At 41.3% G+C, this 141,723-nt stretch overlaps 9 protein-coding genes across 14 annotated transcripts; 6 read left to right on the top strand and 3 right to left on the bottom strand.

Moving 5' to 3' along the window:
* Window positions 1-2,424: 2,424 nt before the first annotated feature.
* Window positions 2,425-4,050, top strand: rgs5b (regulator of G protein signaling 5b). Its single transcript, XM_075482394.1, has 5 exons — window positions 2,425-2,575; window positions 2,700-2,789; window positions 2,908-2,972; window positions 3,071-3,234; window positions 3,344-4,050. Exons 1-5 carry the CDS (start codon window positions 2,532-2,534, stop codon window positions 3,518-3,520), a joined length of 540 nt encoding a protein of 179 aa, XP_075338509.1. The 5' UTR covers window positions 2,425-2,531; the 3' UTR covers window positions 3,521-4,050.
* A 15,422-nt stretch (window positions 4,051-19,472) lies between these two features.
* On the top strand, window positions 19,473-47,936 carry LOC142399359 (carboxyl-terminal PDZ ligand of neuronal nitric oxide synthase protein-like). The gene is made up of 10 exons (XM_075483982.1): window positions 19,473-19,987; window positions 22,718-22,789; window positions 24,852-24,944; window positions 25,047-25,105; window positions 25,224-25,332; window positions 38,292-38,421; window positions 38,855-38,979; window positions 46,440-46,601; window positions 46,728-46,896; window positions 47,286-47,936. The coding sequence occupies exons 1-10, from the start codon at window positions 19,883-19,885 to the stop codon at window positions 47,798-47,800; spliced, it is 1,539 nt and encodes a 512-aa protein (XP_075340097.1). The 5' UTR covers window positions 19,473-19,882; the 3' UTR covers window positions 47,801-47,936.
* An 8,013-nt stretch (window positions 47,937-55,949) lies between these two features.
* Window positions 55,950-67,560, top strand: ddr2b (discoidin domain receptor tyrosine kinase 2b). The gene is made up of 16 exons (XM_075482393.1): window positions 55,950-56,010; window positions 57,035-57,137; window positions 57,285-57,522; window positions 60,229-60,376; window positions 60,550-60,652; window positions 60,875-61,058; window positions 61,410-61,650; window positions 61,803-61,865; window positions 62,294-62,430; window positions 63,793-64,008; window positions 64,087-64,305; window positions 64,528-64,655; window positions 64,754-64,966; window positions 65,078-65,312; window positions 66,196-66,345; window positions 66,907-67,560. The coding sequence occupies exons 1-16, from the start codon at window positions 55,950-55,952 to the stop codon at window positions 67,039-67,041; spliced, it is 2,574 nt and encodes an 857-aa protein (XP_075338508.1). The 3' UTR covers window positions 67,042-67,560.
* Window positions 67,561-68,440: 880 nt separating this feature from the next.
* On the top strand, window positions 68,441-73,998 carry LOC142399358 (3-keto-steroid reductase/17-beta-hydroxysteroid dehydrogenase 7-like). 2 transcript variants are annotated; one of them, XM_075483980.1, is made up of 9 exons: window positions 68,441-68,582; window positions 69,300-69,503; window positions 69,645-69,737; window positions 69,822-69,936; window positions 70,256-70,450; window positions 70,575-70,679; window positions 70,784-70,840; window positions 70,946-71,044; window positions 71,436-73,998. In XM_075483980.1, exons 1-9 carry the CDS (start codon window positions 68,548-68,550, stop codon window positions 71,568-71,570), a joined length of 1,038 nt encoding a protein of 345 aa, XP_075340095.1. In that variant the 5' UTR covers window positions 68,441-68,547; the 3' UTR covers window positions 71,571-73,998. The 2 variants fall into 2 exon arrangements, with proteins under 2 accessions (XP_075340095.1, XP_075340096.1); XM_075483981.1 differs by lacking the exons at window positions 70,784-70,840; window positions 70,946-71,044; window positions 71,436-73,998 and having other exon boundaries at window positions 70,603-70,679.
* A 2,166-nt stretch (window positions 73,999-76,164) lies between these two features.
* serbp1b (SERPINE1 mRNA binding protein 1b) lies at window positions 76,165-86,027 on the top strand. Of its 2 annotated transcripts, none has more exons than XM_075483979.1 (9): window positions 76,165-76,538; window positions 77,262-77,442; window positions 77,921-78,064; window positions 79,540-79,611; window positions 79,768-79,842; window positions 80,129-80,306; window positions 80,853-80,918; window positions 81,140-81,328; window positions 84,151-86,027. In XM_075483979.1, exons 1-9 carry the CDS (start codon window positions 76,283-76,285, stop codon window positions 84,208-84,210), a joined length of 1,221 nt encoding a protein of 406 aa, XP_075340094.1. In that variant the 5' UTR covers window positions 76,165-76,282; the 3' UTR covers window positions 84,211-86,027. The 2 variants fall into 2 exon arrangements, with proteins under 2 accessions (XP_075340094.1, XP_075340093.1); XM_075483978.1 differs by having other exon boundaries at window positions 81,137-81,328.
* A 424-nt stretch (window positions 86,028-86,451) lies between these two features.
* On the top strand, window positions 86,452-91,273 carry LOC142399356 (nucleotide sugar transporter SLC35D2-like). Its single transcript, XM_075483977.1, has 13 exons — window positions 86,452-86,671; window positions 87,337-87,370; window positions 87,446-87,532; window positions 87,622-87,689; window positions 87,793-87,864; window positions 87,947-88,015; window positions 88,109-88,211; window positions 88,295-88,387; window positions 89,601-89,668; window positions 89,763-89,841; window positions 89,919-90,001; window positions 90,178-90,230; window positions 91,002-91,273. The coding sequence occupies exons 1-13, from the start codon at window positions 86,475-86,477 to the stop codon at window positions 91,010-91,012; spliced, it is 1,017 nt and encodes a 338-aa protein (XP_075340092.1). The 5' UTR covers window positions 86,452-86,474; the 3' UTR covers window positions 91,013-91,273.
* A 96-nt stretch (window positions 91,274-91,369) lies between these two features.
* mier1b (mesoderm induction early response 1b, transcriptional regulator) lies at window positions 91,370-101,126 on the bottom strand. 2 transcript variants are annotated; one of them, XM_075483974.1, is made up of 13 exons: window positions 101,073-101,126; window positions 100,280-100,304; window positions 99,713-99,861; window positions 96,921-97,106; window positions 96,151-96,280; window positions 95,942-96,009; window positions 95,515-95,587; window positions 94,998-95,149; window positions 94,817-94,898; window positions 94,370-94,464; window positions 94,066-94,193; window positions 93,340-93,467; window positions 91,370-93,229 (listed from the first exon to the last, which is right to left on the bottom strand). In XM_075483974.1, the coding sequence occupies exons 1-13, from the start codon at window positions 101,079-101,081 to the stop codon at window positions 92,922-92,924; spliced, it is 1,533 nt and encodes a 510-aa protein (XP_075340089.1). In that variant the 5' UTR covers window positions 101,082-101,126; the 3' UTR covers window positions 91,370-92,921. The 2 variants fall into 2 exon arrangements, with proteins under 2 accessions (XP_075340089.1, XP_075340090.1); XM_075483975.1 differs by having other exon boundaries at window positions 94,066-94,112.
* A 1,154-nt stretch (window positions 101,127-102,280) lies between these two features.
* LOC142398411 (dynein light chain Tctex-type 5-A-like) lies at window positions 102,281-103,981 on the bottom strand. 2 transcript variants are annotated; one of them, XM_075482392.1, is made up of 5 exons: window positions 103,929-103,981; window positions 103,391-103,539; window positions 103,071-103,162; window positions 102,745-102,869; window positions 102,281-102,661 (listed from the first exon to the last, which is right to left on the bottom strand). In XM_075482392.1, the coding sequence occupies exons 2-5, from the start codon at window positions 103,501-103,503 to the stop codon at window positions 102,458-102,460; spliced, it is 534 nt and encodes a 177-aa protein (XP_075338507.1). In that variant the 5' UTR covers window positions 103,504-103,539; window positions 103,929-103,981; the 3' UTR covers window positions 102,281-102,457. The 2 variants fall into 2 exon arrangements, with proteins under 2 accessions (XP_075338507.1, XP_075338506.1); XM_075482391.1 differs by lacking the exon at window positions 103,929-103,981 and having other exon boundaries at window positions 103,391-103,854.
* Window positions 103,982-104,719: 738 nt separating this feature from the next.
* LOC142399353 (SH3-containing GRB2-like protein 3-interacting protein 1) lies at window positions 104,720-132,651 on the bottom strand. Of its 2 annotated transcripts, XM_075483972.1 has the most exons (24): window positions 132,256-132,651; window positions 122,993-123,056; window positions 122,754-122,799; window positions 122,373-122,429; window positions 122,003-122,060; window positions 121,328-121,503; window positions 121,184-121,195; window positions 120,636-120,647; window positions 120,188-120,212; window positions 119,996-120,059; window positions 117,225-117,295; window positions 117,050-117,124; window positions 116,900-116,968; window positions 116,048-116,809; window positions 113,754-113,875; window positions 113,413-113,563; window positions 113,202-113,258; window positions 112,773-112,884; window positions 112,354-112,509; window positions 112,097-112,229; window positions 111,802-112,004; window positions 108,789-108,853; window positions 108,525-108,689; window positions 104,720-108,397 (listed from the first exon to the last, which is right to left on the bottom strand). In XM_075483972.1, exons 1-24 carry the CDS (start codon window positions 132,263-132,265, stop codon window positions 108,375-108,377), a joined length of 2,688 nt encoding a protein of 895 aa, XP_075340087.1. In that variant the 5' UTR covers window positions 132,266-132,651; the 3' UTR covers window positions 104,720-108,374. The 2 variants fall into 2 exon arrangements, with proteins under 2 accessions (XP_075340087.1, XP_075340088.1); XM_075483973.1 differs by lacking the exon at window positions 113,202-113,258.
* Window positions 132,652-141,723: the final 9,072 nt, after the last annotated feature.

Here is a 141,723-nt window from a genome sequence, read left to right as displayed (position 1 = left end):
GATCTAAACATCTACTTAGATAATACAAATGTTAATCAATAGTACAGTATTGTACTGATGTTAATGTAATGAGAACTTCATCATTCCACTGTGAAAAATCTAATCGAAACTGCCTTAATGGAGGCAAAAAAATTCTATCTGCTACATTCAAATACTGCACGCATAGATGGAATGCTTAAACCTGTGATGGGAAGGAGAATAACATGTTTTGACAGCATGCATGATCACATTTTGTTTTTATAAATTTTATAGAAAGCAGAGGCATATGAAAACATGTTTACAATACGTCAAGAGTGTTCAAAGAGGAAGCCTCCTTTGGCTCAGGACTGGAACATGTCCGAGCCATGATGTGCTGAAAAACACTGACCTAAGAGTCGACATAAACTGTCCACTCTTAAGGCGCTGAACTTTGCCCGAGTGTTGAGGCAAATATTGTACATGAAAAAGGAGAAGACTGCATTACAGTCCAGGGTTGGCTCTCCAGTCAGTTGTTTGAGTTTGTGAAGAAGAAAATTAAGATGCATCTTTAGTTGGCTGGAACCACAACCGCTACTTTGAAGCCAAGAGGTTCCTGAAGGATCATTCAAAGAAACAGAGAAAAAAACTGACTTCTTCTTCTTCAGCAGTCCTGCATCGTAACATTGTGTTGTGTCGCATCGCTGAGCTTTTTGCCAGTAAGATGACTCAGGAGAGACGCTTATAATTTTAGACTGAAGGGACCAGCCGTTGACATCCCGTCCTGTGTGCCAGACGAGACAGCCAATTAGAGGGAAAGTATTGTTCGTGGCTGGCGGCAGAGGAAGCTGGCTCAGAAACTATCAGAGGGTTTTCAGCCTTTTCATCCGGCTCACTGATTTCCCTCTTCCTATCTTGCTATTAGCAGAATTTACTGTTAGTTGGCCTCACTGTCCAGTCTAAATAAAGACTCTCGGATTCAATAAACAATGGTTTTCACAACCATGAGGCTATATATAGGTACATCTAAGATAACATGGTCATACCTTGATAGGAAAAAACGGAAGGATAGAAAGACAGACAGCCCAGACAGGGCCTGTGCAAGCTACCTTACTAACACAAGTTTGTTACTATATCTGCGAGGACTAAATCTAATTTCCTCCTTACCCTCCAAAGATGGAAAGATTATTTTGCACATAAAGTAGTGAACATGGGAGTTTTAGTGCTATGAAACCATTGAGATGTTTCTGTTTTTGCAAAGAAATCTGATGAGCACATTTAGCTGTTTCTCTGTTTTTCATTTTCTTAAAGTCATTTCCTGCATTCAATTTTTCCATAATTTTTTCATTCAGAGCTGGCTTGTTTTTCTTCTGTTTGATAATGTGCGAATGTGTAAAAAACATAAAATTTTCCTCTACTTAAAACCAGCAAAAAGAACAAAAAGAAAACAGCGTCAACAGAAGTTTGCTGTAAAATAAATTATGTTCATATGTGAAACTTCTGATCATAGTTATAAGATAATAGGGAGGCAATGAAGTAGTTATGCCTCCATATGTAATTAGTAATTACAGGAGGTTAATTTTGCTGTGACTCAAAACAGTAGAGTATGCGGTCAAATCAGAGGGCCGGGATACTGTTACAAGTCAAAACTCAAAACTTTTGAAGCATCATGAAACACAAAATAAAAAAAAGAAAATGTCCTTTATCATCCAATATCTTTATTTGGCAGCTATAAAACTGTTAAGTGTAAATTATAGGACTGATGTAACAGGTAGAGGTGTGGTGGTACGAACTACCTAACTGATGTAGCAATGAAAAAAGAAAAATAAGCTCCACCTCCAGCAGTTGAAACAACACAAAAGTTTTGGTTGTATTTTAGTTCATCATTGACAGTGATGCATAAAAAAAAAAAACTCTATTATCTATAATATTATATCCTGATCTTGATCATATTTAATATGAAATGTCCCAACCTCATGTTGCCCTGAGTTTATAAGCTGGTGATTTAGAAAAATAGTATTAAACACTAAGAGGGTATTTTTACAAGGTGTCACCCCTACGTGTGCATAGGTAAAGAGTAAAACAGTTCAGGTGTGGTGAATCACTCTTCACTGTTTGGATGTGAGGACTAATTACCCCCAAACACATGTTTCATTAAAAGAAAGAACTGTTACCATGTTTACACTTTCAGGAGATATTCTGTCTTTGTGAGAGTGTCTGGTTTCCCCCTCAAGTACTTAAATATATGCAAAGACATATGAACCTCCACAACACCACAAGGACATTTGAGACCTATGAAGTAATCCGTGCTCTGAGAATTCATTCATTGCTGAGGAAGTAGTGTGGAGGAAATTCAGCGTCAAGGAGTCTCCTCATCCTCCCACACGTCCCGTTTCATTGGCTGAGAGGGATGATGTCACAAGCTGGACTGCCTATAAAAAGTCACTCTGCCACAGAGAGCGCAGACCAGCTGGAAGCTCATTTACTTACAACAAGAAAGACAGCTCCGTAGGAAACCGCAAATAATCACTTGTCAGAACCTTTGGACTCATCCAAAAGAAGAGAAACATATCATCATGTGCAGAGGACTTGACTCACTGCCCATCACCTGCCTAGAGAGGTGAGCTCAGTAGTGAAGACCTTTAAAAGAAAATTGTTCATTTTTTTCTTAACAGACAATGTGCAGATGGATTTAATAAGTCTCAAACTGTCTATCTTTAATGCTTTTTCCTTATGTTTTACAGGGCAAAGGAACTGAAAGCTCTGTTTGGAAGTTTACTACAGAAGTCAGACCACAGCATTAATGGGCAGTCAAGAAAAAGTGACAAACTGAGGTAAGAGAATCATGCAGCTTCTCTTTTTAAGAATTTCAATTAGAACTTACAGGGGACCCGGGAAGTTTACAGAACTTTTCCTAATGAAGATGTGTTTTTTTTTTCTCTGTTGATGCAGGTTAAATGATATCAATGAGCCTCTGAGATGGAAGGAGTCATTTGAGAAACTGTTGTCCTGCCAAAGTAAGTTGCTTCAATCAGGTTTAATGCAAATGGTTTGTTCTCTCCATAAGTTTTGAGAATACTAGCAGATGTTAACAGCTTGTCTCCTCTGCCTCCAGATGGACTGTGCTTATTCAGAGCGTTCCTGGTGTCAGAGTTCAGTGAAGAAAATATCGCCTTCTACTTGGCATGTGAGGACTACAGGGCGACTAAAACTTCAAAGTTAGCCACCAAAGCAAAGAAAATCTACGAAGACTTCATCTGCCCTGATGCACCACGAGAGGTATACATCAAAAGATTAAAGTCGGCACACTCAAATGCTTTGTCATGGTGCTGATTTCTCTTATCTTGCTGTTAATTGATGGTAATAACCCGTTTCTTGATTTACGCAGGTAAATCTTGATCACATGACCAAAGCAATCACCAAGGAGAACGTGGAGCAGCCCACCCAGTCCTGTTTTGATCTGGCCCAAGCCAAAATCTACAACCTGATGGAGAAAGACTGCTACCCTCGCTTCCTCAAATCCTCAACATACCTGGAGCTGACAAGAAAGTCCAAGACAGGCTAACAGACTTAAAACAAATGCATTAAAACACTGGTGTGCGAGCAGCAGACATAATACGATTTCTCCTCAATGGGATGAAAGATTACTGACGCACAGTGGAGACTGGAAAGGGTCAGATGGAACAAATACCTCAGGCGTGATCAGTTGTGGAGTTATTTCATTTTACAAAGATTCCACACCGATCAGGGTCCAAGCGGGAAGCTTAAGTACACATGAGGCAGTGAGAAGAAGCTGATAGACTCAGCTGTTTGTCTCTAAAAGAGAAATATGTACTACACATACCAGACCGTATGAATGACTGTGGCACGAGAAAAGAAAACTACAAGCACGAGCTGCTGGAACGCAGCAGAACTACCACTGGGAGACGCTTTTCTGTAGCATTAATGTTTATTTATTCATTATTTATTTGAGATGTGTATTTTGTGAACTTGTTGAAAATGTATTTGTATTTTATATATTTGTTTTTTTATTTTCCAATCCGAAGTACTGTATGTAAAAGGAAATGCATTGAATAAAAGAAAGGAAAATCCTGAGATGGAAGATGACTATTTTGTTTCCTGGTAGATGTACAATATTTGCAGAGAAGGTGGATTTTGTTACTCAGAGGAGGAAAAACATGGTAAGAAGAAGACGGCTTGCTCATTTGTACTGTTTTAGTTTCTAGCTTATCTGTGGCCACAGTAATTCCACTTCACAGGTAGGTGACTGGGTGACTCCTTTTCTCTGAGGTTACAGTCAGGGGAAGACGTGAATTGAGAGTCCATGTGTGTGAGATCATGTGGTGTTATTAATATCACAAGTCTGCTATCTAAATCTATGGTTAGAATTGATAATTTCATTCATCCCTGAAGAAAAACGTTTGGTTTCTTTTTGTATCAAGAAGAGACACAGGTCTGAAAATAATTCATATATGATGTTAAGTATAAAAGATTGACTAATTAACTTCCAACAACCGGAAGGTTGGCAGTTCGATTCCCACTCGCGTAACTTAAAAAGATTGGTGACAGCTAGGGGTGTCAGTCCACCTCCTTGCCACGGCAGAGGTGCTCTTCAGCAAGGCACCGTACCCCCGTGAATGGCTGCCCACCGCTCCAGTGTATGGCATCTGTCTGTGAGTGTGTGACCCTGTGCATGTGCATGTGTGTGTGTTCAATAGGTGCCAACCTGGAAAAGCTGAGGAGAAATTTCATGTATTTCATGCAGTGTGTACATGAACATAAATCTAATCTAATCTTAATCTACATACATATGAAAAATATGTAATATGTAAGAAGCTGAGTGTATTGACACTGTATTGATTACCCCCCCGAGTCTGAAGTCATGTTAGTTAGGATACAGTTAGCTTTACATTACATTACATTACATTACACTTAGCTGACGCTTTTTATCCAAAGCGACTTACAGCTATTTAGATACAGCATTAAGACTGGCTACATCCTAATAGTTAAATACCGAGCTGGATTTACTTACCTCATCATCATTGCCTTGCTCTGGTTTCATACTTACTGGCAAGAAAAGGTTATATAGTACATTAGATTACATCAATTTAAAATAATTTTTATAAATATTTCCCTCTAACCCTGAAAAATGTAAAACTGGGGCTAATACACCATTAGCTTAATTTAGTATAAAGACAGGAAAAACTTGCATGTTTCTGTTCAAAGATTACACTTACTAACACTGCTATTATTTGCTTTGTTGATTTAAAAAAAATCATGGCTCATTCTGGGTATCTTTTAGCTTTAGCTCACCCATCAGTAAACCATCTGATGCTCTTTAATCCCTTTCATGTCCCAGGTGTTGTTATGTAGCCTAAAAATTAAATGTTATGTCCTTGCCTTGTGTTAGTTTGTTTCTGGCCATTTCCTTCTGTGCTTATGTTCTATAGTTAATTATTTCACACCTGTATTCAAAGCCATCACTTATTTTGCATATAACTGAACTTTCTTTGTTTGCCTGCTATTGTAAATCATGTGTGTCAGGGCCCAAATCTTTTTGCATGCGACACACCCAGTAAAAAGAGTCTTTACTCTTTCAGTGCATACTAAAATTTCCTGTTCAGATCCAGCTGTAAAACCAGCGCATACACTCAACATAATAATGTGGTTGATGCAAACACACCAGCATTGTTTGGATGCCAAACAATGAGGTGGTGTTAAATGCATGGATAAATCTGCTGTCAGTGTTTCATTCCAGGCTCTTCCTTAACCAGCAGATGATTGCCATTCTTTTTTTTTTTCCTCTGTGGCAGATCCATCCTGTCAGCAATCCATGACATAGTTAACCTTGATCTGACAGATAATGTGTTTCATGGCGAAAGTATTTCCCTCCATTTAGGATATCAACTCCTCCCTACTGCTGTATTCCACCTACAAGCACCCCTGAGATAAAGACTGATCTGAAAACCTCTCTGCTTGATCAGACTTGCCCACTATGGCCTGTTGATTATATGCATGTACATGCTAGATCCCACAGATCTGATTTCAACTTCTGTCAAGGAGTAGAGCCCAGTTTGTGGACGCCATTCTTTAGCCTAAGGACGCTTTTTGAAATTCATTGGGTAACTTACTTGTCACTCAAAGCCATCCCACCCATAATGGTGTATAATTCTACAACTTAACGTGACCAAAACATTTATCCCTTCTATGGTTGCCAAGAAGAGACAAATTAACTATAAAGACTGAAACATCTTTTTGCAGGAGGCTATAAGCATGTTTTTTTCTGCTGTTGGGCCTTTTTAATTTAGTTTATGGGGGCCAAGTCTCTTTTGGAGTCAGCCTCAAGTGGCCATTTCTGTCACTTCAGTGTCAGCTTCATGTCTCTCCTTCAGGGCTTGTTGTTTTGGTATGACATTAGCTTTTGGAAAATAACTTTTGGATTTTTGAACAATAAGCTGTGTCTGTGTTCCTGCATCTTAGTCTTAATTCCTAAAAAAAACATATATTCAATTGACATAATTGGATGTGTTAAAAAAAGAAGTGATAGGGTTAGCTGATATCTTACCAGTCAGTATGGTCACTTAGGGGTTAAAAAATCCAAAGATGGCAACAAAAAAATGTAAAACTCAAGGTTTCACAACAATAGTTCACAACATCAGTATTTTCATGGTGGGCAGGGGAGAGTGGGATAAGATGAGCCAGATAGGAGAAATGATGAGCATAAATAAAATTATTTAAAACTGTTTTTGGCTTGTCAACGTAATATTTTACTATATCAGATGTAACTGCTACATCAAAGCTTGTTTATCCAGGTCTAAGAGCATTTATGAGCATGTTAGTCATTTGTTAGCACATAACCTGCAAAAGGTTTAACTAAATATTAGCCTTAATTGGTAAGCTAGCTATTTTTTTTCCAAAAGAGCAGCTATCGGAGTGAGCCAAATATATTTATATTTAATATTTTATTAAAATATATTTTATATTTATATATATTATATTTTAGCCAGATTGGACAGTGGGATGAGTGCAAGGAGGGAGCAACAATTCACATCTCACAGCCATCTTGGATTTAGGAATGTTAAAGTGTCATTTGCATTGGTCCTCAAGCTGCTGGTCTGCCTGCAAGTTCCCAAAAGCGAGGAAAAGACTGGTTTGGCTTACAACATACGTCATGTCAGCGCAAATTTGGGCAACAATATTTGATTCAGTTTCAGACTTAACTGAAATGTTTTGTTTTAATGGCCTTCATGTACTCATTCTATTTTAGTTTTTATTTAGTTTTATTCAACAAGCTCCATAGTCCATTGTTTTATAAAGCTCAAACTTTGGTGTTCAAGACATTATTATTAAGAAAAGGCAAAAAATTAAAAGGTATTGCCTTTGCTGACTAAAATGTTTGGTCCTGGGTGTTTGGTCATGTTACGGTTTTTTTGGTAAATACTCTTATTTCTTGATTATTTTATAATTATTATATTATTATAATTATTATATTTTTTGAGCAATGGCACAATCTACTGCCTTCAATTTGATAGAACACTATTTTATCAAAATTCACACTACTTACAGTAAGTACTGTAAGCACATACTGTACACAGTGCATTCTGTGGAGGTCTATAAATGTAGGTACCTGAAATGGGAAACTGCCATAAATTAATTTGGGTGCTGTTGTCTGTAGGTTTAATGTTGAACATGCAATAGAAGATAATCTCTCATCTCACTGTCAGCAAAGACGAAAATGAGCTGATATAAATAGGATCTTGAATTGTACCTTTGAAAAAAGATGGAGGTCAACATTTAGAACTAGGTTAGATTCAAGGCTGTGGATTCATTTTGCAGGGAGTATTGTAAATGGGAAGCCCACAGGGCTGAAGTACAAAGTTGTGAAATAATGTGTTCGTATGGGCACACGAGTGTGTTCAAAAACAATTTTTTTCTGATGGGAAGCATCCAAATGTGAGGGCTGGTTGCCATGGAAACTGCAGCCCCATACCGTGTACCTATACAAGCAGGTTTGTTTACTACCTTTGCAGCTATTCAGCCGGTGAGTCACAGAAACATCGACTCCCTTTTGTAAACTCTCATTCTCCCGCCATCCATCCATCATCTCCTCTCTCTTTGTTGTGCTCCCCATCCTACTCTCCGACTGCCACAAATGACCCTGTTCAAACACTCAGCCGTTAAAGAGGTGTGGGTGAAGTCATTAACACGACTCATGGAAAATGGCAAAGGGCCATCTCTCTGCTCCATCCCCCTTTCTTATTTTCTCTCAGAAGTGGAGAGGCTTCTTCTTCGACTCAGCAAAAGGAAGCTCTGCAGTCTTTACCTCAGAGAGCAGATAGAAGGAACTTTCAGGTTTTGCTCACCTTTTGAGGTACAAGCTGAAATGACCAACAATACTGCAGGATTCCCTTAGTTAATAGCATTCTTTTGGGCAGACGTTAATGATTCATATCTAATTTAAGTCTCCAACTGCAGGATTACACATTTGAAAAAGAGAGAAGCATGTAGGAACATGATCAGGTGCAGCTGCATGTGGGTGGATAGAACCTGATGACATTTTTTTATCTACAGATATTGGACTAGACAGTATAAAGAATGACAGCAGCAAAACTCCTGTGCTTTCAATATAAAAGTCACAAGTTTCTGCTTGTATGGTGTTAATGTAACAGAATACTCTGCTCATTGTGCACACAATGCATAATGATGTGATGTGTCTGTACAAGCGGACACACAAAAGAACAGACAGACTCTTTTCTTTCTCATCGGTTTTGTCTCTTTCTGCGGGGAACTTTTAATGTGTATGCAACAGTGGTGCTCATTTTAGCTGCTTTAAACTACTGGGTTTTTTAATCAACATGTTATACATCTACATGTTATGGAAATAATCTGTTTGAAAAGTTTCAGTAAGGATTCAGAGTGCATCATAGAAATAGCACTGGTGAAAGTTACTAATGATCTCCTCTTAGCCTCTGATAGCGGACTTGTGTCTGTGCTTGTCCTGTTGGATCTGATACGATCGATTCTATTACAATATAGAAGTATACTGTAATAGAGTATTCCATTACAGAGACTTCAACATGTTATTGGGTTTAAAGGAACTCAATTATTTGAATCATATTTATCTGATAGATTCCAGTTAGTTCATGTAAACAAAGAATCTTCCTCGCACACTGGAGGAAGATATGGAGTTCCGCAGGGTTCTGTGCTTAGACCTATTCTATTCACTTTATACATGTTTCTCAAAGGTAATCTTATTAGACAGCATGGCATAATTTTCCATTGCTATGCTGATGATACTCAGCTGTACCTATCTATGAAACCAGATGAAACCAATCAGTTGGTCAGACTACAAGCATGTCTTAAAGACATAAAGTCCTGGATGACTCAGAATTTTCTGCTCCTAAACTTAACTGAAGTTGTTGTCTTTGGACCTGAACACTTCAGTGAGAAACTGTTACAGACACAGAGGGCGGGACACACCAGACAATAAGAAAGAGGGAAGACGGCCTAGCACCCTGACAGAAACTTTCTAGCTATATAGTTACTCTAGATGGTATTTCGATAGCTTCTAGTACTACGGTGAGGAACCTTAGAGTTATTTTTGACCAGAATCTAACCTTTGAAGCATATATAAAACAGGTTTCTAGGACTGCCTTCTTTCACCTTCGTAATATTGCCAAAATCAGGAACATCCTGTGTCAGAGTGATGCAGAAAAACTAGTCCATGCATTTGTTACTTCAAGATTGGACTGCTGTTATTCTTTATTATTGGGCTGTCCAAAAAATTAGCAAGAGAAGTCATATTTCTCCAGTTTTAGCTTCTCTTCATTGGCTCCCTGTTAATTTCAGAATAGAATTTAAAATTCTTCTCCTCACGTATAAAGCTCTTAATGACCAAGCCCCATCATACCGTAAAGATCTCATTGTGCAATATTTTCCTTTTGTTTAACTTGTGTTTCTCTCTCGCAGCAGGTATTCCTGGTCTGGTGTTATGGTGTTTGTTGTCCTCTCTTTTCTGTCCTCTCAAACCCCAGCTGGTCGAGGCGGTAACCACCCTTCCTGAGTCTGGTTCTGCCAGAGGTTTCTTCCTGTTAAAAGGGAGTTTTTTCTTTCCACAGTCGTCTTGTAAATGGTAAATGGACTGTACTTTTATGGCGCTTTTCTACTCTAACTGACCAACACTACATGACACAGTCACCCATTCACTCACACTCATACTCATACAGCATGTCTTATAACTAACTACTATAACTATGTGCTTTCTACTCATTCACACACCGATGGATGCATCGGTAGGCAACATGGGGTTCAGTGTTTTGCCCAAGAGCGCTTCGACATGTGGCCCAGGGAGGCCGGAGTGGAACCGCCATCCTTCCGATTGGTGAACGACTCCTCTGCCTCCTGAGCCGCATGCTCAGGATGGGAGATTGGATGGAAGAGAACTTTCGGTGCAATCTGTTGGTTTCCTTAGATAGGCTACTTTTTTAAGTGGCTTTGTATGTATGAATTGGACTAATTTGGAATTTCATTAATTGGATTTGACTGGATTATGACTGTTTTACAATGAACTGGATTCTAACTGTATTGAATTCAGTTATATATTTGAAGTGCCTTGAGATGACATTTGTTGTAATGTGGCGCTATATAGATCAAATTTAACTGAATTGAATAAATCATTTGTTGAGTTTTGTTTTGGATAATAATCTGAAACTAACAAAAACTTGATTTTTTTTAAAGTATAATTAATGTCTCTGAAGAGGTGCAGACTACAAGCATAAAGTTACATAAAGTAGTTCCTCAGTGCAATTTTAAGGGCCAAATTTGAGTTAATGCACTTTCATAAGTCCACATTTATTAAAGACAGTGTGCAGGATTGAACTCTCCTCGACTTGATAATTATGTGTTCTTGCTCCCATTATCCTCACTGTATATATTATTGTATTTAGGGAAAATATAAGAAATATAAACTGCCTACCAAAAGTATTAAACTATAAACAGAATGTAACATTTTCTTGCGATATAGAATTAAATGTGTCCTCTGCATTGCTCTTTTAAACTCTTTTTTGTTGTGTCATCAAATCTCTTTTTAAGAGCATATTACTCTAACTTGAACAAATAAATGGAAGTCTCCGGGAAAGGAGCATAGTTTTAACCCTGTTTTAAATGCTGGAGTTTCCTCTGGAAAAAAAAAAAAAAAAAAAAACTCCTGCCAAACCAAACTAGAAGCTGGAAAAACCACAGCAGGCCTTTGGCAGCCACTTGAAATAGCACAGTGAAAACGATGTGGGAAACATTTGAAAAGATCTTAAAGAAAGACATTTTCCCCGTCCAGATGTGTTGCAATAATCAAGCTGGTTTTATCTCCAAGCAACCCCGTTCCACACTGAGAAACATTTTTTTTCTAACTTTGAATTATTTTCCCTTGTATAGAAAGTTTAACTTTTTGAAAGTCTTGGAATTATTCTAAACTTCCTTGATCATGGAAAAACATGCACATATGTTTAATTTTAGAAACACCCGTCCTCAGTCTCCACATCAATTTTGCACATCATGCTGATGGAAGTTGCCTATTGGGCCAGCACTGACTTCCAAACTAGTAATGATTTCATAAGTTAGTTCAGATAATTAGACTCTGAGCACACATTTTCTGTACAGTGAAGCATCCATGAGAAGTAAAATTGACGAAAACATATTTTTTAGGGGGACAAGGTCTTAAATCTTTACAAGCCTGGTACTCATCAGTGAATCTGATCACAACATCACCAACTCAAGTCCAGCAAGAGATGTTTTATCGTCCCTTATTCTCTTTCTTCTTACATTTCATGTTATCTTCTCACTTTTTACTATCAACAGCTTTGCACCACTTGAAAAACATCAACAACATTTGGCCAAATTGCTCTCCTGGCATCACACAAAGGCTAATTGCTGCTTTTATTCTTACACTCTCCCACCGGGTTTTTGAGTGCTGACTAAGACCAATAGCAGTACTCATCTCTTTTAAGGTCTTTATCTATATGCCATCATAGCTATATGGTTTTTGTACTGTTTTTGTATTTATTTCAAAATTCTTTTATTACTTTAGAGGACACCTGCATGACCTTCCTTCTGAGTGCCTCCATGAAATATACATTTTATGAGCCTGGCTGGCCACTCAGATCTCCAGCTCTTCTCTTTTCATTGTTCCATAAAAACAGAACTAAAACCTTTTCTCACACACATTTCCATTTCGGTTCAACATCCACCCATATTCTCACTATGTAAAGTTGTTTGACAGTTTAGCGACAGTTTACACACATTACATTGCTGATTTGGTCAGTCACTACTTCAAAACCCTCCCTTGCATATTGTTTTCCTCAGTCCTGTCACTCTCCACATCCGCTCACATTCGCAGTTCCTTATCTCTGTGGTTCCTGTCACCCATAAATGGTGAGGGTTAGAAAACACACTGTGACGGGTTACACATTTTAACACTAATGAATCAAAGTTCCCATCATGTGACACTGACTCTGCCGAATAAAGAACAACAGCCTAGTGATACGTGGCCATCTCATCTGATTTTTAGTTAGGACACATTTTCTGGTGACACTGGGCTGAAAGTAAAAGACAACTCCATATATTGATTCAGCCTGGCTTTTTTGCATGAAATGTATATAGTGTATGCAGAGTTTTAGAAATTCTCTGCTACAATAATACTTATGATTGCTTTTTAAGATTTTTATCTATTCTCTCTTTTTCTTTATGCACTTCTTGAAAATGTTTTTTCTGATTTCTCTCGGCATAAGTTTCACAGTCCAAATCCGTCTTATTTCCTATTTTTGAAAGATATTTGATTTGTTTGAAATGTGGTATATAGATATATAGATGGATCAAAGTTAGGTTGACAGATGGACTGATTGCTATTTCTGTGACAGACTGGTCCTTGGTTTAACTGTAATGTGACAAAGCTGGGGTCACATGTTTTGTTTTCATTTTTAGAACAGCGAGTTTATGCTGACCAGCCAGAAATAACCACTACGTGCTGACATCGTGCATGAATATAAAAAGAAATCAAGATTTTCAAGTTGAATTTCTCTGCACTGTTTTGTAAACTTACAGGATCACCAGGTTTTCCTGTGAATACTGTAAACACTGACGGCCTCCACACCTGGATGAGCCTTGCAGGGGAGGGGCTGAACCGAGCAGTTTTTACACCAAAGAAGCGATTAGTTTCAAGCGGACCGCTTTAAATGTCAGGAAGATGGAACCTGTTGAGAGCAGAAGAGGTGGAGCACTGTTGAACGGTGGATCTGGCTCATCTGGGCACACTGGTGAAAATGAGTCAGCGCACGCATTTTAAAGCATGCTTGCTGTGTGAGCAGTGATTAATGTCAATGCCTGAGCACAAACTTGGAGTTAAGTGAAAACAAAGAGCTGCAGTCATGGTTACGAGGATACCAAGGCAACAAACGCAGCACAGCTAAGTGATCCAGTCCCAGCCTTCGATGTAAAATAATTATTATACTGGAGCTTAAAGACATTTCCATTTCATTTGGATTGCAAAGTAGGAGAAAATAAGCTGGACATAAACTCCTTTGTGTCCATTTGTTACAGCCATCCAAACACTCCAGTGACATTCAACCAGTTCAACCAGTAACATGAGATGGAAAAGTGTAACTCTTCAGCATCTGCTGTGCATTGTTTCATGACATGATATGATGCAAACAAAGCCAGCAGCAAGTCAAAGCTTATGATGACTCCGATGATTCACTATATTAAAGTAAAAGCACATGTTTGGTTTCATGTGAAAATCATGAATATATACTGTAGCTTGGGGGGAAAGGCTGCTGGATGTGTCTTAACTGAGCTTATGCCCTTTTCTTTTTCCTTTTTGTGTCGTTGCATCTACTTCTCATGCTCAAAACTTTAAACTGGTGAAATGTTATAAAAAGGGTGCATCCCTGCTTAATAAAATCACGGCAGAGATAGAGTTATATCGCAGACTTAGGCCCAGAAAAAACTAGGCTTACTGTGATTCAACCTGAAAGTGTTAGTTGAAGAGAGCCTTTCATATGAGAGAGGTAGTCATTGTGCTGTTTCCTGTCTACCAGATGTTTTGTCTTTCTCATTTATTTCCGACTTTGGACACGATACTTGATCCTTCCCATAATCTCGCTGACAGGAAAGAATTTTCCTAATATTAAGTGCAAACTGAAATGACGAGTAAATCTTACTATAAGCAGCACAGATAACTTCTTAAAAAGCATTTCCCACCATTTATTTGACTGTTGATTTTTCCGAATGCAATTTTCATGAGTTAGGTGGATTCAAATGATGAGTGTAAGAGGATAATGAAAATCATAAACAAAAAAGAAGCTCTGCTGTCAGTTATATATCATTGTGTTAATGGAATCCAGACTGGACAAAAAAGGGAGAAACAGCTGGGATTCAAAAGACCCCTTTTAAGCAGATCAACATAATATAAACTTAGAGAGCCACAAAGGAAACACGTGGAAAACATGAAGCTGAGCCCTTTCTGGTCATCAAAGGAATAGTTTGGCTTTTTAGATAATACACTTCTTTTCATTTAATTTTATAATAATAATAATAATGATAAAAAGTATTTATTTTCTTTGATACAGATACCAAATTTATTTAAACAACCTTTTTTTTATAACTTCTACACATAAGAAGAATAAATGTTTCAACAGACTTTTTAGGCTGTTAAACCTTTACCTACTCAAGCACTTTTCATTAACCAACAACTTTTTTTTAGGCCCAACAAACTGAATGCAAATAAATCAGTTTCAGGACAAAGTCAATGTGACACACCAGACAGTTATCAGCCTCTGCCACAGGTAGATGTTGCCTCACAACCAGGGATTAAAACTTCAACTTGTATTCATATTCAGTAAATTCTATTTACAGCCTGATTTATTTACTTGATTTTTACCAAATTTTAAAGTCAATTCATAGTTACATATTCTTTTCAGGGGAGCGATGGATTTGCTGCTGCTCAGAGGCACACTGAAAGTTGTTGATGTGTTTCTACAACCCACCCTGACTTGTGGAAGTAGCTGGCAGATTATAATTTAGTGCTTCAAAGGAGATGGGTGCATATGTATGAGCTACTTTTCGGTGGGATTTCTTTTCACGTGCTTGATTTATTTGTCTCTTCCTTTTTTTGCTCAGGTTTATTTAGCTATGGACTGATGTTATTAGGTTTCGTGCCAACCTTTAGTTTCCAACCATCCATTCATTTCCCATACCTGCTTAATCAGACCCAGTGTTGCAGAAAGGCTAGAGCCTATCCCAGCTGTCATTGGGCGAAAGGCAGGGTACGCCCCGGACAGGTCGTCAGTCCATATCTTTCATTTTGTTAAGAGAATTTGATTTGTTTTCCTCTTATGCCCATCTCCTGAGTTTGAGCCTGTGTTTGGGTCTTCTTCCCCTCACACACTTCCACACTACATACATTTCCCAAAAATCTATTAATTCTTATTCCAGTTTCCAGCAAAAAACATGATTTTACCTCAGGGACTTTTTTTTGGCTTTTTATCAACTCAGCTGTAAGTGCTGCTTTTAACTCAATCATATTAACGTGTGGAAAACACAGGAAGTAGTGTGACACATAGTCACGTTGCTGTCACCCACATTCACAGCAACAATGACAAACGTGTTTGGCAATAGCTGAGTGACTTCCCCAGTTACAGGCTTATTAGGTCAGCTTCTGGCCTCAAATAGTCCAGTGGGGTGACCTGTGAAGAGCAACGGACTTCTCAAAGCAACTGATGTCACATCAGTCAGCAACTGGTCACTTGTCTGATTAAGCAACACAACATCTGTGTCCTATTTTCCCAGTGCTGAGTTCTGAGATTAGAAAACTGGAAAATTAGTAAATAGTCACATTGTAGAAGCTAGCACTATTTTTAAAAGGGGAGAGCCAAAGTTGTGTTATGTTCAGTTCAATGGCTAATTAAACAGAGTGTGTCAGAAAAGCAGAAAAAATGGTCAGCGCATGACTGTGGACACGTGGCACCCACGTCACCCCCCCCCCACTGCAATGGCTAAGAGAGACGAAGTGCTGAAAGCAGCTACTCAAGCTGCAGGAACTGGATGCATCGTTCGAGACCTCAAATACTTGAAATTAGGTAATTTACACAAGAGGGTCTCCTCAAGCACCCCATGCTGTGTTTCTGTTCTCCTAAAATTTGATCTCAGAGTACACTTTGTCCCTGGAAAGCAGTGACTGTGATCTTGCCAAAAGATTAGTGTGTGTATTCAAAAGTATGAGGGGGGGTAGGTGGAGGAGACAGAAAGATGGCAATAATGGATGTGTTCAATGGAAATGTAAAAATGTGAAAAGAGTAAAAAGGTACACGCTTGATGTATAATTTCAATGTTTGACAAACATCCAGTGAATTGTGAGGAGCACTGCTGCCATCTGCTGGAGAAATGTATTAGCATTCATCCATCCATTCTTTCCAGACCCTCTATATCCAACTCAGGGTCCCAGGGGGGCTGAAGCCTATCCCAGATGGACAGTTTACCAGTCCATCACAGGGCTACATAGAGACAAGCAACAAACAACCATCCATGCTCACACTCACTTAATTCAGAGACACCAATTAACCTAACATGCATGTTTTTGGGTGGTGTGAGGAAGCTGGAGTACCTGGAGAGAGGCCACGCAAACACGGGGAGAACATGCTAACTCCACACAGAAAGGCCCCAGCTGGGATCGTTTTAGCACACAGTCCGGTGGATACAAATTAAAGGCAAAGGAGTGACTTCATATTTATAAGACTTTGTTTAAAAATGCTAAATGTAAATGTACTTTATTTATACAGCCCTTTACAGACAATCATTACGATGTAACCAAAGTGCTTTACAGCAGGTAATAAATAAAGAGGAATAAGTAAAAACAAAATAAAACAATAAAAGTACAGTGAAAGCAATAAAATACAACAAAATCGATAAAATAAGATAAAAGTGTCATCATACTACTGGGTATTAAAAGCAATCCTAAATAAGTAGGTTTTTAGCCTAGATTTGAAGAGGCCCAGGTCAGAAATAAGACGCAGCTCAACAGGGAGCTTATTCCAGAGCCTGGGGGCAGCGACAGAAAAGGCTCGGTCACCCCAGGGTTTGTATTTTGACCTGGGCACTTCCAGCATAAATCGATTTGTTGACCTCAGAGCTCTACCAGGATTTCGGACTGTTAAAACTCAGATAAATATGATGGGGCGAGGCCGTTAAGAGCTTTAAAAACAAACATTAAAAGTTCAAAATCAATTCTATAAAGGACAGGAAGCCAATGGAGGGAGTTTAGAACAGGAGTGATGTGCACACGTCTGTTGGTGTTGGTTAAAAGACGGGCAGCAGCATTCTGCACAAGTTGAAGGCAACTGAGAGAAGACTGGGAGACGCCAACATAAAGTGCATTGCAATAGTCTAACCTTGAACTTATTAGGGAGAGTTGATGTTTTATGTAAAATTACAGGAGGGAATGTGAAAAGTGTTCCTCATAAAGCTGAAGTCATGATTGTCACCTGACTCTGGAGTTTCCCTCAGCTCAATGTTGTTTTTCAAGCTTTTTGAGCAAAATCTTTACTATTCACTTCTTGTCATGGCTCACTGCTGTTATTGGCCCTGTTTTCAACAGCAACAAATGTGTTCTACAAACAATCTCTGAAAAGTCACTGTTTTTGGTGAAATACCTATTTTTAAGGGGAATATCTGATTAGTTGTTTATAACAAAGCTTCAGCAGATTCAGGTGATGGTTCTCTGTTGGTCGCACAAGCTGTCCCTTTCACATTGTCACACTGTGAAATGATCATAATATCCGTGGCGGAGTTGCATCACCTAAGTCATCAGCTGTGGCAGGGACCTCAGTGAGTTTCTCCGACTGTGGACTTGAAATAGACAATGACACCAGGAAACGTTGTTGATGGATAAAAACATCAAATCTTACAGGTATATAGAGAAGAAAGTGAAGCCTCTTTTTATTCTAAGGCTTCACGTATCAGAACATTAACACTAACTAAGTCTTAAGATTGGGTTGATATAACATTAGGTAAACAGTGATATATTACACCTTGTTGTTATTAATTTAAGAAAAAGTTAGACAAAATACAGGAGATCAGAAAAAAACAAGTCCACATCTATTGCTTCCATAAGGATTTGCAGCCAGGTGCAGCAGCAACTTTATTAGTTGATCATCATCAGTGTGAGCACCTCTATAAAAGCAGAAGTTCTGTTAGTTTGCCGGTCTGGAGCATTCAGGTGTGTGTTAACACAATGCCAAGGAGGAAAGACATCAGCAATGATCTTATAGAAGCAATTGTTGCTGCCCATCAATCTGGGAAGGGTTATAAGGCCATTTCCAAACTATTTTGAGTCCATCATTCTACAGAGAGAGAGATTATTCACAAGAGGGAAACTTTCAGTTGTCAATCTTCCCAGGAGTGGACGTCCCAGCAAGTTCACCCCAAAGTCAGACTGTGCAATGCTCAAAGAAACTACAAAAAAAACCAAAGAGCTACATCTCAGACTCTCCAGGCCTCAGTTAGCATGTTAAATGTTAATGTTCATGACAGTACAATTAGAAAAAGACTGAACAAGTATGGCTTGTTTGGAAGATTTGCAGGAGAAAGCCTCTTCTCTCTGAGCAGAAAATGGCAGCACAGCTTAGGTTTGTAAAGTTACATCTGAACAAACCACAAGACTTCTGGAACAATCTCAGACGAGACCAAAGTGGAGATTTTTGGTCATAATGCACAGCAGCACATTTTAAGAAAACCAAACACAGCATATCAGCACAAACACCTCATACCAACTGTCAAGCACGGTGGTGGAGGGCTGATGATTTGGGCTTGTTCTGCAGTTTTGATTCCACCACAAACTCCTCTGTATACCAAAGTATTCCAGTCAAATGTGAGGCCATCTGTCTAACAGCTAAAGCTCAACTAAAACTGGGTCATCACTAGGGCAATGATCCCAAACACAGCAGCTAATATATAACAGAATGTCTAAAAAAGAAAAGTTTCTGCACATCTTCTAACAGTAAATCATGATTTTAAGATCTGGTAAGGAGCATTATCATTTAACTATGATCGTTAAACCCTGATTCATTTAACTTTAGTTGCCAGTAATACCTGAACGTAGATGTATCTTTATCTGGACCTGTACTTCTAAACGTCCCATCTCATTGCTCTGTCTTTATAATTTCACTATTATGGTAAAAGGAAATGTAGAAAATTGGAAACCGCTGCTGTGTTTTTCAGGACCACTAATGATATTTACCAACAAAAAAAAAAAAAAAAGTGAAGTTAGTGCTAACGTAAGACTAATGCTCATTTCGTAGAAGGGAGACTGTCATCAGGATCTCAGGGGGCTCCTGGAATTCAGCTGGAGTAACACATATTTGAGGGTTGGTTTGTTCCCTGTGATGCCACTAGATGTCACACAAGCAAAACCCAGCTGGTGCTGCCGAGCGTCCATGAAATGAGAGCCTTTCTTCATCTGTCAGACCTCACGTCCAGTTTAATGGCTAAAAAGCTCCTACTGCCCCTGAATAGGAATCGCCTCCTCAAAGAAAATAGTTCCGAGTTTGACTCCGCGGTGCTCCGACGAAAAAGCGCCCATCTTTTGAGATACGTGCGTCATCGGCGGCGGCGGAGACCACTGCGTCTCAATCGTGCGTCAGACCACAGCGGAGTCAATGAGTGTATTTGTCGATCCCTGATCAGCGCGTTAATTGATCGCAACAATCAATCAGTCGGTCGCGCCCGGAGCGCCTCTACGCGCACGACCTTTAGAGTGACGCGTCTCGTTGATGATGAAACTGTAAGTGAGGAGGGTAGAGGGACGGAGGAGATGCGCATATCTGCAGGTCTCTAGCGCGGTCGTAAAACAAGTGTAGGGAGCCAGGCAGCTCTTTTTGAAGCCATGCCAGGAGTAACCAAGTACAATTTAGTGGATGACGCGCACGATTTGAGGGTCCCCATGCACAACGAGGAGGTGTTTCAGCATGGGGTCTGCTTCGAGGCAAAGGTAAGCAGCCCCTGCAACAGATAGTGGGCTACTCTTTGTGTGAAAGGAAAGATTTCAGGCTTGAGGACCGGTGGGCAGATATGATTGTTGTCACTGTACGGCACACGTACGAAAAACAGCTCCCACTTAGTTTTCATCATTTTATTTCATGGCAATACGACTATTGTTTATGTTAAGAAAAAAAAAAAGCCTTCTGCTTTGGGTTATTCGACACCTTCACAACTGCTGACAGTGATTAATTTCCTCATATGCAAAACAATACTACAGTTTTAATTGTATTTATTTGCAAATTCAAATTGAACTATTTGGCTTTCAACGTGCAGTGAAATCAGTTTGGTTGTAAGATGGATGCAAACAACATTTGTTTTAAGTAACCTAATGATTATTGGTCTTCAAAACAATCTAACAAAAAAAAAATTCAGGAACAGTTGTCATGAGTAGTTTTCTAACCAACAATCCCACATTATAAAAGTATTCAGATTGGTAAAGATGAATTTAAGCATCTAAAATCATCAGGATGGTTTGTTGATGCCTAATTTGTCTTGCAGATAGGTTTTGGTCTGCAGAGTACATGTTCGGACTGCAGGTCTCCTGACAGAGAGAAATATGCTCACAGTCTGACAAAATTTTAAAAAGCGGTGACATACTGTGCAAAGGTCATGAGCAGCCATTCATTTCTTTATTACTTTTTTCAGTGAAGATGTACACAATGAGATAAAACAGTATTTACAACAATGATTCATTTCCTTGTATTTTGCTTCCAAGCAGCTAGACTGTCTTGTAGTTTTTTTCTTCGGAGATTGGCTGCTTTTTCACTCACTTTCTGTCAAGTTGTTATACCTGACCATTTTAAGAAGAATGGGTTTTTGAACCTATGAATTATTCAGCTCTAAAACATGCTTCTAACTACTAAAGCATCTAAAACGATGAACCAGTGTTGTGTCTTCACATAACAGACAACTGAGCAGAGAAACAATTATAATCTGCGTCTGAAGGCACGTTGTTGTCAGCGGTCTGTTGCAAAGACACATCATTTGTTCCCATTTCTCTAGGTGCATCTATGTAAAATGCCAAAGATAACACAATTTGACAGACATAGAATTGCTTTCTGTTTTCACTAACAAGGCGATTCCAAAACAGCTGTTACCCTAAAAAGCAGATGTTCAATATCTGAAAGTGATGTCCTTAAGAAATAGAACAAAATCCAGCAAAGACCTGACACAGAAGCTGAGAGATGCATCTGGACCTTCAATTGGTGCATCGACTGTTCACTGAAGCCTCATCAGAAATGGGCTTCATGGAAGGGTGGCTGTCAAGAAGCCATTCAAATGGAAGGGAAACAGGGAGAAAAGACTGAGCTATGCTAAATGATACAAGAATTGGACTGAAACTCAGTGGCAACATGCCTCAACATTGTTGAAATAGAGTGGGAGCATCTTAATAAAGAACGGAAGAAAAGGCAGCCAACATTCAAAGAAGAGCTTTGGGATGTTCTTCAATAAGCCTGGAGAACTATTCCTGAAGACTAATTAAAGAAATGACAAGAAGGCTTGTCTATTCAATTCAGTTCTGTTCACTTTTAGTTATACAGCATCAAATCACAACAAATGTCATCTTAAAGCTGCCGTCGGCAGGTTTCCAAAATTCCGAGTCTAAAGTCGGAAAATTCGAACTGATACAACTTTCAGGTCCCTCCCCCAACCTCTAACAAGCTCCAAACCGCCCCCCCAAACCCCTCCCCCTCTGTGGACGAGGTTGTGCACGTGAGTTCACACCAGTGTGCGCGCACACAAGCTGGGGCAGACTCACGCTCAGCATGGAAGACGTGGTTGGTGACTGTTCTGCTCAGTTAATAGATAAATAATAAACATATATTTACATAGTGCCATACTGTCGACACAGTTCAATGATATATCTATTGTACAGTTGTACGTTGTGGTGTGAAAAGTAAGTTTGCAATGTATCCCAAGTGCAGTATGTTTACAGCCAGAAATAGCCTAGCTATCTAGCTAATTAGCTTTGTAATGTAACTCGCCAGTTTGCATTGATTTCTATCTCTTTTTTTACCTGATGTGAATAGAGTTTTGAGACGGTAGCACAGGCGTCAGACGACGAATATATCCCCCCAACTACACGCAGATCCCAGACGGGTTCGATAGCAGCGTGTGCACAAGCTGTGATTGACAGGTAGCGATTCCTTCCCCCTAACTTGATTGGTTAAAAACAGCCGGGAGCGCTCGATTTTTGCAAGCACGATTACAGGCTTCAGAGGGAGCTACAGAATTCGGGATTTTTCCTAAACAGCCTATTTAATATTCTACTTCCTGAATCCCATGACAGTTCAAGCTAATATGACTAAAAAAAAGTTGCCGACGGCACCTTTAAGGCACTTTAAAGATACAGTTCAATTTAGGCCAATTAAAATCCAATTCATTGTAATACAATCATAATTCAATCCAATTTTTAAAATTCCAAATTAGTCCAATTTATACAAAACCGATTATTTTTTTTTTTTAAAAACCTCAGAACCAATTTGCCTGATACACTGTCTTTCCATTTCTGCTTGCACATGTTTCAATAAATCACTGCACGTATTTCCTCTTTTCCTGGAAATATATAAAGAAAAGAGGTGTCTCGAGATATTTGCACAACTGTACATTTGAAATAAACAACAGACCTCCCCAATACTCCCCAAATAACCAGTAAACCTTAAACCATTCTCTTTTGCAGTACATTGGCAGTTTGGAGGTGGGTCGCCCCGGCAGCCGAATGGAGATAGTCGCTGCAATGAGGAGAATCAGAGTAAGACAATTGATATTTGACTCCCCTGAACTAGTAGAAAACTGAACTTGACCTCAGCGAGAATAGCTGCTTTGACTCCTAAGCAGTGACATTGATTGGAGTTGTTGCACGTGCACCTAAACACATCTCTTTCCTGTGTTCTGTGCTTCATGTTCTGCACAGCCCTTACAGGATCCTTTCACTCAACATCCTCTTTCCACATGAATTAGCTGTCAGTGCAAAACTACACTCTGGACTCATTCAGCAGGCTTAAATCATGTCAGGATTAATGTTGGGGGAAAAAATTCAACATTTCCCTCAGTCTCTCAGGCCACTGGACTCTGATTTGTAAGCGCAGGGTTAAACACAAGCACAGAGCGGAGAGGATTTAGCAGCTGGTCAGCTGTTAGACGTAACCTAACTACCAAGTTACCGTGTCACTCAGAGGTCAGCCACATCCCAGACTTAATCCTGATCTCCCATGCATACGGCAGAATAATGGCCATTTTGTTGCTCAGGCCAATATTTTTATAATAGTCACGCATGTTTGCATTTTCTTATTCATGTTTTTCAGAAATCACAACTGTCTGTAGAGAGAGTTTAAGCTTTTGAATATTTCTTCTTGTAGTGGCTACGATTCTTTCCTGCTGCTTAATGGTAAACACATTCAACAGGGCAGCTCAAATGTAAAAAAAAAAAAAAGAAAAGTAAAGAGAAACCCACGCAATGCAAATGATAATCCAAAGGCTGAAGACCTCTCTGGCTAAATGTTTTTTTTTTTCATCTGTGCATGAATGAAAAAATCCTAATTAAATACTTGTATTATGTGCCTCTCGTCTCTCTGAAAGCAGACACTGTAAAATGCTTTTCTTCTAAAGCTTTCAAGCAAGACTGATCAAATGTGGGAGATACAGAAAATGCATTGAGTGATAAATGTTGAAAATATTTCAAACAGCGTGGTGGGCAAAATGAAAGCTGATAACATAAAGGCACATCGCTGGAAGAGTGAGGCTGTGTGCTCTGTGCTCTGCAATGCTGCAGTAATTAAGAGTCTGCGCTTCTCGGGGAGATGGACTCTGAATATTCAAAAGGCAGCTTGTCCTTAAAGAGCTCACAGTGGCTTTGAGATAAGACTAGAGGTGAGCTGTCTCAACCTGTGGAATCTGCATTGGTCTGAGTTAGTTTGGGGCTGATGTGCATGGAAATGCTGCGTGAACCCTCCCCGTTCTCTACTTAATCTCTTTCTGACAGCAGTGTGCATGGAGATGGATGGTCCTCTTGGCCCAGTTTGTGCATTAACTGGAGTAACACACATACACAGACCTGTGTCCTTCACTTGAGTGTACAGAAACCATTCTGCATGTTGAAACTCCCACACAACAAGATAGATTAACTGGATGAGAGCACATGTCAAGAACACAGGTTGCAGGCTTATAGACAAACCACTTTGGATTATATTTTTAAGGCTAAAGTCACCACTGTCGCTACTGCTGGCAGTATTTATTTTCCCAAGCTGTTTTCATCTGCCTTGTCAAGGCAGTTCTGAGTTGTTATTTTTACAAAAATCCAAGAAAAGATGACAGAGAATATCCAAGGCCGTCGTACAAAGTGGATGATGGTTCGTTCGCTGACTGATTTCACAGAACTTCGTCTGATCAATTAATCATCTGATGTTGGAATTTGTGTTTTTAGTATAATCAAATCGTGGTTGTTTTTAAATCTCCGAGCCCTGATATTGGGAGTCTGAGCTTGTAGTGGAAGCACAGGCTCTAGTATTAATAATGCTTAGGGATCAAAGTGCCCCACACACGTCCGCCTCACTCCCAGAAGTCGGCCTTTGAAAGCTTAAACAACTCACAGAAACTGACAGTTTGTCTGTGTTAACTCAATCTCAGATATCCCCTGAGAAAATAAAAAATATTCCCCTGTCTACATGATCCCCTTCTCTCTTTCATGCATCTTGAGTAGAGTGCTCCATCTTAGCAGTGATAATTGGACACACTGAGAGGTAACAGTATTCAGGTTGGTTTGAACTTTTGGGTTATTTTTCTGGCCAACTTTAACAACCACTCTTCCTCCACAGTATGAGTTCAAACTGAAGAACATAAAGAAAAAGAAGGTCAACATTGTTGTATCCACCGACTGTGTCAAAGTAATCTTGCGCAAAAAGAAGAAGGTCAGTTTTGTACTTTTTTTCATTTTTTATCATACCACCTGAATATTGTCAAAAACACACTTTTCACGGCGTTAGCATGGTTTTTTTTGTGTGTTATGACAGAGAAAAGGATGGTCGTGGGACGACAACACCATCCTGGTGACACAGGATCCCATCTACAGGTGAGTCCGCCTGGTTCAAAAACAAGAAGACGGAAGCCAAATAACCAGCAAGCTGATAGTCCTGTTTTTCAAAATCCCAACCAGAAACCTGATTTCATGTGTTGTCTTGCCTCTGCAGGATCTTTTATGTCTCACACGATGCACAAGACCTAAAGATTTTTAGTTATATAGCGAGAGACGGCCAAACCAACATTTTTCGCTGCAATGTGTTCAAGTCGAAGAGAAAGGTAAGTTGAACTCCTTGTAGAGTGAAGCTGTTTAGGCCTGGTAGTCTGTGATTTAAAAAAAAATAAAAATAAATTTGTGGAGAACATGTTATTTTGGAGCTTGAGATGAGATTCATTAGATGACATTCAGAAACGGGATTCAAACCATGTGCACGTGACCAAGGGACAAGGGTTCGAATCAGAATTCCAGTGACCGATTTGTCTGTTCCACTGACTAGCAGTGCTGTCATTACTGCGGCTGCCTACCAACAGGGACTTGCAGTGAAAGTACAGGCTCTAGTATTAATCCTGCTGAGGCATGAAAGTGCCCTATGAAGCATAGGTGGTTGGACTAACAACATAAGTCTGTAAGGTAAAGAAACAACATCAGTTTTTAAGGTTGTTGGTTTTCTAATTTGACATAACATGTTGGTCTTATTGACTTTTAAAATCTGCTGTCTTTAAAAGTTAGTCTGCCAGTTATCATTGTATGTGTTCTGTTTGTGATACTCATCAAAAGATGCTTGCTTTGTGGTGATTAAAAAACACATTTTGTTGATTGAGTTGATTCTCTCATGTCTATATTCTTATCCCCGGATTGTTTTAGCCCATTAACGTTACCTGTTGCACCATTGAATTTAGCAGCCACATGCTAAGCACAGCTTAGCTCTTCTCTTTTTGGCATGAATCTGATTTACCAAATGGAATCTGATGGTACTGTAGCACCTCACCTATTTAATTGGTTGACATTAACACGATAGATAAGTATAGACAGATAATTCACTCAATTACCACCTCACTAGTTTTTTTTTATGTTATGTCCTTGACCACAGATTTTTTTTTCACTGTCAACTACTCAGAAATTAGTTGAATCTTTGCACTTTTCCTTTGATAGATCCTCTGTTGATTTGAATCAGTCCCACAAATTCTACATAGAGCTACGTATACTCATTCAAGCGCTAAAACCACATTTCTTTCCGTTTTTATTCTTTTCTTCATGTGGTGTTGTATGAAGTACCTATAGGCAATACACAGTTTGTGCATGAGACCTGTGGGATGTAAATTTAGTCATCCCCACCTGTCAAGCAGCGTCCCTCCATGTAGCCAACCATATGCAGCTCAGATATGTGTAACCACACAGGCTAGCATCTGTCTCCATTCAATAAACAACAAACCAAACAAAGAACACAAGGGGCAGAGGAACAGCATGAATGCTTGTTTTGAGAGATTTTGCAGGAGACTTATGCACATCTACAATGTACCATAGCATGGGAATGCATGCATGTTCCCATGCATGGGAAGCACTGGCTCAGGTGACCCAAAAGGTATATGCATCAGCCACATGCAGTTATGTAGAGTCCGAATAGGTTCATGCACATACAAAAAAAGAATGAATGAACCCAGTCCCACTTAGTATTTATCACACCTGCAGTCGACAGGCGTCAGCGTGCTGCTGCTCACAAAGGGGGACAGCAGAGGAGAGAATTCTCAGTTAAATGAGAAGTGAAAATATCATCCTTGTACAAATTTTTGCACATCACCTTTACAGGACAGTTACTTATTTTATTCACCTCTATTTCCTCAATCGAAGAACGTCGGTGTTTCATTTCCCAATGCATATAACTGTCTGATGCAAAAGCTCCAAATATCCAGTATATAGCGTTCGCTCGAACCACTATGACATTTTTAAGGATTTGAGTTGTTTTAAATGGAGGACATTCATTGTGTAGTTGTTCTGTGCAGTGGTTTGCTTGATTTACCCACGAGGAACTGATCGGAACTGACTCTCCAAACTGCTCAGCACTCTGATGGCTGTCCGCTGTGAAAGAAAGATAAAGGAAAAAAGAAAATGACAGTTACAATTAGGGTCCTTTGTAGATGAATTCAGGTTCAGCACCAACTTTATAAATTTTAGCCGGCAGTTGGTGGTTCAGGTAAATGACGTGTAATAACCACTGTCTGTGGTTGGTTTAAGGCAGCAAGACAACTTTGGGGTGGTCTCAACATGTCCACTGATAAGTTTAGACATACTGAGGCCACTACAAATGAAAAATGTGCTCCACGATCAGATATTTTCAATGAAAGATGTTTTGGCACGAAGCAAGGGGATTCCTCCGGGAATCGAGTGTTCCTGGGTCCTAGACCTCAACCTCTGATCTAGCAGCTGTCACACACAAATCCATCATCTTAAAGGGATAGTTCGCCTCTTTTGACATGAAGCTGTATGACATCCCATACTAGCAATATTATTTATGAACATTTTCTTACCCCCCACTGCGTACTGTGAGCCGAGTTCCAGCCTCGTTTTGGCGTTGACGAAGGTAGTCCGGCTAGTTGGCTGGGGCTTAAAAAATAAAGCGCTTTGCTTCTCAAAACAACATGCGTTCAAAAGAGTAATACATTTGCATCACAAAATCGTCGTCCAGGAAAAAGTCAGACCTCACAATCGCTTGGTGCTATTTTCTCTCTACCTTGTATCACTACGGGCTGTGCAGACCGAAGTGCAGTGCTGTCGGCAGGTGGCAGCACGCATTGTGCTAGTATGGGATGTCATACAGCTTAATGTCAAAAGAGGCGAACTATCCCTTTAATCCAGAACCACCAAGAGGCTGATTTTGTGGCCTTCGTGTAATCTGGATGACTGTCCTCTTCTTCTGTCCCATGAAGCCAAATGCAGCATAAGGTCTGTAGAGAGACCTGTACTTTACTGGCATCTCATGTTTCAGCCTTTCTTATGACAGTCATACATGAGATTTGTAATTCCCTCTCCTCCCTTGATATCGCCCCTTGTATTTGCAAAGAAAAGTAACCCTACAATATTGGAGTACCTTGTCATGTCACCATGATTCCGGCTTTCTCCCAAAGCTTTCGGGCAGAACGTGCAAATGAAATCCTGTCATTTGGCAACAAGGTCATTGTTGTGACGAAGGCAGAGTCAGCTATGAAAGTTGGACTGGCAGGGGAGGGCATCATAAATGCCTCAGCTTGATACTGTGCAGATTACCAGAGGACCAAGCAAAAGATTTTTTCGCTTCTCTTTCACTTGTTCCAGTTTTGTCCTTGCCTCACCGCTGTCTCTTTCCCACCGCTCTGCTTGATCTCTCCTTTTCAACTGCGTGCTCCATGTCTTGGATGAGCTGCCACATTTCTCCCATGGGCCTTTTTACATCATTGACTTAGAAATATTCTGAGGCCTTGTGAGTCCGTGGTAGAGCCAAAACTGTTGTCCTCCTCACACACCATCTGCTATCCACTTTCTGCTCGTCCTCACAGCTTCCCCTGCCCCAGAGAGTACAGGATCTATTGAACTGCAATATTGCATTACTTCCTTTACTGTACTTGAAAATCTTAAGGAGAGTACATGTTATCATCATTATTGAAGTATCTACAATGTGCCAAAATGGTTTTTTGAATCATGCAGAGCATATAATCTGGTCGAAATTACATTTCCTTTCATTAGGCAAGGCATAAATATCCCATGATCCATTATGATTCTTTCAATCATTTTTGCATAATCATTTGTTTTTTCTCTTTTCAGTATAAAAACAACTTTCCTTTTATATCATCTCAGTACCCTCCTTCTTTTGATTTAATACCAATTAGCACCTCAAACCGTTTATCTTGAAGCACTTAAGCTTGACTACTGCCTTTTTTACGAGCATCTGTGGGCATAAACGTTGTGTATTTAGTTACAAAGTCAAAGAAAACAACACCGGTACTGTTTTTGTTTGGCTTTGGATGCCTTTTTGATTTTAAATCAAAGATTAAAGAAGAGGTCGGTAGCTTAGTTATTTCTTGGATTTGAACAAAAAGGATGGCAATTAAAGGCACAAATGCCTAGCCTGGCTGACGCGTCCACATCTCGATGAGATGGTGGTCTGGGAACTAGGTGTCCATTTTCTCGTATTTGAGGTGTGGTTTACGAATGCCTAGAGCCGTTTATTGGGCGCTACAAATGTCTATCAAATGGCGTCTGGTTCTTCCCATGCTGCTTTGCGCACGATTCATAGCCAATTGTATCACTTATACCAGATGACGTATGTAGAGCGACAGAAATTCGATGAGGAAATACATCCTTCTTGGCAATGAAATCTTTCAACGCCAAACGTTGCTCTTTTTTAAAAGTAAACTTGCGTTCTAAGTTACTTAAAACACTTTCTTAAGGCTCTAGCATGGTTGCCGCGTCTGCTCGCGCGAGCGGTGTTGATGACGTCACGAGTTCGTGCCCACCATAGGACCCTATATAGTGGCGCAAGTCGTTGCGCGCCAGTAGTTGCAATTTTCTCCGTCACAGAGGTGGCGCTGCTACGTGAAGGTTACCTCTACTCTACAACCACGAAAATGGAGAAGAAAACAATGCCGCTGTCAAGAGCAAGAATACTGTAATTAATCATGCTGCTGCAGTTTTCGGATCATTTTAATTTTTTAATTCAGTTAAAAGAGGTGAAGGTTTGAAGCCCCCGGCATCAACAGAGTCTCTGCCCTCTTCTTTGCCTTCACGTATCTGTCCCGTAGCTTCTTCCACACATTCTTACAGAACTCTCCCTCTTTCCCCAAAGTTCTGCCAATCTCTGTGCACCAGTTTGGGGAGTTTACGTGCTCCCTGTGCTGTTTCCCTGCAGTTTCGTACAGCTGCCTGTACAAACGCACCTCCTCACTGAGCCTGGTCTCACAACGGTCCATCCGGTTCGTTGTGCTCGGCGCCGCCAAGTTACAAAAATCGACTGGTGCACGACAACGCGCTGCGCCGTCTGTTCAAGGGAAGCGCCAGGCCTGAAACGTCATTTTGACGTCACGGTCCACCACCGCCGTGATAGACGCGGCAACCATGCTACCGCCTTAAGGCTGCATTGAACGGTAACGTTGTGTCTGCTGCCATGTTGGATTAACAATCTACAAGCTTCGGTGTCGCGCATAGACATCGTCATCATCTCGCTGACTTATACTTAAACTGACGGTGGCATAACAAGAACCAAAGATGTACAATTTAACTGACATAAAATTTATTTTTTAAATCAAATTTCATGATTGCGACAGCTTTAACTTCAATACATATTTACTGCTTCAGTGTAGTATATATAAACCAGATTTTTGGCTGCAGCTTTCTTTGAACAAGTAGGGTCATATTTATGAAATTTGTAATATTCATGCCTATTGTCTTAGTGATTAGTTGTGCTGTTGGACCACATGCATGGCCAGTGTATCTAAGAATCCGATCCACATATGTGTCATTTTGAAAGAAAAATAGGTGGCATGCTCATCTCCACATATCTGCATGTTAAGCAGAGCCAATTTTTTCCTCCACGACAAAGACTCCCATCCCTTCACCATGGATACCAGGCTGACAGTGACTTAGTGAAGCTGAATACTAATCATTCTTGTGGGCAGAAAAAAGAAAAAAGGGACTTTCTCGCTCTGCACCTAAAGACATTTTCACCACCCACCATGGTGTCATGGACACAGCCAGTGGTGCTGGCTCCCACCTCCCTGGGGCTGCACAGACTTATCTGGGTGTTGCACACCAAGCATGTGTGCTGAGTAGGAGGAGATGGATCAGCTGATAAAAAGGAAATTTAATTTATTTTCATTGCTGCATGTAGCAGTGTTAGTCTTAGATGTCTTTTGTGTTTGGCCCTCGGGCGGGGGGGGGGGGGGGGGGGGGGGCACTTTAACTTGACAATTGTATGGCAAATTGAAATGTTCTGTTCTGTATTGATTGAACTTTAGAATCAAATTTTCCCCTGTTTTCCTGTTTGTATTGTTGTTTTATTTTTCTATCTCACTTGATTAAACTATTTTCAGGCTTGAGCTACCTTGACTGAATGCCTTGAAGCAGAATGATCCTCGAGAGGCAGGTGGTAATAAATTTATTTTGACACGGCTTCTGCCACCCCTTAATAAGAAAAACAGCACCTTTAGTGGGACAGAGGAAGGACATGGTGGATGAAGTTTAATTCCAGCCGATTTTCAATGCAATCTCTGGACCACATATTAGGGCTTTAGGGAAAAGAGAGAGCCTGAAATTGACAATAGAAATCCTGGTGTCCCAAAGGTCACTGAATTTTCTTACCTGTGTGCTTATTCTAAAAAACACTGCCCCCTACATGCATGCAAGAACAGCATGTATTTTTTCCTTTATGTCATATTCATATTTCACACAAATAGTACTGCTAATAATGAATTTTCTCAATTCATTTCTTAATCCTTAAAATGCCAGAAAATGGTTATAGTTACTTCTGTCTAAATATGACATCTTTGAATTATTTTCGGTTTACTGGCAAATGCTAATACACACAATGGGCCTCATGCAAGAACATTTGCGTATTTTTATTCTAAATTTCTCTCACTTTTTTCGTAAGAAGGTCTTGTACGAACATGCCACGTCAGATTCAACAAACGCTCTTAACTTTGGAAAAGTGTGTAAGCGACCTGTGTAAATGATGTATGCCACCCGTGCGTATTTAAGTGCACGTGCACGAGGATAGTAAATTTGCATACTCCACGCCCAAATTTATACCATATAAGGCTGTGCTTCCTCGCTCCTGTGCCAGGAAGTGTTGAGTGTTGAGTCTTGAGAATGGTATCAAGGCGCAAAAAGAACAACTTTACGGGCTCTGAGATTAAAGTTCTGCTTTCAGAGATCCAAAAAGGAAAATCTGTCATTTTTAGCAGTGTCAGCAGTGGAATTACGGGACCTGCTAAAGCGAAGAAATGGGAAGCAATTAGGAGTGCTGTTAATTCAGTGTCACCTGGAGTGTCAAATGAAACAAATGGTTTGATATGAAAATAGCTTTAAAAAAAAAAGAAACGTCTTGCCATGAGCAGGCGCTTGATGACTGCAACTAAAGCCGTGCAATCAGTTGTTACAGGGGCACGGGTGCTTTGATGCTTTTGATATATGTGTCTCGTGCTCCAATTGGCAGTCCAGCCAAGGCATAAAAGTCCCTCTTAATTTGTACTTGTTAGACAGAGTTTTGATGACCAAGGGGAGCGCACGACTCACAGAGGACTGGGACACACCCGATCTGTCTCCAATCTCGCTCTGAAAGGTTCCAGTGGCCAAAAATCCATGGGTGGTGAGGACCTGGACATGTGGTGGAATTGGGTTTGATCGGCGTGTTTCTCTCTGGAGTTGTGGCTCTAGCAAACTGCATATTTGCAGCACCACAGTCCTTGGCAATCTTAATTGCGATGTCAGCTATTCGTCTGTCTCCACATGGGTATCTACACGGTCTCTTCCAAGAGCCTGACGCGCTAAGGCATCCAAAAGTAGCAAGTCAGCCGCTGGTTACGCTTCCCATTGACCTTGTTATATACAGATTCAAATTAACCTTCAATTAATAATAATAATAATAATAATAATAAATTTTATTTATAACACACTTTACATTTACAATAAAATCTCAAAGTGCTACAGTGGGATAAAAGACAAATATTAGGTTAAATCAGTGCATAATTTAAGTCAAACAGAATAATGTCAGCACCATTATGGGGTATAATGTATATATTTATTTATGTTTGCTTCAAAGTAATTAAATATACAATCCATTTGTTAAATCCGATTCTTTATATTGGAAGCCCAAGAACCAGTTGGAGCAGTCTTAAGTTAAACAAAGTATTTATTGGAGGTCACAGGTCAAGTATCAGCGCTGGACTTGGAGAGACAGAGTCCTCGCATGAAATCCGTCCGACCAAGTCCCGAGATCCGGAAACATTCCATATTTATGTTCACCCTTATCTCAGAGGTTGTACCTACATTTGACGACGCATCATTGAATATTTACTCATGATGTGAGCAGGCCATCCACCGTCTTCGTCATGTTCTTTGGATGTGATAAGCGATGTGTGTGTGTGAGTGTTGTTTCAGGCGTGCATCTACTGTACCAGACCTATCTGTCCTAAGAGACGCTTTATCTGACCCAGTTATTTTATCCCGCTACGTCATCTTAAAGTGTTGGACATACATTCGCGTTGTATGAGCAGAGTGTAACGTACAAACTAGGAAAATAGATTATCTAGAGAACTACAGAATATGAATACATAAAGTCTAAGAATAAAGCCAATTTATAACACATTAGTCAAGCAAACTTGATTGGAATAACAGCGGACTATTTTAGGAAACTCCTACGACAGGTCTGGATCACTCGTAAATTCTGTTCTTATCTGAAAGAAAACGTAAAATAAGAAAAGATTGGTGATGCGCAAATTCTCTTAAATCACTCGTACGCACGACTTAGGAACAAAAATCTGTGCGTACGAACGGTTCTTGCATGAGGCCCAATGTTTTGTTGCCTGTCACCAAATTATTTTACTCTAGTATACTGTCACAACGGTCAGCCTACTTCCACATTGGATATGGCATTTACCAGGCTGTCTCTGTTCTACATTTTCTGGGCTTATGCTGCGTGTACAGTGAACCCTTGTTTTTCGCGGGGGTTACATTCGAAAAAGAACCCGTGATAGGTGAAGTAGTAACCTTTATTTTTTTTACAATTATTATACAATGAAATACTTCAAAATACATTGAAACCAAAGAGCAAAACCTTTTTACAGTCCCAAGCATTTGTTTAACAAATAAAAGTACTGTATAAACTTTTTTTTTTTTTACAAATAACTACTGTAGGCTATTGTAAAATCATAATTTTAATCATCAATATGAACTGAAGGCTTCAAATTGCGGAGATCAGCGCCGCCCCACCGCGACCCGAGTCATTGGATTAGAACGGGAGAAAATTAAAAATGATTATGAAAAAAATACAAAGTACAGTAGGACAAATAGTGACTCTTGTGTATTTCACTGCTCTTCTGACTGAGCCGCTGCATCCTGACTTCGCTCTGTAGCGTTTTTTTCTTCTAAAGGTGTGTTTTTTCGATAGAAGAACATAGTTATCGGTAGTTGTTTTCACTCTTTTTTCTTCTGGGCAAAAAGATTCTTATATACCGACATGCCACCATCGATTATGTTTGAGAACTGTAATGTACGTGTACATATTAAACGGCAACGTTATTGACACACAGGTAGAGAAGAAGCGGAGAGACTGTTTAGCCAATCAGAATGCAGAACACAATGCACGATGCAAATCCGTGAAGCAGCGAGACCGTGTGAGGGTTCACTGTAGACCAAGAGCGACCTACGCTACCTGAGCGCCGGAAATCATTATTTCTATATAGAGGGTGAGCTAACTGGGCGACCAGAGCTAATTCGCCAGTGGCGAAGCTACCTGAGCGACCAGAGCGGATTCCAGCGATTAAACTCAAGCTAACTTTATGGTAATGAGCTATGACGCGGTTCGGCGAAAACCAATGACAATCCACAGATTGTAGGGGTCCGACAATCCGCGGGGTTCGCGGAAACAGACGTGTAAACTTTGGTTCCTATCCAAACAATAGTCATTTAATCCTGAGACTGTTGCAATTGCTGTGTCGAGTGCTTCAATACAATAGTGTAGTAACCCCACGCATACCTTTCTCACTGCAATTAAGTTTTATTTCGGATTTATTTCGGATTTTATTTCGAATTTAGTTTATTTTTCACAGCTGCCTCTGCTATTCCTGCTCTTCTCAGGTGTACCTAATGTAGTGTTACATAATTTGTAACGTGATGTATATCTTGTATAACAAATTGTAAATAACAACACGTTTATTCGTGTCCCTGCCCTCTGATTCCTCATGTTTTTTTTTCGCGGGGGTGCTGCACAGCCACGGGGCCTTTAAAAATTGAACATTCTAATGTGACGTCACAAGCTACCAAAGCTACCAAAGCAAATTATCAAGCGAAGCTTCTCCAGCAACCTCCGCTACCAGGTAGCGTAGGTCGCCCTTGGTGTACACGCAGCATTAGTGTTTACTTAAACTGGCTGGCTGCTGAGTGTACCCTTGCATATGCAGGACATCACATCTGGGAACACTGACTGTTCCCTCTTTTGGGTGGAAAACAATTAAAACTCTCCTTTGACTTCAGTGTAAAACAGCTATACCCAACAAAACTACCAGATTTAGATTAGTTCACAAAAAACATTGGGGAGTAACTGGCAACATGTAAAGACGCATTGCAAAAGAAACATAATTATAATCAGTTACAGTCAGAAAAAAAGATTATAGTGAAATGACTTTTCTCTAATTGTTTGACACTAGGAAGGGGTAACATCTGCTTTAACAATCAGTGTTGTTTTGCATGAACTCGTCGGATGTCGGAATTTTTTCTTTGACATATTTTAATGAGGGTTGGCAAAGCGAGAAATTCAAGCGCATACCCTTATAGCAAGGGTATATGACTTAAATGACCAGTGTGTGGGACTTATTCACATCTAATGGCAGAAAAGATAAACGGGACCTGCAGAATCACTGCATCCTTGTTTAAAGCTTAATAAAAGCAACAAATCTCATTTTCACTCAGTTCTACACTGATCAATGTTGTATTTATTTTTTCCTGTACAATGCCTGTAATTGTTATACACTGGAACTTCACAAGCAGCTGGCTCTACAGATAGACAGGTTGTCAGACATTGCACTGTTCTCTGTAAATACAAGCCAATGCAATATATATAGATAAATATATAGGCTTATATGTTGTTGTAAGCAGGCAGAGGCTATCTAATTATAACTATTTTTAGGAATATAACTTAAAGAAGACTTTTGTTTTGAACTCAGAAAGGGCTCCACTTCCACAGTACAGACTTTGTGGACTTTTGTGGTGAAAATGCTGTCGACATTTAAATGCTGAAATGTTTGATTTTTCAGTCCTGCTTTAGCTTCTAAGCTAACACCAGCAATGTGCTTTGCAGCTGGCCTAGCTACATAACAGCTTACTGTGTTTGCCAGTCGAGCTCCAACTGTTAGTAGAAATCAAGAGTCTGCACTATAACCTGTTCTGTGTGCAATTTAAGCTACTGAAGTCTTTTGCCGAATTGACTCTACTAAGCAGATGAAAGCAAACAGGCTCGTTGCAACTGCAAAATGTCTGACAAGCCTCTGTTGTGCTTACATTAGGTTGAGCTGTTAATTTTATGGAGTTAATGGAAGTTAAGATTTTAGTTTTTACACCCCTAAGACAAATTGAGCCAACGTGTGTACATGCACAGTGATATTCAGACTATGGACTTAAATCAAAATCAGGTTACATGATTATGGTGTTTACACAGGTTCCAGATAGGATATTCCATTCATACTCACGTTTATACGTTACAGAGTTTACTTTGATTAATGAGTCATGCCCACATCATATCGCCATACTTCAGTTTCAATGTTTTTCAGTGTTCTCCCATATCCAAAGGCTCCGTCGCATCCACATACTTCAAAACATGAAGCGTTTGCCGATCTGAGTTTCTCCCCTTGATCCAAAAATGTGTTTCCTTCTTACAGCAGCATTGATGTTCTGCACAGAGCTCCATCCGTGTCGATAATACCAGATCCTGTGAAAGAAACTACCAATGCGATCTATGACAACAGCTAAAAATGAGTGACTGTTTACTTAAAAATCTAATTTTTTAATTTACTCGTGATTGGTAAACCTAACTAGCCTGGGTCCCAGCCGAACTTAGCCCCGCCCATAAAAGTTTTGGTCGGGAAGTTCGGTCTGGCTCTGCTCAGTTGGGAAATCATTATGCCCGACCAAGAATCGGTCGACCCAATCAGATTGCAAGGGCGGGCTTCATACGATGATGGACAGATGATCAACAGGGACATTATCGACTACGTCACTAAAGAGCTGAACATGGCTGCCGCTGGAGAGCTAGGGTGTGTAGATTCTGCCATCGAGTCTGTTCTACAGGATCTCCACATTGCATTCATTTTGAAAGACGAACAGAGGAACGCGATAAAGGCTTTTATCGATAGAAAATATGTTTTTGCCGTCTTTCCTACAACAAGTGTGTGTTGCTTAATCTACGTCACATACTACATTGCTCTGATTGGTTGTAGGTCTATCCAATTGAGCGAAGAGGCATTTTTTCTCCTGGTTCGGTTGAAACACGCCCCGTACTCAAATCTCTATTGAGCGGTATCAGACTCACATTCTGACTAGAATCGTGAGTATGACGTAGTCAGGCTAAAACCTGACAACTCTAGAGCTTAAAATATGCATTGTAAAGCAGGAGTGTGGGCGCGTGTGTCAGCAGAACTTAATATTATAACGAAGGTCTTTACATAATGTGTGTCAGATCAGCATACTCCACATAGCTTCATTTTATTACTGCTTACTTTTAATATGTCCTTAATTGGGTTAAGATCATCTGAAAATGCTGCTTAAATTACAGTGTCTTATTCAGTGTAAGGTCCTATTCAGGTTAATATCAGAATACTTCTGTCCATGTAAACATTGTGACTGTCAACTGACTCAGACAGCTTTCTATTTGTGCTCACCTGTTTTTGTATTTGCAATTAGAATTAGATTGTTTGACAAGCAACGATTACCTCCTCTAAATACTGAGTTTTGCTCTTGCTTCTTTTTAATAACTTCAATTACGCTATGTCAAAGACTGTTCAAATATTCCTCGTATTTTCTCATGGTCTACCTATGATTTCATTCAACTCTTTACTTTACATCCACTGTGGAAGATAAACAGTTCATTCTCCGGGCATGGTAAGGGTCATACTTATCAGATCAGGGTTTTTGGGTTTACAACTAAATACACAACAGATCATGTTTCACTGCTGGTTTGATTATTGAGACTCATCTCAGTCTTTTCATCAAACCCTTTGCCAGAAGGCATGAAATATTCTGACAAAACACAAGTCAGACTTTTCCTTTGAAAACAGGTCACAGATAAACATATTAAAGAGTCAAACTCAATCATTGTTTTACGTTTAACAAACTATGTTCTATCTCAGACTGCGTGCGACTCATCTTGCGTTGAGCAGATTTTTGGGTTGACACGAAACAAATGATGACTTAGTGATGGTATGCTACCCAAGCCTCATTTTTCTGCCCCTGCTCTCATAACTCATCACTCTCATCACTCTTTACTTGCTTTCTGCCACAGTCTCAGGCCATGAGGATCGTGCGGACGGTGGGCCAGGCATTTGATGTGTGCCACCAGATGACCCAGCAACAGAAAAGCGATGAGCAGGAGGATGAAGAGGGGGAGGAGGAGGAGCAAGAGGCAGCACCAGGTGACTCCCACCTAAACACACACACAAACTGTCACATATACTGTAAATTTACAAAATGACTCCCCTCCTGTGGTTCTCCTTCCCACCAACATTCCATCTCAATTTCACAGAACAGCACACAACCTCCTTGTGCCTTCTTCTCTTGCATTTCCTTCAATCTCTCTCACACAAACAAAAACCCAAGAGCCTGCAGAGACAGCTACACTTCTCTGAAAAAAATATGTCATTATCCACCACCTTTTTTTCTTTTCTTTACGTTGAAGCTGCAAATTGGTTTTGCACAGGCGAGCCAGCCATTGATCAAAGTCCCTCTTTCGTGTGGGCTTCTGCCAGCTGTCTGCTCGCTGATGCAGCAGCTGTCACTGCCTCTAGATGTGGTGCAAACTATGAAATCAAAACAGCATGAAAATGCCTCCGTTGCATCTCTCTGCAGCGAAGAAGAGGTTGGCGTTGTCAGACGAGACGGACCTTGAAGCCACGACAGAGGAGAGCATTGAATGTGTCTCTTCGTCAGACCTGGAGAACAAAAATGATGAGGCCCTGGGTACAGATGGAAAGGTAGTTGTCCTTGATCATTTCAGCATCCCTCATACAAAGCACTGGAATTTTTCAGGCTTCATTACGGCAGGAGGTGTTATAAATTGTGCAGACATTTGTTTGTTCAGTCCAAAAGCAAATACCGTAAATCCTCTAATATAGGCCGAGGCCTTTATTCACTCACGTGCATCTTGGTCCAGGCCATTATTGGAAGGAGGCCAGAATTAGAGACAGGCCTCTATTTCTATTTGAGCTAAACAGACTACCAGTGGAATGAATAAAAACGAGATTTTGTGTCTATTTGAACCTATAAAATACTAGGTTCATTTATTGAACAAGTACAGTTACCATAACGGTGAGAACATCATCAACAAATACCGGCAATTCAGACTAAATTCCAGTGTAGTACCGGTAATATGGTAACAGAAACGTAGCAAACATACCGGTAGGCTATCAGTAGTGCATTGTCACTTAACCATGGTGATAATTAGGCTACCGGTATTTCATAACAAAAGGCAACCTACCGCTCACTCAAATTGTCTTGTTTACGGTAGTAAAAAAAAAAAAGAAATCCTCCCATTCTGTTTAATCCTCCTCCACAATTTCCTCCTCCTCTTCATCTCTCCTCGTAATCTCCTCATCACTCGCGCCTGTCTCTAACAAGTTCATTATTGTACAGTTCTTCTTCGTCCTCCTCATGTTCTGCTGCCTGTCTGTTCTCTTCCTCGCGCAGACGGGCAGCAGCGCAGGGCTGTAAAAAACGATATCGGTATTCATTTAGTTTGGCCGTTATTGCAAGTCACAGTGGACAGGCTCACTCACGAATGCGATAGTGATAGAAGTGAATGCTAATTTCAACATACCATATACTTATTTATTTTTTATTTTACTTAATTTTCTTTAATTTTGCTTTAACTTTGTTGTTACCGGTAATCTGACTGTAAAGCGCATTGAGCTGCAAGTCTTGTATGTTACGATCACAAGTACCGGTATAATGTTGAGGCTGCCCAGAGAAATCGTTGGTTCTAATTATAGACCCGGCCTGTATAAGAGTCCGGCCAGTATTTACCTCCTCCGACAGCGAGACCGGCCAATATTAGAATCCCGGCCAGTAATGGAATACAGGCCAATATTAGAGGATTTACGGTATTCACTGCTGAGAAATATCTCAAGTGGATCATGATTACAGGATGTAAAATTACAGGGTCTCTGACTTTAAACAGCATCTTTAGTTTTCTCATCATAATACAGCCCCTAATCAGAAAAAGTTGGGACAGTATGGGAAATGCAAATAAAAAAAGAACACTATGATTTTAACATTTTCTCAGACTTTTAAATTATTGCAGATGGTGTAAACACAACATATATCGTTTCATCATTTGGATTTTTGCATTCTGGGTCTGCAACACATTCAAAAACTGTTAAGAAGGGTGAAATTTAGTGGTAGTAGTGAGATAAGAATGAAAAATTAGAATGGTGTTATTTCACCCAGAGGATGTCAAGAAGGAAAGTTTGAATAAAGTGGTTGTTTACAAGATTTGGTATAAAAGCGGTATAAAGTAAAAGGCTGAGTCTTTAAGGGAGAAAGATGGGCAAAAGTTCTCCAATCTCTTGACAAGTCATGAATATATCATAAATCCGTTCAAGCAGTCAGAAGAAGTTGTAGTGCTTAAAGGTGTGAAGGTGTAGAGCATGAAAGCCTGAGCTGAACACCTGTGATCTCTGATCCCTTAGACAGAACTGCATAAACAACCGTCATTCATCAGTAGCTGATAGAACATTGCTGCTAATACAAAGGCACCGTCACAAATACTACTTTTTACTGTTGAATAAAGAGGCCTCATGTCAACCTTGTCCAGAGCCTGTGTTGACTTCTCTGTGCTCGGCAGCGTCTGGGATGGACCATCACACAGTGGAAACGTGTTGTGGTCAGACCAGAGTATTCGGGTTTTTTGTTGGAAGAAATGGGAGCCACGTGCTCTGTAGCAAAGATGAAAAGGACACTCTAGACTTTTAACATTAACAACTCTGAAAGCCAGACTCTGTGATGGTATGTGGTTTATATCATTGCTCTTGGCAAAGCTCCTTTTCACTTCTGTGATGGCAGCATTAATGCAGAAAAGTACATTTCCTGGGATGTCCATGGATTCTTCAACGAGACAATGCAAAACCACATTCTGCACACATTACAAAGGCACGGCTGCAGAAGAGAGTTGTGTGGGTGCTGGACTGGCCTGCCTGCCTGCCTGCAGTCCTGACCTGTCCCCAAAAAAGAACGTCTGAAATGTTTAGGGGCTTTGCGTCTTTAATGCCAGAACATCTATTAAGCAATTTATGAGGGAATGGAAAGGCTTTACGATCCAAGCTGTTTTTGTGGAATGTGTCACAGGCCTGAAATGCAAAGACTGACGTACATTATCTAAAGAAATGCAGTTAATGGGACTAAACGTAAAAAACACGGTGGCTTCATACAGTCTGCAAATAAAAGGAAAAGTAAATGCAAGAATAGCTAGTCCTTTTCTCTTTTTTTCATTCCTATTTTCCATACTGTCCTTGCTTTTTTTCTGATTTTGGTTCATAAGTTGGCTGTTACTCCATCCTAAGAATATGAGGATCCTTGGATGGATGCTGAGGATGGACTGGCTGTCATAGTGAAGTCATCTCCGCTCAGGTTTAGAGACTGCATAATTGCTTTGAATAAAGTGGTTGTTTAGAGGTAGGATGGGTGTCATTAAAGATGTTATCATGTTGATAACGCTGGTAGTGTCTGTGCAGCTTCACACGTAGTGGAGAATAAAAGTTAGGATATCACAATGATCAAAAAGAAGCACTGATGTTATATTGTTACAACATCACCCCGTATATATTCACCCTGTTGTATTATACACCCTGTATATATACACCCTGTTGTATTATGTACCCTGTATATATACACCCTGTTGTATTATACACCCTGTTGTATTATGTACCCTGTTGTATTATGTACCCTGTTGTATTTTCAGAATAGCATCGACTGAATGTATTTGGGCAGGTTTGAGCATATTCTCCAATAGTTATGACTGGAAAGAAAAAATTAAAAAGGCAACAGGAATCCTGATTAAGAATTCACATTTCAAGATGACTCAGGTCCATACTGAGAAGTTATTCTCTTATGAAGTTTGGTGAACAGCTCCCCGGGCTGCACAGAACATTGAGCGGCCACATCTTTAAGGGTTGTTTGTAAAGACACGCTCAGAGAAGTTTGTTCAATATTGATGAGATCATATGGTTTATTGATGAAACCACAGCAAGGTTTTCTAGCACTGCTCTGCTAATCCTGCGATGTAAGACGAGCCGCTGTCTGCTCTGTCTGGTATTTGTCCGCCTCTGAGGCTTTGACAACTTTAATGCTCGAGAGAAAACTGATGTTTCTTTGGGGAAGAGATAATCCGTTTGAACTGAACGCTTATTACATCCAATCATGGTTAGCCGAAAACAAGGAAATTAGCTTCATTATTCTTTCTCCCACAATGAAACAGCTGCATTTCATATGGTCATGTCAATTTGAAGGCCAGCCTTCCATTGAAGTTAAGAATTAATAACAGGACAGTCCCCTTTATTGATCTCCACTGTAAGATATGGCAGGTATTCTGTGTCCTTCATGACTGATTTTCCCACAGAAGCACTGTACCATAGTGAGTCATGCTGTCCAACAGCAGCCATGGCAGTTAATCTATATGTCTATGTATATATATATATCTATATATATAGATATATATATATAAAAATAATAGGATTTGTTTATAGATTCACTGACCGAGACTGCATTAAAGCACCATCTTCATGTAGATTAAAGAATGCATCTCTGCTTTTTGTTTGCATCGGCTGAGTAAGATTTCTTTGAGATAATATTACTGTTTATGTTGTAAACCCTCAATTGAAACAAGATTAAACGTTTTTATAATCAGGGTTTCTATAATAAGACTAACGAGACTGTTTGTTTGCTGGTTTTTTTTTTTGTTAAATGCCCCAGTTTTCTTGTTTTGGTTCATTCCTGACAGTTTTTCGTCTATTTTTTACAGGGAAAAAGCTCAGAGTATTGGCAGCTGCTGCATGTCAGCAGCCTCCCACAGCTTTAAATGCTAAGCGAAGCAATTAAATCAGAGGTTAAAGTTGTGGGATATATGCGCACACAGCATTGCCTGAAACGCGTCCCCAAATGAATACGAATCATAGTGCAGAGTTTGTTTCCGACTGATAACCTCAGGATATTACTGTCTTCAACTTGTACAATAGCAGCAGAGAGGATTGGAAATAATCAGCAAGTGTTATGCTTTGATGTCCGAAACCTCAGATTCCAAGATCAATTTTTGATTTTCTACACCAAGTCAAGCAATCTGTCACAGAAGCAACTCAAAATACAAAATTTTATTTCCAACACTCATTGATCTTCATTTGCTACAAAACACAATCCCGACCCTTTATTTATGAAACGTGACATGCGGGAAAGCATTGATAGCCCTCCGTCTCACCTTTTGAAAGCCAAAGGCTTTTCTCTGCCCGCACATTAGTGGCATGGAACAGTGAAGCTGAACGCAAAGGGGATACGAAATGAATACACATGACACAAACATTTTAAGAGTTTTTCTCAAAACTTCACCTTGAAGGCCCAGAACATCAAGAGTTTCTGAGTATTAATAATAATAAGTAAGAAGTATTAATCTGCATCGGGATGAGAGCAGACTCATCTTGTGATGTGAACACTGCTGCCAGTACAGAGTCTCCATGTTTCTGCACACACACACAAACTCTCATGTATTTTTCTTTCCCCCATTACTCTATAATTTAGGGTTGCTGGTTATGGTGCCCTATAATTTAGTCATATGTTCTCTTTTGTTAACTTTTTATAGAATGGAAAATATGCAGGATTTTTGCAGTTTGGCAGCATCAACCATTACTGTGGAGGATTTCAACTGCGAAGTTCAGGAATGACATAGCAGTCAAATTCAGAAGTGTGTACATAGAAACGCCTGAAGACTAATTTCAAACGAACCAGCAGGTGAGGGCAATTAGCAACAGAAAACAAGGTGTGAAACAACAACAAACAACAACAAACAGCAGTAAACCTCCCAGAAGTGAACAGAAGATAAGAAGACTATCAAAATAAAACAGGAAATAACAGGAAAACCAAAAAGCCAAAGAACAAATTCAAAACCAAAACACAAAAACTCATAGACCATGACAAGAAGATAGTTTTGTAGTGAAGTGTAAGAGGTTGGACTGTGTGTGGGTTTTAAAGTGTTCAGCTTGTCTTCCAAGATTTAATTATCATCATGTGAAAGAAAAACAACAACAAGCTGCATCCTCTGAGTTCCATTTTTATGTATCAGGGCATAATAAAGAACTCATCAGACCTTCTGTTAAAATCAGATGAACACAACCTCAGTTGAACAACAGATATGACGTACTACACCGTGTCATTATTTATTTAACAAAAACAAAACTAAAATAAAGAAGCATGTCCACCCTTTCTGCTTCCATAGGAATTACAGAGGGTAAGTAGGCCTTGCAGCTAATCAAATGCACTTAATTAATTAATCATCAAATGTTAACACCTCTATAAAAGCAGAAGCTTGGTGGTGTGCAGCATTCAGCTGTGTGTTAATGTAATGCCAAGGAGGAAAAACATCAGCAATGAACTTAAAGAAGCCATTGTTGGAAGGGTTATAAGGGCATTTCCAAACTATTTAGTTGACACTTGCCAATCTTCCCAGGAGTGGATGTACCAGTTAATTCAACCCAAGGTCAGACTGTGCAATCTGGCTCTACATACCTCAGTTAGCATGTTAAGTGTTAAAGTTCATGACATTACAATTAGAACAAGACTGAACAAGTATGGCTTGTTTGGAAGGGTTGCAGGAGAAAGCCTGTTCTCTCTAAAAAGAACATGGCAGCACAGCACAAAGTTACATCTGAACAAACCACAAGACTTCTGGGACAAAGTCCTTTGGACAAATGAGACCAAAGTGGAGATGTTTGCCTGTCAGCACAAACACCTCATACCAACTGTCAAGCACGGTGGTGGAGGGCTGATGATTTGGGCTTCTTCTGCAGCCACAGGACCTGGACACCTTGCAGTCATTAGCCCCTTTCACACTGAGGAATAACCCGCGTTTAATCCGCGAATTTAGCGTGTCCGGTGTTGCGTTCACACTGCCGACCCGGGCTGTCGGGTCAATTTGACTCGCCTTTCGACCCGCGTGGGACCCTAGTCTTTTTGCCAAGCCGAGTTTGGTGTGAACGCAATTGACGCGGGTCGGACGTGGGCGTGGCGTGAGGAGTTTAAAAGACAGAATGGACAGCTGATTCAGAACAACAGCGACAGGTGAGGACAAGTTTCACTCTGTTTTAGCCTACATCAAGTTCGAGACATTTTTGAAGATGGCCAACTGGGGAGACAAGGAGGTCCGCGAGCTCCTCAGCCTCCGAGCAGAGGACGTTATTTACCGCCACATTTTTGGGACTATGGTGCTCTTGTATTCTCCGCATATGTTCTTCGGCGGTATCCCACGTTGTAACCATCCACACCCCGTAAAATAACATCTCCATGAACTGCATATACAATTGCAAAAACGAGTCCTCAAGGTGTATTTAACCCTACCTCCGACGCATGGCTTGTGCCTACGTCATTGTACACGCCCAGCATTTTGTGTTTCGTGTGACGCTCTGCCACTAGGCAACGCCCCCTGAACTCGGCTTCAGGCGACACGGGTCACCTAACACGCCAAGCGTTCACATTGCTTGACGCGGGTCGAAGGTGCAATTTGGACCCGCTAAGGTAGCGGGTCTCAGTGTGAAAGGGGCTATTGAGTCCACCATGAACTCCTCTGGATACCAAAGCATTCTAGGGTCAAATGTGATCTGTCTGTGAGCTAAAGCTTGGCTGAAACCGGGTCATCAACAGGACAATGATCCCAAACACAACAGAAAATCTACAACAGAATGGAAAGAAAAAAAAGAATCAAGGTGTTGACCCAAAGTGGTGGGACCATAAGAGAGCTGTAGATGAAGAAATGCCCACAACAATGCTGTGAAACAGGGTGGGCCTCCACAGCAATATGATAGACTCATACTGTCATATAGAAAACTATTACTTCAAGTCATTGCTGATAAAGGTGGTTCTACAAACTCCTGATTCATGGAATTTACTTTGTTTTTCACACACTGCTTCTGTATTTTGGCTTAGGTTGAGTTGAATAAGTTATTAACTCATTTTAAGAGCTGATAAGGACCAGAGGATTTTTTTTTATTATGTCTTGCTATGTAAAACCGTAGAAATAAAAATGGGTGTAATTTTTTTCACAGCTGTACATAGTCACCTATTACCAATCTAAGGAAAGTGATTTCAAAGAAAGAAAAAATATAACAAACATTTTACCATGTCTTGTGCATGCTGCTGTCAGAGGCAGAAGAGCTCAATTTGCTGTCATCTTTCACTGTAGGATAGCGATGAGCCCTCGCTTTTGCTGAGCTCTCCCATCCTTGGAGCCTCTGCGTCGGGTCAGTCAGCAGCAGAGGCATCCTGCTCTGCAGAGCGTCATCTCCAGCTCCTTAAGAAACAACTGCAGCAGCAGGAACAGCAAGCACTGGCAGCTTCAGCACAGGTATGCAATGGGTCTTTCTTTCCTCCTTCCTTTCTTGATGTTTCTTGTGAAACTGCCAATTGCAGCACTGGTGCACACACTGTTTTGAAACTTGGACAACTTCATGATGCCCGTGTTGGTGTTCAGGTTCATGTGCTGCAGGAGCAGCTGTCAGTGGAAGTGTGTGCGCGGGCTGAAGCCCAGGTCAGAGTGCAACGGCTGCTGCAGCAGAACACTGACCTGCTTCAACATATTTCACTCTTGGTCAAACAGATCCAGGAGCTTGAGCTCAAATCTGCAGGCCAGTTAACATCCAGTGAGTGAAAAATCAGCTTTTCTTCCATACCTACCCCTTAGCTTCCCCTCCGGTTTACAGTATATTCTTAGTGCTTCCCTGTTTCTGTTTCTCTCTGCTAATATTAGACATGAAACCACAGCTTTCCCCTTTTTTCTGTTTTCATCTCTCTCTCTTTTTTGCCCTTTCTTCCTGTCATAGCTCCTTTTTATCATCCACTTCGGCTGTGCAATTAATTATCCCATGGCAGCCCTCTCAGGGTGTGCAGAACTGATCTCTGTTCTCCCTTCCCAGCCTTCAGCCAGCGGTGAAATGCTGCTGTGTAGTAATGACTTATCAAATCCTGTCAGCACTGTTTCATCCCATATATCCGTGTCTTACACTTTCATCTCTTCCTTATTCATCCGCAGTGGGCTCCCAGGACAGTCTTCTGGAGATAACCTTCCGTGCCAAGCCCCCCAGCGTGCCCTGTACACCACTCACCCCTTCTTCATCTACAGCCCCATTGGCAGCTCAGTCCCAGCTCCACACTAGTGATGATGCTTGGGTATCTGCTCTACCAGGGCCCTGCTCTCCGGGCACCACAGACACCACTCCTCTGGGCCTGAGTGGCAGCGGAGTTCGACTCGAGTGCTTTCGCTTCTCAACCCTAGGGCCTGACAACCAGGGGCCGGGCCAGTACACCGAAGAGACTCCCAGTGATGAAAGCTCCATTCTGGGGGAGCAGGTCCTGGGAGCCCTGGAGTTACTTCGTTTTAGGGAATCAGGGATCGGATCAGAGTACGAATCGAACACAGATGAGAGCGACGATCGAGACAGCTGGGGCCAGGGGGAAGGAGCGGGGGCGGATGGTGCTGCACGACTCTTAAATGTGCTGAACGCAGAAAGCTTGCCGGACTGCTTAGGCGATGAGATGGCTGTTTAGTGGTGCTCTGAAAGCTGCTAAAGGCAACTTTAAACATATGCACCACCTCATGGGAACCAGGTGAAATTCAAAATCTGAAGGACTTCAATACACAGAATTTATGTGTGTGACAGAAAACTCCATCACCTCTGGGTGTAAGGTATGAGCTACATGTATGTATTTGCAAGGGTTTCCATTTTCTTTCAGTGTGTGATATAGCTTCGTGTGCATGGTAAAGGTCTGCAAAGAAACCAAAAGTCCACACCTGAGGAAGTTCTCTCCCACAGAAAACACTGCTCATGACCTGCCAGAGACAGCCTTTTCTACAATTGTATCATTTCTGCTTAGCTGCTAGTTTGGCAGGGCCTAATAAAAAAAAAGAGAGAAGCTGCCTCAGCTGCTTTGCTTCTATCCAACCGCTAAGAGCATTATTTGGGGATTTTTTTCACATTTAATTTTAATAGAAAATATGCACTCGGTTAGTTTCCTTTACCTGAATAAAAAAGCAGTAATTGAGTCAGTACTGTTTTCAATAATAACTTCCATTTTTAGAGACACTTCTGCTGAAACGTTTCAGTCGTGAGCAAAGCACTCGAAAAGTTCTTTTTGATTGTTCCACGAGCAAACACAACATTTAATTCACTGAACAGTGGATTACTTGTGTTTTTAATGGAGGAAAATCCATAGTCTGGACTCTCGAGTTCTGACACCAGCTTTGCATGAGAGTCACTCACAGGGTGGGGGGTCATTTTGAATTCAGCTGTGTGCCAAATCTTTACATCGGTTTACTTGACTCCTGCTCTTTGTGCTCACAGGTGCTGTATATTAATGCAGACAACTTTCCAGTAAAGCTCATTCACATATATTTCTGTTTCTTTTGTCAGACAGCAGCTGAAGTCTGACATTGGAACTGAAAAGCAGCCCATGAGAACAAAGTGTCAACCACCGGTCACTGTTAAAGCATTTGGAGGCTGTTGCTCTGCTCTTATACAATCCAGATATTGTAATTGTGACAACATCTGACCACAACCTCATCCAAATAAGTTAGACAAAGGGATCTGAGCAGGGATTTGTACATGCGCGATGATGTCCAAAAGAAGAAGTTAGGAATGAGAGAATGTCTTCAATATTTTCTGACATGATCAACAGCCTCCATTAAATCTCCCCTTTTTAAGCCTCATTATGTTAAGTTGTAAATTTGTTCGAGAACATGTAAAAAGTGTTAACTGCGTGAGTGTTAAATTAGAGCTATGTTACCATTAACTTTGGCTGTTCGACCAGTGGTAGGAGCTTTCATGAAATTTTCTCTTTAAATCTTAAATTAGTCGAGTCCAATGAATAATCTTTGGATGTCAGTTGATGTCTTGGAACGATGCAAGCTGACTTTTGTGGAAAATGTCCCCATGTCACGTGACATAAAATTCTCACAGAAGCACAGCAGATGCAGTAGCTCTGCTTCCTGCTGCAGTGGCAAGGTTCCATTTCCACGATGACCCGACTCTGAACCCATTGGCTGAAGGCTTCACCGACCCACATTCAGTGTAATATGTTGTTATTTCATGTTCATGTATTTTTATGTCGTTTATATAATTATGTATTTTAGACCTTCAGATCTGTTATCTTGTACAGTTATCCATCCCCAAGAGAATTATACCTGATTTCTCTTTCTGGCAGCTCTTTTTTTTTTACAAATATGCACCAAAACAACAATTATCGCAACCAACAAGAAAGCTGTAGGAATAGTTTACTGTAGTTCAAGAGTTACTGTCCTGTTAATGGAAAAAACTAGTACCTTTGGGGTAGTTTTTTTTCCTTTAGAATAACTTTCTTTTAACTTGCCTGGCAATATAATTAGATTGAAAGAAAAAAACATGTCTTTTCTCTGAAGTTGTTTCTTTCGCCAGCACTACTGCAACAATAGTTGCTGTTGTGAGAAGCACTCACACTAATACTGTAAACTGTGGCCAACTTGACTTAAGTCTTTTTATACTCCACCTTCTTTGTCACCTGCAGTTTTCTTCCACTGTAACGTTGGATGCTCTCAGCTTCGTTTGCGCTGTATGCCGCCTTTTGAGTTTTAGTGCATCTTTAACTCAGCTTAGACATCAGATTAGAAATCAGTATTTCCTCACAGCTATTAGAGCTCCTGGGGCCTTCCAGGAGCTAAAACTTTACAGAAAAAGGATTTAAAGCAATATACAAAAAAGGAAACTGTTCTTTAACATTAAGCATATGACCCTTTTATGATAGACGCTCTGAATACAAACAATACAGCACCTTTTTTTTACTTTCAGCGCTTTCCCGCTGGTGTAAGTGCTATAACTCATTACACGGAATCAGAATGGAAATGCTGAAAGGGTTGCTAAATAAATGCATTCAAAGCTTACATTTTAAGATAACTTGACTGCAACATAATCATTTGAGGGGAATTAATACCTTAGCATATACATGCAGGTATTTAACAAGAATTAAAAAAACTCAAACTTCAAATTTGTCCTGGGATGAGATTTGTTTAATCACACCTTGATCCATTTTTTGGTTAAATTGTTCTGATTTTCTTACTGGATCCACTGATTAGCCATAACAATATGACAACAGACAAGTAAAGTGATCACTTGTAACAACATAATGTTCTGCTGGGAAGAACTGCATCCTGGCATTTACAAGAATGTTGCTTTGACACGGTCACCTCATCCCCCCCCCCCCCCCCCCCCAGACAGAGATCTAATGGCATCTGTAAGAAGCGATCCCAAACCACTAAGACCCCACCCCAAAACCCTTAGGACGCAAAGGATGTATTGCTAACATCCTGGTGCTCCAGGACAACCTCACATGTTCCCTGTCCACGCCCTGACTGGTCGAAGCTGTTGTGGCATCATGAGAAGGACCTCACTATCATACGGGTGGTCATAATGTTATGGCTGATCGGTGTGCCTTTTTTTTAGCTGCCCTTGTTTTGACACTTACCTGTAATCACGAATGGGTTTAAAATGAAGCATGTATCTCTCACAAACAGACTTTTAAAGCTTGATTAACTGGTATATTGCTTAGAATACGTAGTACCTGCTCTGTATTATTGAATAACATGTTGTGTTTACATGGATCTGTGTCTCAGAGGAGACTACTGAGCAGGTGTCGCTCCGGTATCTGCTGCTTAAAAATGTAGCCACCTTTGCACTCTTAGTGTTACGTGTTAATGTTGTAGAGTAGCAGTGATTGACCGCTGTGTAGTTGTTAAAGGCATTGTTTTGGAAAATCCTGAAATGTGAATTCAGGGAACGATGGAGGTTTAACAGAGACTTGTGGAGTCTGAAGCTCACTGTGAGTCAACTATTTGAACTGCTGAATTTGGAAAGGCGCCTCTGAGCTGTTTCCAGGGTCGATTAATCTCTTCTTGGCCATTCTCTCTCCTCCTTTAGCTCCCCTCCTCACCCTCCACCTCCCCTGTCCCCTAAAGCTTGTCACTTCTTTCCATTTTTCTCTGTCTAGCTCTTACATTTCTTTCCAAGGTTATGTCTGTTCACAACAAGTGTACTGAAAATGAAAGTGCACTTACATTGATGTCTCTGTGTGGAATTAAAGGTCCTCTCTCAAATGCTATCTCGTCTCTTGGTGTGTTTAGTTTACATGGTGTGACTTATTAATTGTTGAAGCATATCCAGGGCTGATTTGAAATTAAATATGTCTCAAAATAAGTAGCACCAGCTCTTGGGTTGACCTTTTCAAATCTTTTTTCCTCAGTTTTAAGTTAGTTTTGCTTGAGAAAATGAGAACGGTCCTTTGTTAGGGTGATGGGTCTCTATTGTCATTAGAGCTACACCAGCTATGCTCATTAAACAGGGTCAGCTCCCATTAAGCACAGTGCAGGCAGAGCTGGCTTGATGTGAGCAGATAAGCTGGAAAATATGAATAATATCAGCCATTATCCACCTACATCCAGCCACGACATCTTGCAGCTCCACCAGTGCTGCTGCTGTTGACACAGATAGTGGGCAGCGTCCGGCCGCTTTTATTTGCTTGATTATAAAGAAAATAGCCTGCAGCGTCATTCACCCCCTCATGAATCCACACCAACCTCCTTTATGCTTTTCTGGTGAATTTTATTTTAAAATGTGCCACCACGAGACTGACATTTGTGACTGAGAGTGAGTGATGTTTCATCAGCTATTAAATATACTGTCATTACATTTCCATCCCTCTGAGCACATTCTTGAGCTCTACCTAATGCTCTCTTTCTTAATAAAATATTGGAAAGTCTGTTTTGGAAATGTATGTACAGTAATGGGAGGACAAAAATACACCCTCTTCCAATTTCAAGGTGTCATGTAACGGGGTATAATAGAAAATCGATTAGTCCTTCATCACCCAGTGTAGCCATCTCTTTAAGTGCAGAGGTTTTGGTAGTTTTTTGGGTCTGGAATATTGTCCATGGGAGAAAACCTCTTCTCTTTAAAAAGAGCATGGCAGCACTGCATATGTTTGCAAAGTTACATTTGGAAAAAAAAACACAAGACATCTGGAAAAATGTCCCTTGGATAGATGAAACCAAATAAAGATTTGGTTGTAATGCACAGATGATGTTAAATGATGCAAACAATTACATTATGTTATTGTGAAGATGGTTCTACAAGTTGTTGAATCATGGGGTGGTTTTTCACACTCAATACAATCAGGATTAAGCCTGTCTGTCATGTGTTGTTCGCATGAGGTTGTACCTAGAATGACCTGGTTTTGGATTGTATGATTTTTTTGTTCTGTCACGATACGTAAAGTTTTAAGATGAATGTACTTTCTTTTTCACACGACTGTATTTGTTTCTTGCAGTTTTGTTCTCCCATGTATTTGTTGTTTCTTGAGCTAACTGGCAATGAGTGAATATAACAGGGTAGACAGGGGAGGGAATCAAAATAAACCAGAGCATCACTCTCAGTGTGACCAAGGCCAGTGGCTTGTTGGCCTGCAATTTTCATCATCCATAACTTTAAAATGATCTTATCATTACTACTAAGTTTACTGAAATCCAATTTAGTTCTTTTTGCATGGTTTTGTCAACAGAAAAACAGACAACACCACAGTCTTCGCCATGGCTTTCACTTTAGGTGGTGAAATAGCCCCGTAATGCTGCCAGGTCATTAACTTCCCCGGGAGCCTTTATCACACTGTGAGCATGTTAGCATTTACGTCAAGGTGGTGCTGCACAGATGCCATGACAGATTCATCTCCCTGCTTTCTCTGTACATGATTATATAAGTCATAATTCACAAAAATAAAATATTCACCATCTGTATGGATAGTGTGAAGAGGGCTGTTGTCTATCAGTTTGTCCCTGTGGATGGTTACCTGAGGCCATCAGCAGCATTTTAATATGTTCTCTTTCTCTCAGTGGCTAATGAAATGGTGAAGTGTACTACTTCAGCTGAGTTCAATTTCATTTTGAATAGCTGGTCTAATTAGTAATAACTTATCAAAGGAATAGTGCATGTCAAATTCACTTTCCAAAGTTTGGGAAATATACTGTACTGTACTGTATCCACAGTAAATATGTTGGCTAGTTGGAACTAGCAACTAAACTGCATAGCTTAGCATGAACTCTGAAAATGTGAGTATTGCAAAGCGACTGTGTCGACTAGCAACAAAATACACTTGTTGATGCCACTCATGTATGTTCAGTACTAATGTATATTTGGAAGATTCGTGGCTTAGCAAAAGCCCTTAGCATATACGAAATAGCTAACTATGCTAAGCAATGTTTTTTGTCCAACATCATCAACTTCTTCGCAGTATGTCTGGCAGAACCAAGCTAATGAGCTGAGATAAGGAGGAGTTGACTATAACAGTTGACAGTATAACTCTGATGGACTGAAGTGGGAAAGAAGATGGATGGATGGATGGATGGATGGATGGATGGATGGATGGATGGTGATGATGGTGACTTTTAAAAGAGGATCATATTCCATTGAACAGAAGGAGACTGTGGATCATGGTCATTGAAAAGGGTAGACAAGTCCCATGGTCATGAAGGCAACAGAAGTCGTGGTTCTCACTTTCTGTCTTAATCTACAAAATCCCGATCCAGTGTCACAAATCTTTATCTTTTACAGATACAGATTTTCCTTTGTGAACACTGGGCTTCTTACTAACAAATATATGGCCATGCAGTTGCTGGCCACATCAACCTACTGTGTCAAAAATCTTCTTGAATAGAGGATCTGGTTCTTTTATAACCATTTTTGTGAAACATTTTGAAAACATCCGAACAATCAAAATTATTAACACTTCCGAAGTAATCATTTCAGACATTTTCTAAGACTGAGCTAGCTGTCACACATTTCTTGTGCATTATGACATTTTTACAACAACTATTGATTGGCAGGTCATACCATGTCATTCCGTTTTTTACTTTGACTTAATGAGCATAATCCATAAGAAGCATAGTCAACTTACATTTTACAGAAATCTAAACTATTTGAATGAGCAACTTTACCAGTTTCGCTGCTCATTAAAACAGTTCTTGTGCTGTGTTGTGGCACACCGGCTACAGTGGTTTGGCCCCTGATGTGTGCACATCCAGTTGTGTTTGTCAGCAAGAAAACCTCTTTATAGACTGAGAGGAAAGACAGCTTGCTTGGCTATTTCCTGTCTTTCATCTGAAGCTAAGTGGACAAGACACAATGTTGATCATCAAAATTCTGTCCAGTGTAATAGTTAATGATAAATGGACTGCATTTACATAGCATTTATCTTGTCTTGTTGACAACTCAAAGCGCTTTTACACTGCAAGTCACGTTCAGCCTTTCACACGCACATTCATACAGCGCTTTTTAGTGTATACTGTAAAAAAGGAACATTATTTAACTTATAGCAAACGTCTCTGATTCTTCTGTTTACAACAGACTTTTGCTCCCTTTCTGCTTCAGCCTGTGTGTCCATTGCACTTTTAGCCCTTTTGACTCATTTCGTTTGTGACCAAATTATTTTTAAACATGATGTCTGCTTCAACATTTAACAGCTTTTCCTATAAGGAAATGACACCCAGTCTGTTTTTGTCAGTAGCTCATGTTGGAAGCCACACATACTGCAGCTCTCAGCTCCCTCTCTGGGTCATAATTGAAGCCATTCGTGGATCAGGTGGAATTCTTGGATTTTGGCCTCACCTCAGATTCCCAAAGTGTGTTATTTTCTCAGTTTCTTTCCTCCAGCCAGGACGACTGTTACATCAGCCGTGGTTTCCTCCCTCTTTCTCTCTCTTCTGTGTCCCTCCTTTCCATTCCCAGAAAGTCCTTCAGAAGAAGAGGTCAGCAGCTTGTGGTGCTGAACACATCAGCTCGCAGCAGATGTGGAATATTCCTTGAGACTGATAGTTTAATAAGGCGAGAAGAGCCTGCAAAAGTAAGTCAAACCCATATTTTTCTCAGATGTGGCTGTTAAGGTCAATATCATCACCGACTTTATAGGAAGTTTGTGTCAGCTTGGGTACGTTTATGGATGAACATCATGAAGGAGAATTTATAGGTTGATATAATCTCATGTATAAGCAGAAGGACTAGACTGTACACACACTTAAAGAGGTCATTTGCTATTGAAGAAAACTAATCAATGAAAACTTATCATCAAAACATGTCTATAGAAATTAAAACTGCTTAAATTTGCATTTAAAACATGAGGCATAATAGATGCAGAATATAAATTCAGCATTTTCATGAGCAATTCTTTTTAATTCTATCTTTACTTGTGAGCAACAATGCCATCTTAAAATGTTCACAACACTGGTGTCCTCGTTTTTTCATCAGCACAACATTAGTGATAGTCTAAAAACAAGGAGAATAAAATCCAAGTGACTGAGTATTGTGGTGAGCAACAGAAGGACTTTGCAGTTTGAAGTATTTTTTTTTTCCTCTATTCGAATCGATGAATTGATATGTTTGTTCTAATCTCTTTATTATTCTTTATTGCACACTGCTCTCTATAAGCACGGCCAGAATACCATGATTAGTGTGTAGGGTAGGTCATTCAAGATTTAATCAGAAAAGAAATGTTTTGCTGAGAAAGATTTGCTCCATGTGTAAAAGTGTTCACGGTAAATTGTTCTGCTTATCTTACCCACTGATTTTCAACCTTCGTTTCAGGAGCACAACTTCTTGAGGAGATGATGATCGCAGAGTTTAAACTGATGACACACCATGTCTTCATTATCCTGCTGATTGCAACTGTAAAGGCTCAAGTCAACCCAGGTAGACACTTATCCACATATTTCGATCATTAATGTTAATGAGGAAAAATTCCACTCTGCCTCCTCACCCTGCTGACTCTTTATGTTTAGTTTTTATGTTTGCCCAAAGCAGGGGTGTATTAACTGCACTTATGGAAGTGTCATATTAAAGATTGAAATCCATTTAAACCAGAATTCAATGGAGCATGTTTAGGTGGGTGGGCTCAGAATGCAGGAATATAATGTGAGCACGTGTGTGCCTGTGATAGCATGTGTGGTTTACCTAATGGTCAGAGAGTAAATATCCTCAGAACAGGCAGCGCTTTCACAAGCAGGGGGGCATTTGTGGGGGAAAATAAAGTTGAAAATTTGTAAGTGTATTTCTAGGTAACACACACAGAGACCTCCACACACATTCCCTCACACGCATGCACTCATTTGACAAGTTGGAATATTTTCACAGTCAAAGGCTTGCTTGTTCATCTGCTTCCTAAAGGCGCATGAGAGGAATTTCTGTGGAACTGTGAATAAAACACAAACGTCCCCTTAATTAACAGGTAATGATAGGGATTAACAGGGGCTCTCAGGTAGCTGCACTGGGCTACTGTACAAAAATGGCCACTAAATTGCATTAACACCGTAAGATTTCTCCTGTTGGTATTGAATCTTTTAACAAACAGAACCTGATCAGGCCTTAAAATCTAAAATGTTTCTCTTACATCTCTGTGGTGGAAATCATGAAAATGCATGAAAAACGAAGAGCAGGCAGCTCGGTGGACACTCCCTTCTCATTTTGCTTAGACTGGCACCTACACAGTGATGCCTCTGTTTGGCTTTAGAGGCCTTGCAAGGCTGCAGGAAGAAGGCTGGGGGGGGGAGGGGGCCCTGACCACTTTGCTCTCAACTCTTCAAGTCCTGCAAATATATAAAAAAAAAGGCTAAAAACGTACATGTGACAGCATTTACTCTGTCACCCTCACGTGCACAGACACATATATACCTAATGTTTGCCACATGTGTGTCAGTGATGCCCTGTGTGTTTACAGAAATGTGTCGCTATCCTCTGGGAATGAACGGCGGGCAAATACAGGATGAGGACATCTCCGCTTCCAGTCACTGGTCTGAGTCCACTGCTGCAAGATTTGGAAGGCAAATTGTTTTATTCAATTTTTCTCATGGAAATGCTTCTAACAGGTCAAAAGACCGCATGTGCGATATAGTTCAACTTTATAACCTTCCTGTCCTTTGATGCCAGCTTTTTTTTATTGATTTATTTTTTGTCATCTTTGTCGTCAGGCTTGACTTTGACAACGGAGACGGTGATGGGGCCTGGTGTCCTGACATCATGTCAGAGCAGGGTGGCCTGAAAGAGTATCTCCAGGTGGACCTGCGTACGCTGCACTTCATCACACTGGTGGGCACCCAAGGTCGCCATGCTGACGGCATGGGGAATGAGTTTGCCCAGAAATACAGGATCAAATACAGCCGTGACGGCAGCAACTGGGTGGGTTGGCGTGACAGGAAGGGAAGGCAGGTGAGCATATCTGGATATCACTGTTTCACCGTTTCTTAATGTCTGAAACTGTTCTTTCATGTCAGATTTCATGAAGTAATTTACAATATATTGCTCATAATTTTATTTTGACGTGGGCAAAGAGTAGAAATGGATCAAAAACACCCTGATTGTCAGAGACTGGATTGGCTTTGTATATCACAGTATTCTGTAATACCGTTTTTTAATAGGCTAACCAGTTTCGCTCTATGACAAAGACTCTCAGGTAAAGTATTTACTGTGGAGAATTATCTAAAAAAGAAAGTACATCCTGCTTAAAATTCCACAGTTTTATTTATCAAGACGCATTAAAAAAAAACATTTTAATCCTTACCAGAACTTAAACGTGGGAATGTACAATCTCAGATGAACAACAACACATGATATTTTACACTCAATCATAATTTATTTACCAGAAACAGAGCCTAAATGCAGAAGCAGCGTGTACAAAAAATATGTACACCCCACAATACAGTAGCTGCAAGTTATTGCTGCCACCTTCAGCATCAATAACGTGAAGTAATCCTTTTCTTTATGACGTCATCAGTCTCTCATATCCTTATGGAGGAATTTTGTACCCCTCTTTACAATATTGATTCAGTTCATTTAGGTTTGCAGAATCAACACCTTGATTCTTTTCTTTTTCAGACATTCTGTTGTAGATTTACTGCTGTTGTGATCATTGTCCTGTTGATGATCCAGTTTCAGCCAAGCTCTAGCTATCAGTCAGATGGCCTCACATCTGACTCTAGGACACTCTGGCACCACAGTGGCACCACCGTGCCTGACAGTTGGTATTTTGTGTTTGTGCTGATGTGCTATGTTTGGTTTTGAGCTGTGCATTATGACCAAACATCTCCACTTTGGCCTTTTTTTATTATTTTCAGATAGAAGAGGCTTTCTCCTGCAACCCTTCCGAACAAATCTTACTTATTCAGTCTTTTTCTAATTGTAACTTTAATATTTAACATGCTAACTGATGCCAGGAGAGTTTGGGATGTAGCCACTGGGTTTTGAAATTTCTCTGAGCATTGCAAGGTCTGACCCTGAGGTGAACCTGCTGGGACGTCCACTCCTGGGAAAACTAACAGCTTCAGTTGTCTTGAATGTTTTCCACTTGTGAATCATTTTTCTCACTGTACAATGATGGACTCCAAATAGTTTGGAAATGGCCTTATAACCCTTCCCAGAATGATGAGCGGCAACAATTGCTTCTCTAAGCAAGTCATTCCTCCTTGGCATTGTGTTAACACATTCTTGAATGCTCCAGACCAGCAAACTGACAAAACTTTATAGAGGTGCTCACACTGATGATGATCAATTCATTTTGTACATTTGATTAGCAGCTCCTGGCTGCTCCTTACCGTCTTCGTTCTAATGGAAACAGTAGAGGTGGACTTGGTTTTTCACAAACTACTTATGCACTTTATCTTAGTTTTTGTTAAATAAAGGCACAATGTAATATTTTGTCTGTTGTTGTTCACCTGATGTTGTATTCACGTCATTTTAAGACCTGGTAAAGGGTCATTATGTCCTGATACATAAAACCTTAAAGTTGAGAGAGGCTGGACTATTTATTTTATACCACAAATGGAGCACCGCGATAGTTCTGGCAGACCACGTAGTCAACGCGCCCTTTGCCTATTGGCTGACGCCGACCCAACCCTCATGGCTGTCCACAAACCAACTGCGCTTATGGGTAATCAGCTGCTGCTCGCAATTGGATGCTGGCATTTGGGGCGCTTCATTTAACTGGTTTGCTGTCACTGCTCTTTTTGCTTTCTGCTTGCACCCACCACCTCCCCTGCTCCACCGACTTTTCATTGCAAACAATGTCATACTGTTGTCATTGTTGCTTGCTCTGTTCTAGGGGGTTTGTTGCCTTTACAGCAAATGGAAGGCACTCCTCCTGAGGATGCTGCTGTTCCCTGTCTTGGCTTCCATGGAGCTCATGGAAAGTCGGGAACTTCCTCCGAACAGAGCCATACCGCCAAACACAAATTGTATGCATTCAGAATAAGCTTCTGAATTTATCTCTGTTTCTCGTCTCATTTTGACGAGAGTGGTTCTGACAGAACTGTAGATGTCAGGCCACAGGTTGATTTCCCACAAGCTGACTAAAAAATGTCAGTCCTAAAGACTAAAAGAATAAAAGAAAGTCATAAAATGGGATTGAATGCGTTTACTACTTTCGCCCTTTCGTTCCGTTACTTCACATGCCATTACAACAAGTATTCATAACTCTGTTGAACAGTTTTGATGAGTTGTTACTTTACAGTTGAAATGTTACATATGAAACATACAGTGGATTATAGGTACAACACAATGAAAGAGATTAGTAATTGGATGTTTGACAAGCTAAAAGAGAAAAAAAATTAGTATCACACTCATGAAGTTGTTTTTCCTTGTAATAAGTACACATTGATTTTAACGGTTTCAGTCATATTTAGAATGTCCAATATTTGTTATGCTGGACTTTTATAATAGATTTTCCACTTTTATTTGATCAGTTGATTACGATGATGAGTCGATCTGCAATAAATCTTTTCTTGCTGGTTCCACAACAAAGTGCAGAGATTTTTATTCACCGAGATGAAGCCTTAAGTCTGCGTACTTTGACGGGATTTGTTGTCTATCTATGACATTTTGCTCTGTCTAAAAAGCATCCCCTTGGCTCTCCTCTGCCAGGTCATCGAGGGCAACAGAAATGCATATGACATTGTTCTGAAGGATCTGGAGCCTCCCATTATAGCCCGTTTTGTTCGCTTCATGCCCGTCACCGACCACTCCATGATCGTGTGTATGAGAGTGGAGCTCTACGGCTGTGAATGGCTGGGTTAGTCATAACTCTCCATGAAATATCCTCATAATATTCAGAAACCTTCCAGTTTACAGGGTCTGAATATGTTTTACATGCTGAACATTTTGCTCTTTCACAAAATTGATCCAAAAATATTGGTCTGCACATAAATCAGTCCTAATAGTTCATTATTGACTTTCCCATTTTAGACGGACTGGTGTCTTATAGCATTCCAGATGGACACCAAATGATCTACAGGGGCCTGGATGTCTTCTTTAATGATTCTGTATATGACGGAGCGTCAGCTGAAAGGTCTGCATTTAATGTTAAACGGGTAGAAGGTGTGAGTGCATTCAAATTCTCTATAACTGAAAGAGGATGGGATCTTATAAGAAAAGCAGTCATCAATGCACATTTTTTTTTAAATAAGAAAAAAAACTTGTATCATGTTTTCTTTTTATTACTTTCTTTCTTCCTTTCTTCTTCTTTTTTTTTTTAATCAACTATACATCCATAATTGCATCCCTTTGCCAGACTGACGAAGGGCCTTGGCCAGCTGACAGATGGCACTTGGGGACTGGATGATTTTCTCCACAGCCATATCTACAGTATGTGGCCTGGATATGACTATGTGGGCTGGAGCAACAAGACTTCCCCAAAAGGTTATGTGGAGATGATCTTTGATTTTGACCACATGCGAAACTTCACTTCCATGAAGGTAAGAATTCAGACCAAGTGACTCTGAGGTATTTCATGGGGATGAAAAAGTGGGATGGTTTTAAATTTGCTGAGCTAACGCTGGGCAGGATGGAGCTCTGCTGTGACATTCTGGGCAAGCACCCATCCTTTGTGGCTGCTGCACAGTTTATTGGGGGTATAAAATGTAATAGAAAAATGTTATAGAGGATATGGAAATGAGATTTTTCTCTGCATAGTCCTTGAAGACTGCAACATAGTAAGACCCTGGTTTAAAAATAAATATATACAGTACATACATATATATGTGTGTACTTATGTATATTTATACTTACATGTTTTTGTTCTCTAAAAGAGCTTTCCACCTTTTCAGGTTCACTGCAACAACATGTTCAACCGTGGAGTGAGGGTGTTCAGACAGGTCACTTGTTACTTCCGGTCAGGGTCAGAATGGGAGGCTGACCCTGAGACTTTCAGGCCCGCTGCTGACCACACGAGCCAAAGCGCTCATTTTGTCACCGTGCCTCTCAGGGATCGCACAGCCAGGACCATCAAGTGCCGTTTTCACTTCAGTGACCTGTGGATGCTGTTCAGTGAGGTGGCCTTCCAGTCAGGTAAATAAAGATCAGGTGTGGGTGTCTCCTCAAAAAGCTCTATAATTCCACAACATAAGTCAGCTGTCAGATTGTTTGCTTCAGACTTCTCCTTTCTGATTTGGCTGTTTTTGTGGTTCAGCTTGTTGCCCCTTTGTGTCCTTTGCTTTCAGGCTCTGCTGTGTACAACACATCCATGACTCCTCGCAAACGAGGACACGGCAACACGCCGTCAGGTAAGTTTTTTGGGGTTTTTTTAAGCTCAACACTGAAATTTAATCGATGTGACGGTCAGATGGTGGAGGCAAATGCTGGTGATAATAAGTGCAGAATGGATTATTAATAGTATTACCTATTCGGTTTGTCATTTTAAATTTGAATTAATTTTAGTTTGAATGAATCTTTGTTATACACCTCACTATAAAGGGATTTTGATTCAGAAGTGTTTTCAGTTTGAAAGGTGAAAGAAAATGTTTCCTGGTTAAACACTGCCCTCTGTTGGGAGTATCAGAAGCTACTTACCATTAGAATGAATAGCTGACTTCTTACCTTATCTGTTCAAAATCTGTTAAAAGATTATTAAAGAATATACCATAACAACGTGCATGAAATTAATCTCAACAACTAATTAATCTCGACCCTCAACTGTTATCTGGTTTGTCAGGGGATGATCCCACTCACAAAGTGGATGACAGCAATACAAGGATCTTGATTGGCTGCCTGGTGGCTATCATAGCTATCCTATTGGCTATCATAGTCATCATACTGTGGCGGCAGGTCTGGCAAAAGATGCTTGAGAAGGTGAGAAAACTTTTTGTTTAATTTTTATCATTTATTTTGTATTCACGTCTTGTTTAAAGAGATTTCATGGAAAGCATAAGTTCACTCTTCACGTTTCGATCAGCTTTGTGATACAACAGACGAAACTCTGATAATTTAAAATAAAAATATCTTTCTCCATATTGGACAAAAGTGAACTTTTGTTTCTCTTTTTGGAGCAGAACTTTTACAAAAACATAAGGGGCGAAGGGAAGCTTACACTTCAGGCTTGTTGCAAGGAATAGAAATCTTTTTTAAAAAGAGTACATGCATGTGTGTGCGTGTATGTGTGTGTGATAAAATGAAAAAAATTAAGTTTGTGTAAACAAGAAAAAATAAGGGCCACCCACATACATATGTGTTTACTTCCAGACACAGATAGGGATTCTATGACACAGTATTAAATACCAGTGTCCCTGTTGAAGAACAAATTAAAGATGATCCTCTGCTAATGTTTTAAAGTTTACCGAATCTCTTGTGTTATAACAAAACTGAACAGGCTTAATGTGCTGAAATCTGGACCCGATGTGAAAGCCTCTTTCTTTCTGAACTCTAAGTCAGCTTTATATCTGTTTCGTTAATTATCTTTATCCATTCATCGACTGACCATTTTCTTTAGATAGCCTTCTGCCATAGTTTTTCCCATCTTTAGAAATAGTCATTCCCATAGTTACACCCCGCAGTCTCAAATAACATTTTATCGGTGTACCCCCGGTATTGTATTTGTAGTGGGGTAATGAAAACCTAGAGAAGCCGAATAGATGAACATCAATTCACATTCTAATTTACACAATGTTTTTCATCTCTCGCCAGAAAAGAAAGAAATAAATGGCCTTCTTTCTCCTACCTCTCTTTAATATTCAATCCGGCTTATCCTGGAGTGAACTGTTCTATAATTTGGAGATCACCTGCGACAGGGTGATGAAGGGGCTTCTTATAGAGCCACCTTCAAGATACTCTACACTTAAGCCTCCAGAGATCCGTTTGGGTGTTGATTCAAATAGTACTGAACTTGAAGTAATCTGTCAAAGTCACTTTTTCCGCTAATGAATGTTTTCTCTGTCTGGATTCAAAGCTCTCAAACGCCCCCTTGTGTAGAAATGTCTGTTTGATTGAGTCATTTTTAGTTTTTATTTGAAGCCTTAACATTATTTTGGAATTTGATGTGAAAATAATCACTGTAAAGCCCACATTCCTGTCTGATCATGAGCAGATCAGGCTTGATTTGTGACAATCAAAGTGTAACGTGTGCACATAACCAGAAAAGGAATTTACATCCACACGACCTTGTCAGATCTGTAGGTGATTATTAGACATAACCTGCACTCTCTCACACACATGTAGGCATCCCGCCGCTTGTTGGACGACGAGCTCACAGCTCGTCTTGCCATCCAGACCCGGGCTCTCTCTTTCCATCACTCCTCCTTATCCAGCGAGGGCTGCTCCACCCCAAACTCCACCTATGAGAGAATCTACCCCCTCTGCGCCGACTACCAGGAGCCTTCTCGCCTCATCCGGAAACTGCCCGAGTTTGCGCAGTCCACCGAATACCTCGGTACAGTAAGCTGGCAAAAGAACACCGCCTAAATGTCTTTGATAGCAACTTAAGCTTCAAGTCCTCCTCTCTTTCTTCTAGAGTCAAGCATGTCTTGCAGAGCACTTGCAGGCAGTTCAGACAGTGCTCCACATTATGCCGAGGCAGACATCATCAGTCTGCAGGAGTCCTCAGATGGCAGCACGCACTCCATCACAGCTGTCAACATGAATCTTTTTGCTGGCACTGATTCATCTATGAGGGAGTTTCCAAGAGAGAAGCTCACCTTCAAGGAGAAACTGGGAGAGGGCCAGTTTGGAGAAGTATGTTCAGTTTTGTAGCTCTAATCTTTGTTGGAATGGCTTTGCATTCTCAGCCATCTTTATGCTGGTGTCACTTTAAAGCTATCATTTATAAAAAATTAAGTTGTGTGGCGAAATAATGGGACTTTACACTACATACTGATAAATAAGCAACACCAAGTGTTATTAAAACAGATGATTTCAAACGGTGCCGAATGGATAAAGGACTGCTTTTCCACACAGGTGCACTTATGTGAGGCCGACGGCATGCAGGACTTTTTGGATGAGGATTTGTCCATTGAGGGGAACAATGAGTCACCTCTGCTTGTTGCTGTTAAAACGCTGCGGGAAGATGCAAACAAGAATGCAAGGTAAAAGCAAACTAGCGCGAAACATTTGCCCCCAGCTGTGTTCACTGTGTTGTGAGTCAGGTGGTAAATTCCACACGTTTGTCCCCGGCGTGCTGCAGGAACGACTTCCTGAAGGAGATCCGCATCATGTCCCGTCTGAGGGACCCAAACATTGTCCGTCTGTTGGCGGTGTGCGTGGACACAGATCCTCTGTGCATGATCACTGAGTACATGGAAAATGGTGACCTGAATCAGTTCCTGTGCGGTCTCAGACTGAAGGAGGCCCTTGATGAAAAAAAGCCAGAAAAAGAAGATGGGAAGGACATGGTCGGGTAGGATCCTAGCTTAACACTCAGCTCCTAATGACTGTCCTGGAAACAGTTGATATGTGCGTATGAACACTCCAATCAGTATTTCCTGTCTCCTGTGATTCATGTTCATAGTTACACTAAATTGATTGGCATGGCAGCGCAGATTGCATCTGGTATGAAGTACTTGTCGTCTCTCAACTTTGTCCATCGTGATCTGGCTACCCGCAACTGCCTGGTGGGGAAGAACTACACCATAAAGATTGCTGATTTTGGCATGAGTCGCAACCTGTACAGAGGGGACTACTACCGCATCCAGGGCCGAGCAGTCCTGCCCATTCGCTGGATGTCATGGGAGAGCATCCTCTTAGTGAGTGATAAGAGGGCCTGAAACAAACTGACAAGAAAACATTTTTACCCAATTTGTCCATTAGACCCTGATGGTTTTAGATACAAGCCTAACTTTAGACTGCAAAGTATTTAGACTTATCCATAATCCAGAAGACCATACAAAATAATTTGACTCAATGGTAGTTTGTCTGTGTGGCCCTGTGATGGACTGGCAGCCAGTCCAGGGTGTACACCGCCTCTCGCCCGATGACCGCTGGGATAGGCTCCAGCACCCCCCGCGACCCGACCGATGGATTCAGCGGGTATAGAAAATGGATGGATGGTAGTTTGATGGGCCCTGTGATGGACTGGCGGCCTGTCCAGGGTGTATTCTGCCTCTCGCCCAATGACTGCTGGGATAGGCTCCAGCCCCCCCGCGACCCGACCGATGGATTCAGCGGGTATAGAAAATGGATGGATGGATGGTAGTTTGATGACAGCAGATCTGTATATGGTGATATTGCTGGATTTTAATGAGGGAATTCAGAACTATAAAAGGTCAGCAAAGTGGACAGATACTATTGTATGTAATGCTGGTCCACTTGACTGAACTTCTGTATTGCAGCTATAATTTTTCAGTGTGTGCAAGCCAGTATAAATCCCAATTTCTCCTGTTGACCACAGTCCTCCGATTTGCATTCTGATAGGTAGCATAGACTTCCCTTCAAGTCCCTTCAAGAGGATCAAGTCGTAGTGGGGATCTGGCCCCAGCAGACCCCCAACACCCCTGCTAAAGGGCTAAATGACCATTACCATTTGATTCTCATACAAAAAGGGGCACCTTGATGGGTAAAACTGGGATTAGGCCTAAATCTGTGCTAGATTCTTTCAGACATTAAGCTGCCTATCGACTGTCCTTTCAGGGTAAGTTCACCATGGCCAGTGATGTGTGGGCATTCGGAGTAACTCTGTGGGAAATTCTCACTCTGTGTAAGGAGCAGCCTTACTCCCAGCTCTCTGATGAGCTGGTCATCGAAAACACAGGCGAGTTCTTCAGGGACCAGAACAAGCAGGTGAGCGTCACACAGATAAATGCTCCCTCTACTGAATGCCAAAAATGCCATATTTTGCCATTATTCCACATATATTACCTTAAATTGCTGCTTTTCATGCTGTGAAACACTTTTTGTCTTTTTAAAATTATAAAAAAGGTTTTTTTTAATGATAAAAAAAAAACACTTCTATAAAAAGTGGCACTTTAATGCACTTCATGAAAACAATGCCAAATGCAAGAAAAAGTCACATTTCTAAAGTCACTGGTTGAACGTGCTAGGCCTGAATGCTGTAAAAAGTATGCATGTTTCAACTACACTACTGACACAGCGCTTTTTGCCGTGTGAGAAATGTTGTTTTTAATTTAATCCTGTAAAATGAAATCGGCCACTTTTGGTGTTCCATACTTTTCCTCCGGGGTACATTCTGTGTCAGTCATAGTGTGTTCATGGTACTCATGTTATTTCTACTATATATGACATGTTGCAAATCTCTGTTTTGTATTTTAAAATGAAAAAAAAGGTTCTGCCCATGGGGCTAATCACGATCATCCTATTTGCTGATTTTCTTCCTGCCTCCAGGTGTACCTGCCAAAGCCTCCATGTTGTCCTGACGGAGTCTACAACAACCTCATGCTAAGCTGCTGGAAGAGAAATGCCAAGCAAAGACCGAGTTTTGAGGAGATACACACTCAGCTGATGGAGAGCATGGCATAGCAGATGACAGATCTAACTTCTTTCGGCAATGAACTGTCTCACTTGACTCCTCCAATGTGGATGCATTTGGAATTAATTTGGAGTCAGAGGCAACGCCATTTGTCAGTGCTTGCATGTGCCAATGGTGCTGTAAATATTTGAATATACGAAGAATACACTATACACTTGAACAAAGCCCCATACTGTAGATATCATGCAATTATAGAGCAATCACAACTCTGTGTATTTATTAATTCTGTTTATTTCTTATGCTACTGATAGAGTGCTCCATGACAGTCCTGGTAACACAGTTGTGAATATATATTTTTTTACCTTCATTTCTGTTTATGCTTGGTTATTTAAACATGAACACATGGCATGATAAGGACGTTTCTCTGCACGAGAATGTCTTTAACTGTTCAAAAGCTCTCTCATGTTTTATAGACACATTTTTGTACCATTGCAGAAACATATGCTCTGTATAGTTGATAAGTAGCAAAAATAAAGCATCTATACCTGTCAAACCAAAAATATTTGTAAATAAAGAGACTTATTTAATCATGTTACAATTCCTTTGTTTTTTTCTTCGCTGAATTCTTTGCGTGTTAAGAAAACAGCTACTACAGCTTTGATAAGGTGGACTCTCAGTTTCACTGAATACTCTCAGTGAATGTCTCTTCAAAAATTTTAATTAGTGTAGTAGAATAGATTTCTATAAAGTGGGGATTATTAATGGGTCTGTAAACTACTCATCAAAGTTGTCCAGATTCCATCAGCAGGTGCTCTTCTTTTGAAAAATCATTTCTAAACATAATTTTTCTCCAGTTTGGAATAACAAGTGTATACTGTGTAAAAGAGGGTTCTGTGCGGTTGTTACTGGGCAGAGAAAGGCTTTTGGTCAGTCTTAGATTGTATAGACAAAGGAGGGAATTTGTTAGAATATGAGCTATTCATTGAACTGTTCACCAATAAATTCAGTGTAGTACAGCTGAACAATTCGCTGTGATTACCCAGGCAATTCCACAAACAGCAGTAAAGATGGTGATGGTAATGTCAGATGCTAATCCCAGTCACTTTCCCCTTCACTTTGTCTCACAATTGTCTTATTCTAAAGAATTTTTAAAAAGTCAACATGTTTAAAAGGGAACTCTTCTTTCGGCCATAAGAAAGAAAATAACATAAAAACTAAGATCTTACTCGACCAAATTTCACTAAAAGCTAAAGAAACACACTTAAAAGCTCTCTTTGTAATATTTTTTAGGCAAAGATTTAACATAGTCAAATGCGTGTGTGTATATTTTGTAGTTGCTGTCTTTTACAGTTTTGGCCCTCTTCGCACACTGTAGCGAAAGCTGATTGGCCAGCTGTTTATTGACATCCAATCACACCACGCAGCTGCTCGTTCACATAGGCTACGTGCCTTGAAGTGCAGTCGGACGATGGGTTGGTCGTCCACGGTTAGAGAGTCTACGAAGCGGGTTTGCGAGCGTTTGTAACTGTCGACTTTTCACCTACAACCGTTCAGATATGGAGAAAGTTGTCCTTGTAACCGGCGCGAACAGGTGAGTCCACCGAAAAAGCGTTTTAGAATTCAACCAAAACTCCGTTAAGTCACTTGGCTACATGAAAACACAACTAATTAACTCGTAAGAAACTAGTGAGTTTCTGAGGGAGAGTGTCCCTCCTATTGAGAGATTAACAGCCTCTAAATGTGTCATAAGCTGTCCGTAACACCTCTGAGCTGTAATAATGCGCACTCATTTATTCTTACTTGTAGTTATTTGAAGTGTTTGAGTGTTAGCTTCCAGCTTCTAACTTCACACACAGTTATGAGAGTGGCATGACACAAGAGAAACATCTGCATTCCATAAACATCTGCCTTTTCTCTATCCCAAACTGCACACAAGTGCAGCAACAGTAAGTAATACCAAGTAAGCCAGAGTCAGAATGAATAATGCATGAAACGCTACTTGCACAACTGTTCTCTCCGTGATTCTTTAACCTTTTTTCTTTTTAATGATTTTATTGCCTTCTTGTGATTTTATGTAGCTGTGAAGCACTTTGAATTGCCTTGTGTATGAATTGTGCTCTATAAATAAAATTGCCTTGCCTTCCCTTGCCTTAACCTAGTTCTTTACTCTTTGCAAATCCCAAAAATCTGTGAGGTTAAAGGCGTGTGGATATGACCGGTTAGGTTTCTTTGTCGTGTGTGTGTGTGTGTGTGTGTGTGTGTGTGTGTGTGTGTGTGTGTGTGTGTGTGTGTGTGTGTGTCTCTGCAGCGGCATTGGCCTGGCTTTGTGTGAGAGGCTGCTCACCAAGGACTTCCAGCTGCGACTGTGCCTGGCCTGCAGAAACATGCAGCGGGCTGAGGCTGCCCGCTCTGCCCTCCTGAACTCTCACTCCAGCGCCCGTGTAGATTTACTGCACCTCGATGTGGGCTCCGTGCAGTCAGTGCTCAGTGCTGCTAAGGAAATCAAGAGCAGGTGAGACACCTCTGACACACTGACCTCATACACAGATCATTATCTTCACTGTGCAACTTTCATCACCTGATCATAAGCTGTGAAGAAAAGGCTGAGATTGTTGAGATTCATTGATCTTTATGCTTATTTGTGTTCTCACAGATACAGCAGGATTGACTTTCTGTATCTAAATGCAGGCATTATGCCTAACCCAGCCGTGGACCTCAAAGCATTTTTCAAAGGTCTCTTTTCCAGGTAAACTTCAGAAACTAGCTCATTATTGACTCTTTGATACTGGCAGTTCACCCCTCTTATCTTCCCTTACCTTCATCGTTGCAGGAATGTTGTCAACATGTTTGCGACGGCACAAGGTCTCTTAACTCAGCAGGACCGTCTCAACTCAGATGGCCTACAAGAAGTTTTTGCCACTAACCTGTTTGGTCATTTTCTTCTGGTACAGCACAGACTGCACACACAACCACCATGCAGCCCATCTTGGTTTATGAGACTTGCAAAGTCATTGCATTGTGTGTTTATTTCTATTTTACAGTGTCCCAACTTATTTGGAATTAGGGTTGTAGTTCTTAATGTTTTACTGTATGGTGCCAACATATTGTAGTTGTGAAGTGTCTCTATGTACTGTCAGAAAAGGAAAAAAACACACTTCTAACATCCATGGTTGTATTATCACCTCAATTTCTGCCAAATATACATGTTACCTGCAAATGTTTTCTCTGTCCTGGGAAGCTGCCATTTATGTGTTTATATGCCAGATCAGGGAGTTGGAGCCTCTCCTGTGTCAGCCAGATCACACATCCAGGGTTGTGTGGACATCCTCGAGCAACGCCAGTCGCTCTGCCTTCAGCATCGAGGACATTGAGCACAAAAATGGGACGGAGCCCTACAGCTCATCCAAATATGCATCCGACATGCTCAGCCTGGCTCTCAATAGACACAAGAACAACCAGGTTTGTCAGCGGTGGTACAGTAACGACTAACAACACAAGCTTTTAAATCCACAGTCCTTTGTGAGGATGCCTGATCAGTGAGACTTACAGACCAGAAGATGGCACAACATTTTCTTTGTGACAGGGGCTGTTCTCCTCTGTAACATGTCCAGGACTGGTGATGACAAATTTGACCTACGGTATCCTCCCTTCCTTCTTCTGGACTCTGATCATGCCCATAATGTGGATAGTGAGTTGTCATTTATTTTGCATCTGTGTGCATGTTAAATTCTGTGTTCAACAGGGCTCGAGTTGTCTCATCTTCTCGTGTGTTTCTTTTATCCCTCTTAACAGATAAGAATATTCACCAACACTTTCACGCTTACACCATATAATGGAGCAGAGGCGCTAGTATGTTATCAGCTCTAATTTCCGCATGATAATCTCTCCAAATAATTCTAATCTGTCAAGAGTTCATGCACCATGAATATAAACTGCTGCTCTGGTTGTCCACAGTACTGGCTGTTTCTTCAGAAGCCTGAGTCTCTGGATCCAAGAGCAAAGTACCACAGTTTAACATCAGGGCTTGGAACAAGCTACACTGAGCCTCGACAAGTGAGTAATAATAGATCTTTGTGTCCACAGACTTACCACTCGAGTTTTTTATTATTTATTATTTACAGTGTCGGGCAGAAATAAACCACAGTACCAGTAACTAAACCATTCTTAACTTTACTTTGCAGTAGATTGCTGGAACTTCAACAACATTCATATTTGCATTGTGATTCAAGTTGTGTGGGGGTTTTTTTGTTACTTGAGTGGTGAACTACTCAGACGACAAACATTTTGGGGCCGTACATTTACTTTTGTGTGTTGTTTCCTCGACAATATCTTTGGAGTGCTTAGCATTGAGGCACATGCATGGAGAAGATGCTTTATTTATGTAACTAATCAGGATTTTCTGTAACGACAACTAACTTTTTGTTCTGCAATGTTCATGTTTCAGATGGGCATTGACGATGAACTGTCTGAGGAGCTCTTTTCAAAACTTCTTGAACTTGAGAAAGAAGTCAAAAGGAAATTGAGCAAGAGCAATGCTGATAACGAAGCCTACCGGCGGTATATCAGTGATGTAGAGTAGCAATGAGTCTCTGAGTAGATAGTTTTGCTCCCTTAAAAATGGACCGTGTGCTGTTTGAACTATTATCACAGCTCAGTTTATTACTTGATAGACTGCTCAGTGATGTTTGATGTATGCATGCTGAGCTGTGGTTTAGGGTATACACAGGCATACAGAGTATAGCCACCTGATCTCTTCATATTCATTAGTGTGTTTTAAGTCACTTTTTATTTTCCTGGGAAGGCAAAAGCATGACCGGCCCCATGTCTGCCCTCATATTATTGACACTAGTTGCCTCCATTGAATGGATTGCATCAGATTTGGGACACATTTCTTTCTAATGCGTTCTCCCTGATGTTAAGCAACATTAGATATAGGACAATGTGTTTATACTGCTGTCAACTGTTGATGGCAAAGTACTCACTGTACTTCAGGTTTTATAACGCGGTGGGTATATCTTTTGCTTAATGGGTTGCTTCAGAAAACGAAATCCCGATCAGAAAAGAAGTATACCCACCACTCAAGCCACCACTTCACCCCTGTACATAAGAGTTTAAGTCTGTGACAAAATTATGACTACATCTGAGGTTACCAGTTGGTAACACTATTAAAAGTAGTAACATGTACAATGAAACTAATTATTTATAATAATAATAATTTAAAAAAAAAAGATTCCCAGATTCAGCATGGATGCCAGAGTAATGAATTATTTTAGGCTATTGTGATGGATGTAGTGACATCTAGTGGCGCAAATTGCATCCCTCTGAATAACCCAAACCTCACGCCCAACCACAATGGTCATGTAAAGTGTGAAAGGTCTGCCTCAGAGCAAAAGTCTTGCTTCACTCGTTTTAGTTACCATAGCAACATGGCTGAAAATTGAGAAGGAGACCAGCAGTGTCTTTAGATACTGATCATTGTAAGGTAATGAAATCTAAATCAATCTTATTTTTACACAATTCTTTACTAATACGAATATTGTTACGAATATTTATCCCATCTCTACCAATACATTGCCTCAAATGTTACACTTTAGATATGATTTTATTGCTGCTGCTGTTGTACTAAATGTGTTTGCTCAGTGTGCTCCCAACATGATCAGTGTAATCTTTAAGCCTCTTATGTATGAGACTAAATTAGTCTCTAAATTTTGCAAATATATCATTTCATATCAATTGGCAGTGTTTTTGTTTGTTTTTTCATGTAAGGAAAATGAGGCAAGCATCACACAACTGTAAAATTTCTTTCCAGCAGTACGAAGTTGACCCAGATGACACTGAGAGGTCAGATTAGCATCACTGCAACAACTGTGCGGATGTGAACGACCACTCTACAAACCTATCCACATGACTTAATTTAGCTCTTTCGTATTTCATTTTGGCTTATATTCCAACACCTGTTCCAAAAAAGTTGGAACACTGTAAAATGTAAACAATGACAGAATGCAGGACTTGAAAATCTTATGAACATAAAAAACAGATCACATATTGAGAAACAAATGATCTCATCTCATAGAGTTGGGACAGGGCCATGTTTACCACTCTAGCATCCCCTCTTCTTTTAACAGCAGTCTGTAAACGCCTGAGAGACGACGAGACCAGTTACTGGACCTTTGGGAGAGGAATGTTGTCCCATTTCTGTCTAATACAAGATTCAAGCTGCTCATCTTTGTTGTATTTGGTGTGTCATGACGCGCCAAATGTTATCAATCCAGTACTCTTCTACCAAGCAGCCATGCTGTTGGAACAGATGCAGTTTGGTATTGTCTTGCTGAAATATGCAAGACTTTCCTTGAAAAACATTGGATGGGACCTTTCAGCATTGATGGTGAATTTCCAGATATAGTTCCATAGGTCCAAATGCACCCCCAGACGATCAGAGATACTGGCTATTGAACTGAACGCTGATAACAAGCTGGATGGTCTCTCTCAACAGGAGCATTTCTGGATCATGTTCACATCTGGCTTCTTCTTTGCATGATAGAGTTTAACCTGTGTTTGTGGATGGCACAGTGAATTGTGTTCATAGACAATCATTTCTGTGGCCTGTTATAATTGGCTTTGTTCTTAGACATGTATTCATATTCTGTATGTTTCTAAACAATTTATGTTCCTATTTTGTACTTTTCCACTCTGCTCATACCACACAATGTACGTCCTTGAATGGTCCAAGACTTTAAGATAGCATAACTGGACTAAATAACTGGGTCAGATGAAGCTTTTCTGTGTTGTCAGATAGGTCTGTTACCAGGTGGTGGGCCTGGTCATGTCACTAATAACTGGCCAATTATACTCGGTCGCGTGTAAATCCAACCTCTGTGAGATAAATGTGAACTACTTCCGGATATCGGGACTCAGGCTGACAGATTTCCTGCAAGAGGTCTGTAACTCCTAGTCCAGCCCTGCCATACTTTACCTGTGACCAATAATAAATACTTTGTTTGATTTAAGAGTTCTCCAATTTGTTCTTGGGCGTCCAATGAAAGAATCGAGCTAACAGGCCCATGCAGTGATTCCATTGACATAATCATGTCTGCTTTTAATGCTGTGCCTGAAGATAACAGGCGTCCAATATTGATTTCCGCTCTGCATCCTTAGCACAGAAACATCTTCCAGTTCTTATATCTACTGTAGATGATGAAATATTCAAAGTCTTCAGAATTTTATGTTGAGGAATGTTATTCTGAAGTTTTTTTTTTCAGATAGCTGAACTTTTTTTTTGCTGAGACTCAGCCTCTTTCAGGTGCTCTTTTGAAACCCAGTCATCTTCCGGCCTGTTGCCAATTAATTATCTGCAACATGTTCTTCCAGCTGTTTCTTATTAGTGCCACTTACTTTTCCAGCCTTTTGTTCACCTGGCTTCTGGTTTTGTAAATGAGTTAGATGACAGGGCTAGATGACTCTCAGACATCTTATGGGAGCATCGAAAACTGCTACTTTGTTATTTGAAATTTATGAACACACCCTTTTACAGACATTTCACAAAAAAAGCTGAAAAGTCTGTAAAGGTTTCATTCCTAAATTCCATCTGGTCTTTGGAACTTATGACATGAGGAATGTGTGAGTGGGAAAGCTGCCATTTTGACAATATATTTTTCAGGAGGGCCTTAATTGTTTCAGCAAGACAATATTAAACCACCTCCTACATAAATTATTAAAAAAAAGTTCTCCAAGGTAAAAAAAAAAAAAAGTCAGGGTGCTAAAGTGGAGCAAATAAGAGGTGGGGCAACATAGCAGTAAACCTTATCCTCTTCCAATGTTTCTGATGGGCTTGTTCACTTAGGTTTCAAAGATTTAGAAAGTAGATTTGAAGAATCAGAAAGTAGTTTTGGAGGCTCTTCGTCATTTCTCTTCCAATTCAGCCATATTTTCTTATTGTGGTTCGTTCTATATCTAAGTTGAGAGATTTTAAGTAAAGTAGTCCCGTTTCTTTTTGTTTTCCTTTTCAAAATTCCACTCAAGCCCTTCTTCTCAGTTACAAAGATAATGCTCCAGTGCTCTAAAGATCTAGTTTGACCAACATTTGCACGAGACAGTAACATTTAGAAATGGCCGTCCTTTGGTACACGCCTGGGCAGAAGAGGAAGACTGAGATGTAACATCTGTGGTGAGAAGAGCCTGTACCTTGTGACATGGACTGTTGTTTTTTTTTCAAAGTTTTTGACTGTTTATGGTGAATGTGTTGTGTCAATGTTCAGAATTGATCAGTATATTGTTCTTTATTGCATTTGTCGTCAGAAAGGTCTGATATTCCTAAAACTGTATCATGTAGTGGGTTTCCGTCGACCTTGCATCGACGCAACTGGTGGGATTGTCTTACCAAGTGTCAGCTGAAAGTAAAATTCCAATTCCTATAAATATTAATCAGTGTTGTCCCCAATTTTTCAGTCACTTCATGTTTCATTTTCACACTAGTTTGTGTAAATTTAATGGCACATTGTCTCAATTGTTTTTAAGTGATTAAAATCAGTGCAGAGACTTTTTTTTTTTAGCAAACTGTGGCAAGTAACCGAACATATTTTGTATGTTTTTAATCAAACGTTTTATCTAAGCTCCAACCTGTCCTCAACCTGTTTGGTTGGAGGTTTCTCTTTGCTTGCCCTTAAATAGTGGATTTTGCAGGCCTGTCAAATATGTGTCCAACAATAGTCACTCAGCATGCCCCCACGAGCCCAGGCCACATCAGTTTCAGCTTTTTACAAACAGACAAATCCCTCTTAATCTCAGGATATCCATCCCTGCGGCATCAGCATAAAGGTCACATACAGGTTCCGATAGTTTTTAATAGCAATAACAAACTATGTCAGGTACATAGCCTACGGGAGTTTACTTTTACAAACGTTTATTTGTACCATGAGACATCATATAATTTCTTGTGATACTTATTTCATTTGGTCGTCTACATTTCTCTACCTTAAGCTATTTTTTTCCTGCTGCCACAAACTAACCAGCATGTCATGACAGTGCTGAGAGCTTGCCATGATTCTGACAACTTCTGTGAAATTAAAATCCGGATTAATATAGGGGAGGATGAAAGTATGTCGTTATATAATGTAAATAAAAACATTGCATCCACCGCGTGCTTAGATTGGTGCGCCCCGCGCGAAGTCCCGGATGATGCTCGCACCGGAAGAGAAGGGGCAGCTCTCCCAGCCATCTTGTGGCAGCATCCAGCGAATTGGTCGCATCAAGCCTCGTAGAATCGGAGGAGAATCCCGTTGAAGGGGCGCCATCATGCCCGGACACCTGCAAGAAGGCTTCGGCTGCGTCGTAACCAACAGGTTCGACCAGTTATTGGACGATGAGTCCGACCCGTTCGAGATCCTGAAAGCTGCTGAAAACAAGAAGAAGGAGGGGGCCGCCGCTGGTTCCGCCAAGACCGCAGCTCAAGCCGCCAAGCAGCCGAAGAAGGAGTCACAGAAGGACAGAAAAAACCCGCTGCTGGACAAAAAGGAGGAGTCTCAGGCCCCAGTCCCCCTGAAAAAAGAGGGTAAAAGTGGCACCTGTTCTCCCGCGTATATGAGTGTTTAGTGTTTTTATTTCCAAATGTCATGTGCGGCTTCTGTTAGCTTCATTAGCTGCTGGTCTGAGGGAGAAAACAGCGTGAGGTCAACATGGACCCTGTCCTGTTGTTATTAGAGGACACACCATTAATGACCACATGAACATGGGTCATTGGAAACGTTCGAAACACTTTGCTAAAAAGCCCCGGTAAAGCCTTCGCTGAACAAACCGCCTGGTGTGTCGCAGATATGGTTTCCTCCAGCATCTGAGAGGAAGGTGCAGTGTTGGGTTACTGGCTGATGGGTGATGCTCGCGCTCCGGCTGCGCAGCTCTGCCCGCAGTCTCAGGCTTTGCGATGCAAAAAAAAAAAAATTGAAGGTAAACATGTGCACGGGGGAAACTAACCAGAACGCGACTAACGTGTCTGCTTGTCTGGATGCTTCGCTTTTCAAACTTTGTCATCCTATAAAGGAAATCGTCAAAGTCAGAACCGAGCTGATGGAAACAAACTGCAAACGGGCTCGTTCATAGTTTCAGTGAAACAGGAGGAGTGACACACCACTCATCATGCTTTACATGGGATTCTGCATGCACATGCGTGCACAGGGGGCAAGACGAGTGTTGACGTTTAAACTGGCACACTAGCACATAAGCAATGTTCACACTAGCATACTGTGAACATTTTTTTTTTTGCTCCTGTGACTTGCAGGCATCAGGCGGGTGGGCAGAAGACCAGACCAGCAGGGCCTGCCTGGATCCCAACACCAGGGTGGGCAGGGTGAGGGGCGACCTGGAGACAAGAGGCCAGACCGGAGACCACCTCGCGAGCGCCGTTTCGAGAAGCCTGCTGAGGACAAGCCTGAAGGAGGAGGAGAGTTCCCCACAGACAAGTGAGTAGCTGTAATCGAGCTGCAGTCCGAGATAAATGGAACATTTAAAAGTGCAGGTGAGCCCACAGCTGGCTGGAGTTGTACCAGAGTCTGTGCAGCATCTATTGAGTTTTTTGGAGGGAATGAAAGAGGTTAATTATGCAGAAGTGTTAAAACTCTGAGCAAGGTGTCAGCTCTTTTCTTTTTTTTTTTTTTTAGCTTGTTTAAGCTCACATTGTTTTGCTGACATTTATTTCTCGGAAAGGCTGTGTGGATGCAAATTTCAAAGCATCAAAAGCACAAAAATGATCAAATAAGATGCCAAGATTTCATCATTATGCTACATGTGAGTAATCAGTCATTAAATTGAACTTTTACTTACTTTGTAAATGAGCCTGGGAAGTACTCTGTTATGTAACGTCATGTTGATAACCTTTCGTTTTAAGTGTTTTTTACATTTTTAAAATTTATTTCTGTGTTTATTTTTTTTGTCCATCAGGCCCTCTGGAGACAGGCCCCCAAGAGGGCGTGGTGGTGGCGGCCGGGGCGGGCGCGGTGGAAGAGGACGGGGCATGGGCCGAGGAGAGGGCTTCGACTCGCGCGGGAAACGAGACTTTGACAGACACAGCGGCAATGACAAATCGTGAGTCCGACACTGGGGTGGTGTTCAGTTACGGGTGGAGTGGGGCTGGGCGAAGAAGTGTGTGTGAGCGGCCTCTTATCTGCGGCGGGCAGAGACCAGCGCTGAAAAAACAGTCTCAAAATTAGATGCCAATTAGATTTATGCCGATCTCGGTGATCAGCGCGAGGCATTTTCAGTCCGCACACCCAGCCGTGCATCCCTCTGCAAAAATGTTGTGATAATATTATCTTGCCATGCTGCTGGAGATTTTGCGGTTCAGAGACAGTAGTGACTTACGAGAGTCTGATGCAAAAGTTTAGTCAAGTTTTTTTTGGTTATATTTCAAACAGGCCATGTGATTGGACTACTGTCATTGTCCAAGGATACAAGCATGGGAGGAAAATCTATCTATTGGTAGATCTATTGTGGTAACATGCTCCTCTTCCACGTGTCACTTGTTTTTTATGGTGATGTCACAGACCAAAACTATTGACAAACATTTCTAGCTGTTGGCAAATGAGACAGCTTACAGCCATGTACATTTCCTAATGTTGCACGTTCGTGAATCCTCCCCCACAAACAAGTTGAAGGCACGCCAGCTCTTGTGGCTATTCTCTTCATTTCTGGCTCATTCTGTTACTTATGGTTCAACGCTCGGGACAGGAACTGTGAAGCGTGCACCAAGCACATGGACCAGGAGTGATTCATCCGGGTGTGTTTCCGTGCTTTTGAGAAGGACTAACATGTTTACATGTATTTTAAAAGTCTGGGTTTTGCCGGACTGACCGTATAATTATTAGACGTGTTTTTCAAACATCGTGTAAACCTTCTAATGAGGGCGTCTAAAAATCCACAGTATTATTCAGTCGAACCACTGTGAGGTTTTTTTTTGTTTGTTTGTTTTCTGTTGTCCCTGAAAGCTGGTAGCTCACAGTACCCAAGGCCCATAAAAGGGTGCCGCGTGGACACATTTTGAGTTGGGTGAATCGCACTGGGCAGTAGGCTCAGCCTACTGATGGGGGGGAGCGACACACTGCAGCGACTTCATTTGCAGAATCCAACCTGGACCTTTGACCTCAATGGAAATACAACAGACTTGGGGCTGAAATAATCTTTTGACACCGGGGGGCCCTGAACCAGTTCTAGGTGCAGTCGGTTTTGGCCATTTCAGACATAAGTTTGACCGCTGTGTGCTGTTCAGGATATCTGTGTAGCCAGTTTGGAAGCATGGAAGAAATGTAGTTTTATGTATTCATTTTAATGTTTAAACTACCTGGCTGTATAATGGAGGGTGTTTTTTTTTTGTTGTTGTTGTTGTTGTTGTTGTTTTTTTATAGTCCAGCTTGTTATATCGGGCAGACTTAAATGTCCCTTTTCCGCTAAAAGTTTTTAAAACTGCAACTTATTTACTGTCCTCGGCAGAAGAGGAGCACGTACTGCGTTGTCTGTTTGTTGGTGAACCCCTCTTCATGGGCGTGGTGTTTGTTTTCCTGCAGCAATCCAAAATCTGAGGAGAAGCGCAGCGGCAGCGGACCGCACAACTGGGGCAACGTGAAGGATGAAGTGAGGTGAGCTGTAGCGCCGATGACACACGTTGATTATCTCTACTGACCTACTCTGTGTTATTTATTTATTTATTTATTTAGTAATGCGAGTTCAAACGAATACAGTGTCGGGTGTAATTGTGCATTTATCAGTTTCTGTGGCTCCGTCTTTGTTCCCAGCGAAGCTGAGCAGACTGCTGCTCCTGAGACGACCCCAGAGGGGGAGGAAAATGCACCTGCCGGCTCCGAGAACAAGTGAGAATGGCCTTCTTGTCACACATTTGGGTGTCGGGTTACAATTTGATGTGTAGAAAAGAAATCTCACCCGTTAAAGCAATTTCTGATAAATATGTCATCGCTTAGGAAGTGGCTCTGTACCGTTAACTGAGTATCTGCGTGCACGTGTGCGTGACAAAGCTCCGCTGCAAATAGGATAGACAATGTAACTGACCTTCTGGCCTCAGGATTAGGGAGCGTGTATAGAGGGGAGGGCGTTGGCAGCCTGAGGTCTGAGTTTCCGTGCTGCTGTGTTGCATTGCAGAGAGAATGAGGTCGAAGAGGTGAAAAATGAAGGTCCCAAAGAGATGACCCTGGACGAGTGGAAGGCCATGCAGGACAAGGAGCGCACCAAGGTGGAGTTCAACATCCGCAAGCCCAACGAGGGAGCCGACAGCCAGTGGAAGAAAGGATACGTGCTTCACAAATCCAAGAGTGAAGACGTAAGTGTGGCGATTCCTCGCTGGATTTTCTGTGTGATCCATTTAGGTTCGGCTTTCCTTCTCAGAGGAGAAGTGGTTGTCCGCAGGGTCTCATAAACATTACGAATAGAACACTTTGAACTTAAATACAGAAGCAATCGATGGTTTTTGTTTTGATGATAAGGTGCTGAAGGCTTTCTGACCAGAGAACCTTGCTCTGGTTTCCAGGCACCTCGTAGAGACCCACAAGCTGCACGAAGGACCCCGAGTTCCATTTGAGTGAGCTCCTAATGTGTCAGATCTGTGCAGCAAAGTTCCAAGTCAATAGAAAAGTGTTTGGGAGCTTAAAAGTTTACAAACCTGCACACTAATCATTTTCAGGTGAATTAAAACCAGCAACTGAGGAATTTGTTGCTCGAGTAAGGTGGACAAAGTTGCCTGCCGGTCACAGAGCTGATCACGTTGTCACCATTCTCATGTTGTCTTTTAAGACGGATCTTTCATTTAAAAAGGTGACTGCATCAGAGACAAAGTGTCCCTGGCAATAACTTTTCTTTTCTTTTTCAGAGGCCTGTTGGTGCTTTGATTGATGCCGTAGAGACGGAACCAGAAGCCCCGGTTGTGTACCCTAAGGTGCCTTTATTTCTCAGTGATCTTTCATCCACATAATCCATGAAAACTTTGTTGACAAACTCTTTTATTTTCAATTATGAGTAGTTGAAAATGACTGTCTCTAAGGGATTTATTTAAGATTTGAATGCTTCAGGGGGATTGGAGAAATTCAGAGACTGTAACTTTGTGAAAGTTTCATAAATAGGATGGCTGGTCTGAATGCCGGTACTCTTTTTCAGCAGGGCACCGTTGACGAGTCCGCCGACCATCATTTCCGCAAACCAGCCAACGACATCACATCCCAGCTGGAGATTAACTTTGGAGACCTGGGCCGCCCTGGCCGCGGGCGTGGGGGCGCTCGTGGAGGCAGAGGAGGAAGCCGCGGCGGGGGAGGCAGCAGGCCGGCACGCGGGGGAGGACGGTCCGAAAAGGTAACAACAAAAGCACCCGTTGCTGCCGACAACAAAGGTTTGGTGTTCCTCACAAAAGATCGAGCTTGCTGACTGTCAAACGGGCTGTAGAAGCACTGACTTGGAAAAGCTGCTGTGGAACACTGAAATAACAGAGCAGAAGCTCCGCCATTCACACGCTGACTGACGACCTGTCAGCGGTGTGGGCGGTAGGGCTGCGAAGTTGGCCTGCAGCCGTGCTTCTTTTAAGATTCATAATAAAAAGGCTGCCACCTCATTTCTATGGATTTGAATGTGACAAGAAATTAGTTGATTTTGTGTCGTACCTATTTAAATCAGCGAGGGCCGCATTAAAGACACAAAGTTTGGTGGTCACAGGTCTAACATTTTACAGTTGGATAAAAAGCTTTTTTCACAGACAGTCTGTTGACATGTCTTTGGTTGTGTAAAAACGGTAGGAAAAAGGCAGGAAGGATGACCCGACTGTTGGACTTTGATGCTGTTGAAAATCTGCCTTCTAACAGCCGAAGATAGAAAAGGTCTTGGTAGAAGACAGCCAGCGCCTGCTCATTCGTAAACGGCGTTCTCAGTACACCAAGCCGACCGTTGGCCATCAGGCACATCTGTGTGTGTGCACCTTTGCCTTTTGTTGGATATTGATTATGTATTTTTTTCCGCATCACAGCTGTCGCGAGGGTTCACTCTGATCTGTTCAGCTACAGTCCTGCAGGCTCTGGTCTTTTTTTTGCTTAGCAAGCAGCCAGATACAGCCAAGTTTCTCCCATCTGATTGGCTGTTGCGAAGAAGCCAGATAGTTAATTTGACAAGTTACACAAAATCTCTCACTCTTCAGAATGAGCAACACTTTTACAACAACATGGCCATGTGAGGAAACAGAAGACCAATTGATCATCATTAGGCGCATTCCCACTGTAGGAACCTTTTGCAGTTCCTATAACCTTTTAAGGAACGGGGCCGTTTTTTCCTGCATTTGGACATACAGGAACTAGTGACCACGGCCCTCAATTCCTATAACCATTTTAGCTGCTCCTCCGAGGCCGGGTCTTTTCTGGTTTCCATAGGAACACATATGACGTAGGTGTTCGGTGGTTGGTAGCTACGCCCCTTGTCAAGATTTATGCTTCTTTATGTTCCTAATGTGCTCAACGTAAACAGTAGAATAACAGCTGTAATGTTTACTCATACCACACGGACACAACCGGCACGTGTTTAATAAGTTAAACTTACACGCCGTCTCCTTTGTCTGCGGCGCTCTGCTCTCCTTTCTTCATGAAACGAAATGTTACGCTTGCGCTCGATCCTGACTCTCTCTGTGTGCTCTTCCAGCCTCGATGTTAGACGCCCGATGTGATCGTCCATGATTAATATCACCATCATGCAGACCATGAACACGGTGGCCTCCCCGCTCTCCATATTAGCTTCTTGGTGGTGTTTTTTCTACTCTCCTTACTTTTCGCGGGTTTTGTTTTGTTGTTGAATGTGGCGCTAAAGTAACACGTCACTGTCGCAGACGGTTGCATCGCATCAGTCCCTATCAAGGTCCCGACTCATGTGTGAATGCAAAATGAAACCGTTCCCCTGGGGAAGGGCAGTTATCAGAACGGAATTTGAGATGGACCGTTCTTAGAACTGCTCTGTCCGAATGCGGCTATTGATGACTTGAGAGAGCAGCTCTGTGTGTACTTTTTAACTCCGTTCTTTCAGTTTGTTTTATTGAATAACTCGTACGGCACCGTCCCCTTACGCACACCCGAGTGATGTCGTCTTGGACGGGTGTAGATTGTGCATCTCGGCTGGCAGTTAAAAGTTGAGTTCTTCTGCTATTTTTGTGGCAACATGAGGAAACCCAGCAGGGTGCCTCCGGTTCTTCACACTGATTTTATGTGTAAGAGCCTTTCATCTCATCGTAATATTTATTACCCTGGTGGAATATGCGATGTTCGACAGTTTGTGTAATACAGCTCATATGTTCCCGTTTTACTCTTTTGTTTAGTTTTTGACTCTTAGCTGAAGTTCTTATGAAAATGCATCTCAGCCGTTAATTTAACTCTCCCTGCTGGTCTGTGTTTGGCAGGAAGTGCAGGACTGCATGAAAATGAATGAGCATTAAATGCTGCTGGGATTGTTTGTTTGGTTGTTTTTTATTTATTTATTCTTTTTTAAATAATAGATAGATGACTATTTGGTTTTTGTTTTGCAGAAAGTACATTAAAAGAGTTAACTTTGGTAGCATTTAGAGTTTAAATTACTCTCATCAAGGCTGCCACTGGGATACTTCATCTTTGTCAGGAACCTTCCTAAATGAGAACTGCAGTCCTGGGGTCTGGTCGACTGGTCTTTTTTTACACAGCAACGAACCGCGTACCTGGAGAACTTGTTGCAAGTTATTCTGCAAGTTTCTCCCGTCAGCACTTTAAATCTAACCAGTGGTTTACCACACAGATCCACTGGGAGAGCCTCAGTGGGAAAAGACTGGTTCTTTTTTTCTTTTCTTTTTTTTTAAGACGTTGCTGGAGGTATTGGACGCTAAATAGTATAAACATTTGTTTTGGCCACAGAAGGGAAGCTGGGAGCATTGCCAGACAGATTCTCGTGATTGCAATCTCGTGAGAAACACTTCTCGCATGATCATTCAGTTATAGTGATGGTCTGGAACCCCACCCCCCGTTGTTTGTTTTTGTGCAGCTACATTTTGCTGTGGTTTTGTCTCATGCAAACAGCGGTTTGATCCATTATTAATGCATAAATACTGCTTGCTGCTGCTCCTCCTGGTACAGGTCTTCTTAACGTGGTTCCGTTTGTCATGTGTCTGCTCCCACCAGGCAAGCGGAGCGTCAGTCCCCAACGTGGATGATCCCGAGGCCTTCCCAGCCCTGGCCTAAAGACTCCCATCTTTCACCACCAGCCCACCCATGTGCCCTTCCGGGCCCCTCCTCTACGAGGCTTGCATGCTTACCACATCTTCAAGTATATAAGAAAACAAAGAGAAAAGAAGAAAAAAAAGAAAAAAAAAGACTCATTCCATACCATTCACAACACCCGAGGACTAAAATTTTATCAGTTTTAAAGAACAAAAGATGAAGAAGAACCTCTTGTTACACTGAAGTTTTGTATTTAGGAACATGAAAGCAGGGATGTTTTCATTTTTTTTTTTTCTCTTTTTTCAGAGATTATGCATACTTTCATCGATTCCTTTTTATTTTATTTTATTTTTTGTGCTGCTTGAATTGATGCATTTCTGCGATTAGGTTGAAGTGTGTGCATCTCTTCCCTCCAAGAGCTTTTGTGCGCCCCCCCCCCATGACTTCAGCTCAGTATTATGAGGTCGTTTGTAGAGAAGACAGTAATACACACTGATGTGGTAGCACTACACTACATAACAAACTAGTACTTGATGTCTGAAGTACAGCTTCACAAGAATTTAAAGTGTAATTACTTGGGTTCTGACCACCCATCCCTCAGTGAGGCACAAATTCAGGATGGGTAACCAGCAAAGTGACTTCGTACTAAAGCTTGGTATTTTTCTGCTTGTTGTGCAGTGAAAGTTGATGCCTCTTTTTTTCCAATTTTTATTCTTATTTTATTTTATTTTATTTTTTTTCCTTGTGGACCAGTGGTTTAGTATCGCTTTGTATCCCCTGATCCAGATGTGCTACCTGTGTTTTCGGGGTGTCCCTGGGCCCAGTGTATCTTTAGGCTGGTCCTCTTAGGTCACACAGACTGCTACTTGTACATTCAGGACCACTAAGCAAATATTGTGTGTTTCTTTTGTTAATGATATATGCGTGTGCTTGTGTGTGCGATTGCAGCAAAGCGTGAGACTGAATGTGTGGGTTTGACAGCTAGTTACTTAGAATTGAAGTATTCCTCTGCTTTGAACCTGCTCTACTCGTACAGTAGTACAGCAGGTTCTCGCCTGAAGTAGTTCATACTGTCTTTTGAGAAGTGATTGTTCAAATGTAGACGAGAGCGATAGATGGACCATGGACATATCTTGCTTCTGCAGTATCTGTACTGTCTACAGATTTCAAAGCACTTGGTTTTTATCAGCACCAGTCCTCTGAAGATTGTTTTTCTTCACTTTTAAAAGCCGTATTCGCCGTCTTTTTTTTTCCCCCCTTTCACGTGCAGAAGCATCGATGCATAACTCGTCTGAAAGAAACGTCAGCTATCATTGTGGAACAGTCATGAGCCACAGAATGTAATGTAAGCTAATGGTGCTTTCAGCTGCCTGTGTCAGCATTTCCAGTGAGCATTTTCTTTTAATAAAGCGGGTATATATTTTTTTTTTTCCGCTGGGGTTAGGATGGGGGGGGGGGGGGAGGGGAGGGGTGAGAGGTTCCCATTGAAGAATTTTAAAGCTTTACATGTTGTGCTCTGCAAAGGCTCGCTGGCAATTCGCCGATACAGATGACTGGAGCAGTTTTCTTGTAGGACTGTTTGAGCCACATGACGACGAAACTTTTCTGCAAACATCCCTGTTCTAATAAATTGCTCTAGAGGTGTTACATTTGTCTGTCAATGCCTGTTGGGCTGTTTCAAGTCAATGCTGTGATTATTATTTTATTTTTTTTCTTTGTTTTTATTATTATTTTTATTTTTTAATGAGCTGTAAACATCTGTGCTGCTGGGTTGTTTCAGTGGGACTCTTCCCAGTTTATCCCATGTAGATTTGAATAATTAAAAACCGTCACTAAAAGTTTGCTTCACATTGTTGGCAGTTTGACGAGCAAAGCAAAATGGAGTCCAAAACAATCCTGCAATAAATCCCACCGTGTAATGAGAGACTGGAAGTTATGGTCTGAGGTAAACTGACTCCAGTTTAACTTGAATGAACAGATGTACAGATATCAACCAAATGACCACAGCTGAACATACAAACAGCGTAAGCATTTTAACAAAAGAGTAAAAGAGTCTGCTCCTTTGAATAGCCTCTTTTTTAATGTGTTGACATTCTTGCAAAAGCATAAAATAAAGGAAAATAATACTTCATTAAAGACTGTGAGTGTAGTGAAATACGGCAATTTCGCCGACATACAATAGAATGAAAAACTAAACAATTAAACCCCCCCATCACTTTACCGTTGTACGCATGCGCAAGCAGGATCAGGCTTCCGCTGTAAATTCCTGCCTGGACGTTACGTCAATGATGGCGGAGCTCCACCAACGTCGAAATGAGCCCGGCCGCAGCAGCTCTTCAGCCAAAGGAGCATCCTCTCGCGCTCCGCGTGAAACGTCTGGTGACGCTTCAACCGTTTTGGGGAAGCTGATAGCTGCGGCGTTTTACGGAGTCAGCTCGTTCCTCATTGTCGTCGTCAACAAAAGCGTCCTTACCAACTACAGGTAAAGTCGGTGCAAAGTTCAAACTAATGCTCGAGTCAGACCTCTGGCACACCTTCATTAACTGATAGAATGATGGGCTTAATAATGGTGGGTTGGGAAAATGAGGTGGAAAACCAGGTTTTCGACCTTTCGAGAAGAAAAATCTATTCCTCTCTTCCTTTTTCTTTAGTTTCGAACAATCCTTTTTTTATAAAAGAAAAAAATACATGAAATAACACGTTAACTAAATGAGTTAAAGTTCTGTTTGGGAATATTGTCCCCTTTGAAATGGGGGGGAAAAAAAGATTCAGAAACGTTATATGCACCATACAACATTACAACTGCATTCTGGCTACATTTATTTACACTGAGATCTATCTGTTAATGAAAGATTCAGAAATCTGCTAAATAGGAATAAAAGTAGGATGATCACTTTATATGTAAGCACTGGCATTTTTTTAGTCACAGTAGAGGTTATTTAAGGAACAGAAACCTTTATTTCCAGATGCTTTATGATCTGAAAATGCCAGAAACTGTTCTTTAAAAGCATCATGACAGAACGTGAACTTCTGTCTCTGAAAATATCAAATACAAAGTGATCCAGAGGTCACAGAATAATCAGAAGCTACATCTACAAATGTGAGGTGAGCATTCTCATCGCTCAGTCGTCTTTCTATGTTTTATAGATTTCCATCGTCGACATGCGTTGGAATCGGCCAGGTAAGTGTCCCGTGAGCCGAGCAGCCAGTGTTTGCTTCCCAGAGCCGGATGTACAGTCTGCTTTCATCACTGCAGATGTTGGCCACGATTGTAGTCCTGAGGACTGGGAAGATGTTGGGTGTTATCTCGTTTCCAGACATGGATTTAAGTATACCACGCAAGGTGAGGAGATAATTGTTTTAAATGAAGGTGCGGAGATTTCAAAGCCCCTATCGGATTGTAACGTCTCACATGCGGCCCAATTCTTCCAGATGTTCCCACTGCCTCTGTTGTATGTTGGGAATCAGATATCGGGACTGTTTGGAACGCAGCGACTGAAGTGAGAGCTTGTCAGCTTTTATCATTCCCCAGTACGTGGTGTGGAACAAAATCTCCCATAATGTGCGTCTCCAAACATCGCTGCGTTTTCTTTTCCGCCTTAGCTTGCCCATGTTTACGGTGCTGAGAAGGTTCAGTATTTTCCTCACCATGGTGTTTGAGGGACTCCTGCTGAAGTAAGTCTGCACATTTTTACCCAGAACGTTGCTTGCAAAGGAATGAATTGAATGACTGCAGGCCATTTTCTTCGCTCCGCAGAAAGACGTTCTCCGCTTCCATTAAGATGACGGTGTTCACCATGATCTTTGGCGCTTTTGTTGCTGCTAGGTGAGATGGCTCCATGGACCAACGCACACACCCTGTATGTACGAGCATGTGTCTCATTGTTTGTCATGTTCTGTCGTTCTTTTGTTTTTGTAGCGCTGACTTAGCTTTTGATCTTGAAGGATACATGTTCATAATGCTGAATAATGTTCTGACAGCAGCCAATGGGGCTTATGTGAAGCAGAAACTTGACTCCAAGGTGAGAAGTGCGTCAAATCCCTCGGTGTAAGGACTCTTTGGCAAGCAAACCTTGACAGTAATGTGTCGCTGCTGTTCTCGTAGGAGCTGGGCAAATATGGGCTTCTGTATTACAATGCTCTGATCATGATTTTCCCTACGCTGGCATACGCTTACTACTCAGGAGACTTGCAAATGGTAAGTTCCCCAATTCAAATGCAGCCCTGATTCCAAAGAGAGTTGAGACGCTGTGTAAAATGTAATAAAAAGCAGAATGCAAATGATTTGCAAAACTCTTAAACCAATATTTTATTCACAATGGGGCGTAAAAAAAAAAAACATTAAATGTTCTACTACGGAGCCATGCTGTTGTTCTAGATACATTATGTGGTTTAGCATTGTCTTGCTGAAATACGCAAGGCCTTCCCTGAGACAGCATCGTCTGGATGGGAGCAGATGTGGCTCTAAAACCCGTACATACCTTTCAGCATTGATGGAGCCCTTCCAGATGTGCGAGTTGCCAGTTCCACAGCCACTAAATGCATCCCTACGCCGTCAGACTTTTGAGCTGAGCGCAGGTGTTTCCTCTCCTCTTTAGTCCGGAGGGAAAAAAGGGAGTAACACAATTTTAGAAGCGGGGGACATGAGGAGACAGGCTTGGCAGTTTACCTTCCGTTTATTGTTTTCTGTTGAAATAGTCATTTAAAATAGCAAAGGCTTTCAGGAGGAGCCACGAACAAAATACCCCTAACCTTCAACTGAACTCCCTATGATAGAGCTTTAACCTGCGTTTGTGGATGAACTGTGTTCCTGAGACCCTGCAGTGAATCGTGTCTGTTTTTTAATGCAGCATGTCTGAAGATAAAAGTACTGATTTTTGGTCTTGTCCTTCGTCTCGCCCCTCAAGATTCTTGGAAACGTTTGACTCCATTATGTTCCACAGACGATGAGATATGCAAAAACCTTTGTAATCTTACTCTCAGGGACATTTTTCTGACATTGCTCCAAAACTGAACGCAGTTTATTGCAGATTGCTGCGCCTCTCTGCCCATCTTTACTTCAGAGAGACTGTGAGGTGCACTTTTTATCCATGACCTCTTCCTCCAGCTACCTACTTGTCTTTTTAGTACCACGCACTTTTCCAGCCTTATCTTTCCCCATGTTGCTGCCACTGAATTCAAGAGAAGCTGATCATTTTCTGAAATGGTAAAAATATTCCCCTCTCAACATTTGGTATGTTTTCTGTGTTCGATTGCGAAGAAAATGTTGGTTTCTATGATGAGCGAATCATTTCATTCTGTTTTTTTTAGTTACAGAGTGTCCCAACATTTTTGGCATCGGTGTTGTAAGCCTGTTTGATATAACTTCCATCGGCTGGACTTATCTCGACTGTCTGTGTGTTTGTGGACAGGGGCTGGAGCACAGTGGCTGGTCTGATCACCTGTTTGTTGTGCAGTTTGTGCTCTCCTGCATCATGGGGTAAAGCACACGCTTAACCTTTACTCCCATTGTTTGTGAGTAGAAAATGCCAAACTATAGCTTATGTTTGCTTCTCCTTCTGTGCGTTGTACAGCTTTGTTTTAATGTACTCCATCATGCTGTGCACACAGTGCAACTCTGCGCTCACCACCTCCATCATAGGTTGTATTAAGGTAAGGAATTTCATGTTGGCAATGCTCTCTCTGGACTGGTACACTTTTGAAAGCTGACATATGCCGTTACTTCCCAGAACATTGTCGTCACGTACATGGGAATGGTGTTTGGTGGAGACTACATATTCAACTGGATGAACTTTATAGGTCTGAACATCAGGTAATTCTGTTTGGACTTCATTAACTGCATACCCCAGAGGCTAAAACACAAGTTAGATGCAAACAGGGTCCCAGATTGCTCAAGAAGCATGTTAATGCAGGTTTGGATGTGGCCTTTGTGGTGGTGGAGAGGTTTCTGAAACTGGGAGCGCGTTTTGTTCTCTGTGTTTCCTACAGCATTGCTGGAAGCCTGGTGTACTCCTATATCACCTTCACACGGGGGCAAACAAGTAAGAGCAGTTTAAGTGACTTGGATGAAAATCCTCATTAACATTTCTATTAGGGTTTGTCTTTAAGAGGTCTTTCTTTGTTTAGAACAATCTGTAATCTTATGTAGGAAAATCTAAGAAAGCCCTTTTTAAATTAATAGTATTGGGGCATAAGGGGGGGGGGGGTCTTAAAATGATGTAAAGACAGCCTCAGATAATAACACGACATATAAATCATTGTCATTATTATTTTATAAAAAAAAAAAAAATAAATAAACTGTACAGCTGCTGTGATTCCACAGGAACTAAGAGGGTAAGTGGCAGCCAGGAGCTGCTGATCAAATGTATTTAATTAAATGATCATCAGTAAGTGTGAGCAGCTCTATAAAAGCTGAAGTTTGGTCAGTTTGCTGCTCTGGAGCATTCAGGTGTTTGTTAACACGATGCCAAGGAGGAAAGACATCAGCAATGATCTCAGAGAAGCAGTCGTTGCTGCCCAGCAATCTGGGAAGGCTCCAAACCTCAAAGAGCTTTGACCGTTGAATAACAGGTGTGCCTCGATTCTCACACCCTGCTTCTGCATTTTGGTTTAGTTTGAAAGAAATTCTCCCACAGTGAATTATTTCATGCGTTGTTGTTGATCCTCTGAGGTTGTTGTTTTTTTTTTTTGTTATCACGTAACACTCGTTAAGGACCAAATGATTTATCATGTCCCGACATGTAAAACCTTCATTTCTTTTTTTCACATAACTTTATCTCTAAAGTGGAACTTTTTTTCGTCATATCGAACAGAAAAGGAGTAAATCCTGGAGTCCCGTGCACACGCTGAAAAACGATCCCCCGCCTGCTTACTTTGAGCGATCATCGGTTCTGCAGCTGGATTCATGTTTTTCAGACACACCGTGTACTTTATAATGTCAGCAAATCAAGCCTTGATATTTTAGATAACTGTCACTATATTTTTCTATCTGTAATTGATATTTTTTTTATAATTGTTTGGCTGAATAAATGTCAGAAACCGTATTATTGTAAAAATAGATTATCTCAATAAACTCATCTGTAACTGTGTGGCATGTTTTTTTCTTTATTAAAGAGCAATAACAAATTGCTGTTATGCGTTCGTTGTCCTGCATTTGCTTTGCGAGTGATGACGACTCAAATTCATTAATACATTTATTAAATTAATCCAATGTTATTCCATTCATGGGGACTCTTGGAATACATTAAGTCATCGTTTACACAGGGAAAAAAAGGCCTAGTTTAAAAAAAAAAAAAAAAAAAAATGAACATGGATCAACCTTGTTTTCAACAAACTTATCTTCATTTGTGAATCTTTAGTCCAAAGCTGGGGTACAAAGTGAAGCATTAAAGCCTAAAGCTGGACATTTAATGTACTGGAACAAGTCATGTCTTTCAGGTCACGCCCTCATGTCTGTTCGGCTGTTGGAAATTCACGGTTCTGAAGCCACTTGCGGGCTGAAACGAAGCACTCTGAACAAGAGGTGTTTTTTTTATTATTCTTTATGAACTGAAAGGCCAGCAGTACAAGCAATCACAGGGTGGCTTTTCTGCGACCAACTTTCGTTTAGAGCAGGGGCGCAAGGGCTTGGAAGTACTGCCAAACAGAGAGGAATGGCTATTTTTCTACATCCATCTCAGAAAGAGCACAGTACAACCCCCCACCAAAACAAACTAAAGCACAACCTACATGGAAGACCGGAAAATATAGACAAACAGTTATGGAAAAAAAAAAAAAAAAATGTACCAACTGTTCTAGGTAAGAAAATCTATACAAACTTTACAAAAATCACAAACATTCTGTCTAGTAGAAACAAAGTATTGGGCAAAGCACAGACTATGAAAATTCAAAAATACAGAGATCTACATGAGTTCTAATACAGGACATCACTGATGTCAGCCTGCGTTTCACAAACAAACCGGCTGGGGGAGGAACCCCTGGGTTCATTCATCAGAATCAAAGAAAACAGCTGTGACAGAGAAAGGAGTGAAAATGGATTGCTGCTGGGGTCACTCCTCGTCGAAGACGGTGAGAAACGTACAATCAAAGTGCAACTACAGCGCCCTGGTGGCAGCACCAGCCTGCTCCTCTCGTCTTTGCCCGATTCGCATCTTTATGACCACTTTTACAATCAAAAGCGTTTCATAACACGTTCCGTTAGCGTGAAATCCTCAACAGCGAAACCGATGGCTTGAAGAGCAAGAAACCCATTGTTAAGATGATCTTTTTTTGGTTAAAAAATATAAATATCTCTTGTGTAAAAAAATATCACAGGTGATTTATTTTAGGTACAAATAGAAAAAAGGAAATTCTTGGCAAAATTTTGTCAGTCTACCAAAAAGGAATGGAAAAGATGAGTAGAAGATGCTTCGTAGGACATGATGTAGCTGTGGTACTTTGGGGTGAGCCCGGCAGACGGACAGAGCGTGGGTGGGATGGAGGGGCCGGAGCAGCTGTCCATCCTGCAGGACTGGCTGCGGTTTGGTTGGCTGTGTTCTTCAAGGTGTGATTTTCAGGGACCTTCGAACTTCTTAGTCTTTTAGCGCTCATGAGATACTGTGCTCACAGGTCAACAGGGGTTCATCTTCCTCATCCTCTGTTCAGCTGAAGAACCCGTTGGAGGAGACGGAGCAGATTTCTTTCCACCCTCTGTCAGTGTGTCTTTTTGTCAACATTGCTGAGCCCTGAAGCCTTTAGTTCTCATGTGTTCTGGATGGTTCCACCTCGCTTTGGCCCAAAGGCTCTGCCTCTGTCCTGCACCTCTTGGCCGGCCTGTCGTGTGCTACCACTTCTGTGTTTTTGTGGTCGAGCAGAGGCTCCAGAGAGCCATTTCTATCGATGCTGGGCGCACTGAGTTGGCTGCAGCCGTTGGAGTTGTTGTCTGGAACCGGAGGAGGGGCTTCCACCGCTGGATGAGAGGGACCGTTGGACTGAACTCCCACAGGTTTGACTTGATTTAATGGTGTCAACTGAGAGCCATCCACAAGGTGGCTTGCAACACCTGAAAAGAAAAAAAGGAAAAGGAACAATGTGAAATACGAGGCGAGGTTTAATTCTAAAGATCATCTCCTGTAACTGAACGCTCAGAAGTACTTTGCATTTTGAGCTCACCGTTCTGGCTGCTGCCGTCTTCTCGCTCAGAGTGGCTGGCGCTGCTGCTGGAGGTGGTGGGAGGAGGCGATGCCGCTCGACTGGAAGTGGCGCTCTCCGTCTCATCCAGTAATCTGTCCATGTAGTCTCTAATAAAACACAACGGCACGTACCCCTTTACAAACAACCTGATATGATGGTGAATGCAGATGGGTTCCACAAAGGATGTAAAAGCCTAAAATTTGGGTTTTTTTTATATGCTACTTGGTTGAGTCACAGGCAAAAGTTGCTGTGGAGCTTTGCTCGTCACCAGCTACGCCGTCACGCCGAGCTCGTGGAATTAGTCCAAACTATTTACTTTTAATGGGTCTAGTTTATTTAAACCTGCTGCACTGAATCGAGCTGCAGAAGTCCCGTTAACTTTGCACTTGTCAATCTCAGATTTTAGAGAAAACCACGAGTCCCAATTGTTTTTGTATGGTATCCACGAGAGAAAGCTCTATAACGTTCAAAAGTACCCCATTTACCTTCCAAAAATATACATGTACACCCAAGTCATTAGCGAGTCACACTTTCTGGATTTAAATCCATGAGCAGCTTTGTTATTTCCACACTAAACAACCATATTTCATTAACAGGTTTGTATTCTGGTTTCGAATCACAAAAGTTCCAAACGTAAATCTATCGACATGATTCTGTGTTAGCGGCCTCCTTCAGAGCTTCATATATCTGTGAAAACAGACTTACGTGACACCAGGGTGAAGGTTGTATTTCCTTTTTCCAAGTCTGGTTTGCTGTGCAAAGAAATCATAACGCTCAGACTTCTTCCACATGTAATAAAAGGCCACACATTCTCCTACAGACCTAGTTCTCACCTGAAAGATTTAATTCAGCAGACATGAAATGACCATTATTACCATCGTCTGAGGAGGCAATTTCAGTACAACTTCAAGTAAGACATGAATCAAATTATGACTTGTCGTGAAAGGGTTGACATATACAGATGGATAACTGTTCATCAAAAAGGTAATCGGTGTAACACTTCTCTTACCTTGTTGGCCTGTATTAAATGAAAGTCTTTGCCATAAGCTTTCAGTCCTTGTTCAAAATTTCTACATTCCTCTTCAGTCCAAACGGATATCTCCTCTGTTAAAAAGAGGGTGAGTTGGGTTATCATTAGGTTTAGGGTAAGAGGCAGAATTCCGTTGTCATAGTCAGGGTTAAAATAAGATAAGGGATGATATAAACCAGACGTGTGTGTGTGTGTGTGTGTGTGTCATAATTGGGGTGGTTACTCCGATAAATAGCACTACATCCACTTTTGACCACTCGTTACCTGTGTTACTCTGTATAAAACAAAAGATGGACAAACATCTGAAAGTCAGGTCTTACGATTTGTAATCTTTTAAAAGCAGTCAGCCTGAAGAGCACTGCCACCCAAACCAGTCAACATGAGGGACTAATGAGACAACCGTACACAAAGCAAAGGTGCGTTTACCTCTGGCTGCTTTCACATTAAACCTCAGCCTTCTTAGAGCTTCCTCTGTGTCAAAGTCACATTTCACCAACTCATACAATGCCTACAGGGGGACGGATAAAAACATTTCCATCAGTCACATAGAGAGCAATGAGATTATTAAGCTTTGTGTGTTTATGACAATCTGAAGATATGTACTCACCTGTTCATTGTCTTTGATATGAGATCCCTCTGGGATTGCATCCACCCCCTTCTCATCCCCTGTCCGCCTCGATGCTTCTGTCAAGAACTCCACAACTTTGCCCTCGGGAAGACACTCGGGATTCCACAACAGCTGGTCATCGTTTTCATAAACTACAGGACAGATCAAAGCAAAAGAGAGCAATGAGACAACGACCTTGCATTTACTGGACTGACTTCAGGTTATCTGGACCCTCAAAGGGCACTCTGTTGTTCTTAGAAATAAAGACTCTATGGTAGAGGTTGAGGAAGAAGAGATAGAGTGTGCGAGCAAGACAGGGCGGGATTATCACAGCTTGTCCTTTGACATTTTCGGTGGCTTCTTTTGTCAGCCTTTAAAGCATGACAACAAATTCACACGTATCGCTGTGCGTGTTCAAGGCTCGGATGAAGTTTATTTTATTTTTATAACAGTGGTGTTACATCCCAGAACTGTAGGAGGAGCCAAGGAGCACAGGACTGCCAACCGCCCGACTTACCTTTCTCATTGTCTTTATATTTACACAGGCCAACAGGGGTCTCTGCCTGATACATGGAGCCCACCATGATCTCCTGTGGAAGAAAAAGCATTTTTCGGACAGAGTTGAGATAAACTCTTGAATTTCCATTTTCTTCCTAAAGTCATTTCTGGGCAGATTTGCAGCTCTGTTTGAATAGAGAGAAAAATCTGTGCTTTGAGAAGTTTACCATTTTTCTGTGTTTACAGTAAGGTTTTGAAAGCAATGAATCCATTACAGCAATGGCTAAGTTGGACAGCTTTGTACTTTGTAAAAAAGATTAAATAAATGTATAATTGATCATCTAAAACATCTAGGCCGGATTTGGTCTGTAAAATGCTCAGCAGTAAAGTTGAAATTCAGCAGTAATGTCACAGAGCAAGTTAGAAGAGGTTAAATGCTTGCATACCTTCTTCCAGTCTTCAGATGGAACATAGTCCTCATCTTCATCCGACTCCTCTTCTGCATCATTATTACCTGTAACAGCGTAATGTGATAGTCAGCCAGCAAAACCTCACTGCAGCGCTTTCAAATACAGATTTAAACTAATAAAGTTGAAACAAGAGGGAGCTTAAGAAACTAGAAAGAAAGAAACGAGGACAATCGGAAAGCACCTACTTTCAAAGTACTTGAGTTTCTGGGGGCGAATAAGATCGGCGGTGCCAAGTGACCTGACAGAGCGCGTGCGACCTTCCAACGTGGCTTGGGCCTCGCTGCCCTGTCCTAATGAGGTCTTGAATTCCTCGCTCTTATGACACACAAACATACAGAAAAGGTGTGTAAAGTGCTTGGAGAAATATGCCGAATAACATAAATGTGAACACAAGCGAAACAATGTTCAATTTATAGCTGAATTTTGAGATCACAGTTAGAGAAAACAAAACCTAAAAAATGCATCTATAGCTATAGATATCTACACATATATGTAAATGTAAATGTATTTTATTTATACAGCCCTTTACAGACAACCATTACGATGTACCAAAGTGCTTTACAACAGGTAATAAATAAAGAGAAGAATAAGTAAAAACAAATAAAAACAATAAAAGAACAGTGAAAGCAATAAAATACAACAAAATCAAATAACATAAAATAAGATAAAAGTGCCATCATACTACTGGGTATTAAAAGCAATCCTAAATAAGTAGGTTTTTAGCCTAGATTTGAAGAGAATATATATATTCTTAAAAAAGCTGACATGCAAGTTTTGTTTTTTTTTGGGACGGTGAGAGGAAGCCAGAGAACCCACGCATACATGGGGAGAACATGCAAATTCTGCATAGAAAGGCCCCAGCCGGGATTCGAACCACCGACCTTCTTACACCGACCAAGCAGTCCCTAAATTTACCACGTGAATATCAATATACAAAAATTAAACCCCAACACACCTCATTCCTTTTCAACTCGCCAGTGCTTCTGCTGCTTTCATCATTATCAAGGTCTTCTTCCTCCTCCTCTTCCTCATCATCCTCTTCCTCTGGTTCCTCCTCTTCCTCCTCCTCCTCTTCCTCAGCCGGTGATCTGCCCCCATAACCGTAAAGACTCAGCAGCTCGTGTATGGGCATCTCTGCCTCCTATAAAGAGAAGATTAGATTTTGTTTTCTCAGCTGAAAAAAAGATCAATCTGACAAATATTGCAAATGTTGGCACAATTGGGTTCACAGTGATTGTCAAATTTGATGGAAAAGACTGAAGGGCACGTTATTCTGTCAAAAACACTGTGCTGGGGGGCTAACAACTACATTTTTTTTTATTTTTATTTAAAGGTGATAGAGAATGGTTGAATGGGGCATTAATCCTTGTTCTGTGATGTGATATGTAGCCCAAAAAAATTGGTTGGGTCTGTAATGGCTCAGAACCTCCCTAAAAGGCTCTCTGAAACAGCTGTTACTATGCTGGGTTTAGAATGCATCGTTTGCCCTTATTGGCGTCGTTTCAGAGCTTATCTGGCAACCTCATGATGAAATGCAGGTAGGTGTTGGCGCTATTCGGTTGCCGTTGCTTGATTGGCTGCCCTTGCTCTCACTGAAAACAGAGCTATAGAGTAATGCACTGACTGAAAAGAAAGCTCATCAGAATCAGAATTAGTTTTATTGCCATTGTTAGTGAACAGTGTTCACTACCTAGGAATTTGCTGCGGCGTAAGGAGCAAACATGTAACATAGGATATAATAATAAAAAATAAAGAATAAAAATATATGATTATAAAATGTACACGGAGTGTACAACAATACACAGTATCCAATATACAGAGCAACAACAGTGCAGCTTCATTAGTGCAATTTTAATGATGGTAAAGTGACTGGGGCAGGTTATGAGGTGATTATGAAGTGTTCTTAAGTCCAACAGCAAGGGGGAAAAAAAATGGTTTTGTGACGGGAGGTTCTAGTCCAAATGGACCGAAGCCTCCTGCCCGAGGAGAGTGGTGCAAATAGAGAAGGGTCAGCTGTGATCCGACCTGCTCGCCCCACAGTCCTGGAGACGTGCAGGTCATGGATAGATGGGAGGCTGCAGCCGATCACCTTCTCAGCGGAGCGCACAGCTCGCAGCAGTCTGTGTCTGTCTCTGTCGGAACTGACCATCTACTGAGCTGCTCGGAATCGTGCAAGGTTTGTGAAACTGTACTCCGTGAAATGCGCAGAGCAAAGGAAAAGTCAGCGGTTGTGTGTACTGGGGATGCTGTTAAAAATAAATAAAAGCCATTGATCGTGAACATTGCTTTCCAGGGGAAGAATATGTAACGATCGCAGTCCGCTTTCACAGCCTTGGAAGGCTCACCTGTTCCTGTTTCTCGCCGAAGGGACGTGTCTGAAACGGGGTGGCTGTGGATTTGGGTGTGTGTGTGTGTGTGTGTGTGAAAAGGCAGAAAAGAGGAGGAGACAAGGAAAAATACAGAGAGAGAACAAAATCACAATTTAATTTCAATTGAAATTTTTCCTGGACAGTAGATACCTCACCAAACTAGACTTAAACATTTTGTAGGAGGATAAAAGCTTGAGACCTCTGTCTAGGGAGTTCCAGAGCTGGGGACCATGGAATTTGATAAAACATTTATGTCTGGAGGTTCTACAAAGAGGTAAAAGAAAATTGTTCTGACCTCTTACTGAATATGAGTGAATATCTGATGATAACAAGAAGAACGTGTGAAAAGTGCCTGGAATGTCTTGTTTACAATGAATGAAATTAAACATAAACAGAGATGTTTGAAGCATATTAATAGAAAAAATTGACAAGAGTCTGAATTTACTGAATAAAGGTGCAGATGGCGCCTGATTTGTAGAGTTTGAAATCATTCTTAAGAATCTTTTCTGAATTAGGAGTATCTGGTTAAGGTAAGAAGAATATGAGGCACCCCAAGCAATATTACAATATGTTAAATATGGATAAATTAAACTGTAATATGATGTCATGAGACAAGATTGATTAACTAAGGAAGCGACTCTTCTGATAATACCATAAGACTTCATAATTTTTTTGCATACATACTCAATATGGTTTCTCCAGGACAATCTTTCATCGACTAATATCCCAAGAAATTTCATACATATGAGTGGTTTAATTTCCATGTTATTAATTTGCATCTTTGAGTCCTGCTTAGAAAGTTTTATTTTTGTTTCTGAAAAGTATATAATTGGATTTGTTCACATTTAGAGAAAGCTTATTCATCTGAAACCATTTTGAGGCGTATTCCAGTGTGGTATTAGCATTTCTAATTAGACATCCAAAGTCAGAGTGAGATATGACAATGTTGGTATCATCCGCAAATAAAATGGACAGAGAAGAGTCAGACATTACAGCAAAATCATTAATGAAAATTAAAAACAAAAGGGGGCCAAGAATTGACCCTTGAAGCACACCATAGGATAGTTTTGCTTTCATAGATTCATGACCATTAAAGCAAACATACTGTTCTCTGTTACTAAGGTAATCAGTAAACCATTTGAACACAACATCTTGAAGACCATATCGGTGAAGTTTTGACAAAAGAATCATGGTCAACTGTGTCAAATGCTTTTGAGAGCTCTAAGAAAATACCAATAGCAAACATATTTTTATCCAGAGCAGTAGAAATTTGATCTATTAGCTGCTGAAAACAGTGAAACACATGCAGAAACAGACAACTTTTCTTTTCCGGACAGGACCGTTGAAACCAGATATGAACAAAAAGCCTGACACCAACCTGCGCAAGATCTTCAATCTCGTTGGAATTGTTCTCATCTGCTGCCTCCAACATTTCTTCTTCCTCCAGGGTACGTTCGTCATCAAAGTCATGAACAAGCATATCAGCTGACGGATCAAAATCATGGTCAACGGAACCTGCTGAACCTCCTAGAGAAGTAACAACAAGGGTTGCCAAAATCATTTCACAAATCAGATTGGGGGAAAAAAAAGTTTGAATTGCAATTTTAAATGTGACTGAGCATTTAGTTAATGGTCATAGTCAAAATATATTTTACTACTGCTTATTCAAAAAGCAGGTGTAAAAGAAACAAGCAAAGAGTCAATAATCATTGTTGGTAATTGTCATACAGCCATTTGTTATTTTACTGTAGGGAAAATACTACAAATTGAAATTGGGAATTATGTCAGATTCCAATTGTGTGCTTCGATTCTGGTGCATTTACATCCATTTGATTTCCACTCAAACATTCACACAATTAGGCATTACATGCAGGCTTTGATAAGAAAACCAAAAACTTCCCATTCCCTCCCAAACCAACAGAAAAGTTTCGACTAAGTAAGCTACCTGGGCTCGAATTCCCGAGGGAGGGCTGAAAAAACAGAAAAGGATCATTAACAAAGTTGATTAACAACTTCAGAAACAAAGATCTCTTATGTTAAACTGGCAGCGATTCGCCGATGACATGTTCAAGTTACTATGGCAGAGGGACGTACGTTTGAGAAAAAAGCGCGCACGACGTTGTGCGTTTAACAAGAGAAACAAAGAATACTGTCACCGCTTCCTGCGGGGAAAAAAATTCTGCGGATCTATGAGATCTAAACGGTGACAACGTCATAAAAATAGCAATGTTTACAATCGACATTCAACCACGGATAGATTCAACAGACAAGAGCTTACTGGGCTGATTTTCTGAACTCGCTAACTTAAATTACAAGTTGAAAGCTAGTTAAATATCCTTCATACATTTCGCTAAGATGTTCAAGTTTAACTTCTTATCAACAGCGGGCAAATAATAAGACAAAAAAGGAAACGTAAAATATTCCTAACCGGTAAACTCACACTACACGACTGAATACAAGCGTTAACAAGCGAGGAAAAGCATCCTTAAACAAAACCGCGAATACTGCTTTAGCCGCTGCTACCTTCCGTCGGGGTTAGCGCAGCTAATGCTAGCTAAATCCGAAGTTTACTAAACATGCTTGAGTAAAGAAATGGCCACTATCTAGCAACTCAAACAGCCGGTACTTAATTTCGTGTATAAGAGCTACAACGCGCCAAAGATGTACACATTCGGCTGGACTAACTATCTCATAGAATAAATAGTCTTTTTTTCCGAATATTTATTTCACTTTCTTACCTCCGCCATGTTTGCAATCCTGCAGGGTCACGTCAGGGGTTAGCGCCAGTACCCGGATGAGGAGCCCCGCCCACCTGCAGTATCAACAACGTAATGCTTCCAGAGATCAGGGGACGCAGTGGGAGAAATAATGCGGATTGTGTAATATAATGCTAGCAACAGCCATTTGTATGTTTTGAATTTATAAACAAGTAATTTTACGGACAATATATTGTGGCATTTTTCATTACAACCTAAATCAATGAAAGAATTATTATTCATTACATTTGGATTCCAGAATTAGATGCATATTTGTGTGAAGTACTTATGTTAAATGGTTTTGGCTTTAGTTTAGCTTTTAGCTTAATTTTCTCCATTAAATAACAGAGGCATATGCGGTATCAAGTTTATTTGTTTTATCTCTCAAAGGTAATAAACATTTTAATGATCTAATAATACTTCTGTATGTACTGTAACTTGACATATTTATGTGTAGCAAAGCACAACAATGCTGGTTATGACCACAATAACCTCATTTTGTTTGTTGTTCTTGAGGACCTCAATTTGATCATGGTTTAAATTAAGTCTTGACACAAATATACCCACCCAAATGCGCCCGAGAAGTGTTTTTCATGTTTTTGTTTTTTTCTTCTTCTTTATTTGTCTACTTCACAGCAAACAGCTTTCTCCAATCATCCCTGTCTTAACTCATGTGATGACAATGTCCTTTCCCTGTGACTGGGACTGGCCCGCTGGGTCTCGATGGTGACATCGTAGCTTTAACCATTTAACTTCCAGGCTGAGAAAAAAGGCCAGTCAACCTAACATGCATGGTTTTTGGACTGTGGGAGGAAGCAGGAGTACCCAGCTGAGATCCGAAACCTTGAAACCTTCTTCATCAGACATGGCCCACTTTCTTGCTATGTAATCACCTCAGGTTTTTATATGGCGAATATACATAAGATCCCCACTACGGCTTGTCATGCTGCTCCGCATGTTGGTCGAGCACTTCTCTGGGTACTGGTTTACACCCGTTGAGGATCCAGATGGAGAGGACTGACGGACGGGAAGGAAACTTTGCCAGATGGTCGGCGAAGTCACTTAAATTTGCTCAGATAACTTTGGTGTTATCAACACAGCTCTTAACAAACTGACTTCTGGTTTACAAAAGTTTTTTTGACCTCCTGATGACAGCTGTGCAAGTGATGGATGATGACGACGATGACCTAATTTTCAATACGAGCAAAACATTGAAAGTGCAGTGATTTTTCTTTTTCTGCTTTATTACCTCATACATATCTTAATTCACAGCACATAAAGAACAAGTTGTTGAAGGCAGAATGCTGATCGCCACTTTGAGAAATACACAACCTCAATCAGTCATTGCTGCGTTCATCCTCGACGTTTCATTCAAAGTAGACAGCATACACAGCGGCAACGCAAAACAGAGAACTGTTCTTGAAAGAGTAAGATGAAAAGGTGTCATTGGATGCATCCCACAGACAGCGGCTGCTGATCTGCATGCTCTGCCCGTTAAGCTGGCCAATGTGGACCAGGACGACAATTTTATACCTGGGGATCATAAGTTCCTTCACGCGGCTTCTTATTATCTTGGAGGAGTAAGAGAAGAAGGATTATCTATTGAGCAAATATTCAGACGGATTTAGAAAGAGTTGCATATGCTTTCGTTTACCGCACAAAGAGTCAGTGTCTGCTCTCGAGTCCGCTGTACTTCATATTTCTCTTCTTGAAGGTGGCTGGTAAGTACATCCATCAGTATGTCTGTGACAGCAGGGATGGGGAAGCGTTTATGAGGTCCTGTGATCGCAAAAGAATCAAGAGCAATTCCACAGTTAATCATTTTTGTGGTGATGGTAAAACGTAGATTTGAATCAGTCAAACTGAACAAATTGGATTAATTTAGTGGCAAAAAAAAATCTGAATCATCCAAGTTCTGTGCAGCTGATGGTGAAGATGCTGCGGTGCTGAGTGTTTGCACTAATGTGAATGTTATCGCACCCAACTGGTAGGTATTCTCCAAAGTTGTATTCCTCTGAATGGGGTCTTCATGGTGTCCCAGTTCGTCTGTGTATGACACACTACTTACAGAGCTGAAAGACATGGTCAGACTGAGGAAATGCCAGAAGGCGGCAACAAATACACACTGCAGTTGTCTGATCTCCGGATAATTACTACTATTAAAATTGCTGAGTTGACATTGTCGACCAAATATTAGCCTAACTGGGACGTAGTCAATGGGAGGCGTATCACGTCATGTTTAATTCATAAAAAAACTAAGTCACCAGGGATAAAACGTGGATAACTTGCAGTCTACTCACTCCTTTGTCTTTCCAGCTGTTTCTTTGCCTCTGGTTCCATGGCTGCCATCAGCAGGCAGCTTGCCTACCTTCTTCTCTTTTCTTTGGAGTTTGTCTTTCACTTGGTCAGACATCCCAGCTTCTGCTTCCTCTAGCTTGCCTTATAACCGCTGTATAGTACAATTTCTCTCAGTATCTAAACACATACAGTTGCATTCAGTGGATTAAGTTCTACTATCTCACTTCGCGGTATGGTGCTGTGTAAAATGTGTAGGTACTAAAGGTGGGTGAAGCGAGTAAAACAACGCGCAGTGCGTAGAAAAGGGAATCAAAACAAGCTAAGAACGCCTTCACTGCAGGCTATACCAACTTTACCGAAAGAGAAAACATAGATATTCAGACGGTAACGGTGAAATTATACAAATTTCCCGAGCTTAACCTACTCACGTTGGCTCGTAATTGTACCATTCTTTCTTTAAATTATAAAGAGTGGGGGCCTAATACATTAGCGTTTTAGAGAAGTTGTTCATGTATAATACTGGGTCAATTTGTTTCTTACCGTTTTCAGGAGCTCTTGAACTGCGCTCAACAAAGTAAGCCAATGGTTTGTTATTGTCATGGCAACAGTGACTAGCCAGTGGGCGGGGTTCCTTGGTGTAGGTCAGTAGGTGAATTAAATGAATTTAACCACTTTTTCGGACGGCTTGTTACAATTTTAAGTCTCTCGTTGAGGAGACGTTGGGGTACAAAACTGTATGTCCTGTATGTTTGTCATTGTGGGATAAACGTGTCATTGCTTGAGCTTGGTTTTCATCAGGGAGTGTGATGGAAATTACCCCCAAAAAATAATTGTGTAGACATCCAACATCTCTCGTCCTCATTGACAGTACATCAGATGTCTCAGTTGTCATTTGTATTGTCACATCATGCCCAATCACTCCATCTGCTGATACTGACAGTTAAATATGGCTGACAACACCTGAAGAAACGAGAAAGGGTTGATTTTTTTTTAAATAATTGTAAAAAGAGATTTAGTTTATTGTTAACCATGGAAGCAGCAGTTGGAGACCAATCTATCCAGAAGATCTGTAGACTATCTTCTTCAGAGATTTCAGTCCTATTCCATGAGGAACTGTGGGTGTCTCCTTTTCTCTGAGCACCTCAAGTACTTCTCATCATATTGAATTTCAATCTTCATTATTTAGGCCAACCATTCTGCTAAATAATAGACAAAGCAGCTCCTAATGTTGTGTCCCCATACCTCAGCAGCACGTTATTTTACATATGTGCCAAGTATACATCCAAATTTATATTTGAATAAATGAAAGAGAGAGATACATATACCTCATATTTTCTTTTCTTTATTACCAAGTAAAACAGATATTACATTATATAGATTTTTTTCATATATTTACTTTCAAAATCTTTGGATGACAAATTTACAGGAGATGTTTGCATATTCTGATTCTAATGCAGTGAGATATTACAACCAAAACGTTGTAGAAAAAAAAACTTACAGAAAACGTCAGATATTTGAATATCAGTGAATGTTAAAAATAAGGCAATATGTATAAGCATTGCTAACGGTTGGAGTGGAAGAAAAGTGAATTGCGCTTCCTCAGCTGAAAGAACGATGCTTCTTTTCCTAAAGACCTAAATGGAATCACGAGCTCGCGCCCCAAACTGTGAATCAGTGCATTAAAACATCCATTAAATGTGATGTTCAACATAGTTAAACATGTTAAATCTAGCATGAAGCAATGAGTTGTTTCGTGGTTAAAACCGAGGGGTGTGTTTTGTGTGCGAGTCAAACACAGAACAATGTAAAACACCGATAACTTCGCATGGAATAGGTATATCAATGACATGCCAGATTTGTTGACAATGAGTATCTGAAGGTGCAACAACAGCAGAACAGTGAGGGGCGGCTTAAGTGAAGGTAAAATGCCTCCACTCACGTCATAGCACACTTACACAACACACGCATCGTGACCTTATCGAAATGGACAAACTGGTTGATGAAACTAGTGATGTACAAATGCAGTTTTCACCATTTGGATTCAATTTCATCGACAGTAACACTTGTTTTGTTTTTTTTTTGTACAAGAAACCTGCATGTAAAGAACTAGATGAAGAGAGCGTTGTGTGCTGTCACGTAGAACCAAATGCATCATGAGCGCTGACATCAACAAACCAAGAGACAATCACAGACACATCCATATGCCCAGAGAAATATTTGAAACATAGCTTTTTTTTTATGTACACTTTTTACACTTAAGTCTTTAAATATTGCTATTAGAAAATGATAAAACATTTATTTAACACGGTGGAAAAGGAAGAAACTAAAGCAGAGACTTGAATAGTGCTGTCGTCATCATAGAGATTTTTTTCACAACTCTGCAATGTCCCCAATACTTCTACTCAAGACCTCTACCAGGATCACGGCCAAAGAAATTTGGCCATGTTTTTAAGCAGCATCAAAGGCAACTCCAACAATCATCAGCCCCCGTTTCTTTTCTCTGGAAACTTAAAGGTCCTTTTTCAACAACATATGGCACTCACACATCCGTCTCTGGATCTGTCTCACATATTTAGGGCCTTTCAAATATACAATTACCCAAACAGTTCCAGTGTAGCAGCTTCGGTTTTTCACCTTACTCAGCTTCTTCTTCCGCAATTTTACAGATAAAACACCAGCACAAATACCATTTGAGCCCGGAAATATGAAATATTTAAGGTGCAAACCTCATTTCCAGAAAGGTTCATTAGTTTGAATCTGTATTTAACAGACACAAGACCAATGAAATTATTTCCATTGTCTTTACTGACCAACTTCATTGTCTTTAGAAAATATGAACAAATTTAAAGTTTGACTCGCAAACACACCCAAAAGCAATTGGGAATGAGGCAAAGAAACATTTATAGAATATTCACATAAAGGCGTTCTGGAAGATTCTATACTCAGCAGACCAAGTGGTGACAAGTGAGGGTGTCACAATTGGGTATAAAAGGAGCAGTCATTAAACGCTTTGTCTTTTTAAGCAAGAAAGTGTTGTGGCTCACCACTTTGGGCCAAATTGGGCCAAATTCCGTCAGAGAATCCTCCATAAATTCGAACAACATTTTTCTGTATGCCATATCACAGATAACTTGTATCAACTCTGCACAGAACAGTTACAGAGTTCTCTGGACACGAGCTTGTCTCAGATGGAAGGGAAAAAAACAGCCCCCATGGGTTCTGTGCTCAGATAACTCCACGAATCAACTGCTTTTGGGATTAAACTGATGTCCGCTTCTACATACCAAATATGAGACTGACCATCCACGCTGTTATCAGTCAAAGATGCAAAAGCCAGCATCTGTGATGATATCGGAGAGCATCAGTCTCCATGGCATGGCTGGCTTACACTGATGCAGAGGCACGTGTTACAATTTTTGAGAAACCTATGCTACCATCAAGGCAATGTCTTTGCCCATTAGGTTCTTGGTTATTCCAGCAGAACAATGCAAGACCTCATTCTGCATGACCTCCCACGGCGGGGCTTGATACACAAAGAACGTTTGTGATTCCTCGTGTGAAACTGCGACAATTAGTGTTCCAAGTTCCCAAACAACCAAAATGTGTAATTAAAAGGAAGGGTTGTATAACCCAACGGTAAACATGCCTCTATCAACTTTTTAGTGTGTTGGCGATATCAAATTTGAAACTTGTTTGTATTTCCTGAACACACCGAAGTTGGTCAGTGAACACACTGAAATCATTCCTTTGGAATTTTTTTTTGGAACTGGGCTTTATATCTAAACATTGCAGTTGAGGATAGTACTAATGTCATGCTTTTGTTCTTCAGTAGGTCAGACTGCTTTTACTGATTTAGTGCCAGCCCTGGCTCCCTGCTGACATGATCGATTAATGGCAAACTGCTATCTGTAGTGGTAGTGTTAAAGGCTGCGTGGGTTAGTATGTCATTATATATCTGTGCCAATCCTCAGCATAGAGAAGGATTGGCACAGATATACGTGTTCAATATATTATTATTATTGTTTCTTAACCTGTTTAAAACTGATTACATATTTTTTTAGAGCCACTTGGGGTAAGAAATAGGGAACTTTGATCACATTTCAGGGGATTTCTTACCTTGTTAGAGAACATTTTACTAAATCAAGGCAAATATGAGCAAGTGATTACACACACATTTATTCAGTACTGAATGTATTTTTAATGACTTATATTATATTGTCCCTTTTGTGATGATAATTCCTCTACAAAATGTAATTAATATGCTCTGATAATGATTGTGACCCATTATCACAAAGTCACAAAGTGTTTTTCAGATCATTTTGAACTGACCGGTTACTTTTTCAGCACAGAAATGATCAGAGGAGATATTTTCGTCTAAGCAGAAGAAAAAAAGTCCTGCTTGGACAGCAACAAAGATGCTCACACAGAGTGGAATTCTAATTTGAGGTGGCAGGATGAATCAGATATTACCATGTTACCAACAAATTATTGGTGCACAGCTACGAATCAAGCCCATACAACACTTTTTACCACTTCTCCTCCTGCTTTCGGATTGTTCTTATATCATTTGATCTCTTCACATTATCTCTTACAGTGCATTTGCAGTGACAACCAGTTAGACAAAATAAACTCAGGTAAATAAGACTGGATCACTTTATGAAATCAACAATTGTTTTTTTTTTACAGTGAACAAGAACAAAGAATCAAGGTCTCCCAATATCTTAGTCCATATAAGCTCTTAAGTGTCCCAAGTGCTCAAAACTAATGATTTGTTTTTACTTGCATAAACTCAGCGGTCAGTCTACTTATTATGGTGTTATAGAGTCAAATATCAGCTCTGTGTGTGATTATCTGTTCTTCTATTAATTCTCAACTGTCACTTCAAATGGTCGCTAAAGACAAACTCTTAACTGGGTACATGGGATGGATTCAGTCTTCACAGTCCAGAAGCCACTGATTTCTTGGTTCTGTTCGCAAACGAGTCCACTAGTTGTCTGCCAAATATTTCCCTGTGAAACAAAAGAAAACGTGTCAGACAGAGGAGATGTTCTCTGTGCCCTCAGATTTCTGAACCAAGGATGAGTTTTGTTTAAGTGTGAGCACAGTCCGCTCTGGACTTCTGACACCGAAACTGACCTGCAGCGAATCTCTTCTTCACCAGCGATAGCCGGTAGCCAGTCCCGACCAGCTGGATGTCGCACCCTGACAGATTGCTTCCCTCGCTGGCGAACTGGACAGCCAGCTGAGAGGGTTTACAGGGGCCCTCTTTCATCTGGAACCGGCCCAGCAGAGCCCCTACTCCTGCACAACACAAATATGACATATTTTGAGTTTGTACAATGAGGTGATAAGTGTAACGACTGAAAAAGAAAGATTGTAAACATGACACAGAACACTTGCCTCCGTTTTCAGACCTATGAGACAGGCTTGGGATTTTCCACTGTATTGTTTGTTGCTCTGGATTCCTTTATGACAAAAAAAAAGAACCCATGTTACATTAGACACTTTGCCATCTGTTATGTGGTAATGTAAATATGTAAACGCATAGCAAAGCAGTTAGGCCACGCCCATGCTAATACAGAGGAACTTGAAAAGAAGGTGCACATACACACATTTTTCGCTCCACGGTGATGTTGTCGGGTTTTTCTTGTGCGTTCAGAAACTCAAGAACAAAATAGGCATGTTCATATTTCTAATTTACACTTTACAAGTCAATTTTCTGTCTTTGATGTCCGCCATGAAAAAGAATGCTGTCTTTCTCATATGTGCCAGTATCTGCCATTATCATCCCGCCATTCCGACATGCAAACGTCCCACCATTCCGACAATTGGAGGCCCATGTCGGAATGTCGGCATGTAACCAGGTTAAGGTGGGAGGAATTCGTAAGGACTTAGGAAAAGACCATACAGATGTTCCAAATGTTCTACACGGAAAGCAAACATACATTTTCACCCTCCCATCCTCATTTTAATTTACATGAATCAAAGTATGAATGTACAGTGCACAGTGAAAATGAGTACACCCCTGTTGAAAAGTAACATTTTGAACAATATTTTAATACACACACAAGTTATTCCCAAAACGTGCATAGAGTAAGTTTAATACAACATCTGTTCAGCTTACAACAGAAAAGAAAGGTCAATAATATAACTTAAATGACATATTTGTCCATTTTTGTGAAATTATGCTGGTGCAAAAGTGAGTACACCCCTATGTTAAACTCCCTGAGAATGGGCTGTGTTGGCCCGAAATGTCATGAAATGAAAAGGCATTAAAAGGGAGGTCATCGTTGTGCGTTTCATCCTTGCCTTACATTGAAATTTTACATTTTGAGTCTGCACCAGGCTAAAAGAGACGTGTGTGAGATTTGACTGAAATCCTATGGAGAGTATCATGATCTGCTTCAGTAGTCACAGTACATGTTGACAAGCTTGTTTCTTTTGGTGAAATTCAGCTTCCTACTGTTGATGGCATCCATACAGCCCCAAACCATGTCACTCCCACTACTGTGCTTGACTTTAAGCATGGGGCACTTTTCTTTGTACAAATCACTTTTTACCACCACACAGGCTTGACACCATCGAAAGCAAATTTGTTCATCTTGGTGTCATCAGATCACAGGACATGGTTCCAGCAATCCATATCCTTAGTTTGTTTGTCTCTGATGACACCAAGATGAACAAATTTGCTTTCGATGGTGTCAAGCCTGTGTGGTGGTAAAAAGTGATTTGTACAAAGAAAAGTGCCCCATGCTTTAAGTCAAGCATAGTAGTGGGAGTGACATGGTTTGGGGCTGTATGGATGCCATCAACAGTAGGAAGCTGAATTTCACCAAAAGAAACATGCTTGTCAACATGTACTGTGACTACTGAAGCAGATCATGATACTCTCCATAGGATTTCAGTCAAATCTCACACACGTCTCTTTTAGCCTGGTGCAGACTCAAAATGTAAAATTTCAATGTAAGGCAAGGATGAAACGCACAACGATGACCTCCCTTTTAATGCCTTTTCATTTCATGACATTTCGGGCCAACACGGCCCATTCTCAGGGAGTTTAACATAGGGGTGTACTCACTTTTGCACCAGCATAATTTCACAAAAATGGACAAATATGTCATTTAAGTTATATTATTGACCTTTCTTTTCTGTTGTAAGCTCAACAGATGTTGTATTAAACTTACTCTATGCACGTTTTGGGAATAACTTGTGTGTGTATTAAAATATTGTTCAAAATGTTACTTTTCAACAGGGGTGTACTCATTTTCACTGTGCACTGTATGAAAGTAAATGTTGCAGCCACAAAGAATTGTGATAATTTATTTATCATTTCTTTCTTTTAATAAAGGATTGTGCAGTCGTTCCCATGCTAAATATACTGGACACTGGATATATATATGGATTGATATGAAGGCAAAAATAGCGCCAAGCGATGTGAGGTCTGACTTTTTCTGGAGGGACAATTTTGTGATGCAAATGTATGAATCTTTTGAACGCATATTGTTTTGAGAAGCAAAACACTTTATTTTTTAAACCCCAGCCAACTAGCCGGACCTTCGTCACCTTCGTCAACGCCAAAAAGAGGCTGGATCTCGGCTCACAGGACGCAGCGGGGAGTAAGAAAATGTTCATAAATGATATTGCTAATATGGGATGTCATACAGCTTCATGTCAAAAGAGGCGAACTATCCCTTTAATACAGCTGTGGCGCACTTCCTGGTTTAGAGAATATTTTGGACAACTGAGGCAGCAACCATTGTTATAACTCTTATAACGACCAGAAACTGCTGCTGGATTTACAGGAAGTAAGCAGAAGCACTCTGATAAAACAGTAAATATGGAGCAAATAGAAGAGGTTAGCGTTTCGTTGACCTTAAGATCACAACAGATAAAGCACGGTGAGAGAAACTGACAATACGAAACATCGAAACGTCTAAAGTCAGCTTACACACCCCCAACCTATATATTGCAGCTTGTGTATGCATAATGCTAATTTCTGAGGATGTGTACAACCATTGCACCAAACAAACGCGGGTTACGCGAGGCAGCCATGATAAACACACGTACGCGTAGTTAACAGCAACTGTATTTGAAGCTCTAGGCTCTTTGCACAACAGACTGCAGCTGACTTATTTTCCTAATCTACCTTTAACCTTAGAGTTCAGTGAAGAGGCAACAGAGTCAGGGCTGAAATATTTTTTTTCCTGTCAAAAAAGTTCTGGGTGTTGTTTTCAGAATACAGTTTTAGATACCTCCAGGAATAGACCCTGGAATGGACTTTATTGAGCCTATAAGTGACAAAGGAAGCACAATGCAGGTTCCTTAATTCCCATAATCCTCAGCAAGGGCCTAAAACTGTTTCATCCCTAAATGCCTTTTATGACCACCATTACTCAACGTAAGAAATTCCTACCAGATGGCAGGTGGGATCATGGTCTGCGGTTTGGCTATGCCTCCATCCACAGGAACCAAGAACTGGATATTGTGAAGGGGCACCGGAGCAGCCATGGCCTCCATGTTGTATTTGTAATCTATTCTAAGGTCTGTGGTGGTGGTGTCACCCCGCCAACTCACTGCCAAGTTCAGAGGAGTGGACTGAATCCCCTCCGTCGAAACCTAAAGAGAAAAGACCAAGGTCACAAGGATGCATCTTTTCAACAGCTGGATGAACTAAACATGAACATCTGGACAAACAAGTTATTTTATACTTGATATTTGATCATATCCACGTTGTAGTATGTCGCCTGAGGCTTTTGTTCAGCTACTTTCTTCAGATGGCTCATCAGGTTTGGCATATTTACCCAGAACTCCTTGGTGTCTACACCATCTGTTAATAAATCACTGTGAGAGGACAGGGACAAGTTTAATTCAGGGAAGCTCACCATCAAGAAACACCATGAACAATAGGAGGTAAAAATGAAAAAGGACTGTCGGTTCCAGTATATGTTTGTAATGTTAACTCTACCAGCACAGCAGCTGCGGGTTGGGGAGGACCTGCTCCAGTCGGCTGAAGTTGCTGATGCTAAAGGTAAGGATGGGTTGCGTTGGGTGACTAGCAAAATGCCTGGTTATACCCGCAGGGAAAGACAGCACCATCTCTCCTGTGATCTTCACCACACATCTGCGGTAGAGAATTCCGAGTGAGCAAAAACACACACCTCCAGGTGCCCTTTAACATCATAACATAAAATGCTCAGGGTTGTGTTCACAAAACTAGTTTCTGGTCTTGAAGATAACTCCTCAATCTACCATAAAATTCTCATTAGAAGTGCTACAAGAGCTCAAAGACTAATTAAAATGAAAAAGGTCCACTTTTCCAGGAGCGTTTGAGGTTTTGTTTCAATACATTCTCACAGGATGTCTGCATTGGAAATGTGTGCCTACTTGCTGGGGTCAGCGCCTTTGAAGTAGGCATTAATGGTTTCTGTGAAGGCAGCTGCAACTGGCAAGGTGTCCTGGTGTCCCATGGTGAGCGGACTGGGTCCTCTGGAGCATCCTTAAAAACATGTTAAAAAACAAAAGCCCTCAAAACATCCTCTGTACGTACAGTGTCATTTCTTTTACATTAAGTTTCATTAAGCTACACTAAATTAAAAACAAATAGCAAGTCGTGGTACCCACACAAAGCAACTTAATGAGACAAAGAAAACCAAACAGAATGAACAGGATTAAGACTGAACCATTAATTATGATTGTGGGTTCTGTGCGAGTACAACATGGGATGGGAAGCAGTACGTTTGTAAACACAACATGTAAAAAAACAGGGCAGGTGATTTCAGATCATGCTTGAATGGCACTACAGAAGCAACTCACCTTCAAAAGCTAAATAAAACCTGCCGTGGTCAAACCATACCAGAGGCTGCGAGGCCTCTGAGCGAGCAGAGACATGATGAGGAGAGAATCATGGAGAGGGACAAGACGGTGAGGCAAGGACACGATGACGAGTAACAGACAACAAGTGGACTGAAACTGTGATGTGCGGCTCAAGAATGAAGAAGAGCGAGCCGACATGCGGGTTGTGTACCTGTTGTGGGCATGTTAAGGTCTCTCCCCAGGGTTGGAGTGGACGCTGCACTGTGTGAGGTAAAGGAGGAGATGGAGGAAGAGCTCTCTGCGCGTGCCAACGGGGCAAAAGGAGGGGGGCTCCCCGAAACAGGTGTACTGAACGGCCGACTCTGGAGACGGACACACAAGACGTACTTTGAAGTGAAAATAATTTTTTTTTTTTTAAAAAGTGAAAATGCAGCATGACTAATTGACTGAAAACCAGTCTTTTCCTTATTTCATGTCGATATCAGAACAAAGAGGAGTAGAGTACGTCAGACAGATTCGGAAACAAGGAAGGACTTTTCACATGGAGCCTACCAGGTCTGTGATTGGTTTCCCCGGGGGCAGCTTTGGTCGTGAAGATGGTCGAGGAGGAGGAGGAGGGGGGACTGGGCTGCCTCGTGACTGAGGCGTGGCAGGACGAGCTGGAGATGAGGGGCCTGTGGCACATAACATTTTGTGTGGTTAACACTGTCCTCAGATCACACTGAGAGAGCTATTTATTCAATGTTAGCCACCACATTCTAACCATTCAGCCAGGCTGTGTTTCTTTCACAAGCATGGCTGTGGTGGGAATCATGTGGAAGTGTGGAATCTATATTACCCTTTGGAATTTTCTGTTCATACAAAGTGTAATGAGAAATAATACTGGCCGGATGTGTCAGGTCACTGGCATTAGTCAGGTCCAAAAACATTTCTTCTGGATTAAGATGATGACTTTGATGTCATTAATCGTCCTTCTTTACCATTGTTTGGGAGAACAGCTTTAGGGGTACTTTAATGTTGTGCTGCTTGACCCATTTTGTCTTTGGAATTACTTCAAAGACAGATAGCTCTCCTAATTTCCTCAAGAATTTGCTGATACGTATCTGAATTTGTAGTTCCATATGTGACGGACAGCCACCCTGACCATGCAGCAAAACAGGCCCAAACCATGATACTGCCACCAGCACGTTTCACGGATGGAATAAAGCAGTGTGCTTACCATTCTTAGTCCTATTTAAAGCAAAAAAAAATCCATTTTGGTCGAATCACAGTTTGTTCATATACAAAAGAAAAATTAACATATGCAATTTCAAAAAAGGAGTTTGCATGTTCTCCCCGTGTATGCGTGGGTTCTCTCCGGGTACTCCGGCTTCCTCCCACTGTCCAAAAATTTGCATGTTAGGTTAATTGGTGTCAATAAAATTGTCCTTAGGAGTGAGTGTGAGTGAATGTGAGTGTGTGTGGTTGTCTGTGGTTGTTTGTCTGTGTGGCCCTGTTATGGACTGGCGGCCTGTCCAGGGTGTACCCCGCCTCTCCCCCATTGACTGCTGGGATAGGCTCCAGCCCCCCCGCGACCCGACCGACGGATTCAGCGGTATAGATAATGGATGGATGGAATTTCAAAAAACAAAGGCAATGAATATAATACTAAAAACTATGAATTATATCAAAACTGCAGGGATGGAGACTTTTACAGCACCAATGGATGGCCAACGAGAAGAATCCCATGACAGTTCAAGCTAATATGACTAAAAAAAAGTTGCCGACGGCAGCTTTAATGGCCGGTGGTAGACTGTTCCAAAAGTTGGGGGCAGCTAGGGCAAAGGCTCAGTCACCTCTTCTATTAAGCCTAATTTTAGGCCTATCCAGGAGCAGTTGGATTATCTCAGCTTTCTGGCTGGAGTGTAGAAATACAGCAGTTCAAATACATAAAGTGGTGCTGGTTCTCTGAAGGAGCGTTCCTCATAAGGTGGACAACATTAGCCAAAGACAGAGGAGCTTTTAGATGCATAGCAATCATCCCGGGCCTATAATCTGTTTTGCTCTTAGAGGGATTTTCATTGGTCGACCATTCCTGGGCAGACTTAAAATGACTCTTTAGGATTTCTAACCTTATCCAACCCAATGAGCATGAACTCAACTTTGTTTGGAACACCATACATCCCCAGAACATGTGCTGTTAACATGACACCGATAAATCCCTGCTCTTTATATATAAAAGAGCACCCACCCCCACCTCATTTTATGACCACTGACTGAAAACACCTTCCTAATCTCAGACTCAAATTGACTGTAACTTGCAATTCATGGATCTATATTTGATTATTTTCCTCATAAGTCTATGACCAAGTATAATTTTTTTGTCTCATCTGTTGAATAAGGTTCTCTTGACCTATACGGAAGACTGTTGCAAGCATCTGTTGGTGTTTTAGGCCATATCTATGCAGCAACAGACATTTCCAAAAGGTTTTAAACTTCCGTTGAACAATCATAACACTAGATGTCAGTAAAAGCCACATTTAGTCAAAGTTGTCGAAACAGACATTAGGTTCTTCAAACTACATCATATGCTCCTCTGAGCTACACAGGGGACAAAAAGCTAAGTAATACAGCTATAATTTAGCTTTAATGTTTGCCTTTTTAGCCACTTCAGAATGTTTTAGAATGAATGACCTTGTATATTTTAAATGGCAGTAGTGAAAGTTGATCCTTAAATGCTTATTGTAACAAATGAAATTCAATCCCGTCACCCTCCCTGTTTTGCACTTCTGAGTCTCCGTGTGAGTTCTTTCCCTGCTACTGTTGACAGCATCGTGCTCAACAGTGGCAAAAAAAATGGTACTCACTGCTGCCTGAGTAGGGCCCCGGGGAAGACATAATAGACCTGTAGGTGGTTGGAGGAAGAGGAGGGGGCGTGCCCCTGAAGCTGGGCGTCAGCTCTCTGGGAGAGCCTGTGATGTCTGGCAAATCATCTCTCTGGTATGCGCCCTCTGGAGTCCTCTTTCCCCCCACTCCGTACAGAACTAGGGGCGACGTGACTCCTGCCCGGGGCGACCTCCTCTCAGCGGGCAGCGGGGGAACGGGGCTGATGGGTACAGGGGACGAAGCGTACACTGCAAACTGCAGCAACTCCTCATCAAGTGCTTCCTCTTCGGGGCATACAGGGGGGGATGTAGAGGGAGAGAAATCAGGGGGGAGAGGAGGGGCTGGCTCATCTGGAGGAGGAGGTCCAAGCACAATAGAGGGGGGTGAGTCTAGTAACGTGAAAGGAGGGGGAGACTCAGGAGAAAATGGTGGAGGTGACGGTGGCGGTTCATCTGGTGGTGGTCCCGGAGAGAGGCAAGGGGTGGAGGGGGTGGATGATGGCGTGTCTGGAGGAGGAGAGTCTGGCGGTGGTGGAGGGGCGGGTTCGTCGGGCGGAGGAGGTCTGTCATTTGCGAACGTAACCCATCTGGGAGACGCTGTGTCCTCAGTCGTCCGGGGGCTGTCAACAGAGCCAAACACGTCATCCAAGTCAGGGGCCGGGGAGCTTCGGTAAGACGCCGGGGAGAGAACGTTCAGGTAGATGGGGGCAGAACTGCGGGCTGCCCTTCCACTGGGTAGGTCAACTGCAAAAAAGGGAGTTGGAGCACAGACATCAGAGCTTTACTTTAACTGTGATTTTAGGCTTATGATGACATCTCCAAACACAAACTTACCCGCCGAGTCGGAAGGATAGCCGTAATGACTTCTTGATGGAATGTTTTTTGGAGGAAGCGGAGGGGGAGCTGCAACAAGGGGGTCAAAGTTCAGCAGAAATGCAAATGTACACAACCGTTGTATTTACAGGTTCTACAAAGATAAAGTACCTCCTGTCGGGAAACTTCTGCTCAGCTGTGATTCTGACCGGGGTCTCGAGTCTCCCCACGCATCGCGAGGGACCACTGTCATTTAACAAATCAAGGAAAAGAACCAATCAGCGCCATCCCGTAAAGTCAGAGTATTCTTATATGTGAAGATGTTTCTCATCAGTAGATGACAAACCATCATATCGGGCATATCTGTGCTCTGGAGGCAGCCCGAATAGGGGAGGAACATTCTGCGACACCGAGTCACTGTCAGAGGAGACATCCAGTGATCAAAAACTGTGCAAGCTTCATAAAAGACACATCTGAGGCAGTCTTAGGACCTGTTCAGACCTGGAATTATGTGTCTGGGGTGATCTGATGCCAGTGGACACCTGTTTATGTATGTCTGTTCGCATCTGGCATTAAAATGCATCTCCACATGCACCCACAGTGACCAATTGTGATCAGATATCAGTTACTCGCTCTGTATGCAAATCAACACGTGGCCCATTCTCTGCAGTTTTCTTTCTGTACCAGTCTCTAAAGGAGAAACTGAAAAACATCCATGGACTGGCTGCACCTTGAAATCCATAGCCAAACATCCCCTCCTCGCTCAGACACGCTTCACATCTCGCTCTGATGGGTTATGTTACATTTAAACACTGGTTTTAAGGGGCATACATTTGCACATCTTAGCTCCAAACACTTGGTTAAAGGCAGGTCTGGCACTGCACTCACAGCTGCTTTGTTCACTGTGGCTTCAGAAATTCCCATAAAAGATGACCTTAAAAAAACGTACGTTTGGAAGCTTCTTTGTACAGAATTTTCTCCAGAGACCGGAAGAGCAAGAAAGCATCCAGGTGGTACCCAGGCTACGCCCTCGCAGTGACGCAACACCTTCGGCTCTGCTACACTTACTCAGGCAAACTGCTCATTCAGGTGGATTCGAGTTCCCGAAAAAATGGGAACTCCACCCACTTTGTCGGGAAGCAATCAACTTTGAGCAGCGCCAACGGCCCAGGGTAGAGGCGTGTTCAAGGTAGTGACGTGGTTGAACTGCCACTCAACCCATGGATTGTACACGGAAGCGCTTCATTCAATATCAACATGGAGCAGCGTCAAGCTTTTGACACTGCTGTAGATGCTGTAATGAAAGTGTTCGACGGGAGATTCTCATTAAAAATCGAGCAAAGAACAGCCCTTGAATAATTTCTTGACAGGAAAGACGTTTTCGCCTTGCTCCCTACTGGCTTTAGTAAGAGTTTAATCACAGATTCTATAATAGGACAGATACGCCACTCACGGTGCATTTCCGGTTTCCAACGAGGCGATTTTGGTTGCAGTTCCACCCTCTTTCCACGTGGGGCGCCCAATTTTGGAGACCAGAATGAATGGAGTCCTATGGAGCTATACGCCCTTTCGTGCCCTTATCTCAAGATATAATTTTTTCTCTAGTAATTCGAATGTTGTTTTCGAAAGAGGGTGTTTAGAAAATACCCATGGCTGAGTTTTAGATTTTTAGAGCCACTCATTTGCTTAAAAAAAGGATTTGAAGTGTATATGATGTCATACATAGCTGGTCGACCAGCTGTCATTAGCACAATGCTAGCGCGTTGTGGACAACAAGAAGCCAACCTGTAAGAAATCAAAGGGATATATGTACTCGTTCAGTAGATTTTTGACTTGAAACCCATGTTGAGCTCTCAGAAACTACATTCAAATCTGAGCGCTCTTGAGGAAACTTAGGTGAAACAGACCATTTGTAGCATCTAGCTCCATTGGGCCCCATTCATTCTGGTCTCCACCGACGCGCCCAGTGGAATTCTGGTGGAACTGCAGCCAAAAAGCCGGTACAATTGGGCTTAAAGGATAAGACCGGTTTTTTGACATTGGGCCCTTGATTTCACATTATAACATGATGTTCTACTCACCCCTGCTTGTTGTTGAACATTTGGAGCTGTTCCGAAGATATTCGAGAGGCGTCTGGCTGCTCTCTTGAGATATTCGGCCATGAAACGGTTTCCTATGGGCAAGCTTATACAGGTACAAACTATGCTGTTTATAATTTATTAATTACTGTACACTAGCACTGATAACGTGGAGGTGCGTCGCTTACTTAAAAAAATCCGGGTTACTGTAATTTTGATTTTTTGTCGTAAAGTGGGTGTTACTGACGTCATCGTCGTGCTACTACCACAGACAGCCCACAGACCTGCTGCCTATTTATTCATTCGGCTAAAATTCAAAATTAGTAACCCGGATTTTTTTAAGTAAGCGACGCACCTCCACGTTATCAGTGCTAGTGTACAGTAATTAATCAATTATAAACAGCAAAGTTTGTGCCTGTATAAGCTTGCCCATAGGAAACCGTTTCATGGCCGAATATCTCAAGAGAGCAGCCAGATGCCTCGCGAATATCTTCGGAACAGCTCCAAATGTTCAACAACAAGCAGGGGTGAGTAGAACATCATGTTATAATGTGAAATCAAGGGCCCAATGTCAAAAAAACGGTCTTATCCTTTAATACAGAGTGGCAAGGCTGTTCGTTATAATGGCTGTGGTTTAATCTACCAGTTAGCCCCGCTGGTAGCTAAATCATACGTCAGAGGAAAGAGTGGTGTGATTGGCTTAAGCTTAGGCACAGCCTTTTCTGGCCACAACCAGTAGCAACCCGAGGGAGGCGGGTTGACCAGGCCATTTCGAATCGTATTCGTTATGGTCTTGGTCAGACCAGAATCAGGCTATCCAGGTGGTAATTTTTCTGCTTTCGTTTAGTCTGGTTAGATGAGTCCGTCGATGTGGCCCAGGTCAACATTTGTGTTTACACTATTTTAAAAAGTGTCCCGGAGCACTTCTGAATGTGTCCTGAGCGTGTTTACACCTGTATTTATCTGTTAGTGCCAGGTCTGAACAGGGCCTGAGTAAAAGTATTCACTTTGTCAGTGGCCAGGTGAAAGAATGACAGACCTTGACGTCTCAGGGACAGGAGTTGGTGTCGGGGTGGACCGTCTGGGTCTGGCAATTTCCTCACCTTCAAGAAACAGAAAAAACTGTTGACTGGCAGTGAACATGGTACACATTTTATCTGCTAAAAATGAGTTAGCATTTAGATACTGCTGTGCAATGGGAAAAAAGCTTTTTTCAAGTAGTTGTACTTACAGGACAGATTTCTTTTCATCTGCCCCTGCAAAAAAAAGAAAAAAAGAATGTAAACAAAAGATTAATTGATTGATTTAAATAATATGTTTTGACTTCATCTCAAATCATTGACAGAAATTGTAAATGTTAAGAATTCCTGAAGCAAATCTTATTTCTAAAATATGACGGAGCATTTCATTGATACAGTTTCTAGAAAATACATCTCTTTCAGCAACTTGATTTGCATTGAAAAAATTCAAACTTTGCCACCATATTGTCATTTGTGCACTTTTTCAAGAAACTTAGTTCTAATTCTCTGCACTAAATCACATTGGTCAAAAGATGCATTTCTTATGTTGCTGCGCATCCTTTAACTTTTCTGCACTGCACAATTTAGAACAGGTCAGCCAGCGGAGAATAGAGAGCTGTTTTTCACGCTGTCAGCCAGCAGGTGGAGAGAGAAACTCACCGGACTGCGTCTCTGAGACCAGCAAAAAGGAAGAGAGAACAGACCTGGGTCAGAGAGTGAGTGACAAATCAGTCAAATGGACACCAACTAAAAAGACACACACCGCATCTCTTTACTTTAACCGCAAAGCCTTAATAATGCAACATGAGCCATAACACCTCGGAGAACTGTGCGGACAATGTGAGCATCACCTGCAGTCAACACGCACTGGTCACTTGGCATGTAAGCTCCACTGAGACCAGATCAATAGGTGTGGAGCTGCGCTTGTGTTATGTTTACTGTGCATTATGTAACACAGGTGCTTTGCCAGAGAGGTTTAAGTAAAGTTTTAGCGAAACAGGAAAACAATGAATGAAAAAAAAGAAGTGTTCTTTTTTTCTTTTTCTTTAGGGCTTAAGAGAAACAGAAAAAAGACATGCAGAAAAAGGAGGGAATCCATAAAGGCAAATCACTAAGAGAAGTATGACATGCACTTGCACCAACTGAGCGCATGACATGCAATCTCTTGTTTGTTGTGATACACATGTGAAAATGTGTGACAGGCTTACCGGACTTCTCCTCTACAAAAAGACAGCAGATGAGTGAGAAGAAAAAGACAAACGCAGTAAGAGACTTGAACAGATGCTAAAATGTGTAAGATTGGCCACTGTCAGTGTTCTGTGCCTGTCAGAGCTCGGATCAGCAGCACTCACCAGAGAAGGAGAGAGTGCCAGGCCTCCCACTGAGGCTTTCAGCTCGTCCATAGATGGAGGGACACACCTGGCACTGTCTGAAACCAGCGGCTTGATCTTAATTTTGAACTTTTTCTTGCTGTCCTCATCCTCCTCCGAGTCGCTGGAGGAGAAAAAGTGCTTTTCTTTTGAAGCTGGTGAACACTTGTCAAGGGGAAAGCGAAATAAGTACCATGAGCTATGCAGAAGATGGCGACTAATTCAACCATCTACAGTTATTTAAGGCAGACAACTGCTATGTGTCCCTGTCTGCTGTGTCCCAGTTTAAGGCACCGCTCCCGGTCTGTGTCAGCTAAATCATCCTTCATAGATGAAGTCTCCACAGTGAATCCAATTTAAACATGCATCTGCTGACAATAACTTAAAATATCACCCAACTGAGTGCCAGTGCATAATAAGAAATGAGGCTTAGTGACAACTAGACACCAATCCAAATGTACCGTGGCTCTGTCTGGCTGCACTTTTATTACTTTATTTATTTATTTACAGCAGGGACACACACATGCAGGAACTATTGATTTGCCCTGTTTAATGCTGAGAAGCACCCAACCAATGTGTCACTCAGCCAAACAGGTCAATAGTTTTGCAGGCTATGATCCCCAAGACTGCTGTTTTCCCTTCTTGCTGAAAGGATATTATCATCTTCATCACCGGGCCGGAGGCTGAAGCCCTCATCATCCACATCAGGAGAGGCCTGCAAGAAAAAAGAGACGACAGTGACAGTCATTTCTAGCCCTCCATACACTGTCAGAGAGGCACCACAAAACTCTCCGGTGCTAGTCGTAGTAGATTAGGTTTCACAGATGTCTTGCTTGAAATGTTTAGCTTCCTGGCTGAAGCTCCTGCTGACTCAAACAAACTGCAGCTATCACTCTATTTGCACCATTTACTCAATCACTTTAAACCTGACAGTAGGACAGTATTTCATGCCAGAGCTGCAGCTCCTTTAAAGGCACACGAACAAAGGAGGACAAGCAAAAATGAGGCAAAGGCTGTGGATACTTACATATCTGTCCCAGTCAATTTCCCCATAGAAACCATTAGGAGCCCCGTTGGCTTTTTTCTAGCATCAAAAATGAAAAAGACATCATAAAAAGAGAATAATAAGCAGAGTTTTGCCTGTAATATCAGTATCAAAATTAGTCTAATGTCATCAGAATCAGCAGCTGCTGAAATTATACACAGGACTAACAAATAAGACCCATCATGTAATGTAAAGAATGATCTTTGAAAAGCTGTAGTAGCTGCCCCACAACAAACGGCAAATCTATTGCAAACCAACAGCACCGTCATATTATACCACTGTACAATAGTTACCCCGGTTAAACAGCACCTCACTGTGTAAAATGAGAGGAAATGCTTTTAATGAGGATTCAAATTTACGTACACTTCCCCGCTTTCCACTTCCACTTCCCTCTTTGTCAGGTGAGCTCCTGTGGGAAATATCAGGGAGATGGAAAAAGTAAGTGTGCTATACCAGTGGGTCTTATTTTAGATAGATAGATAGATAGATAGATAGATAGATAGATAGATAGATAGATAGATAGATAGATAGATAGATAGACTCTGAACTGTATATGTGGCTTTAAGTCCCTGCACCACCACTGAGTGCCAGAGCCAACTCACGTTGTGTCTGTGTCCTTGTCTTTCTTTCGTAAGCCCAGGGCTTTCCTGGTACGTTTTTTCAGTCCTAAAAGGAACGACACAGAGAGCAAGATCACAAAGAGTTCGTTTAAAGCTTTAGAGCCTTTTATAAAGTCAACTGACAGGTCATTAAACCACACTTAAAAGCAAATAACACAAAAGACTTATAATGTATTAACCTGTGTGGATGAACATTTCCTTGTTGATACAGGGGAAATACAGCAATTCCAATATCCTTATTTAAATGAATGTATTGATTTGGAGCAAACCCGGAGCCATCTGGAGAAAGCCTCCACATATTTGAAGTAGTGCTGAAGTAATCCCCCTAAGTGTCCCCTCTTTAACTGTATAAAATGGAGAGGAGACAAAAACTAAGGTTGATCAATGTGTCTACTTCATTAGGGAAGATTCAAGCCAGCCTGTTTGCCTAACTGTATGCAACCACCCTGCAACACTGAGTGAAAGCTGAAAGCACCGCCACATAGATAAACACGCTGAGTGGAATTTCAGCTAAAAGACGAAAAGTAAGACCAATCCAGACACATTGAAAAGACAGTATACAATGAATAAAAAGATCAGTTGTCAAAATCTATCAATTGACTGAAAAAAATGAATACATTTTTAAAAGATGCCTCTTTTCTTCCCTTTACTTTCATTAGTTTTTTTGCTTTTTGTGCATCTAAAAACCAGCAGCATTTTTTCTCTTCCAGACACTGCTCCCAAACAGCCTGAATCATTTTGTCTGGAGTCTACGCTTTTTTCTTCCCTCCGTCACGTTGTAACAAATTAGCATAATGCACACCTAAAGACTAGTTGGGGACACCTCAAACAAACAATAAGCGACTGCATCCCAAAGTGGTGTTTTTTTTTTACCAGTCACATGACTAATTAGAGCAAACTTGTCATAAGTTACTCAGGAAAAGGTATTTCACAGTATAAGACCTTTGACGAAGAGTGACGTCAACCGTGATCGGTGTCATAGTCTGGCACTGGTTTGTTTTGCTGTTTGAATCGCTAACACTGAGTTCAGGTTGATGTGGGCAGGCGTTTCTCCACCTCCTGGGTGGAGTCTAGAATTCCCGCTCTTCAGCCAGACCACCTGCATCTCATCAGTCCCAAATACCTTTCAGTATTTAAGAAGCACTCCAGCGACTCAGTCGCCACGAGATTGTTTGCCTCCTCATTGTGGTAATCAGACCAGTAAACGTTCTCTTGCTGGACTTGCCAGTTCCCTGTGCTAATGCTTATGTTCTCTTGTATCCGGTATCTCTCACCTGTGGCTGAAGAGTGGAATACTTGTATCTGCATTACCAACGTTTTTCTATCCAGCTGGTCCACTCCACCTGGAAAACCTCTCCGGAATACTTGTATCAATCTACAGTGGAATACTTACCAGAGTTACCTACCTGACTCCGTCAAGCTAGTTCACTTCGCCTGGAAAGCGTCTATGGAACACTTACCTTGCCGCCATACCTGCCTGCTCACCCTCCAACAATCTCCAATCGAACAAAGGAACAAACCAGTGACCCCTCCCTCAGGAAAGAACCCCCAGCGCCTCAAAGAAACATTCCCGAGGTCTGATCTGCTCCCTTGAATCACCCTCGCGCCTACTACAGTTGCTTCAATGACCTTATTCAAGAATTAAAGCTTTTAGACAATACTGTCTGCCTGGTTCTGCATTCAAGTCCACAATTCTAGCTTTGCCTAAACGGCCTCTGACAGTCAGTCCATGAATGACATGTGAAAACGCATACTTGTATGTTATTTCAATCCAGCCCTGCCATACAACTGGTACATAGCAGCCCTTTGAAAGGCAAGCAGGCACAGTGTCACATCCATAAAAGTATAACAGAGACATGTGATGGACAGCTGGTTGAATGAACGTTTTTTTTACCACCCAAAAGCTGCTCGGGGGACCTTTATCTGTATGCCGCGCTCATATGCCCAAAACAGACATTTGGAATTGATAGTCTTGACCATTTTCAATACAGAACCAGCACTGAAGACCATGGTGTTGGGAGGAGTACTTGAAAATCAAATTCATATTGATTCATTAATCGCACTCTGCTTAAAACCATAGTAATACTAATAATTACCATTAATGAGAAGTCTGGTGCTCGATACGACCATTTGAAATGAAGCATCTCCACACAGAAGGAAATTTTAAGGCCCTAGGTTTAGTAGCACCCGGTTCTAAAGAACAAATTGCATGATGGGTCTTAGTGAGACGATGCGACACCTTGAGCCATCTGACCAGTCCAAACCAGTATGTCCTTTATCAAAAGGTGTAAAAATCAGGTTGGCTGACTGTACCGTGGAGCAGATCACTGTGTGCATTCGAGCAGAACTGTTGTTTTTGTAACCCATTTACTAAGTTAGCCCGAGGAGAGCCTCATTAAACGGAGGGATAGAGGGATGATAGTAATTAATTACATTAGCTGTAAATAAAGTTGAGTTCGGATCTTTTTCAAGTCAGTTTACAGATACAAGCTTTTTAGACATAGTTTTGCCCTGACTACTTTACAACACTGGCTACACCTGGCATTGCATAATGGGATCCATAATTCATGCCAACCAAATTGAGGTAAGAGGCTTTTTTTTTTTCTTTTTTAGTGCCCAAATGTCTTTGGGAACTTATCTAACTTATCTGGGACATAAAGTATAGTTGTCAAATCACACCTTTTTTTTAAAATCAGCTGACCCAAAAAGAAAAAGCCTGCACACTAATACAAACTCCCGTGCGCATTTCTAAATGATCATTCTTTTCATGACATCTTGCTTTCTCAATCTATTACAAAAAAGAAGTTAAATCAAGGTATATTGTGGCATTTGTTGTTTCAGTCTTTCAGTTGTGGCATTTGGCGTCCGTGAGCAGAAAATTCTTTCAGCTGAATCGCACAGCCTTCATGAGCAGATGCTGCTTATGGAGAAATGCGGATCTTAAGGGTTTAAAGGTCCAACCTTAGAGGATCACAAGGTGTCACACTAAAGCAGCAGAGTCTCGTGCTGTCTTTACACAGAAAGCGGTGTATTTAAATGAGTGAAAACAAGTCATTTAAATCCTTTCCCATTGACAGCTGTAGCATAATTACCCTCAGTGCTCTAAGGGCTACAAGTGGTCACTACCTCCCAGGGGACACGCCTATAACTACAACTACATGAAAGGGTAGCTATAGCACTGTGTCCTGTGGGCTGTGTTGGACCTCAGTTTTAGATAATCACTACTCTGAGATAATTAGGCGAGTTTGTATATCTAATGGGACCATGGATGTCAACCTCACACAGCACAGATGGCACAATTGATCAGTTGGTCTGTTTTGTGTGTTTTTTGTTTGCAACCTGTTGCATCTCAGTTTCAGAGCCTACTTGTGAGGCGTTTTGGCCAGTCAACTTAAGTTTCTGTTAACAAAAACAAAACCAAAAAAAGAAAAATACTTATTCTTGTAGCCAACAACAGTAGCATCCTTAGTGAAAACTAGCACGTACACCCGGTGCTGTGCTCCCGTTTTTGCTGTGCCGAGCTGGTGCCGAAAAACACTTTGTCAACTGCACAGACACTATCAAATTGTTCTTGAAATCCAGGTGTTAGTGGATTTTTTTAGTTTTTTTTTTAGCAGCGTCAACGAAAAGGTCCAATACAATTAGAGCCTAAACCCATGGTGAAAGTTAACCAGAAGCCTATCAGGCAGCTCTTAGATCTCTTTTACTCCAGAGAAAGCAAGGGAGAGTTGACTCTTGTCTCATTCTTCTTTCTGTGGGAGGCATTTTAACCAAAGAACATGGTTTATTTAGTAGAGGAAAAATCTGGATTAAATCTGGTTTAACATGTATGCACAGCCAGACCTGCAACCACAACATACATTACATTCACAGTTAAGTCAAGCCAAGGTTAAAGCTTAACTAAGCCATTTATCTGGACTTCTATCTTTGTCCCAGTGTGCGAATATGGAGGGAGAACTATGTCTAACTGTACCACAATAGGTGGCGATATTCCCCATTACAGCCTGTTAGTTCTCGGCTTTGTCCGGTTGACCTATTACATCACCATTGAAAACAACTGACAACTTAGCTTGTAGCAAATTGGTACAAAGTACTGAATAGGACTGCTTTACAGCTCTGTAAATATCACATGTCTGCTATGCATTGGGATTTATCTCTGTTGTTACCATCCAATTCTTCTGTGTGCCATCTTATTCTGATACTTCTGAATCAGAGCCAGAGGCAGGAATTGTGGAGTGTGCACAGTCCTTTGGCCAGTTTGTGTCCGAATGAACATGAACATGTAGAAGGAATTTGACTCCGAGTGTTCTTGTCTGGGTGTGTTGGTCCAGCTTTTCAGTCAGACTAACATGTTTACATGTATTCTGCAAGTCCAATTTTAGTTTAACACAATCGTTTAATCCTTTTTAACACCATGTTATCATACTGATAACATGAGCAAGGGAAATTATGTCCATAGAAGAATGGGGACTCAACTTTTAACTGGACTTCCCAAAAAGAGCATTAAACATCTGCAGCTCATCCAGAACGCTGCTGCTAGAGTTTTAACCCGGACTAAGAGATCTGAACACATCACACCAGTTTTAAAATCTTTACACTGGCTTCCAGTCAGTCACAGAATAAATTTTAAAAGCCTGCTGATGGTTTACAAATCCCAGAACGGTTTAGGCCCAAAATACCTGTGATATGTTCAGAGAATATAAACCTAGCAGAGCTCTTAGATCCAAGGACTCAGGTCAGCTGGTCCAGTCCAGAGTCCAGACTAAACATGGAGAAGCAGCATTTAGCTGTTATGCTGCAAACAAGTGGAACAAACTGCCAGTTTTTTTTTTTTAAATCCAGGTTAAAAACATTTCTTTTCTCATGTGTCTATGCATGAAATCTGCACGGCATCTTTTACCTTATTGAGACTGGTGCTTGTTTTTAAATTAATTTAAATTATTTTATTTGTGTCTTTATATTCTTTTATGTATTTTTAATGTTTCTTACACTCCCTGCTGCAATGCTTTTATTTTATGTAAAGCACTTTGTACATGAAATGTGCCGTACAAATAAATTTGACTTTGACTTTAACTTCTATATTTCCTTTTAGAAAAAAGTTGTTTGTAGCTGTACTAAGGTTTCAAACATCATGTACATCATGAATAAATTAAAATGTTCCCTAATATTTTTCCATTCAAAGTTTTAATGTTCAAGACAAGCAGAAGTTTTATACTCACAGCTCATTAAGTACACGGATCTTGCTTTGAATGCAAAAACACACCAGTGAGAGGACCTCACCTTCTTTTCTGTGTCAGTAGAGGTGTTTTTGTACATTCATAAAACATGTTGTCAGCTTATTATCTAGGCTGGTTGTTAGTTCTGAATAGCCGTGTTTATCTCAGTAATTCCTTACACCTCACCACAACTCTGTCAAATCATGCAAGGCTGTCAGATTGTAAAAGACAAACTAGTTCTGTTCTGATCCATACTTGGAACATGCTTTCTCTCCATGCTGTGCTTAAAACAGAGAAACACATTACCACTAAATACTGATCTTTTATACCAGAGAATTAAATTTATACCAAAGAATTAAACTGGTTGATATAATTCCAACCTCTCTCGAATGCTGAGCCTCACCCACTCAACTGTCTCTCAGCCGTGTTCAAATAATGCAAGATACAGTTGTTCCTATCTCAAGATTGGCTCAAGTTTCTTCAAATTGATTTTCAAACAACATTAGCAGCAACCAGGGTCTGCCTCGAAAGAAGAAAATCAGTGTCACTGCTAGCGCCATGCTCTGAAATATAGTCATCAAAGATATAGAAAGTTACACTGGCGTTCAGTACTATCATGAAGAACCTTGAAGTTATTTTGACCAGGATATGTCCTTTAACTCACACATAATTCAAGTTTCACCAATGTAATATTGCCAAAACTTAGACTTTCCACTAGTCATGAGATTTTATTGTTTTTTATGATAACAATGACGACAACACAACCTGGGTGCACAGACTAGTTTTCACTGAAGATGATGCAAATGGGTCAACAAAAGTGGGCACATCCCATTTCATCTTTACGGAAACCTCCATTTCCCACCCATACAATTTCACAGAGTGGCTCTGAAACTGTCAACAACTTGCTGGCATAAAGAGGCAAAACTGATCAGTTTTTAGTTGTCATCAAGACAGCTGGCAGCATGGGCGTTGCACCCGTGGGGGATGGGGGTGTTTCGACACCCCCACTTTTACAGCAAGATGATTTCATCCCCCCCACATTTTCCAAAGGTAAACCCGTTTGCCCCTTGGATGTATTATATTAACGGTTTTCCCACCCTCGTAGTGCACCAACATACAATGTGCTTTAAAGACCCTGTGCCCTCTTTAGAATAATTCCATCCAGATTTGAGCAGTCTAAGTAATTTAGTTTCCATACAGGACCCAGTTTAGGGTGATGAGAATACAAAAAAAAGCAGTAAAATGGCCCTGTTCTGCATTTTCACAAATCAGAAAAAGGTTTCACAAATCCCAAAGAAGGTTTAAATGAATCTACAGCCTCTTTAGAATAATTCCATCCAGATTTGAGCCGTGTAACTATTGTAGTTTCCATACAGGACCCAGTTTAGGGTGATCAAAATGCAAAAATGCAGTGAAATGGCCCTTTATGCCCATCCGTTTGATTTGCGAATCGGATGCCAACTTCAGCGTGGTGTCTCTGGGCTTGATGTGGCGCTCATGTGCCCCCCCTGGAACACCCCCACATTTAAAATCACTGCTCCCCAGTCACTCTCTGTCCCACAGCGTTAGGCTGATGTCTACAGTCCAGTCAAAAAGAAAAAAACTGCTTTATTATCTGAGATGGTCATGATGATCAGAAGCCTGTAAGTTACAGTGTAACGCCATCCCCTCATACTGTCACAGTGACGTGCCTGTTCTCTCAGAGGCAATGGTATGCTGAGCTGGTACGTTATAGTCCTCCAACACTGAGGATAGACATGCTACGTGCTTTGATCAGCTTGTTTTAGCAGTTGTACTCACATTTAAAAAGCTAATTTGGGGCACCATATAGTTAAGCTGGCACCCCATGCACAGAGGCTGTAGTTTTGAGTCCAGGCCTGGGGCCCTTTGCTGCATGTTTTCCCCAACTCTCTGCACACGCTCTCCTGTCTGACTATTTTCAAAAAAGGCCACTAGCACCAAAAAAAAAGCCATTTAAAAGGTCCACATTCAAAACGGTTTGAGGTAGTGGCCAGCCTTTCTGAGTCTAGTTCTGCTAGAGTTTTCTTCCTGTTGAAGCAACACTATAGAAGTGCTTGAACCTTAAAGCAATGTGCTTCTAAGTCATTTTGAAGTACACCAACATTCTTTACACACATTTCCGAACCTGAAACTGCAGAAATGAATGTTTCTAATCTTGGAAAGAATACAATCATGATCATTTCTCCCTCCACTCTGTGCAGGTTGTAAGTCAAAGTAGATTGAAACTCTGGTTGATTCCAATGATAAAACTAATGAAACATGTTATTGTTTAAATTTATGTTAGTGGTCTGTACGACGTTGGTATCTACAAAAGAGTATATACAAAAACATTACAGCAGCATCGTGTTCATCCCTGTGATGTTTTTTATAAGAGTGACTGAAACATGAGTTATAAACTTATCGCTATCTCCCCTGTATCACAGATGAGGCCTCAGTTAGCCATGCACTGGATTTAACAAATATGCCACATTCAAATCTTTTAAAAGTGTAAATCATAAAAAGCTAACTGTATTACAGATAAACTTGAACATTTTACCTTTTTTGTTTGTTCTGTGTTTCTGTGAGTTTGGTTATTTCTCAAAAACATCATGGTATATAAAAAGTATACAGGGTTTTTTTTGTTAGGTCCTGTAACATTGCCCTGCTTTGACACTTGATACTGTACTATTAGTGATTAGTGATAGATTCTTTAGTGTTACTTTAAAACTCACTGTTTCCTCTGCACTGTTGCCCACCTCCCTGTGCATGTTCAAGACAGGGGCTTGAATTGAATTAAATATTCAGTGAGATCAGTTGGTTTCCTTAGTTAAGCCATCTATCCATCCTTCCATTTTCTATGCTCGCTTCATCTAATTCCGGGTTGCAGGGTGGTGGGGGTCCTGCCATCAGACAAAAGGGGAGGTACACTCTGGATGGGTCGCCAGTCCATCGCAGGGCCAACACAGAGAGTGGACTGAATTGAACTTGTTTGTTTTCTTTGTAAAGGGCCTTGAGATTACTTTGGTTGTGTATTGGAGCTGTTCAAATAAATGTATTGAACTGAAAGAATTCTATGTGAGTTATTGAACTAACCATATGGGCCTTGAGCTGTATAAAGTCCAGTTCGAATTTTTACAAAAAAAATTATGGTGTTGTCATCAAAATAGTCTAAATTACAAGCCATGCTACTGAGATACTGAGAACCTACATGCCGCCATGAGTGTTGCCCAAAAAACACTGAATGCCAGTACCTACATCAAACTACTGAGACTGTATTAGTGAATAAATGTATATTTACTAAAGGCTGTGATGAGTTTATGACATCTGTGTTGAGTGTGGATCTCCTTGTGCCATCATGGCAGGCTGACTGCAGGCCTTTTGCTAATAATAGCCACCTTCCACAACATTATAAAGGCGATGCATATCACATGTGTGGTAATATCAATGATTAAACTCCTCCATCACCTTTTATAATGTACCTCACTTCTTTCAGCTGTTAGTTTTTGCTCAGCATCCTACAATTTATGTGACACAGAAACCAAATGCAGTAGTTTGAGGATCACTCATCCTACTAGCGTTTTAGAACAGCTGCTACATACAGCAGCACAGTTCTGGTTGAGTGCAGCTTGGTTGGGTCTCTGATACACATTTGTTGGAATCCCATCTAAAGGCAGAACAATAATCTGAGCATGAACACACACAAAGATACATTGATATGCACAGTCAGATGTAAAGCTGCAAGACACGTACTGTCGGTTCTTCTTTTTATATCTCACACACCTTCCAAATAACTACACCTGACCTTCTATTAACCTGTCACACACAATGTCACATTCGCATTTGAACAGAACAGCCACATTGTTACACTGCAAACACCTCAGTTGTTCCACACACCGTGACAGATCACCTCACTGGATTCACTAGCTTTAATGGCTCAGCAGGACAGCAGGACACAAGAAGGTAGGAGGAGGACACATAGTAATAAGATGTGGAAAATAAAAGGGGAGAAGAAGTGCACAGAGAATTTACCTTGCATCATGATTGCAGATTTTCATCCTACATTGCCCTCTGGTCTGCAGGCCAATAGAAATGGAGAGATCCAGCCGGTCAAAAGATGCCTGGGCAGGGCATGGCTAATTCTGCACAGCTCCCCAGCGAAGCACGATGTTGATTTCCTCCACCCCCGAGGGCCCAACTTCCAGATACCCGCACAGGGAGGCTGGGTGGGGGAGAGAGCCGAGAGGCAACAGAAGTGGTAGAGGACACGGCGAGAAGAGACACTAAATTAATATGCTGCAAATCGGGGGAAGGGGGTCCTCTCTGTGACGCTAGGCCCCAGACGCCTGAGCAGCACCGACACACGCCATCTCTGAGAGGGGAGATGCTGAGGAAAGGCAGAGGAGAGGGGGAAAAAAACGAGCGCTACAGAGATATAGAGAGGCAGAGAAAGACTTGGAGAGACAGCAGAGGAGGGAGGGAGTGGGAGGCTTGCTGATGTCACATCTGCACTAAACCAATCCCTGCAGCCATGGTCACATGGCTGCTGTCCCCTGATGCCTTAGCACCTCTCCCCTTGCCTTGAGCAGACAGTCAACTGCCTGCATAAAGTACAAGATCTCAGACAATACAATAAGCTTCGTGGCATTTTGCCTTTACATCAGTGCACTTCAGTACTTTTTGTTGATTTGCTTCATTAGAAATTCACAATATAATTATAGTTTGTGAGGGACAACCCTATAATTACTGGCTCTAGAGAATGAAGAGAAAAGAGTGTCCTAAGGTACTTTGTGGATATTATGAATAGACTTTTGAATGAAACGAGAGAGGAAAGAGTATTCTGTCATTGTTGGTCAGTTACTGAACCATATGACATCTTATATATATGATGTCTTTTAATGCGCGACACATAAAAGCCCTTATAAAAGGGCCTTGGGTTTTTTGAGAACAGGAGTTAGGCAAAGCATGCTGTGTGCAGGAATAAGACTGTAATATTTAATAGACTTTAATATTCTACAAGTAAAAACAGCCCAGTGGAGGAGCTGTTCAGCCTTCACCCGTGTAGTGTTAGAGTGGAGACTGAAGAGAAAAGCTTGGGTGGTACTAAAATACAGAGAGGGTGACAGGTTTGCGTAAAAAACAACTTAAACACCTTGGTAAAGTGCTGTAAGTTGTGCTGCTAGACCAGATTCAATCTACCTGGTTACTGATTCTCCAAGTGTCTGGAACCCCAGAGAAGGGATGCATCATTCCTCAAAAGATATTCCCTTATTTGGTGTTCTTATGGTGTTGGGGGACAGTGCTGTCTAAGATGTTGATCCAAAATATCCAATGGATGTTGAGTTGAGATGAGATTTGGTGATGGTGAAGGCCATAGCATATAATTCACATTATTTGCATGTAATTCACATCAATTTCTTATTCATCAATTCATTCATACTCATCAAACAATTTCCCTCACACTTACCCCTTATGGATGAGGGTATAGTTAGGGAAGTTCTTTTCTGTGAAAATCCGAAATTATTTCAAAGATTTTTCTTCAGGCCTGTCCAGGGTGTACCCCGCCTCTCGCCCATTGACTGCTGGGATAGGCTCCAAGCCCCCCCGCGACCCGACCGACGGATTCAGCGGTATAGAAAATGGATGGATGGATGGATTTTTCTTCATTGATTTGGATGCTGTGCTAAAGCATCAGTAGAAGGTTTTGCTAAAGCATCAGAATTGTTTTCTAAATGTGCTCATTTGCAGAGTTATAATCAGTGACTTATGAAGGTCTTAAAGCTATGGTAGGTAATCCTAGAGAGCTAGCAAGAGAGCTAGCAAGATTCGAAAGTGTCCCCTCCTCTAAGCTCCACCCCCCCCTCCCCATTCCGTCAGTGCTTCATCCAAAGCCGGTAGAACCGCATGCGCACACGGAGCAGGGAGCCGACAGAGGGGGGCGTAGGCAGAAAGCAGAGGCATCTGATTGGTTTTTGTAGGCGCTCCAATCCGAGATCAGCGGGACGCTGATCTCGGATTGGTCAGCTTTTTCTCAGTCCTGCAGCTGCCACAGAGGTCTGATTATTTTCGTCCCTTTTTCTAAATACATCTTGTATAGATTTCTCTCAGGACAGACGGACCATTTCACCCAGTATTACAAAATGTGTTTCTGAACAGGATTACCAACCATGCCTTTAACCCTCTCGGAAAGAGTTTCTGTTCCGAGTAAAATGATGGAACAGTCCTGGCAGACAGAGACTACAGACAGAACGGGAACAGTAAAGGAGGAGGAATTGAAGTGCTTGTTAACAACAGATGGGTTTCCTTACATGTTGTCTACTGAGAGTTCAACTGTCAATGTTGCACATCATTTACTTGGTTAGAAAATCTAAATAATAATGATAATCATTCCATCCATCCATCAGTTTTCTATACCCACTTATTCTAGTGGCTTGATTATTCAGCTGCTTTTAATGGCTGTCTGATTTGTGGCAGAATGAGTCATTGATAGAGGAAGGACAGGCAAGGTGAGACAGTTTAGAGGGCATGTGTCTTGTCATTGTGCGTTGTTGTGAGCAGAGGTGTTTCTGCTCAAGAGGTCATTTAATTTTAAAGCAGGAAAAAAACTTGCTGTTTCTCTTCTCCCATGCATTCAGTGTATTATTGAAGAAACTGGTGAGCGAGCCTTCGAGAGTAATCCAGTGCAGATACGTCATGTAAAAACCTAATGCTGTTTGCTTAACTAAATATCCATGACACCAACAGCTAAAAACACTTCAAAATCTAAAACCTGAAAGATTCCAAAAACAAGGATCTGAACGTGTCGCCATTATCGTTTTCCCACTACTGAGGTTTATTTGTAGTCCTTGTAGTTAGCCTGAGCGTCCTGGAGTAATTGTTAATGAGCTTACCTAACAAGAGGCCACGGGGTGTTCCCGTGTGCTTTCTTCCTTACATAAGATGTCATCCGGGGGTCAGAGGTAGCGGTAGCTGGGATTAGAGGGCACGAGGAGCGGGACAATACTGCTTCTAATGGTACATACAATACTGCACAGAGGGTCATACGTAAGACAGAAAAAGAAATTAAGCATGTCGTGTTTGCTTTTGATGGTGGAATCAGTTGCGTTAGACCTCAAAAGAACAAGCGGCTTGTTCCAAAGAGCAAGACTACAGTAACTTTGACTGACACCTGATGACCTGAAAAGCCTGATTGGGTTATAATCTGTCAGCAAGTCAGGTGTACTTAGCGGCAAAAACCAATATGAGCGCATGGCTGAGCCAACAGCTGTTGAAGTGAGTAAAGATATTTTCCACGTGTCTAAAGGTTCACTCCCAGGCAGGTTAGCCTCCAATGATAGAAGACACACAGATTACATTCAGTGCAGTAGTAGTAGTATAGTTTATTTATAAAGCACCTTTCACAAACAAATGTCACAAAGTGCTTTACAGAAAGTGACAGCGTAACAAGTAAAACACTAAAGCACGAAAGGACGGCCCTCACAGAAGCCTGACTGCAGGAAACTGACAGGATTATGATTGACTGCAAATCCTCTCACTCTGTGTTGCTTCTATACTGCCTCCTACTGGATACATTTATTAACACTTCTTTTTTTTGTCCACATAATCGTATTCATAACATTAGGAAGAAAAATTCAAAAGTATTGAGCCACCCCTCATTTCTTAGCATTGAGATGGAAAAAAAATAAAACATCTTCCTTTAAATTGGTCTCGATCAATATTTCTCCAGGCTTTCTTCAGGTAATTCAATATTTTTGAAATATTGGCCGCTTTTTTCAACTCATTTGAAGTCCAAGAAGGCAGAAAGACAATGAAAAGCCCTTTGAACAGGTCATTTGCAATGTTCTGAAAAAGTGCAGCTCAAGGTTGGATTGAACAAAGAGATAACTGTAATCATCCCTTGGAGTGCCTTTAAATCTATCATTAGAAAATGGAAAGAACCTGGCACCATAACTACAAACAGAGACACCAAAGGTAACCCTGAAGGAGTTGCTATGATCCACAGTAGAGACTGGAGTGTCTGTACATATATGACCACTTTAAGCTGCAGACTCCCCAAAGCCAGACTCTATGGAAGAGTAGCCGGGAAAAAAATCCATAACTTGAAGGGAAAAAAGATCAAGAAGGCATGAGGGGGGCTCTCCAAGCTTGTAGAGTAGAGTTCTGGGAGAAGAGACTATAACTGAACTCAAACACAAAAACACAGTGTGTGGTGCTAACCCAAGCTCTCTCATCACCCCACAGTGAAGCATGATGGTGGCAATATCATGTTCAATTAAATTCAAATTCAAAAATACTTTATTTATCCCAGAGGGAAATTAAATGTTGATGTAACTCAATTAAATCAAGGAGTTATTATAGATGCTGATGGCTGTGGGCAGGAAAGATTTCCTGTAGCGGTCCGTTTTGCATCCAAACTGAAGAAACCTTTGACTGAAGAGACTCTGTTTTTTTATAACAGTCTCATGGAGAGGATGTTCAGGGTTGTCCATAATTCTCTTGATTTTATGCAAAATCCTTCTTTGCATTATTGTCTCCAGAGGTTCCACAGTCGTCCCCAGAACAGAACCAGCCTTCCTTATCAGGTTGTTGAGTCTTTTTAGGTCCCTGGTTCTGATGCTGCTGCCCCAACAGATGGCGCAAGAGGAAATGACGCTCTCAACAACAGACTTGTAGAAGATCTGCAACATCTTGTTGCAAACCTTGAAGGACCTTAGCTTCCTCAAGAAGTACAGTCTGCTCTGTCCTTTCTTGTAGATTGCTTCACTGTTGTGTCTCCAGTCCAGTCTGTTGTCCACATGAACACCAAGGTATTTATATTCCTCAACCACCTCCACTTCTTCTCCCATGATGGAAACAGGGTTTGATCTGACCCTGTTTCTCCTGAAATCTACAATCATCTCCTTTGTTTTGTTAACATTCAAGATGAGATGATTGTTCCCACACCATGCCACAAAGCGTTGAGGCCTCCACCTGAGTCTTCTGGAGTTTCAGACGAAGCAGATCAGGCTGAATAGTGTTAAATGCACTGGAGAAATCAAAGAACATGATCCTCACAGTGCTGCCTGCTTTGTCCAGATGACAGTGGGTTTGTTGAAGCAGGTGTATGATAGCGTCTTCAACTCCAACTCCATGGCGATAAGCAAACTGCAGGGGGTCCTGATATGTGCTGGTTTGCTTACACAGGTGGGTCAACAGGAGTCTCTCCAGGACCTTCATGATGTGGGATGTCAGGGCAACAGGTCTGTAGTCATTGATGACTGAAGGGTGAGTTTTCTTTGGTAACCAGACAGGATGTCTTCCACAACAGTGGTACCTTCTCTTGGGTCAAGCTAAGGTTGAAAAGGTGTTGCAGAATCCCACAGAGCTGCTCTGCACAGGCCTTCAGGACTCGGGGGCTGACACCATCTGGACCTGCAGCCTTGTTCCGGTTCAGTCTCTCCAACTGCCTCTTCACCTGACTTCTAGAAACAGAAAAGTGGGAGGGGGAGGCAAAGGGGACAGCAGCATCTCCTGATTTGGTTGAAGACAAACTAGTGGAAGCAGATGAATCCATGACTGAGGTGGAGGTGGAGATGTTACAGGAAAGCTGTGGGTCAGAGGAGGGTGGGATGTCTCTTTGGCTGGGAACAGGTGGGGAGGATGTTCCTGAACTGAACCTGTTGAAGAATGTGTTCAGCTCAATTGCTCTGTCCAGACTTCCATCCATCCGATCCTCCCTCTGTTTGAGGCCTGTGATCTTCTTCATTCCTGACCACACATCTCTGATATTGTTCCTCTGCAGTTTACTCTCAAGCTTCTTTCTATACACCTCCTTGCTCTCTCTGATCTTGACTTTGAGCTGCTTCTGTATACTCCTCAGTAACTCCCTGTCTCGCTCCCTAAAGGCTCTTTTTTTCTTGTTCAATAGTTCCTTTAGCTCACTGGTGATCCAGGGTTTGTTATTAGGGAAGCATCTCACTGTTCTGGTGGGGATGGTGTTGTCCACACAGACGTTTATATAGTCAGTCACACACTCAGTCATGGCATTAATGTCCTCTCCATGTTGCTTAGGGCGTAGTCACACCTACCTCGTTTGGTCCGGACCAAACGACCAAACGGACCAGATTTTCGTTGGTTCGGACCTTTTGGGATGGTCTGAATGCAAACCACCGAACTCTGGTCCGGACCAAACAAGCGGACCGAGACCGAGCTGAAAGGTCGGACTCGGTCCGGATCAAACGAACCCTGGTGCGGATCTTTTGGAGGTGTGAAAGCAGACCGGACCTAATCCCAGACTTTTTGCTTTTTTGTACCTCGGGAGCATCCGTCGTTTGTCTGCTGCTAGGTAACAGAGCGTCGTTCTCCTAATTAATAGACCGGCTGTGGTAAAGCTAACGAAAGACCGAATCAGCGTTCTCCTCCGTAGCCGCCTTGCCCTTTGTCGTCTTTGTTGATAAATTACTTGTACAGCAGCATAGTAATTACACAGTTGTGAAAATAGCAAAACGTTGAAAAAACATATAGTTTTGATTATATTAAAAGCAATAACAGCACGGAAAGCGTCCATGAATACATTCACTTTTGAACTTAGCACTTTGTGTTGCGCGTGTCGATTCTGACCAATAGCCGAACGACTTCAGGGCGCGTGGCTTTGTTGACATATTTTGGTCCGTTTACTGAAATGTACAGTCTGAAAGCAAACCGCACCAAAATGAAAAGAAAAGGTTCGGACCAAAGCAAGTGAACTATCGGACTTTCCTGGTGTGAATACGCCCTTACAAAGAGAAATCCAATCGGTTGCATCAAAACAACCCTGTAAGGCTTCTTCAGCTCCCTGTGACCACTTTCTAACAGTCCTTTTTGTAACAGGTAGTCTCTGGACAAGGGGTTTATATGCTGAACAGAGAAAAACAAGGTTGTGATCTGATTTACCCAGGGGAGGTCTTGATTTGGAAATGTATGAATCCTTGACATTTGTGTAAAACAAATCCAATGTTGTGGAAGTTGCCTTTAGGCGAAAAGATGAGCCGAAAACTTCTCACATTAAGACTCTGTGAGTCGCGTTTATTAACTGACAAAAACTCACAGTTCCAACTGACAAAAACTGACAGTTCCAACTGACAGCTATTAAATGCATCATAACATTAAAGACGATGAACCAACAACATAACAGATAACAGAACACATATAAGAAAGTGAATTATGCCGTCAGTGTTGAGAGCACTACAATGTCTTGTTTTCTCTGGTAGAGCAGCTGACAAACTGTTGAAAAGTTGGCAGTGTAGCAGAGAGTGAGGCATGATTAAAATCACCAGATATTGCCACAAAATAATTGGGGTGTTGTGTCTGCATCTTAGCAACAACGGAACTGATGACATCACATGCAGTGTCGGCAACAGCTGAGGGTGGAATGTAAACAGCCACCAAAACAACACTGGTGAACTCTCTTGGCAAATAATATGGAAGAAAACTTACTGCCAATAGTTCAATGTCAGGACTGCAGAAACGACTCTTCACAGTAACATGTCCTGGGTGACACCATCTGTTGTTGACAAGCACTGCCAATCCACCCCCTTTCCTTTTCCTGCTACTCTTTAAATCACGATCTGCTCGTACAGTCAGGAAGCCCGGCAGAGAGACGCTGGAGTCGGGGATATGATCCTGCAGCCATGTCTCAGTAAAACACATAATGCTACATTCCCGATATTCTTGCTGAGTCCTTGTCAAGGCTAGAAGTTCATCCAACTTGTTAGCTAACAATCTTACATTGCCCATGATGACGGATAGCAGAGATGGTTTGAACTTCTTCTTTCTTTCTCTCCTCTTTGCTCCTGCTCTGCATCCACGACGCCTCTTTTTCAATTCCAGTGGGATTTCTGGCTTCAGTTGTCGAATTATTTCTGCTTTTCCAATGTTAATCAGCTGCTCCCTGTTGTAAACCACCCTGTTGCTATGGTTATGCATCATAACAAAAGAGCAAAATATATAAAAGTATTGGGAAAAATCAATCCAGCTGCACAGCATCCAAGGTAGGAAGGAATAGATGTCCAAAAAATGCGATTTCTTCCAAGAAAAAACAGGAATGAAATTTAGGAAAAAAAAGAAAATCTCAATGTGAAGTACAGAGCTACTCCAACGTGCTGCCACCCTCAGCGGCGCATTCTAGAATTAATACTGTTTATTTATATTAATAATATTAATAATGTTGTGGCAATGTGGAAGATGGAAGTTGATGGAAGCTCACCTTTAAGAGTGACAATAATCCAAAGCATAGAGCTGAGGCAACTCAAGTGGTTTGAGAGGAAGCCTTTAAATGTCTTGAAATGGCATAGTGAAAGCCCTCGAGACTTCAATCCTGTGGTGTGAGCTAAAGATTGCTGTACCCCATGCAGCATGGAGGAGCTGGAACAGTCTTGTATAAAGGACTGGACCAAAAATTCCAGTGGCCAGATGTGGTTCATTTGTAGAGACATACCCTAAGAAACGTGCAGTTGTAATTTGTTTTACAAAGTGTTGACTTAACTCCCTGCTGCCGTGCCAGCGGGTATACTTAGCTGGAGCCAAGTTCACACATGAAAGTTCCAACTCACAGCAGGGAACCTTTTTAAACTGTTCCTTCATCTTAGTTTGCATGGAAGCTGTGTATTCATGCCAAATATTTTAATAGTAAATAGAAGAGTCTGGGGTCCAAACTGAAGATTTTTGCAAGGTTGTCAGTCAGGAGGAGGGACAAAGCAAAATACTATAGCAAGAAGTTCAAGAAGCACAGATTGAAGTTCTGTACAATTTCTGCCACTGCAAAGAGGCCTTAAAGGGGAAGTTTTGTTTTTTTTTAAACATGGACCTTGTTTTTGGCATAAAACACGTTCATCTACTCAGTTTGGTGAAAGTCGGCGTGCAATAGCACGCATTCATTCATTCATTCATCTTAAAGTATTGGTGAAATAAAGACAGATTATGCCTTATTTAGAGGCTGTATTGTCGATGCCCTGTTGTCTCCTGTTATATGGATATACGCGGATCTCAAGTAATCTAGATATCGTCCGAAGCATGCCGACTTTCACCAAACTGTTATTGGTGAGTAGATTAAAGTATTTTATGGCAGAAATAAGGTCCAGGTTTAAAAAAACCGAACTTCCCCTTTAAGCCCACCAAAACTCCAATGGCCTTTTTCCACCAGCACCTACTCGGTTCGACTCAACTTGGTTTTCAGGGTTTTCCATTAGGCACTAGCACCTGGTACCAGGTCCTTTTTTAGCACCAACTCAGCCAGGGTTCCAAGCTTGCTGAATCGTGATGTCTACGGACTGCAGGCCATTGATTGACCCGGGAGTGACATCACTGAATGACTCATAAAAGCGACTTCTTCACAAGAACCCGGCCATGTTTAAAAACCCAGCAACAGCAAGCGTGCGATTTTTTTATTTCTATGATCATCAAGGACGTAAAGCCATAGACCAAGCAGCAGGTATACCATCGCCTCGATGTCCTCCATAGTTGTGTCACGTTTGTGTCAAATAC

This window comes from Odontesthes bonariensis, chromosome 14 (assembly GCF_027942865.1).
Source record: "Odontesthes bonariensis isolate fOdoBon6 chromosome 14, fOdoBon6.hap1, whole genome shotgun sequence".
Lineage (NCBI taxonomy): Eukaryota > Metazoa > Chordata > Actinopteri > Atheriniformes > Atherinopsidae > Odontesthes > Odontesthes bonariensis.
Note: the sequence above shows the minus strand (reverse complement) of the source record. Positions and strands in the feature narration are given on the sequence as shown.

Coding starts and splice junctions, on each gene's coding strand:
- rgs5b (XM_075482394.1), top strand. CDS start 2,532: ATGTGCAGAGGACTTGACTCACTGCCCATCACCTGCCTAGAGAG. Junction 2,973..3,070: donor GAAACTGTTGTCCTGCCAAA/GTAAGTTGCTTC, acceptor CTCTGCCTCCAG/ATGGACTGTGCTTATTCAGA. Junction 3,235..3,343: donor GCCCTGATGCACCACGAGAG/GTATACATCAAA, acceptor TGATTTACGCAG/GTAAATCTTGATCACATGAC.
- LOC142399359 (XM_075483982.1), top strand. CDS start 19,883: ATGCCAGGAGTAACCAAGTACAATTTAGTGGATGACGCGCACGATTTG. Junction 25,106..25,223: donor ACACAGGATCCCATCTACAG/GTGAGTCCGCCT, acceptor TTGCCTCTGCAG/GATCTTTTATGTCTCACACG. Junction 25,333..38,291: donor TGTTCAAGTCGAAGAGAAAG/GTAAGTTGAACT, acceptor TTTCTGCCACAG/TCTCAGGCCATGAGGATCGT.
- ddr2b (XM_075482393.1), top strand. CDS start 55,950: ATGACACACCATGTCTTCATTATCCTGCTGATTGCAACTGTAAAGGCT. Junction 56,011..57,034: donor AAAGGCTCAAGTCAACCCAG/GTAGACACTTAT, acceptor GTGTGTTTACAG/AAATGTGTCGCTATCCTCTG. Junction 64,967..65,077: donor GATGGGAAGGACATGGTCGG/GTAGGATCCTAG, acceptor TCATGTTCATAG/TTACACTAAATTGATTGGCA.
- LOC142399358 (XM_075483980.1), top strand. CDS start 68,548: ATGGAGAAAGTTGTCCTTGTAACCGGCGCGAACAG. Junction 69,937..70,255: donor TGTTTGGTCATTTTCTTCTG/GTACAGCACAGA, acceptor TTTATATGCCAG/ATCAGGGAGTTGGAGCCTCT. Junction 71,045..71,435: donor GCTACACTGAGCCTCGACAA/GTGAGTAATAAT, acceptor TTCATGTTTCAG/ATGGGCATTGACGATGAACT.
- serbp1b (XM_075483978.1), top strand. CDS start 76,283: ATGCCCGGACACCTGCAAGAAGGCTTCGGCTGCGTCGTAACCAACAGG. Junction 77,443..77,920: donor GGAGAGTTCCCCACAGACAA/GTGAGTAGCTGT, acceptor TTTGTCCATCAG/GCCCTCTGGAGACAGGCCCC. Junction 81,329..84,150: donor GGGGAGGACGGTCCGAAAAG/GTAACAACAAAA, acceptor TGCTCCCACCAG/GCAAGCGGAGCGTCAGTCCC.
- LOC142399356 (XM_075483977.1), top strand. CDS start 86,475: ATGATGGCGGAGCTCCACCAACGTCGAAATGAGCCCGGCCGCAGCAGC. Junction 89,669..89,762: donor GTGCTCTCCTGCATCATGGG/GTAAAGCACACG, acceptor TGCGTTGTACAG/CTTTGTTTTAATGTACTCCA. Junction 89,842..89,918: donor CCATCATAGGTTGTATTAAG/GTAAGGAATTTC, acceptor GTTACTTCCCAG/AACATTGTCGTCACGTACAT.
- mier1b (XM_075483974.1), bottom strand. Junction 96,010..96,150: donor GAAACTCAAGTACTTTGAAA/GTAGGTGCTTTC, acceptor ACGCTGTTACAG/GTAATAATGATGCAGAAGAG. Junction 94,465..94,816: donor TAATGTGAAAGCAGCCAGAG/GTAAACGCACCT, acceptor TCTTTTTAACAG/AGGAGATATCCGTTTGGACT.
- LOC142398411 (XM_075482392.1), bottom strand. CDS start 103,503: ATGTCTGACCAAGTGAAAGACAAACTCCAAAGAAAAGAGAAGAAGGTA. Junction 103,163..103,390: donor ACAGCTGGAAAGACAAAGGA/GTGAGTAGACTG, acceptor CATGTCTTTCAG/CTCTGTAAGTAGTGTGTCAT. Junction 102,662..102,744: donor AGACACTGACTCTTTGTGCG/GTAAACGAAAGC, acceptor TACTCCTCCAAG/ATAATAAGAAGCCGCGTGAA.
- LOC142399353 (XM_075483972.1), bottom strand. Junction 122,430..122,753: donor GAAGTGGAAAGCGGGGAAGT/GTACGTAAATTT, acceptor TTTTGATGCTAG/AAAAAAGCCAACGGGGCTCC. Junction 113,564..113,753: donor GGAAACCAATCACAGACCTG/GTAGGCTCCATG, acceptor GTCCGTCTCCAG/AGTCGGCCGTTCAGTACACC.